The sequence below is a fragment of the Macaca fascicularis genome, chromosome 2 (genome assembly GCF_037993035.2).
Source record: "Macaca fascicularis isolate 582-1 chromosome 2, T2T-MFA8v1.1".
Lineage (NCBI taxonomy): Eukaryota > Metazoa > Chordata > Mammalia > Primates > Cercopithecidae > Macaca > Macaca fascicularis.
In genome coordinates, this window is record NC_088376.1 from 109,405,584 (window position 1) to 109,516,124 (window position 110,541).

General features: G+C 43.3%; 3 protein-coding genes, 2 long non-coding RNA genes and 1 pseudogene across 7 annotated transcripts in view; 4 read left to right on the forward strand and 2 right to left on the reverse strand.

The window, feature by feature from the left end:
* Positions 1–3,357, forward strand: part of RTP3 (receptor transporter protein 3) — a 3,616-nt gene extending 259 nt beyond the window's left edge. The window contains exon 2 of the mRNA XM_005546909.5: positions 2,457–3,357. Within this exon, the coding sequence (XP_005546966.3) occupies positions 2,457–3,000 (544 nt within the window). The 3' untranslated portion in view covers positions 3,001–3,357. The remainder of the gene's footprint in view (positions 1–2,456) is intronic.
* Positions 3,358–16,785: 13,428 nt separating this feature from the next.
* On the reverse strand, positions 16,786–71,313 carry LRRC2 (leucine rich repeat containing 2). Of its 3 annotated transcripts, none has more exons than XM_005546911.4 (9): positions 71,206–71,313; positions 57,326–57,469; positions 46,416–46,623; positions 40,162–40,318; positions 33,921–34,057; positions 30,556–30,701; positions 28,038–28,193; positions 22,882–23,018; positions 16,786–20,441 (listed from the first exon to the last, which is right to left on the reverse strand). In XM_005546911.4, exons 2-9 carry the CDS (start codon positions 57,448–57,450, stop codon positions 20,392–20,394), a joined length of 1,116 nt encoding a protein of 371 aa, XP_005546968.2. In that variant the 5' UTR covers positions 57,451–57,469; positions 71,206–71,313; the 3' UTR covers positions 16,786–20,391. The 3 variants fall into 3 exon arrangements, with proteins under 3 accessions (XP_005546968.2, XP_015301262.2, XP_065396575.1); XM_015445776.4 differs by having other exon boundaries at positions 71,006–71,313; XM_065540503.2 differs by lacking the exon at positions 71,206–71,313 and adding an exon at positions 57,561–57,579.
* Positions 57,581–63,516, forward strand: LOC135969455 (uncharacterized; annotated as a pseudogene).
* LOC141409675 (uncharacterized) lies at positions 63,636–67,496 on the forward strand. Its single transcript, XR_012431074.1, has 2 exons — positions 63,636–66,290; positions 67,214–67,496. It is a non-coding gene; the product is annotated as an uncharacterized lncRNA (long non-coding RNA).
* A 10,603-nt stretch (positions 71,314–81,916) lies between the features above and the next one.
* On the forward strand, positions 81,917–85,657 carry CRIPTO (cripto, EGF-CFC family member). Its single transcript, XM_005546912.5, has 6 exons — positions 81,917–82,333; positions 83,398–83,450; positions 83,535–83,669; positions 84,043–84,157; positions 84,255–84,364; positions 85,401–85,657. Exons 1-6 carry the CDS (start codon positions 82,314–82,316, stop codon positions 85,514–85,516), a joined length of 549 nt encoding a protein of 182 aa, XP_005546969.2. The 5' UTR covers positions 81,917–82,313; the 3' UTR covers positions 85,517–85,657.
* Positions 85,658–89,653: 3,996 nt separating this feature from the next.
* Positions 89,654–102,029, reverse strand: LOC102143853 (uncharacterized). The gene is made up of 5 exons (XR_274620.5): positions 101,790–102,029; positions 99,788–99,918; positions 99,302–99,413; positions 91,675–91,788; positions 89,654–90,905 (listed from the first exon to the last, which is right to left on the reverse strand). It is a non-coding gene; the product is annotated as an uncharacterized lncRNA (long non-coding RNA).
* Between the last annotated feature and the right edge of the window lie 8,512 nt (positions 102,030–110,541).

The following is a 110,541-nucleotide window of genomic DNA, read 5'->3' on the forward strand; positions in this document are numbered from 1 at the left end:
TACGAATTCCAGAAAATCCTTGAGCATTTCTTACTAGGTATACTTGTTACTTTTCTTGTTCTATTCCATGCTTGCAAATTGAAGACTATGGGAAATAAGATGCCCATCATCCAAGAAGTTTTAACTTCATTAAAGATTGTTTTTTCGGCCAGGCGTGGTGGCTCACGCCTGTAATCCCAGCACTTTGGGAGGCCGAGGTGGGCAGATCACGAGGTCAGGAGATAGAGACCATCCTGGCTAACATGGTGAAACCCCGTCTCTACTAAAAACACAAAAAATTAGTCGGGCGCGGTGGCGGGCGCCTGTAGTCCCAGCTACTCGGGAGGCTGAGGCAGGAGAATGGCGTGAACCCGGGAGGCGGAGCTTGCAGTGAGCCGAGATTGCGCCACTGCACTCCAGCCTGGGCGACACAGCGAGACTCCGTCTCAAAAAAAAAAAAGATTGTTTTTTCACAATTACAATGAGCCCCAAAACAAGAGCAGGCCTGAGCACTTTTGTGAGCTAATGCCTGAATACAGAGAAATCAGTCTGCGGGCGGGGGTGGGGACAGGGAGCAGCCAGGAAAGGGGAGGGGAGGAAGGACAGCTGTTGCACCCATGGGCGGTGCATGTACCCCCTGCCTAGGGAGACTGTTGGACCCACCATGGAACCCCTAGGAGGAGAGACTCACGGCACTGAGGAGACCCCCCCGGGGGAGGCCGGAGGAGCAGGGGGCCTGGGCACCAGGCAGCAATCCTGCCCCTCTCTACTCTGAGCTGATAGAATCTTTTTAAAATAGGAGTCTTAGAAATCGTCCTAAGTCTCATCCTCTCTTTTCCAGGTGGAAATGGGGAGCCCCAAGGCTTGGGAGGGTGACGGGGATGACTGCCCACAGTGCACAGAGGGTGGAGGCTGGGGACTCTGTCCCACCTGCTGCCCCCTCCAGGGGAGAGTCTACATAGAGGGAGCAGAGCCCTCCCACTGGCCTATGGCTTTCTCAGGCCAGGAGCTGCCATAGGGAGCATTGCACCAAAGTCTCAGTCTGTTTATCTGTGGGAAGTTTGAACTCTGAACCAGCACAGGAACACAGCACTGAGACCCAGGGGATGGCAGTGGACGTCTGCTCAGAGCAGGGCCCAGGTCCCTCTGCACTGCTGACTCTGGGTGACTCCCAGCAAGGTCCTCTCACAGTGATCACAGCTTCTTGACCTCTCCCTCTCATTTCAACCTTGCATTCACTCTGTGGGTTGCAGCTAGAGTCAAGATATAGGAGCATGCCCTGGACTAACTCAGTCTTCCCAGCCCTCTCCAATTCACCACCCGCGGCCTAATTTCCCTGTATCCAGGCATCAAGCCAAGGCTAGGCTCAGTGACAGTGACAAATAAACCTGGAAATATCACTGATTTAACCTTACATGTGGCTTCCAAGGTCACCGAAGCAGAGGAAGAGAAAGCTGGAATGTCTTACCAGGGCTTCTGTGACCATATCTGGAAGGAACATATATCACTGCTGGCCTCATCTCATCGCCCAATGATCCCATGGCCCCAACCTCACGGCAAAGGGGCTGGGAAGTGGGAGGGAGTGCATGGATAATTAGGTGAGCATTAAATGTCTCCGCCACACTGCAGCTCTCTGCCTCTCCCATAATTCCTTTCCTGGGTACAGCCATGTGCTTCCAGCCTTATTCTCTCTCTACCTCCTAACATGTATTTGTCCAGATACCTTAGCTCAGAAAATTGCCCTCCTCCCTGCTGAGACAAGGTGTCATTCTCTTGAACCCTGTCTGCAGCCAGTGGCATTCAGAATATGAAGCTTTCCAGGCTACTTTGAGCAAAGGAACTGGGTTGGAGGGGGAACAAATGAAGAGAGAGCTGGACGCTGTGATCTCCCTGCAATACTGCCGACCAGGGACCCTCGGCAGCCAAGAGAAAGGCAAAGGCTTTCCTCTAGGAGAATCCTGGACTCTTCAGGCTCCTGCCGCCAACTCATGAGTCTATAACTTAATCAACACTCACCTATATGGATTTGTGGATTTCAGGGTCCTGAACTGAACTGGCTGCTGCTGCAGTTGTAGCCTCTGACCCATTTGAATCTACATTTGAAGAAGCTTTGCTTTGGAATAGGGAGACCAGAGTCCCAGTCATGCCTTTTTACACCCACTGGGTCTCTGGACATGAGGAGTTTCCAGAGTGTGCCTCATCTCTAAAATGAATGTGTTGGACTTAGAAGATGCCCAAGGTCCCTCCCAGATCTAACAGCTTGCAATTCACTGTTTTCATAGCAGACAGTGTGTGGCATGCAGCGTGTCAGTGGCACAGTGGAGATGGGAATGAGGTCTTAGTAATTTCTTCCACCACTGAGCCACAGCCCCAGTCAAGTCATGTCTCTCTGCAGTTGGTAGCTCCTTTCTCTCTCTGGCAGTGCCCTGTGATTTGGCCACATGGAGCCAGGCTGAGGCTCTCTTCTGTCTCCACAGGTTCCAGTGCTCCTCCTGCTCTCGTAATTGGGCCTCTGCCCAGGTTCTGGTCCTTTTCCACATGCACTGGAGTGAGGAGAAGTTCAGGGGCCAGGTAAAGATGAGGGTGTTTACCCAGAGATGTAAGAAGTGCCCCCAACCTCTGTTTGAGGACCCTGAGTTCACGCAAGAGAACATCTCAAGAATCCTGAAAAACCTGGTGTTCCGAATTATGAAGAAATGCTATAGAGGAAGATTTCAGTTGACAGAGGAGGTTCCTATGATCAAGGACATCTCTCTTGAAGGACCACACAATAGTGACAACTGTGAGGCCTGTCTGGAGGGCTTCTGTGCTAGGTCCAAACAGGTTACAAGCCTCCCCCAATCTCAGACCCCAAGAGTATACTCCATTTACAAGGTGGAGGAGGGAGTTGAGCCCTGGGCCTCAAGAAAGAATGTCTGTTCCTACATATTGCAGAACCACATCTGTAGGAACGTAAGCATTTTCTGCTGTTGTGTCATCCTCATTGTTATTGTGGTGATTGTTGCAAGAACTGCTATATGAGCCTTGGAAACATGATGCTAAATCAGAAAAAAAATCAGATACAAAAAGTCATATGTTATATGATTTCATTTATGTGAAAGGTCCAGAATAGGTAAATCTATTAGATGAATTGCTAGCAGGGCCTGGAGTGGGAGATGTAGTGGGAGATGGGAAGCAGCTGCTTAATCCTGATGGGGTTTCTTTTGCAGGGGAGAGAGGTGTGATGCAAATGTTTTGGACTGAGATAGAGGTGTGCTTGCACAACACTGTCAATGCACTAAATGTCATTGAACTGTTCACTTTCAATGGTTACATTTGTTCTGTGACTTTCACTTCAGTATTTTAAAAAAAGACCTTCACAATTGTGTTCACTCTCTAGAGAACTGAGTCTGAAGTGTCTATGATTCACAAACCATTTGGAAATCTTGTGAAGCCTGTGGGCCCCCTCACCAGGGAATTTTGCACAGACCCTCTGAGGTCAGACTGTGAAGGCATTTGCAGTCAAAAGCATCGGGATGAAAACCTGCATTCTCAAACAGTTGTCTCCATGGAGGGAGGTGTGCATGCTGCTCAGGGGTGAGGGCGGGCAGGACGTGCCACAAGATCTTTCTTTTTAAAGGTAATGTAATTAGTGTAAATTGTTGATTAACAGGGAACTCCCAGCCCATAGCATCATAACCCAGGCCTCTCTAATACACATATACTCTCTCCATAAGGCACATCATAGCCTTCTCACTCTTAGGAACACCAGACAGTGCTCTGCACTATGCTTGAGAACCATTGAAAACAGGCAAAATCACCAACAGAAGCACAAAAATGTGGAACGCATGGCAAAATAGATCAGGAGAAGGACGTTTGTTTATAGTACAAAAGCTGGAACAAACAGGCAGGGAACACACAGGCCCTGCTCCGGCTCAGTTGGGAACACGGGTGCTGGTGACTCCAATTTCTCCTGCTCTGCACGTGTCTGTGAATGACCACAAATGCACCATGAGTACTGATACGGGGGTTACTAATAGATTTCTACAGGTAGGCAAAATCACAGATAGACTCCACGAATAATGGGGCTGACCTGTGCAGTCTCAAATGGCTTTGAACTGTGGATGACTCTGTTTTACTAACATGCGGTCCACATGTGGAGTTCTCGCCCACAAGCCTCACGTGAGGGCTGTCAGCTTGGAGCTCTGGGATTCCTACCAGCTAACCAGAATTTTTCATGTTCAGAGGACAGGATCTCAGAAACTATTTGCTCCTTAGACCATGTCCTCCCAGTGACTGAACTGAATGAAGCTGAGATTTTTCTTAGTAAAATTGAACAAAGGATTGACTTTATGAAACTTCTATTGAAAGATGGATGTAAGGAGGCACGGTACCTGGCTAGATAGAAAGTTCTGATTTTAAATATTCCAGATAGCCATAAAAATCTATCACTTCTAAGGGGATGCCTAATTTCTAAGGAAGTAATTGAAGTCTGGTGGCTCATGCCTGTAATTCCAGCACTTTGGGAGGCCAACGTGGGCAGATCACCTGAGCTCAGGAGCTCAAGACCAGCCAGGACAACACGGTGAAACCCCATCTCTACTAAAAATATAAACATGTGGTGACATGCACCTATAATTCCAGCTACTGGAAGGCTGAGGCACAAGAATCACTTGAACCCAGGAGGCAGAGGTTGCAGTGAAAGATTGCACCACTGCACTCCTGCCTGGGTGACAGAGCGAGACTCTATCTCAAAAAAAAAAAAAAGTAACCTCTGACATACATACACCTGCTCTGAAATATATTGTCTGACCAGTGACAGTTGCTGCCTAGTATCTGCCGGAAAGAGGAAACGGGTGTCCAAGTGGTGGGCTTAGGGCACGACCTGAACTGGATGAATACTGGTATTGCTCCTGTGCAAATTAAAATTTGACCTAAGGCCTCCAGCAGGTCAGCAGGAAAGTAAAAGGAGACTCATGCCCCTCCCCAAGCTCCCACTATCTCCCAGTATACAAAGGCCCGAGATGGTCTCCTCCCAGCAACACACAAGGGCCCAGTCCAGTATTCGGAAAGAGTTGACAGTGAGTGTCTAGGCTGGGAATTGACCCTGTTCCAAGGAGAGTGGCCTCTGGACTGGAAGACTGAGGTGAGTGTATGGAGGGTCATGACAAAGCCAACCCCCAGGGCAAGGGAAGAGAGTACGGAGCCTGCCCTGCCTTTGCCAGATAAGAGATAGTAATGCAAGCTGGTAATTATGTTGATAAATATCTGTTTCCAGAGTGGGTAGGCCTGGGTGACAGTAGAAGGTGTTCCAAATCGATCCTGGAATTGCGTTTGCCAGGCGCGAGCAGATGAGAGACCAGCATTGGCTTATGGGCCCTTCTCTGCACAGGCATACTGTCTAAGTCTGTTCATTTTGCTATAAAGGAATAGCTGAGTCTGGGTAATTTACAAAGAAAAGAGGCTTGTTTCATTCACAGTTCTGCAGAGTGTACAAGTAGCATGGCACTAGCATCTGCTTCTGGTGAGGACCTCAGGCTGTCTCTGCTCATGATAGAAGGTGAAGGAGTGCTGACACAAGCAGGGATCACATGGGGAGACAGGAAGCAAGAGAGATGGGGGGAGGTGCCGGGTTCTAACAACTGACTCTGGAAGGAACTAAGAGCGAGAACTCACCCATTACAGCAAGGATGGCACCAAGCCATTCATGAGGGATTCGTCCACATGATCCAAACATTTCCCATGAGGCCCCACCTCTAACACTGGGGATCTAATTTCATCATGAAGTTTAAAGGGTCAAATATTCAAACGATAGCACGTGCCTAGCACCCTTCCACATAAACGGCTGCACTTCATCCTCGGAATGCCCGCAGTGACTGCAGCATTGTCCACAGCTGCTCAGAGCCCAAGGCCGAAAGCTTCCAGGACTTCTAGTCCAGATTCTCTTCCCTGCACCTTCCCCCTTTCCCTGAAGTTGAGAGTCAGTGGGAGGAACACAGAGAGAGAGGCTGAAAGAAAAGAAATAGTCAAAAGGGAGAACTTAAGAAGGCCCTTACATCTAGGTAACTTTTGAGCCGAGCAAAGTAATACTGAGAAACAAAACTGGTGGAGAGGAGGGGAGACTGCCACAGTGTGAGTCTGCTGACGAAGGAGCCAGTCAGGCTGAAAACGTGGGTTCTCAGTGAGTGGTCTCCATGGGGCCACCTGTGACTGAGGGGTGAGGCAGGATGCACCGCTGAGGAGGGAGGGATATCCTGTCTAGTTTTTCCTTAAAGTTGACTATCTCTTATGGTATGTTTTTATAATGTATGCAAATATATTAGGATAATGGTATCATAAATATGCAGAGGATGCATGAATAACAAATATACACACATTTGCAGTGCATGCTCAGTTTTTTTTAACCTTGTTGTGCAATCAAAAATATTGGGACTGACATTTTGGGCTGGATGATCACAAAAATAATAAAAATAATAAAAAAAGAAACACTGAGGACTCCTATTCTAAAGGAGCAAATGTGGAAGTCTGTGGACAGATTCTTACCAGGTGTATTAGTCCATTCTCACCCTGCTGTGAACAAATACCCAAGACTGGGTAATTTATAAAGAAAAGAGATTTAATTGACTCACAGTTCCGCACGGCTAGAGAGGCCTCAGGAACACAATCAGGGCGGAAGGCACCTCTTCACAGAGTGGCAGAAGAGAGAATGAGTGCCAAGCAAGAAGGGAAAAGTGCTTTATAAAACCATCAGATATCATGAGAACTCACTAACTATCACAAGAACAGCATGAGGGAAACCGCCCCCATGATTCCATTACCTCCCACCGGGTCCCTCCCATGACACGTGGGGATTATGAGAACTATAATTCAAGATGAGATTTGGGTGGGGACACATTCAAACCATATCACCAGGACTCTGAAACCAAAGCAGTCTTTTGAACACGCTGTGTCCTGATTAATGACATTAATTTTAAGACTCCTTCTCACACCTTTTTTTAAATCTAGAAATGTGAATCCTTCCATTTATGCAATGGAAATTAGTGTAATAGTCACTTACAGCCAACAACTTCTTTTCATTCACCCTCATCCCCATCCTCTCCCCACCTGCCCCCCTCCATCCACTGGAATTGTGCCTTGCTTGCACCCTGGTGCTCCCTCTAGGGCACATTGCATCCTCACGTTGTCCTGGAGTGTCATTCTGGCAGTTCATGTCTCCCACCTGTTCCCTCAAACCACACCTGCAACCATGCCTTGGCTAATTTATCTTTCCCACTCCTAGGCTTTTGCTCACCAATTCCCTCTGCCTCTTCCTAGCTACTCATGAGACCATGTCCATCTTTTAATTCCCTACTGGAGTGCCAGTATCCCCGAGGTGCCTCCTTTCATCTCCCTGGTGAGAGTTTCACTCCACTAGTGCTGGTTGTCCATCTACACAGCCCCCGTTCTATTCCACCCAGTTCTAATGCTCTCTGGCTTCCTAGTGAAGCAGGAATTTCTGAGGCAGGGCCCGGTTCACCTCACCTTTCCCTGCTTCCTAACCCAGGGAGGAGTCTCTGCACAGCTGTGTGAGGTGAAAGAAGGGCTGCTTGGTGAATGAGCCTGCCACATCTGGACTGAGCACTGCTGGGCTCTCTGCATGCCATTTGGCCATGAACAGCTTGGAAATGAAAATGATGTTTTCCACTTTACCCATTTGCAGTCTGTCTCCTCATGTGTATTCATGGATGATCCTCGCTGACTCTTTGGCAAAGGACACACTGTTTCTGAAACAGAAAAAGATGTGTGTTTAATTCATGTGGAAGAATAAGTGGCTGAAACTTGATAAACAAGTCAGGAAAAAATGACCACAGATGGGCCTTGCCTTAGAAGACGTCACCACTGTGGTAATTAGCATACAGAGTGCTGACTCAGGGACAGGCAGCACTGCAGAGCAAGCTGGGCAAGGGCCAAGGCCAACTGGAGGAGGGTCCCTGTGCTTGGAGAGGGGTGAGAGCAGCAGTCTGGGCAATTTGGCTTGGTTTTAGACGCCGTTGGGACCTACCTGAAGCTGGGGCATACTTCACCTTTGCCCTTACTCATAGGCTGTGTAGCCCATGCTGGGGAGAAAGCCAATCTGAGGCTGAGGTTTTCTGTGCTCTCGCCTGGAAGGCACGGGTGTTTACCAACACCACCCCCACCCCCATACACACTCCCTACTAGGCATTCCCTCCCATTTCTGGCTTTCCAGTACTGCATGGCTGCCAGAATTTCCATGCAAACCTTTAGCCTCCCAGAGCCTGGCTTTGTTTTCCCTTGGAACAGCACATCTTGGTAATCAGCCAATGAAAGAAAAATGGAATGCAGCATTTTTAGCCTCTTCTCTTCAATTCCCTTCTTTCTGGGATTTTGCCTTTAAATTTCAGGTGCCTAGGCAGCCTCAGATTCTGACTCCTGTCTCCTCATTCAACTGAAATAATCACTTTTTGTTTTGCTTTATTTCCTGATCTTCAGAAACTGTCTTCAAGCCAACTCGGGCACATGAGGCTTGCCCTATGTGTGTCCCTCCTCCAGAGGACCAGCTCCTCGCAGCCTATCCATGCTTGTTGCTCTCCAGTGCATCTCATCCTTTGTTTCCTTGTTTTTGCCTAGCTTTTATAGCTATTTTTGGTGATAGGAAGGGTCCAAACGTAGCTGCTCTGCAGTGGCCAGAATCAGAAAGAATTTTGCAGTTGTTATTCCAAAATCTCAACAGAGTTGTCAAATTTCTCACATACAGTCAAGGCTACTGTCTTCTAATATGGGAGTAGAGGTGGACACAAAGCCAGCCAACTGAGAGAATTTCCTTCCTCTTCTATAAACATCGCCTTCATTTTGGCAGTGCTGTCTAGTAGAGTTAGAGCATGTCAGCCACATAGGTAACTTAAATGCTTTCAGTAGCCACATTAATTTTTTTTTTTTTTTTTTTTTTTTTTTTTTTTGGTAGAGACAAGGTTTCACTCTGTCACCCAGGCTGGTCTTGAACTCCTGGCTGTTTATGTAGGAACACATATTTATTGTAAGTTTCCTCCAAAACAACCCTCATTGTTGCAGAAATCATGGACTGAGATGCCCGTAGCACCCTGCACATTCCTTCTACAGCACGTACAATATTTAACCAAGATATAAGCCCTGTGTCTGGAGGGTTGCAATGCAGAGATCTGCCTGTCTTGCAACCGCAAAAGACCACACTGTCTATATGGTCTTTTCTGTACACTGTCTCTTACACTGTCTGTAAATCCCCCCTAAAAAATCACCCAATACCGACAAACTGGATTTGTCTGCCTCTTTCTTTGGTTTCTCGGATCCTGTGTCATTTGGGGATCATTTTCCATGTACAGCCTTTTCACAGAACACCCAATCATTCATTGTGATTTGCTTCTAAACACTTCAGTATAGATACTAGGGTGCGTGTGTGTCTGTATCTGTGCCATCTATACCCTGTGGCCTGTTACCCCCATCCCAGAGGTGGTCAATTAGCATTCATTAGCAACTAATTGGGATCCTCACTCAAGACAGCTGTGCTAAGTTTCAAATATTTCTGCAAAGGGGTCATTGTTAATTTGCATAAAACATATCAGAAATTACTTGTATTGGTGAAATAAGTGATGTTCACCACCTGTGGTTGTGCTGGTATCTTCCCCCTTTCCCATGAATGGAGTAGAAGAGTCAGAAGTGCCCAGTGGTCCCATACTTTGAGAACCGTGCCCTGGTTTAAAACCCTGGCTCTGTGTTCCCCACTAAACAGAGGACACCATAGTCTGACACAGTGTTCCCACCATCAGAGCACATTCCTGTCTACCTGGAAAGGGCATACACAGGAGCAAGTCTGGGCCACCTGAAAACCCAAGGGCTCACAGACCAGGTGGCATGACAAGGGACCTGCTTGCCAATGACAGTTTACTCCCTTGCAGAATTCAGTCTTTGCCTCTTGGTAGTGAAGTTCTGGGGAAGGCAACTAATATTTGCTGATAAACACAAAGAGAACATGGTGACTAGGGAAGACCACACCTGCTTGGGTGACTTCAAACACTGGTTAGTGGGTTTGGTTTTCTTATTTTCTTGAACTCATGGAAGTAACAAAGTACGCTAATAGTAACACAGGGCTAGAAACAGTTCAAGTTTAATGTAGGAAATGATCTTTTCTTAAAAATAATTTGGTCATTATTCCTCAAGGAATTCCCCCAAGGAGTTTTCCCCTAAAGATTAGTCTTTTGTCCCTAAGTCACCCCTACCTCCTTTAGTTATAAGATTTTCCCCGTTCCTACAGGCTCAGACATCACTTCCCAAATTCATGTCATATGTGGTTGAGAGTAGCCTTCTGTGTAATCAGGGTTCTCCACAGAAACAGAACCACTGGGATATACAGATGCTCCCCAACTTATGATGGGGTTATGTCCTGATAGACCCACCATAAGTAGAAATATCATAAGTCAAAAATGCATTTAATAACAACCCCACCCACCAAGCATCATAGCTTAGCTTAGCCTGGCCTAGCCCACCTTAACATGTTCAGAACAGCAATAGGGCAGAGTATCTTACTGCCTATGGCGAGGCTGGGAAAAGATCAAACTTCCCATTTTAAAGTATGGTTTCTACTAAATATATGTCACTTTTGCATCATTGTAAAGTAAAAAATAATAATAAATTGAACCATTCTAAGTCAGGGGCCATCTGTATATAGATTTATGAGGGGAATGTGGAGTCCTAATTACGGAAAAGGAGTCAGGCTGGTGGGACCAGGGGAAAACAAAGAGATAAAGTAAATGAGCTATAGGTCTGCCTTTTTTTATGGCCCAGGACATATGTCCTGGGCCAAAAAGATTAGTCTTTTATCCCTAAGTCATTCCTATCTCCTTTAGTTACAAGATTTATCTGTGCAGGACATATGGCCATATGTCCTGATGACGTACACAACTCAAAAATTTCCTGCATACCATCAAATGCCTCAATTTATCAAACACTCTGCTGACAGAAGAATGCAGGTTAAGCTCCCTGTTGCCTTGACATTATCAACTAGCCCAAGTTCCATTCTATAAAATCTCCAGCAATCCTTTGTTTCCTTGCAGTCAGCTCCTCTTCTGCTGATCCTGCCAGTTGCCTTCTTGCAATGTATTTTCATACTTTCTATAATAAATCTGCCTTTCTGTACCTACAACTGTCTTGGTAAATTCTTTTACCCCTTCACCACCAGCCCAGATAGTCACCACTCACCTGTGACAGGGATTTACTGTGAAATGGGTTCATGTTATTAAAGAGGCCAAAAAGTCCCACAGTCTGCAAGCTGGAGAACCAGAAACCCAGGGGTGTAATTCAGTCTGAGTCTGAAGGCCTGAGAACTGGAGGTGTGAGGGCACACATGTAAGTCCCAGAGTTCAAAGGCCTGAGAGCTCTGTCATTTGAGAGCAGGAGGGCAGGAGAAGATGGATGTCCCAGCTCCAGAAGGGTGGATTCACCCTTCCTCCACCGTTTTATTCTGTCTGCCCACCCACACTGGGGAGGGCAACCTTCTTTCCTCAGTCTACGGATTCAAATGTAAACCTCTTTGGGAAACACCCTCACAGACACACCCAGAAATGACATTTCACCAGCTATAATATCTGGGTATCTCTTAGTCCAGTCAAATAGACACCTAAAATTAACCATTCACACCTTCCTAGACTTCCCGTCCCAGCCTAAGTCTCACTAAGTCCTGAGCTTGTGTTTCATCTCCTCAAACTTACTAAGAGATAAAGAACTGGATAGTGCTTTCACAATTTTCAATCTTCTTTTTGGGGTTTCCCGGGCTATTTTGCTGGTTTATTTTCCCATATGTATTTTAGAATCAACCTGACAAAAAAAGAAAGAAATTTAAAGACAGACAAGAAAACCTGTGGATGTTTTACTGTGATCCCATTAAATGTATAGATTTAGAAAAAATTAGAATCTTTATCATGCTAAATCTTCCTATCCAAGAACATGGTACATCATTCCCTTTGTAAATGCCTGTTGTGTCCTTCATATGTGTTTTAAAGTCTTTCATAGATAGTTTTTATATATATGTTATTAGGAAGATTTTATATTACAAATAGGTTTCTCTCTCATTATATCTTCTAGCTGTTATTGCTATGTATAAAGGCCTTTGGCTTCCATGTATTATTTTATATGCCACTACCCTCCTGACTTCTATTATTTTTTGTAGTAATGTTTCAGTTGATTCTCTTGGGTTTCCCAGGTAGGCAATCACATCATCTGCAAACTGTGGGTTTTACCTCCTTTTTAACTTTGATATCTCTGTTTTCTTCCTCTTCTCTAATCGAGTAGTAGTAATAGGGATTTTAGAGGAGATGTCTCCAAATTTTCCTCATTAGGTACAATGTTGGCTTTGAGAATACTCATCAATTTCTATTTCATTGAGTATTTTAAAACCAAGAATGGGCATTCACGGCCATTAAAACAAAATGTAAAGTCCATAAACAGATAAACAGACTCATATGCAAATTTAACATACAACGAAGGCATCATCTCAAATCTTTGCAGAAAGGGTAGACAGACTTTTTAGCAAGTGTTTTTAGGATGACTAGACAGCCCTATGGTAAAAGATAAAATTAGAACCATTCCTCAAGCCATATGCCATGATAAATTTCAAATGAATTAGAGACTTAAATGGAAATAATAAAACCTTATAAGTACATGGAAAAAATGAGTGAATTCCTCTGTGATGTGGTTCAATGATGCCCATGTCCTAATCCCCAGAACCTGTGAACAGGTGACCTTATGCAGCACAGGGGACTTTACAAATGTGATTAAGGAGGAGGACCTAGAGATGGGGAGAGTGTCCTCGATCATCCAGCTAGGCTCAATATATCACACGAGTTCTTACAGTGGAGAATCTTTCCTGGCTTTTGTCAGACAGATGTGACTTCAGAAGAGTTGGAGAGACGCAATGTTGCTGGCTTTGAAGATGAAGGAAGGAGGTCAGGAGCCCAAAAGAATGGGGGTTGCCTCCAGAGACCAGGATGGGCAAGGAAACAGATTTTCTCGAAAAGCCTCTAAAAAGGAATGCAGCCCTGCCTTGATTTTAGCACAGTAAGAACTGTGTTGAACTTCTGACCTACAGAATTGTACGAGAATACATTTGTGTTATTTTAAACCATTGAACTTGTGGTTCTGTTACAGCAGCAATAGGGAATTCATACCTCTTAAGTTTCCCTGCCTGCGAAGCAAAGGGACTCCCGGCCCCATCCTAAGTCATAATCTAACCTTCTGACTGCCCTTTTCTAATTTCTTATTCAGTAGGAATGTTGGAAATAGTGGCACAGGTCGGGGAATCAAAGGGGGACCCTCCCAAACCCACCCCCAAAACCCAGATAGGAAGGACAGCAAGCTGGATTGAGGACCTTTGGTCCAGCAAGTTGCACTTGAACAAATAAGAAGTATCCGGTTACTAGACACTTCAGAGATAGAAGTGAGAACTTTAGAAGTTTAACATAATCCTCTGTGAAGGAGTGTTATTTTAATTTATCAGATTGAATTACCAAATATGCAGCTTGCCAGGTGTCTTCTTTCAGCCCCAAGAAATTTGGCTTCTGCAAGGTTCTAACTACCTCAGTTGTAATGCCACCTTAATTACAGTGTTATCTAATGATCATACCATCCTTTGTTCTAGAATGAGAGGATTTTTAAGGTAAAATTGACAAAGGTGAAGATGAGAAATTAGCCCTAAAGTATTCTCACTTGGCTCACTGGAGAGTTGAAACTTAACACAAGGTTTCAGAGAGCTTTGGTGCACACAGAATGTGCTTGTAACTCAGGCTTGACATCTGATTTCACAAAAGTAAGAAAACGTAATTTTTTAAAATTGTGCTAAAAAAAAAAAAAAAAACCTCAAAATCCTGAACCATATTTAAGTTCACAGTTCAGTCATGTAAGTAGATTCACATTGTTGTGAAACAGCTCCCCAGAACTTTTTAATCTTGCAGAACTAAAACTCCATACCCATTAACAAACAACTCCCTATTTCCTCTCCTCCAAGCCCCTGGCAATCACCATTCTACTTTTCTGTTTCTACAAATTTCACTGCATTAGATACTGCAAATAAGTGAAATCACACAGCATTTGTCTTTTTGTGACTGGCTTATTTCATTTAACTTAACATCCTCCAGGTTCATCCATGTTGTAGTATGTGTCAGAATTTCCCTCCTTCTTAAGGCTGAATAATACTCCACATGTTGTTTATCCATTCATCATTTGATCCATTGATAAACATTTGTGTTGCTTCCACTTCTTGGCTATTGTGAACTGTGCTGCTATGAATATGAGTGTGCAAATATCCCTCACTGGCGTCCTTCTTTTTTCTTATTTTAAGTGAGACCCTTCTTTCAATCCTTTTGGGTATATACCCAGAAGTGAGATTGCTGGATCATACGGTAGTTCTATTTTTAATTTTTTGAGGAACTATTATGGTTTTCCACAGTGATAACACCATTTTGCAATCCCACCAACAGTGTGCAAGGGTTTCAATTTCTCTACATCCTCACAAACACTTGTTATTTTCTGCTTTTGTTTTCTTTTATCATAGCCATACATATAGGTTTGAAGTGATATCTTGTAGTCATTTTGATTTGCATTTCTAGAAAATGCTATTTTATGATGCACATTCACACTTTCAAGGCAATATCACAAACAATATTTATATATCATAGCACCGATTAAATAAGGAAAACAAACTAGGCAATAATTTTTTAAACTTGGATAATTAGGACAATAAAAGAAATGGAAGTTAGATTATTTGTGAGCTCACTGAAGACTAGAACCAAGAACTTTAATCTCAAGAAAGAATTGGAAAGTCCTTCAAAATCCTAAGAAATGCTATTATGTGGTCTAAACTGACTTTGATGACAGATCTTGCCACTGACAAGTGGTGTGGGAGAAGCTGCAAGATGAGATACTAGAAAAAAATGTCCTCCTTATTATCAGGAAAAATTAGAATCAAGTAAATATTTTAAAGAAAAGAGAAATGAGTAAGATCCATGGATTTTTTTAAATAGGTAATTTTTGAAAAAGAAAATTATATAGAATTACACATTTGTAAGACCAATAAAATATTGTTCCTGTAACTTTGGAAAATGGAGGAAGAAAATAAACACACCTGTCATACACTTGTTTTAGATGTCAATGGGATTCCCAAGTGGAGTTGTCCCAAAGAGGAGAAACCAGAAACAGGTGCCGATATTAAAGGTCAAAGCTGGAGTAAGAAACAGAAGTCATCTATGTATCAAAACCAAATCCTAGTTTTAAAAAGGATTAGTACCCTCAGTACAATGATAAAGCACTAAACCTTGGCTCAAATACAGAACGGTCTTTGGGTGAAAACATAATCCATTCTGAGCCGATTAGAATATACACCTCAGTAAGTAGTAGGATTGGATATCCACTTCCTCAACCTTTTTCTTTTAAAGTTTAAAAAACTGACCATTTTGTGAATATCTGCTCTAATGACCCAGATAAACACCAGCCACGCCTTCGGAAGGAGGCATCTCTAAGCCAGAAGGAGAGTTGAGAAGCTTGCTGGGTCTTTCTACAGAAAAGTGAGAAAGTGAGAAGGAACCATCTCCTACCACATCCAGTTATTAAAATTAAAATGAACTTCTGTCTCTTTCTGTACAAAAAAGACTGTTGGATTCTTCCATAACTCAAATTGGGAGGAACATGGTAGTAAGGATTTAATTCACTACTTTATAGCTTACTAGCTCTGTGATCCATTACACCCCAAACAAGAAAACATGTGGGTGGGGAGGGTGGCTAGAACCATCAAGAAATTTAAAAGAGATTCTGGTGGAAATAAAATTAAAGCTACAGTCAAGAAACCAGATGTGAGTCCTGCTATTAATTACAATACACTACTCAAGGATTTCACCTAAGTGCCTTTGCCCCTTCATTTCTGATGGGCGTCATTACATTCTATCCCAAAATATGGCGCCTTGGCATTTGAGAAAACTGCAGAAGCAGGAAGGTACCTCTGACTTTCCTCTCAGCCTTCACCCCTGAAGTAGGTCATAACAGAATTATCTGACCTTCCTCCCTGCAGCTGGTCATAAGACCCCCCTTCTGGAGGTATCCTGCCTGTATCTGAAGTATAGGAACATCCTTATCCTCAAAGACACGGGGACGCCAAGAAGAATCTGAACTGACAGGCCTTGGTAATTTTCCCCCAGCGTATTTCTATTAGATCACACCTTGTTGTCCTCCAATCATGTTTTTCCACAACTATGCACTTCATCATCAAACTTAGTATCAAAAAATGCACTAGTTGTCCAGGCACAGTGGCTTACGCCTATAATCCCAGCAATTTGGGAGGCCAAAGAGGGAGGATCACTTGAGGTCAGGAGTTCAAGACCAGCCTGGCCAATATGGTGAAACCCCATCTCTACCAAAAATACAAAACTTAGCCAGGCATGGCGGCACACACCTGTAATCCCAGCTACTCGGGAGGCAGAGGTGGAAGAATCTCTTCAGCCGAGAGGTGGAGGTTACAGTGAGCTGAGATTATACCACTGCACTCCAGCCTGGGTAACAGAGCGAGACTCTGTCCCCCCCAAAAAAAAACACACAAATTTACCTGTTTCTTTGAGTCTTCATTTCTGAAGGCTCCCATATCACATAAAACTTATGTTAAATATATTCGTATGTTATTTTCACTTCTTAATCCATCTTTTGTTATAGGAGTCTCAGCCATGAACCTAGCAACAGATGAGGAAAAAAAATCTTTTCCCCCCTACACTTCCAACATATAAAAAATAGGTTTAATAAAAAGCTTTTAGAACCAGGATGTTTTTCTTTTAAGAATATTTTATTCTTTCACTCATATTACTTTAATATTCATACGTGTATTCTGCCATGTAAATAACCTTTCCAAATTATGTATCAGTCTACTTGCATCATGTCAAATTTTCAAATCTCTATATTTCCACTAAGATACATATTCTCCTTTGGAATCTTTCTGCACGTTTATATGAATAAATTAAATAGTATCTCTACAAACATAGTCAAGTAATATATTTGTTTTCGGTTATTACATAACATTAAATAATTATATCTCAATGCAGTATTTTTTTCATATGTGACAGTGAAACAAGGTTTTTACACAAAAACTGGTTTTATTAAAATAAAATTTACATAAATTATGAAGAGTCTATTTGTGTGAAAGCCCCTCTTCAGATATATTTTCCACTTGCCTATACGTAACATATACCTAGCATGAAATAAAAATCATTCAAGTAGTACAGCTAATAAATTTGAATTGTATTTTTAGTGTTAAAAAGAAAGAAAATGTAACCGTTTAAGATTCAATAAAGGTGATTTCTCATTTTCCTACTCTCTTTTTTTTTTTTTTTTTTTTTGAGATGGAGTCTCACTCTGTTGCCCAGGCTGGAGTGCAATGGTAGGATCTTGGCTCACTGCAACCTCTACCTCCTGGGTTCAAGCGATTCTCTTGCCTCAGCCTCCCAAGTAGCTGGGATTACAGGTACCTGTCACCACACCCGGCTAATTTTTTGTATTTTTAATAGAGACAGGGTTTCACCATGTTGTTTAGACTGGTCTCGAACTCCTGACCTCGTGATTCGCCCATCTCGGCCTCCCAAAGTGCTGGGATTACAGGCGTGAGTCACCGTGCCTGACCCTGTTTTCATCTCTTAACCTACTTCTCAGAGTTTGTTTCTAAGTGGAAGCAGTCCTCCATCGAAGCACTACCATGTGGTTTTAGAACACTCTGCCTGTTTCACACCTGTTGAGAATAAAATGTTTGGACTTATGAGTAAGCCCATCAAGACAAAATATTGGGATGTCAATAATAACCCTTTTAAAAATGGTTAGTTCTTCAGACAGAGAAAATAAAAATCACCCTACATTTCTACCCCAGATTAACTTCCAAAAAACAAAATACTGGCTATACCTGTTCTGGAGTATGGTAGCCACATGTGTGTGGGGTCCCCTAGTTTTCCCCATTTTTGTCTCTGTCCTGACCAAGAAACACACAGTGCCTTGACCCAGCCAGCTGATGTTTTCCTCTGCAGGTCTGAACCCCAGCCTGGGCCTTGAACATTCCTAGGCACTAATAAAGGTGTTTAGGTTGTTGCTGGAAACACTGAAAGATCAACCATGTTGCTAAACATGTGGAAGCCAGCCCAGCCTCCACCCAAATTCCTTACATCCTCATGTGAACTCCATCACCTGACCCGCTCACCGGGGACATGCCCAGGTAGAACATCCCTTGTCTCACTGCCCATCACAAGGACGCTGCAGCCCACACTGTGTGTAAGCTCCCCTCATAAATGCTTTGGACTGATCACCCTGCGATTTCGTGCTTCTTCCTTTAGAATCGCAACTGGCCCCGCCTTGGAACGGTTTGGAGCATTCTGTCATGGGAATTCCCCATCAGGTCAAACCCAAGGCTAGTGTGACTCCAGTCTTGGGTTTGACCTGATGGAACAATGTGGCTATTTAAATTGAATTGAATTGAAAGATGGGTTCTTCAATCACATCAGTCACTGTTCAAGTGCTCAAGAATCACATGTGTCTGGTTTACCACCTTGGACAACGCAAATACAGAACATTTCCGTCACTGTAGAAAGCTCCACTGGATGGTACTGGGCAGGACCACAGAGGAGATGATTCATATAAAAATATGCCACTATATACATATTTTCCTTCTTAGTCACAAAAGCTGCTTGGTTTTTTTAGTTATAACAATAATAACACTGTTATTGCTGTTTGATTTGCTTTTGAGACAGGGTCTCACTCTGTCACCCAGGCTGGAGGGCACTGACACAATCACAGCTCACTGCAGCCTCGACCTCCCAGGCTCAGGCGACTTTCCCACCTCAGCCTCCTGAGTAGCTGGGACCACAGGCATGTGCCACCAAACCTGGCTAATTTTTTTGTGGAGATGGTGTTTTGCCATGATGCCCAAGCTGTTCTCAAACTCCTGGGCTCAAACAACATGCTTGCCTTGGCCTCCCATAGTGCTGGGATTACAGGTGTGAGCCACCATGCCCAGTCAAAGTTATATGTTTAAGCTTATTTATCTTCAACACCGTCAGCCACAACCTGTTTATTTTAGCCCAGGACAGTGGTATAAAAATAAGAGATTGTGTATAATTTCTCCAAATCTTGTGATGTGACATAAGAGCCCAAAGTCCTGTAATGAATCCCACCTCTCCAAAATTCAAACAGCCCATGGGCTCCCTCTGGACTGAAGCATCTTTGCTATGGGCAGAGTTGTCCTGTGGTACCCACAAGGAAGCCTTGCTAGGAACTCCTTATCAGTGTGGACTGGTCATCGCCGTTACCCTACATGGCCATCTTGGAGGAAGGGATCCCGAGGGCATTGCCTTTGCTCTTTACTGAGGTGTGTCCCAGGACCCCCAAGGTGGCCACTCAGGGCAGGGTGGCCATCCATGAAGGCCACTGAAGACTTCCCATGAACAGCCAGGCCCACACTTCCTCAGCTAGAGCTACCCATGCACCATCTGAGCATCCCGTGCCCAATACATGGGCAGATATTCCAGCCTTTCTTTCCACCTTCAAGGCCTAGATTGTACCTACAAGTCTCTCCTGGGAGCCTACACTTGCCAAAATATAACTTAAAACATATGAAAATAGCAGTTTATATAAACTCAAGGAAGATTATTCTCAGTAAAAGAAATAATGAAACTTTCAAAATAACAAAGTACTCTCATTTGATTAGTCCAATATAAATGCTCTTTTCACAATCCCTTATCTTTTTTTTTTTTTTTTTGAGACAGTTCTGTCACCCAGGCTGGAGTGCAGTGGCATGATCTCGGCTCACTGCAACCACTGCCTCCCAGGTTCAAGTGATTCTCCTGCCTCAGCCTCCTGAGCAGCTGGGATTACAGGCACCTGCCACCAAACCCAGCTAATTTTTTGTATTTTTAGTAGAGATGGGGTTTTGTCATGTTGGCCAAACTAGTCTCGAACTCCTGACCTCAGGTGATTCACCCACTTCGGCCTCCCAAAGTGCTGGGATTACAGGTGTGAGCCACCGCGCTCGTTCCCTTTATCTTTTGATTCCTGAAAACAATGCACTTAATTTCCGTATTTGGTCTTTTAGTTATAATTCTTAAAAATAAGACATTTTAAAACATTTTAAAACATATTAAATGCGCATTATTTGGAAACAAGTGTATGCAAATGAACCTGGAAATATCAATATATAAACCAATTTTTCAATTCGCCAATCCATGGAGGGAGATACTCATGTATTTGACATTTGAAAACCATTTTTCTTAGCAACTATGACAGTGGTTTCTAGGCTTTGTCCTTAAGCACAAGCCATTCTTCCTATATGACATGATCATAACAAAGATTTATATATAGCTCCAGAGAATAGTGAGATTTGCAGTCTTCTGACAGATATCAAAGTTGAAGGCTAAAAGACACTTTGGTGGTATAGCTGGGAACAGATTCTGTAACAGAAAGAAAAAAATATGCTCAGTCATTCACCATTTTATTATGAAATCTAACTACATGCTATGGCCTATGTCAATACACCCATTATTGTCACTTCATGTTTTAAGTATAGAGATACTGTATAGGTGATAAATAATGCATCTGTCACCATTAAGTCAGCCATCACAAAAGTGCAGTCAAACTTTAGAAATGTTTAGATCTAAGAATCGTTAACTCTCATTCTTTTGCAATCTTTCCAGCCAACTTACAGCTACATCAAGATCTTGGAAGCTGTATGACCCTATAGTGTTAATAGATGACAAAATAGAAATAGATGGTCACGGACTTGGGACTGTGGCTAGTAGGTGGCAGAGGGTACCGTTTATAAGAGAAGTTTGGGCTGTTCCTAAACCATACATGATCTTTCATAGTGAACCTTCTCTCAGCCTTGCTCTTCCCACTAGTTGCTGACCCCTCTTCTGTCTCCCTTCATAGCCAAATTTTGTCAAAGGATGGTCTATATCAATGGCTCTCAGAGTGTACTTCTCAGACACAAGACATCAACATCACCAGAGAGCTGGTCAGAAGTGTACTTTGTCAGGCCCTGCCCCAGGCCTGATGAGTAAAAACTCTCATTCCTATGTTCACTAAAGCTTGAGGACCAGTGAGGGCTTCACATCCTCATCCTTCTGGAATCACACAAGGTTGTAGGCCCTTATGGGCAGATCAAATCTACTATTTTTTCACTCAGACATTGGTCTGATGGGGAAAGAAGGAAAACAAGGAAGACACCATGATAAAGAAAAGAAAATGAGCAAATTTTTTAAAATTCAGAGCACATGCCTGACCATATCTAGGTTGAACCATCAAAAAGTGGCATTTCTGTAGGACAAAACCAGCTTAATATTAGCAATATCATGTGTTCAATCTAATATACATGAATATATACAGGATAAAGTTATCATTATTATTTAGAAATAAGTAAACAAATTAAAAATCTATCATCCCTAAAGTTAATTTTTAAAAGCAAATTATTTTAAAATAAATTAACTTATTTAAATAAATAATAGCTAATAATATATTATCAATAAAATCAATAATATATTTATTAAATGGTATTTTTTATAATAGATAAATATATTTATTTTATTTAAATTGATTAATTTTAAAAGCAAATTATTATTACTGGCCACATAGATCTAAAACTTAACACCTATTTTCTTTCTTGTAGTTTTACATAATAGCACTACAATATAATTATGAATAAATAAATGAGTAAAATGGAACACTAAAGGTTCTCACAAGAGGAAAACCATACAACACAAAGGTAAATTTTGACAAATAAATGGTTCTGTTATTTCAGTTTCACATTTACAATAGATTTCTACTTTATTTCATATTAGTTCAGCATTCAAAATTAGGGATATCCAAACAGATTAAAAGTAACCATATAGAAATTTTAGTTTAGCTGAAACAATTTTTAATTTGCCCAATAAATGACACTTTTCATCATTTCTGGCTATCTGAATGTGACTAATCGTCTTCAGACATCTACTGATGAGGGAGGGGCATGCCCACGCGTGCCATTTTCTGAGGGTGGCTGAGGGAGCCTGCCCACAGATGCTCATCATCAGAGGCCCAGGGCCAGTGCTGCTTCCTCCCTAAATCCACATGGGGGACATCTCTCTTCCTGCCAGGTCTGCACCTAGCTCATCAAAGAACTGAAAAATTAAGGAATAACTCTCAGGCATGCACACCCAAAAAGGCGGCAGTGATTAGAAGACCAAAGACTGACGTATGCCTTTTTCCTGGGGAGGCTGTCTTGTGATGGAAGGAAGGGCTTAAGGCTTCCAGAACATCATTAGGATCTCTCCACTCCTTTGGAAACAGCCGCCGGAATCTGGCGCTGGGAAAAAACCTTCCCACCCTTTCCTCAGGTACTTGACCCGCCTCGCCCCTCTGTATTCTCACCACCCTATGGAAACCAAAACTAAATGCATCTATGCGCAAATTGGCCGTCCTGCACTTCCCTTTTGTGATTTTTATGTAAGTGTTCTTGATTTATATGAGGTAACTTTTTCAAAAGTTGAATTTAAATGGATTTTGAAACGTCATCTTATTTTTCATGTAACTTAGGATACTATTTTGTCAATATCGTTTAGTTAAAAACTCACGTATGGTTAGTAATGCAACCCTCACATTTTAAGCGCACACTTCCCAGCTTCTCTGTCAAACAGTGGATGATTCATCAAGCATTCAAATGGACTAGGACAATTTGATATTTTAAGGAAATGTATCATTTGGAATGTGTTGGAGGGTAAATGGAAAAATAATTTACAAAGTAACGTGCCCCTCAACCCATAAACTTTTTGTCAATTTGACTTCTATTAACAAATGTGTTACACAAGTGAAAGTCTGTACACTCATTTTAAATAATTTTAAATATGAGTAACCCACCTCTTTCTTTAAGGTCTTCAATATAGGCTTTCATAACTTCTTTATCAAAATGTTGGCGATCCCGTTCACTTTCCATTATTTCATCGCCATCTTCACATCGGGCATTATCAATAGGATTGTCCCTAAGGCTTACAAATCTATTCGAGAAAGCATGGAAAGTATCACATTGTCACCTGTGCATTTTAAACTGCAAAATTCCTCACACAAAATAACCTCTGTTATCCCAAGTTCCGGCTTATCTTTAAAAGTCACCATTGACCCCATGATATTAGCATCACCAGTGAAATTCCAGTGTGGAATAATCCAACAGTAATATAGAGCCAGTTTTAAAGTACAGACTGTTCAGAGGCCTGATGGGGAAATGAGAGCTCCCTAGTCACAGGCAGAGAGGACAGGAGGCCATGGAGTGGACACTAACACCTCCTCTCTCAGGCAGATCCTCACAGCTGCATGTCATCCTGCAATGTTTGATGTTACTCCCAGTAAGGGACATCCATCTTTAAAATGATGTGTCCAAATTACAAAGGACTCAAGGAAAATCCCCACAAAATGGGTATTTAAAAGATAGGACATGACTCGGCGCAGTGGCTCACTCCTATAATCCCAGCACTTTGGAAGGCTGAGGCGGGTGGATCACCTGAGGTCAAGAGTTCGAGACCAGCCTAAACAACATGGTGAAACCCCATCTCTACTAAAAATACAAACATTAGCTGGATGTGGTGGCATGTGCCTATAATCCCAGCTACTCAGGAGGCTGAGGCAGGAAAATCGCTTGAACCTGGGAGGCAGAGGTTGAAGTGAGCTGAAATCACACCATGGCACTCTAGCCTGGGCAACAGAGAGAGACTCAATCTCAAAAATAAATAAATAAATAAATAAATAAATAAATAAAAGACAGGACAGGAACAGAGACTCATGCCTATAATCCCAGCATTTTAGGAGGCCAAGGCAGGAGGATATGCTTGAGGCCAGGAGTTGGAGACCAGCCTGGGCAACATAGAGAGACTCCAACTCTACAAGAAATACAAAAGATTAGCTGAGTGTGGTGGCACATGCCTGTAATCCCAGCTACTCGGCAGGCTGAGGCAAGAGGATCGCTTGGTCCCAGGAAGTCAAGGCTCCAGTGAGCTATGACGACACTACTGCACTCTAGCCTGGGCAATGGAATAAGACCCCATCTCTGAAAAAATAAGAGTAAAAATAAATAAAACATGAAATGCTGCTAAAAAAATAAAAGGCACACACACACGCACAAGCTAAAGGGGTGAAACGCAAATGGCATTTGATCTTCTGTCTTCACAATTTTCAAAGATGTATTGATGTGAAAAATGTTATAATTATTTCAATTCAAAACAGTAAATCTCTTAAATAGTTTTTGGTTGCGATTGCAGGCCCTGCTGTCTTGAGGTGTTAGCGTGTTCTCATTGGATTATAGACGAGGGCTGTATATATGGAAGATATGAGCCACGAGTGTTGTATTTTAGTATATATACACACTATATATATATACACATATATATATATACATATTTCCCACTTCATTTTCCTGTTAATTTTGTTTAATGTCTGAACATAGAGAGAGTTTAAAAGTTGTAATGTTTAATGTAGATAGAACCATTCAACTTTTCCTTTACTTTTTTTTCATTGAGTTAATGTTTATCTTCCTTCCCTATTCAAAAATAAGAAATATACCTACATTTTATCATTCTTAAAATTTTTAATCAAAGTAATCACTGTACATATTTTTAAACCTGCAGAGTGTAATTGTGCTTCTTTGTGAAGCAACAGTCTCTCACCCTCCCCTTAATTACTCTTCAGATCCCAGAAGCAATATTTTTTCATTGGTCTATCACTGTTTTTCCTTAATCTATTTAAAATGCCTTTTACCTTAGGACAAATACTTTCATGTCATTCAATCAAATGGTGGTATTTCTCCCCTTCTTTCCAGTTTCCCAACCTTCACACTTCTAAATTTTTACCATTTTACTTTTTAAACATTTTATTATGAAAATTCTTAAATATTCACAAAAGTAGAAAAAAGTTTATAGTGAACACCCATGTACAATCCTCTAGATTCCATGTTTAACGTTTTACTATACTTGCTTTAACACATATCCGCCCATCTGTCCACACACTTATCCGCCAACTATCCACCCATCTATCCACCCATCCATCTACCCATCCATCCACCCATCCATCCACCCATCCATCCACCCATCCATCTACCCATCCATCTACCCTTCTATCCACCCATCCATCCACCCATCCATCTACCCATCCATCTACCCTTCTATCCACCCATCTATCCATCCATCCATCCAACCATTTATCCAACCATCCATCCAACCATCTGTCCACCCATCTATCCACCTATCCATCCACCCATCTATTCACAGATCTATCCACACATCAGACATCTCATTTTTTTTATGCATCTCAAAGCACCATCACAGACATTGTGTACTTTTACTTTGTTAAGGTCAATACTATACACATTCTGATGTGTAATCACATCTCACTTTTCTTTTGGCTGCAGTTTGACTCTAAAATTGAAAATCAATAAATAATATTTACATTTTTGTGACAACTATCTGGTAAGGCTTGGTAATGCCTTCCTATCTGAGAATGAGACAGCAGAATTTGGCTCGGCCCCTGAGTATGTAGGCAGTGCTGGCCAAGGTACCGGCCCCACTGTGGGTGATCACTCGCTCAGGCATGGAGCTAGCAGGTCCCCAGGGCAATCGCCAAACACAAAACTCTGGGGTCTTTTCTCCAGGGGTACCTTAGAGAACGTCTCAGGCTTTTGGTCTGGGGCCTGGACTGCTGGTACAGAGTGGTCTGCCCATTGTAATTAAGGAGGTGGTTGGGGGGTGCCTGTTGATATAAAACTTTTTCCATTTTTCCTCTTGTTTTAAGCACCATATTTCTGTCTACACCTCCCTGTACCGACATTTCTGGCCACCAAGCATCTTCAGGACAGATTGGCTTGCTCCTCGGCTTGTTCTCCGGGATTTGGTTTGTTTCACCTTACTTTCATCAATGACTGCTATTCTGTCTACTCGAGGTATCTCATAAAAATTTGAGATTTCTCATATTTTACATTTTTTCCTTTCATTTTAGTAGACTCTTTTAAGGGATAAGTGTATAAGTGTTCAAAGGGATCAAGCCATCATCATTAACATGGCATTTCTTATTCTTTTTATAACTTTCTTTTCTTATTTGACTTGTTTCTTGGTCTAGTTTTCTTTCCATATGCTATTTACGCCATATATTTGTGATATTAACTATATATGGCATATATAGCTATGTACTCCAAGATTTCTTATGCTATAAAGTGAAGAACAGGCTTTATCACTAGCCAGTTTCTTCATACCATATGAAATCCCCAGTTGCTTATGAAAATTCCTATATCATGTATTAGCATTGATTTCAGGACTACCTATTCTCTTCCAATAACTCACCTACAAATCATTGCCCAGCATTGCATCATTTTGAGATCACCCCTTCTAAATATGCTGTAATTCTTTTTTTTTTTTTTTTTTTTTTTTCAGATAGGGTCTTGCTCTGTCGTCCAGGCTGCAGTGCAGTGGTGCACAATCATGGCTCACTGCAGCCTCGATCTCCCAAGCTCAAGTGACCCTTGCACGTCAGCCTCTCAGGTAGCTGGGACTACAGGCACATGCCACCACGCCAGGCTGTTTTTTGTTTGTTTGTTTGTTTGTTTTTGGTGGAGTCTCTCTCTGTCGCCAGGCTGAGTGCAGCAGCACGATCTCAGCTCATTGCAACGTCCACCTCCCGGTTTCAAGCGATTCTCCTGCCTCAGCCTCCTGAGTAGCTGGGATTACAGGTGTCCATCACTGTTGCCAGCTAATTTTTTGTATTTTTAGTAGAGACGGGGTTTCACCATGTTAGTCAGGCTGGTCTTGAACTTCTACAGGTTATTTCTAAGAAATCAGTAAGCTATTAAATTTTTCTGCAAACTTGTATCTATTCTTTTTATTGAAATTTCAATAATTCAAAGAGCTTCCATCTGATTCTCTTAGATTTCTGAGTCCTACAATTATATCATTTGAAATTACTTTAGTTAGGTGACAGGTTTACCCTGACTGCTATGAGACATGAAGCTGCCAAGCCTACTTCCAGGGGCTGGATGTGGAAGGGGCTCTAGAGAGGAATCCTGCTACCCCTCTCACCGGTGGTCCTCTTCTTATTCAAACAATATTCCACACACAACCAAGCACAGTGGAAGACCTATTTTGGTGGAAGGGGCAGAGTAGGGCATGCATGAGATGTCTTACACCCTGTTTATCTTGTGCTTATACAGATATGAAGTTGGTCTCTTTCTTTGCAGCAGTCAAACCTCTTTGTTTGCCATGCATTTATTGCAAGGACAGGAAGATAAGATTGAACTCTGCTGATAGTAAGCACTTACCACTGAAGAACTAGGAGTCCTGGGGAAATATTCTGGCTAGTGGTTGTGTTAACAGCCTCCTGGTGTTCAAGGCTAATGGGTCTCTGGACAGAGAGAAGGTGGCTCTTACTAAAGCAGCCTCATGTGAAGAATGTGGGGAGGGCCCAAACCGCTGGGGATGGACAAAAATGGTCTCAGGTAGAATTAATGGGGCAACCCCAAAGCTCCAGATTCTGGGAGGATGTGCTGCCAGGGAGCCATCAGCTACCTTGGAGTCATTTCTGGGAAAGGTGGAGCTAGGACTTTTCAATTCCATTTCCATCTCACCCCAGTTGCATGGATGGTTTTTCTTAGTCATGGGTGGTTTATAGGTTCACTTAAGGAAACCTAAAGAAGGGTGAAGCAACCAGGGAGGGTCCTTTCAACATCTGCTGACCCCTCCAGGCCTCCAGCGATGTGAGCACTGAGCGAAAGACCATGGGCCCTGGACATATGTCCTGCAACACCACCAACCAGCATGCAGCATTTGTGCAGAAATCCTCTGAACCCTATGCCTCTTCCTCGTGTCATATGCCACAAACTCCAAAATCCTGTAAAATGTCACCAGAACTTCTGTGAGTTGGGAACAGGTTCTCAGAGTATGAGAGGCATCTAATCCGGGTCCTGAGACAGCTGCCCAGGCTCCAGTGCTGCTCACTCCTTACCTGTGTCTGAGTGTGTCTGCTGGGATTTCTGGGCTACTCACTTTAAAGGTGTGGACGAGTCACAAAGGGCAGTTGGGAGCTCCACCAAATGGTCCCCACTGACGACTAACAGAGTGAGCTTCTTCAGGTTCAGCATGGAGTAGGGAAGGTAGGTCAACTTGTTTTTATACAAGAGAAAGCTCTGCAGCTCTTCTAGCCTAAGAAGAGGTAAAAACAATCATAACACTGAACTTGGCATCATAGCTAAGAAAACCAATGTGAATTACAAATAAATTCTAATAGGAAGTCCCTACTTTATTTTATCCATGTGGCCTTTATGAGAACCAACTTATTCTAAGTTTTGTTCTTGTTGTGTTTTTTGTTTGTTTGTTTGTTTTTTTGAGACAGGGGCTTATTGTGTTGCCCAGGTTGGAGTGCAGTGGCATAATCTCGGCTCACTGCAGCCTCAACCTCCTGGGCTCAAAAGATCCTCCCACCTCAGCCTCCTGACTACAAGCACATGCCACCATGCCCAGCTAATTATTTTTTGTATTTTTTGTAGAGACAGAGGGTCTTGCCATAGTGCCCAGGCTGGTCTTGAACTCCTGGGCTCAAGCAGTCTGCCTGCCTCGGCCTCGCAAAGTGTTAAGATTACAGGCATGAGCCACTATGCACTGCCTAAGTTTTAAATAACTAAAGTCATGCCAGGTGACATGATTTTTTGTAAGTTTTTACTGACTTAATCACCAGTTGAAGACACAGCTATAGCAGTGGGTTAAGCATACCACACAATACACACTAGGCCATGATGGAGCCTCAAATATCTGTATGTCCCTTCTGAGAGTTGACTGCATTTACAAGGGTTAACAGGGCATGGGAAGGCAATCATACTGGAATGAAAATGAGAATAAACAGATTTTAGCAATGTACTTCCTTTTGTACATCTTTTTTTTTTTTTTAATGAGAGAGACAGGTTCTCACTATGTTGCCTAGGCTTGTCTTGAACTCCTGGCTTTAAGTAATCCTCCTTCCTTGGTCTCCCAAAGTGCAAGGATTCCAGGCAAGAGCCACTGTGCCCAGCCTCCTCTTGTATATCTTTAAAGCCCAGTTATTATCCTTCTGTCGTCACATTTTCCAACTTTAAAACAGGAAGGCAACTGCAGAGTGAAAAGTAAATGAGCAAAATACGTTTCAAACATGTCTTATTCTGTTTTCCATTTTATTCTAACTCAGTGGCCTCCCCCCGGGAATTTTTCTTTCATTTATTTCCAAAACTTTGGCTTATCACACAGATATTTCATAAAGTTCCCATGTTGCAAACTAAAAGATCCCCTCTTAGTCTCAAAAGCCTGGAAAGCATCAATACATATCACATGTATCAGGAATAAAGAAAAGTCATACAAGATGGCATTCAGGCTGAAGCCACTGCTGGCCTCTGTGTCACCATAGCTTGCTTGTGTTTCTTTATAAAAAAGATTGTAGGCCAGGCATGGTGGCTCATGCCTGTAATCCCAGCACTTTGGGAGGCTGAGGCAGGAGGATCACGCGAGTCCAGGAATTCAAGACCAGCGTGGGTAATATAGCAAGACCTTGTCTCCACAAAAAAATTATTTTAAAAAATTAGCCAGGCGTGATTTAAAAAATTAGCCAGGCCACACATCTGTGGCTCCAGCTACTTGGGAGGCTGAGGTGAGGGAATTGCATGAGCCCAAGCAGTCGAGCCTGCAGTGAGCCATGACTGCACTACTGCACTCCCGCCTGGGCAACTAGCAGGACTCTGTCTCAAAAAACAAAAAAAAATTGTAGATTCCAGGATGCCAGAGATTGTGTTTCATTTACCACTTTAAACCCATCCCATTCTCTAGGCTTGCCATACAGGAGTCTGATAATATTATAAGTGAATGACTGAATCTTACATGATAACTCTTATTTTTAAAAACATGAAATAGCTGCAAGAATCTAATTTGGGCCAGGCACGGTGGCTCATGCCTGCAATCCCAGAACTTTGAGAAGCCAAGGCAGAAGGATTGCTTGCACCCAGGAGTTTGAGACCAGCCTGAGAAACAAAGCAAGACCCTGTCTCAACAAAAAATAAAAATTTTAAAATATGTATATTTTTAATTTGAAAGAATATAATTTGAAAACCTGGCTAAGCATATCAATTTTGTTTGAAAGTTTATGTATAATGAATCAACAAATGAAACTAATAAAATTTGTCCTCATTGCTATTCTAAACATAGAGTGATATGTTTCCATTCTATAATTAATAAATTAACTTCTCCACTTCTGTAGAGTGAAGGAAAGTTAATGGTGCCATTCTATGGAAGACTAAAGCAAATTAAAGTTCATCAAGACAATGAAGAGGTGTTCAAATGCACGTAAACACATACATGTATGATGCAGACTAGAAATTGTCTGATTCTATAATTTCTTTGGAAACTGATTTCCTGGAAACAATAAACTCTGGAAAATTAGTTGATTCCAAAGAACATTCATGTACTATACATGTTTTAAATGTTAACAGTGTTTGAAGCGTTAGTAACTAATACATACACCTCACCTTAGAATGCAAGTAGCTACCTGTCTATATCTTGAGGCAGGTCGATCAGGTTATTGTTGCTGATATCCAACCACTGCAAATTCGACATCCGCAGGACACAGATCGGGACACTGGAAAACTTGTTTGCTGAGATATCTACAAATGTAACTTGCTTCAAATTACTTAACTAGAAATGAATAACAAAATGTTCTAATTACTTTTATAAGAGTGGGAATAAAGTTCAACCAACAATTTTAAGATTGATATTTCTTTCCCAAAGGCATTTCTATGAATATACGCAAAGCAGATCAATACAGGATGTATTTTGGAGCACCTCGGATGTGTCATTCACTGTGTATGGGTAGGGAAGTTAAGATAAATAATACATTGCAGCTGCCTTCCAGGATTTTATATTGCTAAAAATCATCAGTGCAAGCTGGGCTTGGTTGCTCATGCCTGTAATTCTAGCACTTTGGGAGGCTGAGGTGGACAGATTGCTTGAGCCCAGAAGTTCAAGACCAGCCTGGACACCATGGCAAAACCCCATCTCTACTGAAAATACAAAAATTAGCCAGATGTGGTGGTGCAACCTGTAATCCCAACAACTTGGGAGGCTGAGTCAGGAGAATCACTTGAACCCGGATAGTGGAGGTTCCAGTGAGCTGAGATTATGCCACTGCACACAAAAAAAGGAAAAAGAAAAGAAAAGAAATATATATATATATAAAATATTAAGCAATAGTTACAACACTGTATTTTTTATTTTTGATATATAGATGTAAATATGTGATAATAAAAATACAAAGGATGAATGTAATGGAGCTATATTGGGGCAAAAGTTTTTATATTTTACCAGAATTAAGTTATTACTAAGCTGAAGTAGATTGTGTTAAATTAAGAAGAATATTGTAATCTCTAGAATAAGCACACACAAAAATAAAAACAAAAAAATAGTTTTTAAAAATCAACAGAAGAAAAAAAATGGTATACTAATGAGTCAAAAGACACAGATTGTTAGTCGGGTTTTACCAAAAAATCCAACTATATGCTGGCTATAGGAAACACAACTTAGAATCAAAGATACAAATAAGTTAAAAGTAAAAAAGATGGAAATAGATATATATATATAATGTGTATTAGTTTATTCTCACACTGCTAATAAAGATATAAACAATACCAGGTAATTTATAAAGAAAAGAGGTTTAATGGATTCATAGTTCCACATGGCTGGGGAGGCCTCACAATCGTGGTGGAAGGCAAAGGAGAAGCGAAGGCACGTCTTACGTGGCAGCAGGCAAAAAGAGAGGTTATGCAGAGGAACTCCCATTTATAAAGCCACCAGATCTCATGAGACTTATTCTCATGAGAACAGCACAAGAAAGACCTGCTCCCATGATTCAATTACCTCCCACCAGGTCCTTCCCATGACGTGTGGGAATTATGGGAGCTGCAATTCAAGATGAGATTTGGGTGGGGACACAGCCAAACCATATCACCATATCATCATGTAAAACATAACTATAAGAGAGATAGAATGACTATATTAATATCAGACAAATTATATTTAAGAAACAATATTGTTAGGAATAAAGAAGGACATTTCATAATAATAAAAGGGTCAATAGCAGGAGTTCCCCTGACATAGGTCAGGAAGATGCAAGAATCATAAATGTATACGCAACTAACAACTAAAATATATGAAGTAAAAACTGATGGAATTAAAAGGACAAAGAGACAATTCAACAATTATAGTTAGAGTTGTTTTGTTTTTTTTTTTTTTTTTTGAGATGGAGTTTCACTCTGTCGTCCAGTCTGGAGTGCAGTGGAGAGACCTCAGCTCACTGCAGCCTCTATCTCCCATGTTGCCTAGTCTTGGGAGTGGGAATGGGGATTCATATCAAAGGTGCAAGAGATAATTGGGGGTAGTGGGGAGGAGTGATGGAAATGGCCTAAATTTGAATCTGTACACTTGTAATGGGTGAGTTGTATGGTATGTAGATTACACTTCAATGAAGGAGGAAAAGGTAGAAGAAGGGACAGAGAAGCAAACAGGGAGGCTGTTGCCCCAGTCCAGATGACAGACAACACTGTCTTGACCAGTGTGGCAGTGGGAAGGTGATGAAAATGGTTACACAGAATATATTCTGGAGGGCATGCTCAACAGGATTTATTTATGGATTGGATAGGGCACATGGGAGAAGAGAGGTTAAGGATGACTTAATTTACTTCCAGCCTTAACATCTGTGTGGAGATTGAGCCATTGCCTGAACTGGAAAAGACTGGGGTATGAGTGGATCTGTGCAGGAAGCCATGACCCCTGGCTGTGCACCCTCACCAGGACACCTGCTGGGCATCTCCCAGGGTAGAATGGGTGCTAACAGCTTAGAAGCAGCCACTTCCTCCTATACCCTGAAGCATTCAGGAAAGGCAAATAATGCCCCTTCTAGGATGGCAATCGGTGTCCAGTGCCTTGTCACCAGCAATCACCATTTATAGCCCATTCATTACCAGTAGCATTGCGAGATCCTTCTCTCACTCTAGCATGAGATGCTTATTGAGTTTAATTTGGCATTAAAAATTGTCCACTTTTATGTGCTCCACTTTATCAGAAATGATTTAAAATCATTTTTCTATGAATACAGACCAAAAGAAACTAATGAATATTTTTAAATTAGTGGATTTCTTAAATCCTATCTGTAGGACTACTTTAGTCATCTACAAGTTTTGCTATGAGTATATAAAAAAATTTTACCCCTTTTATTTTCAATTTTACCGTTTTGGATAAATAAATTAGGATCTGCATTAGAGACAACAGGCATCATATATTACAAGCATCAACAAGCATTAAATAAAAATTTATTGTGTGAAATTTTGCCTGGTTTTCCTTTGATAGCATTTCTGAACTTAAATTCGGGTTCTGACCTAGTATAAAATGTTTTTAAAGGACAGGTGCAGTGGCCCACGCCTATAATTCCAGCACTCTGGGAGGCCGAGGCAGGTGGATCACTTGAGGTCAGGAGTTAGAGACCAGCCTGGCCAACATAGCGAAACCCCATCTCTACTAAAAATACAAAAATTAGCCAGATGTGGTGGTGTGCACCTATAGTCCCAGCTACTCAGGAGGCTGAGGCAGAAGAATTGCTTGAACCCAGGAGGCGAAACCTGCAGTGAGCCAAGATCGCACCACAGCACTCCAGCCTGGGTGACAGAGCAAGACTCCATCTCAAAAAAAAAAAAAAAAAAAAAAAAAGTTTTTAAAGACCAGTATATGGTGATTGAAATGTCAGGAAAAGGTGATGTAATAAAGATAGATTTCATATGTTAAAACTTCTTGCCATATTATAGACCATTCTATGTCATAAACCAAATAAAAGTAAATCGTAGTGCAGAAATGTTTATCTCTTACTTCAAAGGGCAGCTCCATTAATTCTAGATTTCCAGAACAATCCAGTCTGTCTAGATTTTCACAATCTCCCAATTCTGGAGGAATGCTCTTCAGATGGTTGAAACTCACATTGAGTTCTTTCAGGTTCTTTAAACAACCTGTCAGCAGAAAAAGTTAACATCCGTTGAATAGGTCATTTAAGGTCTTTTAAGAACAAAAAACAAAACTAAGAAGTAAACAGCTCTATAAATAATGATGGGGAAGGAACTAAACATAATTTAGCATTTGGGTTTGGGGGAGTGTATCTGATGAACATTATCTTGTAGCATCATGAACCCGAGGTTCTGAAATCAGTTTTTCAGTGTGATAAGGGTCCAGTATTACAGAATCTAAAACAAAACTTTCAAGGCTCATGCCTTCAGTGTGTCATATTTTTAAATAACTGATTTGTCTATTCTTTCTTGAAATGCCCAGGGATCTTTCCAACTGAAATGAAAGCTGCCTACCTACTCTCTGCTCTCCCAAGCCCTCAGACCTAATTTCCAGTAAGGGGAAGATATTGCAACTGGAGCACAGTGAATTGTATAGAGGCTCCTTGTTTCTAGAGCCCAAAGAGCAGCTTAAGGAATTACCATATCCTACAATATTTGAGTAAAAATGTTTAAATACAGATGCTCCCTAACTTATGATGGAGTTACACCTCAATAAGCCCATCATACGTTGAAAATATCATAAGTCAAAAATGCATTTAATACACCTAACCTATCAAACATTGTAGCTTCACCTAGACTACCTTAAATGTGCTCAGAACACTTACATTAGCCTACAGTTGGGCAAAATCATCCAACATAAAGCCTGTTTTATAATAAAGTGTTGAATATCTCCTGTAATAAATTGAATGCTGCACCGAAAATGAAAAGCAGAATGTTTGTATGGGTACTCACAGTTCGTTCCTTCCTTCCTTCCTTCCTTCCTTCCTTCCTTCCTTCCTTCCTTCCTTCCTTCCTTCCTGCTTCCCTCCCTCCCTCCCTCTCTCTTTTCTTTCTTTTCTCTTTCTTTCTTTCTTTCTTTTTCTTTCTTTTCTTTTTTCTTTCTTTCCTTCCTTCTTTTTTTCTCTTTCTTGCCCTTCCTTTCTTCCTTCCTTCTTTTCTTTTTTTTAAATTTTTTTTCTTTGTTTGTTTTACTTTAAGTTCTGGGATACATGTGCAGAATGTTCAGGTTTCTTACATAAGTATACATGCGCCATGGTGGTTGGCTGCACCTATCAACCCATCATCTAGGTTTTAAGCCCCACATGCATTAGGTATTTGTTCTAATGTTCTCCCTCCCCTTTCCCCCCCAGCCCCCAACAGGCCTGGTGTGTGACGTTCCCTCCCTGTGTCCATGTGTTCTCATTGTTCAACTCCCACTATGAGTGAGAATATGCAGTGTTTGGTTTTCTGTTCCGGTGTCCGTTTGCTGAGAATGATGGCTTCCAGCTTCATCCATGTCCCTGCAAAGGACACAAACTCCTTTTTTGTGGCTGCAGAGTATTCCATGGTGTATGTGTGCCACATTTGCTTTATGCAGTCTGTCATTGATGGGCATTTGGTTTGGTTCCAAGTCTTTACTATTGTAAATAGTGCTGCTCTTTTGTTGTTTTCTTTCTTTTCTTTTCTTTTCTCTTTCTTTCTTTCTTTCTTTCTTTCTTTCTTTCTTTCTTTCTTTCTTTCTTTCTAGCAGCTGCACCCTTCTGGGAACAAAGTGCAGTTTCTACCGAATGCACATTGCTTTCACACCATCAAATAGCTGAAAAACCTTACATCTAACCATTGTAAATTGCGGATTATCTGTAATTCCAATAATTAGTTATTTTAAATCCATATAATGATAATTTCTTGGGAGTTTCACAAGGAAGTTAAGAGCACCACTCATTGTCATTCTTAATTCCTTGATGTCAAATGTCAAAAATAATTGCTCTAATAATGAGAAAAAGAATACCCTGTCTAGTAATCACACCTCCCTAACTCCTCCCCTCCATCAGCCCTCAATAGATCTATAAGACAACACGATAAGAGATCAAACCCCACCTCCTTTACAAAATTCAGCTGCTCAACATAAAAGAGCTAAAAATCCTTTGTTCATTCCCAAGTTCCTCACTATGCTTGAGCATCAGATCCTGCAGCTGAGTGTTTCTTCATTTATCCCTAGTTTGTTAGGAGCTATATCTGCTCCTCTAGGAGAGAAACATGCCCTGAATTAATGTATTTTCATTTCTTTTCGTTTTGCCCCACATGTGAAAACTGATTTATTCTAGATGCCCTCAATACTTACCTTTGGTAAAAAAAAGGATTTTCTCAAAATACTCCATGTTAATGACACAAAGAGTATCAAGAAGCAAGTACTAGAAGAAAATTAGGGTGACAACCTTACCCAAATCATTCTAAGAACACTTTCCTCTTTATTATTGTGTTCTTTTCTTAAGAATTTCCTCTATAATGATGGAAAATTGTGATACTCACATGTCATAAGAATTTCCAAACTGGAGATATGATATATGTCTCAGTCATGTGAGAAGGGAGTGGTCTGTTTTTGCCTAAGCTATGGATGTATTTAGATAAATTATATTCCATTGACTTGAAATAGACTGAAAATTATAAGTTGGATAAAATACATATATGACTTAAATCTGGTATAGAGTGTTAAAGCCTCTGAGATTTATTGTCCCCCTCCCTCCCATAGGTTAACTCACAAAAAAATTCAACTAGAGAATTTTAGAGGTGGCAGATGTTTTAAAGATCATTCTGACCCTTATCCTACAAATGAGGATAATTAAGATTTTAAAAATTAAAATATGTGCTCAAGTTACTCGAAGTTAGATAACAGCTGTGTCTTCAAAATCTTAGGTCAGTCTTCAATTCACTAAGTTTCATTTTAAAATATTTTGGGAACAAGTGAAATAAATCATGTCGTAATCATCACTCAGCTACCGGGGAGAATGGGAAAGGTTTAGATGTTCTGATACTGAAAGATAACATTAACATAAAGATGATGCTAATAATAGTAATAATAATAATAATGGCTAGTGAATGCCAGGGATTCACCTACTCTAAATGCTTTCTATGTATTACCTATTTAATCCTTACAACAAGCCTGTGAAGTAGGTACTATTGTTATCCCCATTTTACAGATGAGAAAACTGAAAACCAGTAAATGACTTGCTCAGGGTGACCTTCCAGTAGGTCGAAGACCCAGGCAGCCTGATCCTGGAGTCCACCTCCGCCTTCATGGTGTGGTCGGGGGAAACATGTGAGGCACAGACTGAAGAACACAGTGTAAGCCCATGTGTGTAAGTATATTTAACATGCATGGTTACGTGTCTGTTTATAAATAGACAGCTACAACGTAGGTCTGTAGAACGGCATGAGTGCATGTACAATGTGAATACCCAGGAAACTTAGTGCTTACTGAGAGGCTTGATTTTACATTTTACACATTTCTAAAATGTTTGAATAGTTTTCCCTGCACATGAATGAGGTCTATCGGGATGCCATCATGTCTCCAACAGGACTCGAGTGTTTGGAATAATCACTTGAATAATCACTTGGAATAACAAGTATGTACCCAATATGTTGGTGTTTATTGCCTTATCTAATCCTCACAACAACTAAATGACAGCAACAACTATTATCCCCACTTCATAGATGAAGAAACTGAAGAGCAAAGAGATTAAGTATAGTGCCCCAATCCCACATTGGTCTCCCACGGATACCCCTCACCCACCAATCTCTTCTCCTCCCCCGAGTGTGCAAGGATCACATCCTCACTCCCTCACCAGTGGTCTCAACCATGGCTGCACATGGGAATCATGTAGAGAGTTTGTTAAATGCTGATTCCTGGCCCTGTACCCAGAGATTCCTATGGAATTGTTCTGCAGTGGGTCTTGGGCATTTAGATTTTTAAGGCTCTTTGGGGGATTCTAAAGTGTAGCCAAGGTGAAAACCACTGCTCAAATCAAACTGGCTCACAAGGAAAGAATGAATATTACATTGGTGTAGTGTGGGAAGTTAAAAAAGAACAGGTATTAATCTGGCTGGCAATAAATTCAAGGAAGACATTTCAAGAGATGAACAAAGATACATATTAAGTGGAGGACCTCTGATGACATTTCAGACAACTGTAAGCATGACTCATCCCATGGTGATAATCTGACGTCCCCCCTCTTTTGATGGCTCCATGCTTAGTACCCCATCTATCTTGCTGCCAACCACTGGATTCCCAAGCCCAGCTGGCAGGATAACAAGGATCCTTGAGTCTAGGTCAACCACTGTGGCTTCTCAAATGTATAAGGACAGAATCTTTCTACTTGAAAAGGGTGGAGTTTTATTTGTTTGTTTGTTTGGTTGTTTGTTTGTTTGTTTTGAGACAGGGTCTCACCCTGTCACCCAGGCTGGAGTGCAGCGGTGCCATCACCAGTCACTGAAGCCTGAACCTCCTGGGCTCAAGCGATCCCACAGGCACGTGCCATCATGCCTGGCTAATTTTTTACTTTTTGTAGAGATGGGATTTCACCATGTTGCCCGGGCTGGTCTCAAACTCCTAGACTCAAGTGATCTGCCCGCCTTTGCCTCCCGAAGTGCTGGGATTCCAGGCATGAGCCAATGCCTCCAGCCTAAAAAGAGTTTTTGAAAGTAACTCAGTCCTCAGAAACTCTATCCAGTTATTTAAATATACTATGAGCTTGCCCAAAATCTGGCTTCTAGCCCAGGCTCTGAAGAAGTTCCTTAGTGTAATATGTAAATGATAATGATTCAGTCAGCTAACATCAGAGGGTCTCTCCAATTTGCAAAATAAAGGGGCAGGAGGTAAATGACCCCTACATGTCAAAAATGGTACTTTTCAGTCATAAAAATTCTAAGGTCCTTTCTACCTTTCCAGAAACTAGGCAAGGAAACAGAAGTACTTGTCCTTGTTGGATCTAGAACTTGATTTTACCCTGCTTAGACGCTAATAAGTTTTGCCTATTCCTGTTTCATGGATACTGGCAGAAGACACGAGGCTCCTGTTCCAAGACAGCATACTGATGTCAGTTGCCCTTACAGCTAAGTCTACCAAGTGTGACGCAGATGGCCCAGTTAGATGCACATATACATCACGGCTGAGAACCCCAAGCTTGGGGAACCCACTGCTTTTACAGCAAGTGGTTAGCAAGGCTGCTCTTTGCCCGGGAGCAGGTGTCACCTCATCCCTCAAGGTTATTATGTGCATAAACATCCCCAAGATTGGCCTGGGTAAGAGGGTGATCAGAGCCTTGTAGTCTTGACACAGCCAGCAAGATGTGTACGAACACCAGAGACCCCACAAGCCACCTGTCCCACAGGGTCTTGGCTTTTGGTAAATTTTCACATAACTATGATTAACCACTGGTCCCAGGGCACATGTGTAAGAATGGAGCTCTGTGCAGCCCCAGACCTTCACTCCTTCCACCCCAGGAGAAAGAGAAGCAATAATGATCACTGTCATTTTCATTTTAAGATAACACAACTGAATAATGACAGAATTGTAAAATTTTGATCCATCAAAAAGACATCAGGCTGGTTACGGTGGCTCACACCTGTAAGCCCAACACTTTAGGAGGCCGAGGCAGGCAGATCACCTGAGGTCAGGAGTTTGAGACCAGCCTGGCTAACATGGTGAAAGCCCTTCTCTACTAAAAAAAATACAAAATCAGCTGGGCATGGTGGCACATGACTCTAATCCTAGCTGCTTGGGAGGCTGAGGCAGAAGAATCGCTTGAACCAGGGAGGCAGAGGTTGCAGTGAGCCAAGATTGTGCCATTGCACTCCAGCCTGGGCAACAAGAGCGAAACTCTGTCTCAAGAAAAAAAAAAAAAAGACACATCATAAGCTAAACTAGATTTATCAATGGAGTAATATATAGGAATAATACATTTATAATAAGCATATTGCATGTTTATAGGTTTAAAACTAAAAGAAAATAAACACAGAGCTCCTAAACAAAGTATTGCTCACTCATGAAACTTCTGGTTTCTGAGCAATTGGCAAGTGTCCTATGTGCTGAGTTATACAGGCGAGATGCCGACCTCACCGCCCAAAGGGATGCTGCAAACAAGCGGCTCTGGGGAGCCTCGAAACAGCCCCGCCCAGCCACTTCCTGGGGCAGCAGGAGAGGAAAAACGGTGTCTGCACAGTGTCTGTTACCTGCCTGACAGCTGCCTACTTAACACACCAGAGGCCGGAAGACCCCTGCTAAGTTGACATACCGATTTCTGCTGGAAGATGTGAGATTTGGTTTTTCGGCAGATCCAGAATTCTCATCGCTTGAAATAACTCAATATATGTAGGAATGATTTGAATCAGGGTATTGCTTATGTGCCATTCTTTCAGGTGTGTCTGCTCCTTCAATGAATCTGGGAGCTCCTAAAACAGAAAGAATAACATCAATCAGAACTAGCTCCTCCATGTGCACAAAGCCGTGTAAAACCAAGCATTTATTTTAAAACAGGGAAAGAGAAAGCAGACATGAGAGCATGAAGCGTAACCACCAGCACTCCGGCCATTTCAAAAAGAAACCAAAGATACCGCAGTTGCCGTCAACTTCACAACCGTATATTAGCCCCATTTCAAAACTGCCGTGAATTCATGATGTTATTAAAATTAAATCCTAGTGAACACAACCAACCAGACTCACACTTGGAGCCACAATATGTATTATTTATTTGCAACATACCAATTTAACATCCCCTAAGTTCTGTCTATACATTCGATTTCAAAATTTTGCTTCGTTTCCCTTTCTCTGTAGTGGCTTTTAGAAGTACTTGATAAACCTCTAATATTTGCTGCACCACATTTCCAAATATTCTTAAGAGTCTATGAAAGGGAAAGAGCATGAGAAACAGTCAGCTGGGACACCTGAGTTCCGGCCGAGGCCCCGCCATTTTCCAGTCGCGCCACCTCCCTGGGTCTCCACTGCTGAAATGACATTGATGAACTCAGTGTCCAAGGCCTCCCCTAGCTCAAGTGTTCTGGGATAAAACTGTAAAGGTGTCAAGCAAGAAGCGTTTAAAGATGTTAGGGAGGCTATTTGTCCAGCTGAAGAAATCTAATTCACAGAGAGTTACCGAGCCCTCATTGCAGGCGAGGGGTGCTCAGCACTGAGGGGTGGGGCAAAGATGAGACACACAGGTCCCCTGACCTCAGAAGCTGGCCACAACGCACCATCAGCAAAGTGGCTGGAGCACAGGGTGGAGGTGGGATGAGGTGTGGAAAACTCCATGGCAGCTAAAGGGGAGGTGGAGGGAGTAATGGAGTCCATAGCCATCCTTCCTTTTTGTACTTGGTACTTGTAATGTGCTTTACAACCATTGCCATCCTGCGTGTGGGTTAAGCTGTTAACTTGCAAAAGTGCTTTCACTCTAGCACTGTCTCATGCAACAGTACCATAAGATAGGCAAAGTGGGCTGGGCATGGTGGCTCACGCCTGTAATCCCAGCACTTTGGGAGGCCGAGGCAGGTGAATCACCTGCAGTCAAGTGTTCCAGACCAGCCTGGCCAACATGGTGAAACCCCATCTCTACTAAAAATACAAAAATTAGCTGGGTGTGGTGGCGTGCACTTGTAATCCCAGCTACTTGGGAGGCTGAGGCAGAAGAATCGCTTGAAACCAGGAGGAGAAGATTGCAGTGAGCCAAAATAGCACCACTGCACTCCAGCCTGGGCAACACAGTGAGACTCCATCTTAAAAAAAAAAAAAATTGATAGGCAAAGTGAGCCCCTTTGGAAAAGGAAAGCTGAAACCCCAAAGACATTTAAGTGAATCACTTACAGTAAGGATCCCCTACTGAATTTGCAGAGCCTAGTGCAAAATGAAAATGTGGGCACCTTATTAAAAATTAAGAAGTTCAAGATGGTAAGCACACAGCATTAAACCAAGCATAGGGCCCTGTGCCACTGCTTCTGCAGCCAACTACCTAGGTACCACCTGCCCCCTTCACGTGGCCCTGGCAAACTGTCCCGACACCACTTGATCTGAATGGAACCCACACCATGCCAGAGGGTTGCCTCCTGGAACTGAGACAAAATGAGTTGGGTCATCAGGGAGCTGACCACAGGCTCATAATCACAATCTCTTCATTGAAACTTCAACGTGCTAACTGCCTCATAAATAACCTATCTCATTCCACTCTTTCAATTATGGCACACATGAAAGATTATTACATTTCTAAAATTATGTTCATGACTATTTTTAACAAGAAAGATATTAAGATAGGCCGGGCACGGTGGCTCACGGCTATAATCCCAGCACTTTGGGAGGCTGAGGTGGGCAGATCACGAGGTCAGGAGATCGAGACCATCCTGGCTAACACAGTGAAATCCCATCTCTACTAAAAATACAAAAAATTAGCCGGGCGAGGTGGCGGGCGCCTATAGTCCCAGCTACTCGGGAGGCTGAAGCAGGAGAATGGCGTGAACCCGGGACACGGAGCTTGAAGTGAGCCGAGAAGACGCCGCTGCACTCCAGCCTGGGCGACAGAGCGAGACTCCATCTCAAACGAAAAAGAAAAGAAAGAAAGAAAGAAAAATATTAAGATATCATGTTAAATAGAAATGAAAAGAATCGAGTAAAAATGACAGATTGAATGTATGCATATACTTTTGCTCTCCTCCAAAATTCCATTAAAGACAACAGTATAGGAACTTTTTAGGTGCCATAAACCTTGTAGAAGGGCAAAGAGAAAAGGAAAGGAGACATCAGCTGTGAAATGTGGATAACCAGACAGCTAGAAGATGGTAACCTGGCTTCCCAGAGCTGCTCAATCTTAGACCAGCAGCAGAAACAACTGAGATACAACCGGGGCTTCTCACCAGAAGCCACCAGAGAGTTGGTAGTAGAAGAGCCTGGTATCCCTGGAAGTGAGAGCTGAAGGCAGGGCCCAAAGAAAGAGATCAGGTTCAAAGTCTGAGGACCAGAACCTTGACCCCCATCCATGCCACCTGGCAATTACAGTGAGGCTTATTCACTGGAGGAGGTTCAACAAAGTCCCTGAACTGGGGTACCTCAGGCACCGCTGAGGCAGGGGAGGTGGCAATCAGATGATGAGTGATGAATGCTGAGATTCTGTCTGTCCCAGGAACTGACAAGATCCTTCCCTGTATACTCTCATAGCTCCAGACAAATCACAAATGTGCATTCATGAACATTCATGAATAATCATGAATAGGAGAGGGGAGGCACCAGTGAGATGGGGACTTTACAGCAACGTCTTCAAAAGCGAAGTGTGCCCGACACACACTCAGAGTTTCTGGTCAGCTTGTTAGTGCTCTGGACAACCCAGTGTCTCCAGACCTCCAAGAAAAGTCCCAACATGCAAGATAAAGACACACACCCTGGCCGGGCGCGGTGGCTCAGGCTTGTAATCCCAGCACTTTAGGAGGCTGAGGTGGGTGGATCACGAGGTCAGGAGATCGAGACCATCCTGGCTAACACGGTGAAATCCCATCTCTACTAAAAATACAGAAAATTAGTCGGGCAAGGTGGCGGGTGCCTATAGTCCCAGCTACTCAGGAGGCTGAGGCAGGAGAATGGCATGAACCCAGGAGGCGGAGCTTGCAGTGAGCCGAGAAGACGCCGCTACACTCCAGCCTGGCCGACACAGCAAGACTCCGCCTCAAAAAAAAAAAAAAAAAGACACACCCTAAAAGAAAAAGGAAGCTCTGAAACAAGAAAACATCCCCATCCCCACAAAAAAACTATCCAGCACTTTGGGAGGCTAAGGCAAGACAATCACTTGAGCCCCGGAGTTCAAGACCAGCCTGGACAACAAAGTGAGACTCCATCTTTAAAATAAAAAATTTAAATTAGCTGAGTGTGGTGGCATGCACCTGTTGGTTCCAGCTACAGAGAAGGCTAAGGTGGAAGGATCGCTTGAGTTCAGGAGATAGAGGCTACAGTGAGCCATGCTCATGCCACTGCACTCCAGATGGAGTGACTAAGCAAGGCTCTGTCTCAAAAAACAAACAAAAAATAAAAGAGGAAAAGAAAAAAAAAAAGATTGATCCCAAGATAGCTAAGAAAAGCAGAAAAGCCATTACCCTGCAAAATAAAAACAGAACAACATTTTAAAAGCTAAGATTAAGAGATATCTGTAAAAGTGGAAAAATAAAGCCACTTCACAGAATTCATCCCTTTGAAAAAACAAACAGCAAACAGCTCTGGGAAATTAAACATGGGGTGGTAGTAAAAATGACAAATCCTATTGAAGGGCTGGAAAATAAAATTCAGGACCTCCCCTAAAAGAGCAGGGTCTGGGGTCTGAGAGCTTCTGGCTCAAAACAGGAGCCCCAGCCCCCAGCCCAACCTGGCCACACAGCCTCAGCCAGCCCTAAGGACCCTAGCAGATCTCTCTCTACCTAGTCCCTAAGGCCCCAGAAGCTCCACAGCCCATTCCTTCCCTCCTGACCTCTTGCAGGGGCCAGGCAGGCTGCCAGGTGTGACTTTAGAGGCCACAACTCCCTCACTGCCACAGAGACTCTAAGAGGTTGCAAAATCCCTTAACACACACAGCTTTTCACTCCTTAGTCAGAGGTGAGGCCGAAGCACCAGCTCTCTGGGGGAGGAAAACGGTAACTGAAATTCACTCTAATGAATATGTGGGGCCCAGAGTCTTCCTGGACTCTCCCGTACTCAGTCACAACAGAGTACAGCTTAGGGGATGGAGTATGGGGAGGACGCCATCCACCTGGTTCACAATGGGGGTCTCTCCGAGCCTGCTAAATCCTAACCATCTTCCCATTCCCCTTACCATACCGGGCACATTAAACACACTTTACAGGCCAGACGCAGTGGCTCATGCCTGTAATCCCAGCACTTTGGGAGGCCGAGGCGGGCGGATCACGAGGTCAGGAGAGTGAGACCATCCTGGTTCACACAGTGAAACTCCGTCTCTACTAAAAAATACAAAAATTTAGCCAGATGTGGTGGCGGGTGCCTATGGTCCCAGCTACTTGGGAGGCTGAGGCAAGTGAATGGTGTGAACCCCGGGAGGTGGAGCTTGCAGTGAGCCGAGATCACACCACTGCACTCCAGCCTGGGCGACAGAGAGAGACTCCATCTCAAAATAATAATAATAAATAAATAAATAAATAAATAAATAAATACACTTTACAATGATTTTCAAAAGATAGATTGTGAAACATGAGGGCTCATGGCAGGTTCTCCATGAGGGTAAGTGGCTTACCCAGGATCATGTTTACCGGCCAACAATATTTAATTAACAACCCAGACATGCCTCCCTTCGTGCCTCGGAATAGGCAGCCCATTACCTACTGATCTCAATGATGGGGATGCAAGGGAAAGAACAGCAAAGAGGTTTACAACAATAAACTGTCGCATTTTTGGAGAACTGCATACTTCACAGAATATTCATGCACTTCATCCTCTCAATAGCCCTCAGATAGGGTCAGGTCAAGCATTAGCAGCATTTTGCTGAGAAGAATGATAAAAACCCATAAAAGTGATATGCATTTTTATCAAATGATAAAAACCACCTCGGATCACATGGCTAATAAAAGACAGCCCCAGGTCATGCCAAATATTTAGTCTCTCTACCGAGTCCTTTTAGTCCCAAAATGGCAGGGTAATAGGCTCAAGCTCAGGAATTCAAGACCAGCCTGGGCAACCTGGCAAAACCCCTCCTCTAGAAAAAAAATAACAAAGCCCAGGCAAAGTGACTCTTGCCTGTAATCCCAGCACTTTGGGAGGCCGAGGCAGGCAGATCACCTGAGGTCAGGAGTTCGAGACCAGCCTGGCCAACATGGTGAAATCCCGTCTCTACTAAAAATACAAAAATTAGCCAGGCGTGGTGGTGCGCACCTGTAGTCCCAGCGACTCGGGAAACTGAGATCTCGCCACTGTACTCCAGCCTGGGTGACAGAGCAAGACTCTTGAACAAAAAAAAAAAAAAAGACACAAAATGGCAGGATAGAAAGAGATGGAGGGAGGGTCCTAGGGAACTCTGTCCCAATGAAATGGGCAATAGCCCAAGTTATTATGGGGCCTGAGGAAAGAAAGATGGAATTGTCTTTGCCCTGGCCTCAGAATCTCAGGACAGGAAAACCAGAAAAAGGATCTGCAGAATTCCTTTGCTGCCCTACGGCACTTTGGCAAGTAAGTAATTGCCCACTGCCAGGGTGTTAGATGAATGAAAGGCGCTGTCACTTAAATTAATGTTTTCTAAAGGCAAAGAATTATGTTAAGAGACTGGGGCAGGGGACAGGAGAGGAATGCATCCTGAAAGATTGTGCTGTCCAGGAGCGGGCGCAGGCATCCCAGCTGCTCAGCCACAGAGGTATCCAAGTGGGTCCCATCACTGCTTCCAGGACTGCGCTGCGTTTCCCTGAGGAAGGGACAGAAGAACCGCCTCTAAAGGCAAAAGCATTCATTCATTCATCCTTGGGCTCAGGCAAGCAGCAGTCATCGACCACAGCACTGCATTGGGCGAGAACTGCCTCAACTCACCGTCCAGTGCTCCCCAGAAAGTTCGAACACAAACGCACTGCTCCGTTTGCCTCTGTCCTTGGGAAGTGAACTCTGCCTTGTGAGAGCGTTCCTTTCAATCTTGTCCAGAAGCCGCACGCTGGTGTCTATGAAGCCATTCTTGCAGTATGCAGCCTGAGGGATGCCCTTCCTCCTGCATTCGGCCACAAAGTTCCACTCCTCCTTTATCCTAAAACAGGCAGCAGGGGTCACAGTTACTCTCCTGGGGACTGGCCATCACTGCCTAGAGAAGTGAGTCAGCCACCTGGGCATGGGTGCTCTCCTTATCATTCACAGGCCTACGTAAGCACTCCCTTCCTCTTTCCTCCCTGCTGTGGGGGTGCAGGGGAAACCCTAAACCCTTTTGTGAAATATTAGTAACTTTAACTTAAAAAGTAGAGAAGATGGGTTAGATGGAATTTCTGGCTATGCGTTTAATTATCATTTCCTTTGAAATTATATCACGCCAACCTCAGTTTTAAAAAAGTGCAGGGCCACAGGGATTCACCTATCTTTCAAGGGTATTTGAATAGAAATGCAGAGGAACTCCAGTGTATAAAACACCTGACTTTGGAATGTCACTATCAGTCACCTTGGGGAATTTCATGCCAGTAGATGGACCTGAGGTCCACTCAGACACTGCAGCTGGCTGAGGACTCAGCATCCACACCAAACCTCACCACCCATGTGTCACTAATTTTCTGACCTATCTTTTAGAGCTTTCCACATCCATAACTTATCCCCCAGCTGGATGCTAAGCTCCATGATGACAGCTGGCATGTCTCACAGCCCTTCAGATGCCCACACAGCTGTCAGAACAGGGCTCTGCACCTGGTGGGCCTTTCTTCATTTAGGAATTTGTTTTCTGTTTGAGGCCTTTAACATATTCTATGTGATGCAAAACAGATGTTTTGTGGTTTTCCTTCAAAACCATCAAACACAGATGTTGTCTGACTCAAAATAAGGTAGCCCACATTTGATAGGGGCTTAGATGCATTCCACACTCAGAAAAGCGTTCCAGACCCTACTCAGCCCAACTGGGAACCTGGTGGCAGTCAGGATTCAGGTCTTCCGGGCACTACTTTAGAAACAAGCTGCAGATGCAGACTTGGTCTCCACATGGCCCAAGGCAGTATATACACTAAATAAGTATGAGATAAGCCCCATGGTCAGGGAACAATCGTAGTGTGGAAACTCTCTGCTGTTATCTGAAGGAAGGGTGGTTCAGAGTCTCAGTCAGGCTGTAGGGTGGCACTGTCGGGCACAGGCAAGCCTGCCATTGGAGTGGTTAGGAGGGGTCTGAAGGTTTACTGCCCCTGGGACAAGACCATCTTCCAGGACTGGGCATGCGGGAAGTCCCGGTCTGGACCACCAGGTACTGTCAAGTGTAAGGAGAAATTTCAGACTTTGAAAGAAGCAAAACACAGCTGGATAGCCTTTTCCTGGAATACCAGAGCCTCCAGGGGATTCTCCGATTCTATAGGAATGTACCTTTGACTTTGACTAAGCTATTTTATAACTCTGTAGAAAGTAAAGTTAACTTGTAGAAAATGAAAAGCCATACACATAATTCTTATCCATAAACACACATAAATTTTACCCAGTGGAGGGACAACCCTCTCCCACCCCCAACAACACCAATTTGCTCCCCTTTTTTTTGGTTTGTTTTTTTTGAGACAGAGTTTTGCTCTGTCACCCAGGCTGGAGTGCAATGGTGCAGTCTCAGCTCACTGCAACCTCCGCCTCCCGGGTTCAAGCAATTCTCCTGCCTCAGCCTCCCAAGTAGCTGGGATTACAGGCGCCTGCCACCACACCCAGCTAATTTTTGCATTTTTAGTAGAGACAGGGTTTCTCACTGTTGGCCAGGCTTGTCTCGAACTCCTGACCTAAGGTGATCCACCCACCTCGGCCTCCCAAAGTGCTGGGATTACAGGTGTCAGCCACTGTGCCCAGCTGCTTCATTTTCAAATGTATTCAATATTCCTAGTCTCTCAATGTCTGTCCTTTGGATTCTCCTTTGAGCTTGTTGTAACATTTTACAGTTTCCCTCTTATAAATAATGAGAAAAATAAAGTGTTTAATGGATGTTCCTTTTATATCTGCTACAGAATCATGGTTTCACCTTTTTTGCAAATTATCCTTTAATACCAGTTAGGGTCAGAAGGTCAGCAGGGACACTGAGACATGGGGAGAGACAGCCCAACCTCTTTCCCTGGGCCCTTCTTGTCTTGGGATTTTCAGGGCTCATTAAGTTGTGTCCACCTTTCATCTACGTAGTTCCATTTGCTTTCAATACTGTCTGATTTTAGTTTTACCCACTGGGCACTCAGCATTAGTTCTTTGCTTCATATGATCACAATTTCCCACTCTTGACTAAATGTGATGTGCAAATACCAAGAGTAGAATGCGTGAGGAGGGAAACGAGAGGATCAAAGCCACCAAGAAGGCAAGCAGAAGACACAGAGCTAGAAGCTCCCAAAGACAGCCCTGAATCAAAGCTGGGAGGACCCTTAGAAAGGAAGTCAGCTGCCTGTAAAGATTCTCGTCAGTGCTTCATCCACTGAGTCTTTCACCCAATCAAGTTAGGAGGGTCACAAAAGATTGCCGGGCGCAGTGGCTCATGCCTGTAATCCCAGCACTTTGGGAGGCCGAGGCGGGTGGATCACGAGGTCAGGAGATCGAGACCATCCTGGTTAACACGGTGAAACCCTGTCTCTACTAAAAATACAAAAAATTAGCCGGGCATGGTGGCGGCGCCTGTAGTCCCAGCTACTCGGAGGCTGAGCCAGGAGAATGGCGTGAACCCGGGAGGCAGAGCTTGCAGTGAGCCAAGATCGCGCCACTGCACTCCAGCCTGGGTGACAAAGCGAGACTCCATCTCAAAAAAAAAAAAAGATTAGCAGCAGGGCTAGGGCCTGGTGGTTAAACGTCAGTAATTAGGGGAGAGGAGCAGACTCATTCCTTGGGTGTGCTGTATGTGGCGGAAAGGGTAGCCATGAGGGGAGGGCAGTTTGGACACAGCTGGACCCTCCCAGTCATCAACCCTCTATGTTCCAATGGCTTTTATAAAGGTACTGTTACTGGATGATCCACACATTCCACTCCTAGGTACTCACACAAGAGAAAAGAAAGCACATGTCCATACAAAGACCAATGTATGTGTTCACATCAGTTTTATAGCTCCAAACTGAAAACAACCCAAATGCACATTCACAGGTGAATGAATGAAAAAATGTAGTTTCTTACTACTCAGCAATAGAGAAATGAACCACAGATACATGCTACATGAGTGAATCTAAACATGAAAGAAACCAGAAAAAGAAGAATATATGGCTGGGCATTGTGGCTTATGCCTATAATCCCAGCAACTTTGGGAGGCCAAGGAAGGAGGACAGTTTGAGCCCAGGAATTCAAGACCAGCCTGAGCAACATAGTGAGACTCCATCTCTAGAAAAAAAAAAAAATGTTTAATTAGCCAAGCATAGTGGCATGGATCTTCCATAACCAGCAGTCCCAGTTACTTGGGAGGCTGTGGTGGGAGGATAACTTGAGCCAGGGAGGTTGAGGCTACAGTAAGCCAAGATCACATCACTGCACTCCAGTCAGGGTGACAGAGTGAAATCCCTTCTCAAAAACAAATATACATATGAAACTCCAATAAATGCAGAATATAGTGATAGAAAGTAGTGATTGCCTGGAGATGGAGTTGGGGAATGGGGCTGGGGGATGACAGGAAAGAATTACAAAGAGTGAAGAAGAAACTTTGGAAACCAAGGGCTCACCTGATTTAAGCCCGCCAGACTTAACCTGCCTTGTTTGCATCTAATCACTTACTTCTGGTAGATCCTAAACTATATAGCTAAAAGTCACGTAGCCAAACAATATGCTAAACTCTCACTAGCTTCCTTACAGATAACATCTCTGAGGCATGGATCGCCATGGCAATGGTTACTCAAGCTGTTTTTCAGGGGCAGCCCCTGTCCAGTCCAAACCACTGACCCCTCAACTCAGCTTGCAAGGCTTGCAGGGGTGCCAAAAGATTGACCTTTGACATCAGAGGGCCAAAAACTCCAACCTCAGATCATGCTAACACTGCCATTCTCTGAACACATATCCGGTGAAGAGTCACGTGGCCTGATTATGCTTCTGTAAACCCTGATTACCTCACCTTTTCTACCCACCAATCACATTTCACCATACTTTAGACTACCCCACTTTCTATCCCATGAATATCCCCAAGCCCTACTTTTAGGGAGATGGATTTGAGATTTGTTCTCCTGTCTCCTTGCTTAGCAGACTTGTGAGGAAAATCTTTTCTCTTTTGCAAAACCTGTTGTCCCAGTTATTGGCTTACTGTGCACAGGCAGAACAAACCTGGGTTGGAATCACTTTTAAAGTGATGAATATGGGCCGGGCGCGGTGGCTCAAGCCTGTAATCCCAGCACTTTGGGAGGCTGAGATGGGTGGATCACGAGGTCAGGAGATCGAGACCATCCTGGCTAACACAGTGAAACCCCGTCTCTACTAAAAAAAAAATACAAAAAACTAGCCGGGCGAGGTGGCGGGCGCCTATAGTCCCAGCTACTTGGGAGGCTGAGGCAGGAGAAAGGCGTAAACCTGGGAGGCGGAGCTTACAGTGAGCTGAGATCCAGCCACAGCACTCCAGCCTGGGAGACAGAGCAAGACTCCATCTCAAAAAAAAAAAAAAAGTGATGAATATGATCATTGACAGTTTTATGGGGGAATACATATGTCAAAATTTTTCAGATTGTACACTTTAAATGTGAATCATTCATTGGACATCAATTACCCTTCAATAGGCCTTTTATAAAAATATATTTCTTGGCTCCCATTGTAATCATCTCCTGGCATCCATCCTTAACTCCCTTGCCCCTCTCTTGCCGTCACTTGAACAAATCACAGTTTAGTTTGTATCCATTATCTCCCTGCTCTACACCTGCCCCCACACAGTAAATGAGATGAAGGAAAACTCACAACCTTGCACACTGGTCTGGCTTTGAATGGATAACCACTAACTCAGGGGCCCCTCACTGTTGCCCAGGAGTCATACCATACCTCCCAAGACTATTCCTCTTCCCAAGCCCCAGATGACTGTTTCACATTTTCTCCCTTTCAGTCAAAACTCCATTACCACCCACCCCATCCTCATTCTCAACTCATGATGTGAACTTCCTGGTTCCCAGAGAAAAGAGATGAAAGACAACAGAATTTCCACAAACTCCCTGGGCATCTACACCACCTATTTGCATCTGTTCCCATAGCCTCTGCCTTCCTTTCTGTTCCCCTGGAAGAACATTCCAAGATCCTACCGACAGCCAAACCCTGCCCATGATCACAAGGGCCAGCCTCCCATTGATTCAAGGGCATTACCACAGAAGTTCTCCCTCATCAGTATTTCCGCTTGTGCATCCTTCTCTTCAGTGCACAAATATGCAGTTATTTCTCCCATCCTTAACCCCACCCCATGTCTCCCATGGGCCTGTGTCTCTGCTCCACTTTATAGCAAAACTCCATGAAAGAGTTGTCCTTGCTCATAGCTACAATTCTCTTCTCCCTCATTCTCTGTTGAATCCACTTCAGTCACCCTCACTTGTCTTTTGAAACAAGCCTCTCATCAAGGTCATCAATGACCACCACTTTGCTAACCCAGTGGGCAAATCCCAGTCCTCATCTTATCTGATCCATCTGTAGCATTTGACACAGCCAATCACTTCCTCCTCCTCGAAGGCTTTTTGGCACTTGGCTTCCAGGATGCCTCACTCTGCTGGTTACCCTCCTACCTCTCTAGACACTGTGCTGCTTCCTCCTCATCTTCTCAGCCTCTGGATTTCCAAGTGCCCAACACCCAACCCTTGGGCCTCTTCCCTGTCTGCACTCGTTCTTTAGATACCTTCCAGCTTGTGGCTTTAAATACATCTATATACTGACCATGCTCACATGTATATCTCCAGCCAAGACTTTCTCATTGAATCCAGCCTCCTGTATCAAACTGCCTCTCCAACATCTCCACCTGGATGCCTAAAAGGCATCTCAAAGTTAACATGTGATCCCAGTGACAAACTTTTGATCAGCACAAACTCCTGATCTTCGACCCCAAAACTCAGTAAAAGGCTTCCAGCAGCTCTGGCCAAAAATCTCAGGGTCATCTTTGACTCCATGCTTTCCTTCATACCACATATCAAATCCATCAACAAATATGGCCAGTTTTATCAGAATCCATCCACTCCTCATCATCTTCACTGCTTCCACGCTGGTCCAAGCCACCATCTTCTGCTTACTGTCACCACCCCTGCCTCCCTGTGGTCCAAACTCACCCAGCAGCTTGAGTGAGCCTCTTACAAAGTCAATCACATCATGCCTCTGCCCACACACACCTCTTACTGGCTTCTCTTCTCACACAGCATGATCTACAAGGCCCTACAGACCTGTGTCCCTCCCCTTGTGGCTCTGACCTCATCCCCTCTGCCCTCACTTGATCTTCTGGCGCAGTCGCACTGGTCTCCTTGCTCTTCATTGAATATCCGGGAAAACGCTTGCCTCAGGGCATTTGCATTTGCTGTTCTGCCTGCCTGGAACCCTTGTTCTTAGATTTCTGCAAGGCTGGCTCCCCAGGTCTACATGCAAATGTCACCTTCTTAATCAGATGTTTTGCTTTTAAGAAACCATTTCAGATATTGCTGGAGTTTCATGCTTGCCATTCAGCTGAGGGAAGCTGGAACATTTGAAAAAAAGTATTTTGCTGACAGCACTGGCTGGCACAGCTCTATAGGTCTCAGTCCCAGTGAGCTGCGTCAGGGAAAAGTACCCAGCAATCAATGAGTCGGGGCTTCAGGATCTACATATGAAGTCTATAAGTAATGTAACGAAAGTGATAGATTTAAAAATATTGCCGGGTAAGGTGGCTCAGGTGGGAGGAACACTTGAGGCCAAAGTTTGAGACCAGCCTGGGAAACAAAGTGAGACCCCTGTCTCTACAAAAAATCACAAGAAAAAAAAAAAAGCGGGACTGGTGGCACATGCCTCTAGTCCCAGCTACTCAGGAGGCTGAGCTAGGAGGACTGCTTAGGCCCTGGAGGTCAAGACTGCAGTGAGCTATGATCACACCATTGCACTCCAGCCTGGGCAACAGGAAGAGACTTGTCTCAAAAAAATTAAAATATATGTGTGTGTGTGTGTGTGTGTGTGTGTGTGTGTGAGCACATGAAGGGATACGAATTTAAAAGCAGAAGAAAGTGCTGAAAGAGAAGTGGGCTCCTCTGGGAGATGTTGTAGGGGCTTGGAATTGTTGCTTTTCCTTATTAGCTTTTCCGTGGGATTTAGTTTTATAACTATATGATAAAAATGAATTTTAAATATCTACCTGTAGATTTAGATCTTACTGTAGCAGTCAGGACAAGGGGCAGACTCTAGTTCAAAGACATGCTGCTGGAACTTCTGTTAGAAGCAATCGCTCCAAAATTTTTAAAACCAACAGCACAGTCACTGCAAGTTCTTGTATTCAGTGGGCACTTTTCAGATTAATGTCTCTAACTTTTCTTTCCTCATTTCTTAGACTGAACCTAAGGGCAGATCCTAGCAATATAATCAGATGATACCAGTTCATCCCTATGTAATATAGTATTCCTATAGCACATATTACAAATTGTTATAAATATTTCACATATTTTGGTACAGCCAATATAAAATGGAGAAAAAAGAAAATTAGATGTACCCCATTAAAAATAATTATATACCAAATCTATTTTTTATTTCTTTCTTAAGTATTTTTGTCTTATTTTATGTCTTATTTTCTTTCTTAAATATTTTATGTCTTATTCCCTTTGAAAACTAATGATAGGAAAGTGAAGGAAATATAAACTATTTTTTTAATTCCATTCTCTTCCTTGAGAGTAATTAAAATGAATAGAATTCATTGTCTTTTCACTCTATCACCCGTATAATTGAACGTGAAATCTTCCTCTCAACTCAGTTTTAGTAGAATGCCAAATATTCAATAAACATACCCAAAAAAAATGCCATTAGAGTTCTACTAATTAAATCAATAAATGTGAAAATAAAATACCTTTTCCTTAAGCCCAGACGGCAAACAGCCTCAATGGAGAAGAAAATCTTCACTTAGAGCCTAACAATAACTCTTTAATTTCTCTCTCTAAATCAGCAGTCCTCAACTTTTTGGCACCAGGGACCAGTTTCATGGAAGACAATTTTTCCACGGATGAGGGGTTGGGGGATGGTTTCGGGATAAAACTGCTCCACCTCAGATCATCAGGCATTAGATTCTCATAAGCAGTGGGCAACCTAGATCCCTCGTATGCACAATTCACAAAAGGGTTTGTGCTCCTATGAGAATCTAACGCTGCCACTGATCTGACAGGAGGCGGAGCTCGGGCGGTCCTGCTGTGCGGCCCAGTTCCTAACAGGCCAGCCCGGGGCTTGGGAACCTCTGCTCTAAATGATCCAGCTTCATTCGGAGAGAGTGATATTTCATATTTTATCTCTACTTATAATTTTTAAGTGTCAGTATATACTTCATGGAACAACTACAGCATTACAGGATGAGATACTCTAAAGTGAGGTAACAGAACAAGCTGGAAGGTTTTATTTGTTTCAGTAAATTTAAATTAACCAAATAGTTGCCTTTTATAATCAAGCAGGCATTAATTTTTCAACATATTATTTCCTCCTCTGCACAGTAAACAGATCCTGAGAAACAAAAAGTTAACCCTCAAATAGTACTAATGATCACAGTATGAATTATATTATGGAAGCTCAAAAACACCTGTAAAGACAGCAAATTTACTTACCCCCATTTCTGAGGAGCCTGAGAAACTAAGTTCCTCTCTTAAACATGCACATTCCTCCCCAACCCTACCTCACATTCCTCCTTATCTGCCCAGCCAACTTGGTGACTGTTTTTCTTATCTTGGGCTAGAAAAGCCAAACAAATACCCAAGAAGTTTTCCGTCTTAGATTAAGATGAGATACTGCACAAGCTCAGTGACACTGAGCCCAAGTCAAGCTCAAACCTATGTACATGAGATGCATGAAGCTGTTAACACCACAACAAAAGACAGGGATGAAGGGGCAGATCCCACTCCAAAGCGGATGAGAGAACACAGTTTGCAGACCCCAGGTGTCTGCAGGTGGCTCCTCTTCCAAGAACCTCAGTAAGTGGCATCAGCTACAGGTGTTCCCTAACTCCCCTCCCCACTGCCAAGGGCGTGGGCCTCCGTGCAGCGAGCTTGTTCTGTCTAGAGTAACCCCAGATGCTAGGTGTGTGGAAGAAATCAAAGCAGGGCTCGGGGCTATTTTGGGCTCTGGGACCTTGTATGATTTATGTGAGTGTAGGTCTCTTGGATGCATTGCCATGTGGGCTTTCTGGTTTAAGGGTTCTAATTCTTTTTTGTTGTTTGTTTGTAAAGACAGAGTCTCACTATGTTGCCCAGTCTAGTCTCAAACTCCTCAAGCAATCCTTTACTTCATATTGGACAATCTCAGATTAGTGGCAAGAGAAAAGATGTTCTAACTACCTGTGATTACAGCATTACATAGAGGCAAGGGCTTGGCCACATCTTCCGCTTACCATGTGTGTGAACTTGAGCAACTTACCTAAGTCCCAGTTTCCTCATCTGCAAATTAGGGATGGTGGTAACCACCTGAAACCACTGTGATGAATACAGTAGCAGCTTAATTATCAAGCATGATCAGAATAGGTATTTGTTTAATCCAAAAAGCTAATAAAAGTGGAGAACCAAGAATGTAGATACATTTGCACCTTACGAATATATTTTTTTTTTTTTTGAGACGGAGTCCTGCTTTGTCACCCAGGCTGGAGTGCAGTGGCTTGATCTCAGCTCACTGAAACCTCTGCCTCCCGGGTTCATGCTATTATCCTGCCTTCCTGCCTCAGCCTCCCAAGTAGCTGGGACTACAGGCGCCCGCCACCATGCCTGGCTAATTTTTTGTATTTTTAGTAGAGATGGGGTTTCACCATGTTAGCCAGGATGGTCTCGATCTCCTGACCTCGTGATCCACCCGCCTCGGCCTCCCAAAGTGCTGGGATTACAGGCATGAGCCACCGCGCCCGGCCCCTACACATCTTGTTTTTAACTTAAAGTGTGCAAATATACCATCATTGGCCAACTTGATGTAGGGTTGGGACTTTCTTTGAGAATGGGTCTGCCAATCAGAATCCCATTGTGTCTATTTTATATAAACAGCACCCCTAATGCATCATCCATGAGTTCCAGTTCTGGTTTCTCCACAGGGAATAAAAATTGCAGACACATGCAAAGCCACCTGCAACCTTTCTACTTTGTAAATTTTCCAAAGCACTCAACTTGGTGTTCATATACATAACTCTCTCTTACTCATATTTCATGACCGTATATGACAGGCAAATGACACCATTTCATCCCAGTAAAAATGACACCAACACAATGAATCTTACCTAGAATTCAGCTCAACAGGGAAGGGCTGAAGTGCACAACAGAGTAGCCCCAAGCTGCCCCAGACGGCAGTCAGATGGTCTCCAGAGCGCCAGACAGCCTGGTGAGTTAGCTCAGTGAACTCTAGCTAGGCAGCCTGCTACAGCATTTACTGTAGGGGGATTTATCATGTCATCTCTGTCTTCCTCATGCCTAGCACGGTGCCTGGGTGGTAGGTAGGTCCTTATAACCAGGGGTGTTGCTATCATAGGAACTGCATATTTGTACTGAGCAACAGTGTAAGGCTCTGAAGTTTAATGAGGAAAATGTTAGCAACAGTGAGAAATCCCAGAAGAAAAGCATCCTCCTTCACAACGCAACTGCTGCCTGTCCAAATCCTTATTCACCAAACAAGCTACAAGACTAGGTTGAGAAAACACATACTTCTCCAAGGCACTCTTCTCAAGCCTTTCCGCCTCCTTCTTCTGCCAAGCTTTGTGCTTCTTCACACGAGTTTCCCACAAGGCTCTGACGACAGAAATGTCGAAGACAACCACTTTATGTCCCATTTTGGGAGCATGAAATTACCTATTTAAAAAAAAAAATAGATATGTCAGCTTGATACACAAACAGAAAACAGTTTTAACATAAACTTTAAAATGAAATATGAATGAATCACCTGGCTTAAGAAATGATGATATGCCTTACTACTTCAAGGATGACAGTTTGCTTTGTTCTTTTGCTTGTTTGGTTGGTTGGTTGGTTGGTTTTGGCTTGTTTGGCTGGTTGGGTTTTGTTTTGTTTTGTTTTGTTTTTATTGAGACAGAGTCTCACTCTGTTGCCCATGCTGGAATGCAGTGGCACAATCATAGCTCCAACTGCAGCCTCAACCTCCTGGGCTCAAGCAATCTTCCTGCCTCAGCCTCCCAAGCAGCTGGGACTACAGGCTCACACCATCACACCCAACTAATTTTTAAATTTTTTGTAGAGACAGGGTCTTGCTCTATTCCCCAGGCTGGGAGGATGACAGTTTGCTAATGTTCTTAAGGTTTGACAGTACCTTGTGTAAGTAAGTCATAGTTCAACACTCACCCTAGGGTCACCTTCTCTAGATGGTCACACTTGTCTCCCTAACCCTCAGATAGACTCTGGGCTCCCAAAGACCCCTGGGGATTCCTGAAACTTCATGGTTCCACATCCTACTGAATTCACTAGTATATGTACCTAATATTCTCAGTAGGTTGTTACATAATCAAGGATAAGTTAGATGAATCAATCACAAGGCACAGGCGCGTGCACACACACATGCACGCAGGCATGCACACACATCCTCTCTCCTCTCTCAAGTAGAATGGAATATAACTTCTTACTTGTATTTAAATTAAAAACAAAAGACAAATCTCGCACAGGCAGTGTTACAATTGCTTTTCTAAAAGTCCCCTTTTGTTGGTAGAAATTTATTCTAAATATATTTGAGTGTTCTTTCCTTCCTGTAAGTGTAGGACATGAGGCATGTAACAGCGACTTCCTTCTGTAACCCATCACCTCAGTTCTTCCCTTCTGGGACTGCCTTTTCCATCTTCCTCCTGCCTTCTTTCCTCAGTCCAGCTGACCTAACTCATGTCTCTTCTCCAGGGTAGTCTCTGTGACCACCAGTCTCTGCCTCTCCTCCCCAATATCCCCAGCCCTCATCATCTGAGGCCACAGGCCAGCCACCATTAAGTTAAAAAAAAAAATGGCACTGAGCCCCACTGAGCACTCTGCTACCTAAGACTGACCACACAGCCTGGAGACATGTCTTCTGAGATTTCCCTGCAGATTGAACCTTCACAAACTGTTGATCTCTGTTTACCTGGTTTTCCAAGAGCAAGGGAAGTCAGACTTGGGTACATTTTGGCCATCACATCTCAGTGGGAATTTAGAGATGATTTAGTCTCTACTTTCAGTTTCACCAAATGAAACATGAAAGGCCCTGCAAAATTTTATATCTATTTCCCTGGCACCTAGTGTAGAGCCTTGCACATGGTAGGCCCTCCATAAATAATTGTGGAATGCATGAGTGAGTGAATGAATGAATGAGTAAATAAAAGATATTGCTTCGCTCCCAGGACACTAAATGAGCTCTCTTCTTTTTTATTTTCCTACTTTATATTTACTTTTTGTTTTAAGTAATTTGATCATTGCAAAAAAAATTATCAGCTCAGAAAAGTACCTTTCAGTGTCCATTCCACTAAGTTATACTTATGTCCCTTATCTAAGTAAAGTAACTTTCTAGATATTGTTTTGAAATTCCCTAACTGCAGCAGCAAAATCTTGCTAAATCCATGTCCTGGTTTGCACAAACACAGATTGTCAGTTGCTAAATAGTAGGGTTGGTGACTACATTCTCCTCTAATTTCAGACATTTCTAAATAGCAGTCACGGATATGAAGCCAAATATTTAATCTTCTTTTCCTTTTTCTTTTTCTTTTTTTTTTTTTCGGACAGGGTATTACCTGTTCCCTAGGCTGGAGGGCAGTGATCCAGGTGCAATCACTGCTCATTGCAGCCTCAACCTTGTGGGCTCAGGTGAGCCTCCCATCTTAGCCTCCCAAGTAGCTGGAACCACAGTCGTGTGTCACCACACTTGGCTAATTTTTTAATTTTTTATAGAAGCGGGGCCTCACTACGTTACCCAGGCTGGTCTTGAACTCCTGGGCTCAAGTGATCCTCCTGCCTCAGCCTCCCAAAGTGTTGGGATCACAGGCATGAGCCACCATGCCTGGCCAAAATATTTAATCTTCTGACTCAAGAGTGTGCTCTCTATAAATGGCTTGCCAATAGGAGTGGGAGAACTGGCTTATATGTGCAGCTGAACATATGAACGTGCATAATTTTACTCTAAAGAGCTGACAATGCAGACCTAATTTATTCCCTTCTTTCCTTTGATTTCTGATGTCTGAGACTGCCTTGTTTGTTGTTTGTTTGTTTGTTTGTTTCGTTTTTCCTGAGACAGGGTCTCACTCTGTTGCCCAGGCTAGAATGCAGTGACACCATCACGGTTCCCTGCAGCCTCAACCCCCCAGGCTCAAGCATTCCTCCTACCTCCACCTCCCGAGTAGCTGGGACTATAGACATGTGCCACTACGCCCAGATAATTTTTGCATTTTTATAGAGATGGTGGTCCCACTATGTTGCCCAGACTGGTCTCAAACTCCTGGGCTTAAGCAATCCACCCACCCAGGCCTCCCAAAGTGCTGGGATTACAGGCATGAGACACTCTGCCCAGCCTGAGACTGCCTTTGTCTCCTTTAGAATTGTTTTACCTAAAGGAGGTCAGGCACGGTGGTTCACACCTGTAATCCCAGTACTTTGGGAGGCAGAGGTGGATGGATCATGAGGTCAGGAGTTCAAGACCACCCTGGCCAATATGGTGAAAGCCCATCTCTACTAAAAATTACAAAAATTAGCTGGGTGTGGTGGTGCGCACCTATAGTCCCAGCTACTCGGAAGGCTGAGGCAGAAGAATCACTTGAACCTGGGAGGCAGAGGTTGCAGTGAGCAGACTTCGTGCCAGTGCACTCCAGCCTGGGAGACAGAGTGAGACTCCATCTAAAAAAAAAAAAAATTGTTTTACCTAAAGGAGATTTTTGACAAAAGTTAAAATGATGCACAAGTTTTTGTGTTATATTTGTTGTCTTATCTTGGGTAAATATAGAGGAGAATTGTTAGGTTACATGATAACTCTATAGTTAACCTTTCTGTGAACTGTCAGACTGTTTTCCAAAGCAGCTACATCATTTTACATTCCCACCAGCAGTGTATGAAGATTCCTCTCTCTCCACATCCTCACCAACACTTATTATTATCTGTCTTTTTTTATTATAGCCATCCTAGTAGTTGTGAAGAGGTATCTTGTTGCTTTGATTTGCATTTTCCTGATGACTAATGATGTTGAGCATATTTTCATATGCTTATTAGGCATTTATATATCTTCTTTGGAGAAATGTCTATTCAGATCCTTTCCCCTTTTTTAATTGGGTTAATTGGTCTTTTTATTTATTGTTAAGTTGCAGTAGTACTTTATATATTCCAGATACAGGTCCCTTACCAGGTATATAATTTGCAAAAAATTTCTTCCGTTTTGTGAGTTGCTTTTCACTTTCTTAATTCCATCATTTTGTATTAACCTAACTATATGCTTATAGTTGATGTGAGATTTTTGTAGACAGACTATTGCTGGATCATTTATTTAACCAATTCTTACTATCTCTGTCTTTTAATTGATGTATGTATGCCATTTATATTTAATATAATTACTTGTATGTCTGGATTTAAATCTGTCATTTTATTACTTTTTTTCTATTTGATCCCTCTTTTGTTTTCCTCTTTTACACTTTCCTGCCTTCTTTTCTCTGAACATTTTTTAGTATTCCATTTTATTTTCTCTATTATATATTTTACTATGTCTCTTTGGGTAGTTTTTTCTCTTGTTTTATGGTTGCCCTAAGAATTATTATACATACTTACTTTTTCATAGTCCACTTAGAAACAGTATTTTACCACTTCAAGTGAGATGTAAAAATCTTACCACCATATAGGTCCTCCAACATTCTCACCTTTATGTTGCAGTTGTCTTACGTATTATGTCAATCAGTGTTATATTTTTGGCTGCCAATCATCAAATTTAAAGAACTCATGAGGAAAAAACTAGTCCATTATATTTATCTTGGTATTTATATGTTGATGTTCCTTCCTTCCTGCTGTTCAGGTTTACCTCTGTTATCATTTCCCTTCTATCTAAAAACTTGCCTTAACAATTATTTTAGAGAAAATATGCTGACATATTTTGTTTTCCTTCAACTGAGGATGTCTTTTTCTTACCTCCATTCATAAATATTATTTTTGCTGGATATAGAATTTGAAAGCAATCTTTTCTTTTTCTATTAATCAGCACCTTTAGAATGTTGTGCCACTTTCTTCTGGCATCCATAGTTTCTGATTAGAAATCTGAAATAATTTGAATCATACTTTCCTACAGGGGATGCATCATTTTTCTCTTGCTACTTTCTTTTTTTTTTTTTTTTTCTCTTTCCCCCTCCAGAGACAAGATCTCACTCTGTCACCCAGGCTGGAGTGCAGTGACACCATCACAACTCACTGCAGCCTTAAACTCCTAGGCTCAAACAATCCTCCCTTCTCAGCCTCTCAGGTAGCTGGAAACACAAGGATGCACCACCATGTGCGGCTAACTTAGAAAAAATTTTTTTTTGCAGCAATGAGGTCTCACTATGTCGCCCAGGCTGGTCTCAAACTCCTGGGCACAAGTTATTCTCCCATCTCAACCTCCCAAAATGCTGGGATGACAGGCATGAGCCACTGCACCTGGCAAAATTTTTTCATCTTTGAGTTTCTTCAGGTTAATTATTATATCTGGGCCTGGATTTTTGGGGGGATTATCCTGATTTGGATTTGTTTGGCTTTTTAAATCACTTGATTTATATCTTTTGCCAAATTTGGGGATTTTCAGCCATTATTTCTTGGAATTTTTTTTTCTGCATTACACTATTTCTCCTCTCCTTCTGGAATTCTGATGACACAAATATTAGACTTTTCAGTATTGTTCCATAGATTCTTGAGGGCTTGTTCATTTTAGATAAATATTTTCTTCTCTTTTATTTTCAGATTGGTAATACTCAGTAATCTACCTTCAAGTTTCCTGGCTCTTCCCTATGCCATCTCCATTATGTTTGTGAGCCTATCCAGTATTTTATTTCAATTGTTGTCTATTTTATTTCTAAAATTTCCAATGAGTTATTTATATCTTCTGTTTCTGTGTTGATATTTTTCTGTCTTTCCATTCATACCCCAGGGCTGAGAGAGTGTATCCAAGGAAGGGCCAACTTGGAAGGGGTTCAGTCCATCAGATAGCAGGTAAGTCCTCCGGTTTGGGCAGGCTAGTCTGGAGTTGCTGGGCAACTAATAGACGACCCCCTCAAGTGCAGGTAGAAACAGCTAATCAGCAACTGGTGGCATGGGCATGCGATGGAAGTCCAGGTGTTAGAAGGGACAGATGGCCTTCAGAGTGTGTGGACCACACAGCCACTTGCAGAAGGCGTGGCAGGTTGGCATGTGACCCTCAGGGCCGCAGGCAGCTGCGTGCAGGTAATATGGAGGCTTACGAAGAAAGTCGAAATACAAGCGCAGGCAGGGGGTCTTCGGAGCAGGTGGGCTGCACAAGGGCTCTGTTTTCTGGCTCAAGAGAGCTGTAGAAAGGTGACTGCAAGGCCAAGGATACAAAGTCGCAAAGGGACTGTTCTGAGCCCATGCTTGGGGCAGGTTCCGATGGATATTCTCACATGCACACTGCTGATCCCCAGCCCACGCTAAAAAAGGGCAGGAAGTCTTGTCCCTCCAGTGCCTTCTACTGAGAAAGCATAGCACTGCGCTCACTTTAAAGGACCAATATTTAAAGGAAGGCCATTGTAAAACACAGGGTATATTTATTGAGTGGCGCATTCAAAGCTGAGAGGCAGTAAGTTGATAACTGACACCGTAGGTAACCAATTTGGTTGAGTTCAGACCTCAAACTCCAACCTGCCTTCTGTGGGTTGCGATCCCCATGTCAGGTCCGTTTTCAGTCTTCGTGGTGCTATTCAGCTATGTTCCGTGTGCGCCACCCAGTGGCCAGTCTCGGCGTGGCTGAAGGTCTATCCCCGTGTTCAGGTCTAACATCTCTGGCGTGCTTAGGGTCGGATCCACGCATGCGCAACTCGGGGAGGCGCCCAGGAACAAACTTACGGAGCTGTTTTCTCCAAATTCCTCCCTGTCTGTGAGCTCCCTAGTCCTTTCCAGATCGCTGGGTTCCCTTTTTCGGTCCTCTGGCCAAAAACTTGGTGTTGTAGTTACCCTGCTCTGCCGTGCACTTCCTACAACTGCACCCACAGTAGCGGCCAAGCAGCGAAGATTTAAGAGAGTAAGAAAGCGTGACGGTTTGTTCCACGCTTGGGCTACAGCTCCTCTAGTCAGAAAAGGAAGGTTCCCTGTATGCCTCACTTTATATGAAACCTAAAAAAGTTGAACTCGTAGAAGTAGCGTGTAGAAAGAGGTTGGGGCCGAGGAGGAAGGGAATGGGGAGTTACTAGTCGAAAGGTACAGTTTCAGATAGGTAGGAGGAATGTTTTGAAATCTATTGCATAGCTGAGCGACTATAGTCAATAATAATGTATTGCATATTTCAAAATCACTAAAAGGCTAAATTTCAAATGTCTACCATAAAAACGATAGGTAAAAGAAGTGCATTTAATTTTTCTTTTACCACTTTTCTTACTCTGTTATCTTCAGCTCAGGAGTATCTAACCTGCAAAGATCTTACTTCATTCAGGCTTCAACTTTCGACTTAAAAGTTTCCATAAAGGAACACTACGCATCAGCCTGAAAATAAAAAGATCAAAGTCCACAGCCAGTAGTGAAGAAACACTAAAAAGAATCAATCAGCCTAGCTTTTTGGAGGAAATCTCTGTACAGAACCCAAGTCTCCACGTAAACCAAAAAAGCCAAAGTAAAGTTAACTGCATTTGAGCAGTATGGGCAGCCCTGCCAGCCAGAGTAACTGAAGCTGGAAGAATTACTCCCTATACACAGGGCTCGTGTTCTCCAGATCAACCAGACACATCACAGACTCTGTTGTTGAGGTTCTTTCATTTCCTTAGGGCAGTTAGCTCTTGGCAAGTAGCCAGAGCTGTACATTAACTGCTCCTACATCTTAAAAATCATTGCTTATTAATTTCTATGCATTAACTTAGATAAATGTAATTCTAGTTCCCATCTTAGAGGAATGGTCTCTTCTTGATGCCTTTGTGTTCTAAATATTTTATCATGTCAACAAAAAATGGCTTAATCATCTTTGATAAATTCCTGGAATTCTGAAATTTAATTACCAAAGGCCCTGACATATTTTTAAGTAGTTAGAAGTCATTACTACACTGAGTATTTTGGTGAGAAAGAGTATATCCTGTCTGTCATCTAACCATGTTCACCGTTTTCCCTGTGTTTTAAAAAGCAGGAAAAGAGGTTCTCTTATACAATTAAGGGGGCTTTTAATGTGCCAGGATTTAAATCTGCATCTTACCTATAAGATGAAGTTTTGTTTGCAAACATGTATAATGCAAACTGGAGACTCTAAGAGCAGTAGGTGATGACCACATTTGCTAGAGATTTACATGTGATGTCCAGAGGTGCTGGGAAGCTATGAAATACAAGGTTCTAAGTGCCAGGTCCAGCCCAGCCCCTGGCATCCCATGTAGGACAGGGCTGAGTCCAGACCTCTCTAGACAACTGGACAAATTTTACCTTAACCTAGAAGGTAGTAGCTCATGGGTGGGTGCTGAGACTGGTAAAGTAGTTTCAAGTGAGAGTCTGTGTGTCAGTCCAGGGTAAGTAGGAGATGCTCCATCCAGGGGAGAAGCCACATTGGGGAACCCACAGGATGCAGTTTTCAGGGACAAACACAGGTGCCAGTCCCTCAGCAGCTCAGGGGCGAGATCTCCTAGCAAATTTACAAAGTTAATGTCTTCTTTGTAGAATAAACCCTAGTCAGCACAGTCTTTCAGGCAGAGACATAGAATATAATGTCCTAAGCATTAACTTTCTCTAGGACTATAGAAATGTCATCATCATATACTACACCAACACAGAAAAGGGAAAAATTAACCTCTATGGGATCCAGTCAGCAGACCCTCAATACAAACAAAGCAAATAGGAAACTTTACAACCAAGTGGATTCTACAAAGCCGCCTAAGTGCCAAGCTTCAGCCTGGACCCTCATTGAATTTGGCAACAAAGTGTCATGGTTCCAAGACAGCATCTGATTCCGGTTCCCTGCTGTGGGTCTGGTTTTGTGTGGTTATAGCAGAATTATGAAAACAAGCCTCCCTCCATTTGGGCTACACTGTCCACAGTCACGGAGCGTCTTCCAAAGAAGAAAACGCCGGCAATGATGAGACAGAAGGAGAACAGTGGCATCTCTCACCCAAAGGAAAGAACATTGGGGCCACAGAGTGTCATCAGCCATGTTCCTCTCTAGTCCAAGGACTCCCAGATACTTAGTGTTCCAGCTCCTGAGTGAAAATGCTAACCATCAGCACACTCTCAAAGATTGGATTAAGGAAAATAATGCCTGGAAAATCTTTTGCTTTAGTGCGGGGCTCAGAAAACTTGATGGTAAATAATTGAGGTTTTGCAGGCCAACAAGCAAAATTGAAGATATATGCAGGTGTTTACATAACAAAAGAGAACCCTCTGGCGAGCCTCTCCCTGCTTGCCTCCAGAGCACCATCCAGAGTAGTGAGCATGTTTCATGTCCAGCTGCTGCTTGCCAAAAACATCCTCAGAACAAGAGGGACTAGCCCAAGAGGGAAAGGCCTAGCAGGTATGGTGAAAGGGGCAGGGGGGCTGGGCGTGGCGGCTCACACCTGTAATCACAGCACTTTGGGAGGCTGAGGCAGGTGGATTGCTTAAGCTCAGGAGTTTGAGCAGCCTGGGCAACATGGCAAAACCCTGTCTCTACTAAAAATAGAAAATAAAATAAATAAATAAAATAGCTGGGTGGTGGCATGCATCTGTGGTCCTAGCTACTAAGGAGGCTGACGTGAGAGGATCACTTGAGCCTGTGAGGCGGAGGTTGCAGTGAGCTGAGATTGCACCAGTGCACTCCAGCCTGGGTCTCAAAAAAACAAAAAGAGAGGGGAGAGGTTGGCAGGGGAAGGGGCCGGAGAGTGAGCCTGCTACAGTCCATTTCTCTCTCTGCCCCAGTATCACCCAGACAGGTGCCTGTGTGTCCTGCTCTCCTCCAGTCATCACAAGTTGGACAGCTGGCTGGAGGCAAGGTGACCTACTAAGTCACCAGCTCCTGAACTGAGATTCCATTGATTGGAGCCTGGCAGTTGCTAACAATAGAGTCTCCAATGTGTAGATGGCAACCAGGGTTGGCCCTGGCCTGCAGCAAGGTACAGCTGGCCAGGTGGACAGACGCTGAGAGCAGCGGGGGAATAGAGACAGAAGAAAATACTCCAGCTTGGTCCCCAGATGCTCCAGCAGGGCCACATTCCATATGCAAACAGGTGCCAGGCCTGCAGGTTATAGTTTGCTGATCCTAGCTTTAGTGGACAATAAAATGTAAAATATTTTGTTTTGGTGGATGTGAAGTCTTTCACATTCTTCCCTTTAAAAAGGTAGAACTTAATTCCTCCCCTCTTGAGCATAGGCTAGACTTAGTGACTCACTTCTAATGACTAGAATGTGGTAAAAGTAATGGTGTGTGGCTTCTGAGTCTAGGTCTTCACTCTCTTTCAGTTCACTCACTCTAGGAAGTCAGCTGCCATGTCATGACGATGCTCAAGCAGCCTTGTGGAAAAGCTTCACGAGGAAAGGAACTGAGGCCTCCTGTCAACAGCCATGAGAGGGGGCCGTCTTTAAAGCAGATCTTCTAGCCCCGGTCAATCCTTCAGATGATGGCAGCCCCTATGGACATCTTGACCACAACTTCGTGAGACCCTAAGCCAGAAACACTCAGCTAAAATGCCCCGGATTTCTGACTCTCAGAAACTGTGAGATAATAAATGTTTGTTATTCTAAACTGTTACGCCTGGGGGTAACTTGTTATGCAGCAATAAATAACCAAGACAGTGGATTTTTATAAGGCACTTATAAAAATCAGTCTTAACTTCTGGTGCCATCTGGTGTCCATGTTCAGCTGCCTCCTTGAATATGCCCTTGGATATCTCACACATATCTGAAAGAAACATGATGTTCTCCAAACTTGCTCCTTTAGAATCTGTCCATCTTGGGCCTCCCTTAATTCCACACCTCAGGAATGACTCTATCATAATCTAGAAGATCTAGAAGTTGATTCTTTTTTTTTTTTTTTTTTGAGATAAAGTCTCACTCTGTCACCCAGGCTGGAGTTCAGTGGCACAATCTCGGCTCACTGCAAACTTCACTTCCTGGGTTCAAGCAAACTTCACTTCCTGGGTTCAAGCAATTCTCCTTCCTCAGCCTCCTGAGTAGCTGGGATTACAGGCACAAGCCACCATATCTGGCTACTTTTTGTATTTTTAGTAGAGATGGGGTTTCACCATGTTGACCAGGCTGGTGTTGAACTCCTGACCTCAGGTGATCTCCCTGCCTCTGCATCCGAAAGTGCTGGGATTACAGGTATGAGCCACCACACTCAGCCAGAAGTCACTTCTTTTGCTTCGTTTCCTCACTCTGCCCCACCCACTATGCAGACGGCATGCACACACATGCACGTGTGCACACACACACGTTCATCCACACATCCAGTTATCACCTACATCTTAGAGGGCATGCACTTCTCACCACCAACTAGTGTCACGCCTTGCCTCAGTTGTGGAAAGGCCTCCTAACTGGTCTCCTGGCTTCCCAATCAACTCCATCCAAACCATCTTCTAGTCAATAGTGAGAGTCACTTACCAGTGAGAACTAGATCATGCCACCACCTGGCACAAATCCCCCCGAGGCCTGCCTTTGAAATGACAATGAGATCCCAGCTTTCCCCAAAGGCAGTGAGCCCCTGGCATGGTCTGCCCTCGGCCAGCCCATCCCGCCTCACACTCCTGCTCCCCTCCTCAGTGCTTGTCCACCCCTTGCCTCTTCCCCCTCAGAGCTCAGCACACACTGCTCCCTTAGCCTAGAACATTCCTCCCCCAGTCACATGGCTTCCTCCCCACACCCCTGGAACCCACCTTAAATGTTTCTCCTGTCCGGCCTTCCCGGCCTCCTCATCTAAAGTAAACCCACCTGTTATTTTATTTCTCAGTCTACTGTTTATTTACATCACAACACTTAATGAAGTTAAAGTATTTGATCCATTATATTTTATATGTCCATGGACCAAGCCATAGACGAGCCACAGTTTACTGACAGGAGCAGCCACCTGGGAGTCCCCAGACTTGGGTTCACAGCCTGGTCCCCATGAGTTCAGCTGAGCAGGTCATTTGTAGCATATGATGGGAACTGGAGGGGCCTCTCCATCATCTTGTCCAAGCCCCTGCAGAGAGAGGTGTGCTATGGCCATCAAATGAGGGGTTTTGAGTAGTCCAAGGGCTACAGATGCCAGTCTCCTGCTTCTGAACCTCAACACAGAAACTGTGTGTACTGAGCCAGCATACTTAGTGTGTATTTCTGTTTTTCAATGCCTAGGAACCCTAAGTGACATTTATGGGTGCTCATAAAATGCAGACAGACAGAAGCTTTGTCCATGCCTCCAAGTTCCCAATCTAGAGGGGAGAGCATCAAAGGATATCTTTCAGCGCAGCACGTTCATTAGACAACAGAGGCTGAACCAACCCCTGTAGGAGCCAAAAGAGAAAGGGTAGGGGAAGGGGTTGGGAGAGTCCCGCCCGGACCTTGAGGAACGGGAAAGGGCTAACAGTGCAGGTTTGACGGAACAACTTTCCACGCCCCACTCCCCAACCCAGTTATATCAGAACCACTTGACAGAGCCATCCACTTTACAGTCATCCACTCTACAGAGCCATCCGCTTCCAGAGCCAGAGGGCATGACTGGAAAAACATGTCCCCTGGCACCAGGGCAGTAGTCTCCACTCAGAAGTCATATGCTAGGGGGAGGGGGGGCTTTCCAGTCATCTAGTCCTCTCCCTTCTTGTCAAATGACACTGGGTTGCTGGGTAGGAGGTGTAGAGTGGGTGCAGGGTTAACCCCTCAGAGCATCCTAAGAAGGATCTGGGGGAGTCTAGGAGGAGAGTCACCTCATCATGCAGGTGCCAAGCCATTCTTGGTGCTCCCTCTGTGAGGCTGGGAGGGGGACAGGAGCAAGAGATGGAGCAGGAGAGGAGGACAAAGCTAATGCCAGAGGTCACCTGAACCAGCCATGCAGAGAGAGGCTCTCTTCTCCATACCTGCCTCTCAGAACTCCCCTCCACGGCGCCCTTCCAGGTGTGTCATCAATGTGAGGAAAACCTCTATCATCAGCCTCGCTGCATCCAAGAGAACAACTGTAACCCATGGGAATTTCTGGGGGCACCAAGATACAATGGGCAATAATATGACAACCAAGGATCTTTGGTGACTCACAAATTCCATTCTATCCTCACATAAGGCCACTGCCTGGACACCAGGGTTGGGATGAACGAATGAGTTTTCTGATAGAAATGGAGGTAAATAGGGAGCTAAATAGTCAAGTAAGGTCAGAATAGTCAGCCAAATCCTGAATTAAATGACATTTATGCCACATGATCACAGTTTCCCTGGGGACATCTGATTAATTTTATTGTAATTTGTTAAGCTAGAAAATTCAGCCAGGGGAGGCAGAGGGTCCAAACGGGATTAAGAGGGCAGTTCCAGGGCCAAGTTGCCTGGGCTGGAGCCCTGCCTACCTACTCTCTGGCCACACGTCCCTGAGAACATGGCCTAACCTCTCTGAGCTTATGTTCTCCTGTGGACGTGATGGAGCAAACAGCACTGAGCTCACAAGTTGGCGAGAACATCGCATAGGATCATTGTGTCAAGGGCTTAAGACAGTACCTGGCACCTAGTAAGGTCAAAAAGCTCAATCACTTAAAGTAAAAAGAAAGGAAACTAAGAATCGCTGTCACCAATTAAGTGACAAAAGACAAAAACAAGAGGTATGTGAGCATCCGAGGATTTTTCTCCACCTGGCATGATTAGCAGAGGTTCTTTGGGTGAATAATGGGGGAACTCCCCAGTCCCTGAGTTCTGGGAGAGGGTTTGGTCCAGCAGAAGAGCTAGCAACAGGGCAGAGCGGCTAACAAGCCAGACAATTTCTCCTCCTTTGGGTCTCCAGTCACTTTCCGCCCTTGCCTCACGCCTGTCCCAACCCCAAACCAGGGGGCGTGAGACGCTGGGAGAAAAGACTTCCCCGCCAGGGCCATGTGTCAATCATACCATTCAGGGCACAAACAAAGTTGATTTATCTCCCCTGGACAGCTCTTTGGACCAGAAAGCTTTGGGCTCAGCCTTGGGCACCGGGGCAGTACCCGCAGGGGAACCGCTAACCCGGAGCAAGATTCACTCGCGGGGACACCCGCCTCCCCACGCTCTCTCCTTTCTCGCCATCCCACCATAGTCCTGGACCTCAGATACCTTCGATGCCTAAGCCCCAGCCGCTGTCCGGTTAGGGACGTTTACCCCTGTCGCTCCCGCCGACTGCAGGTCACCAAGGCACGGAGGAAGGCGTAAACAACTGAGCGCCTAGGGCACCGGCCGTCCGCCCGCGTCCTCCCACGGGGAGCGCAAGCCCCCTGCTCCCGCCCCGCAGGCCACCTCGGACGCCCAGCGCTTACCTGCCCCGAGGGGCGGGCACTGACAGTCGCGGCCTGCCCGCCGCGGCTGTTTACACCACAGACGCTGTTTACACCCGCTGAGCAGCACGACCGAGCCGGAAGAAGCCTACCGTGCCTGTGCGCTAACAGGCTATATTTGTAGGCGGATAATATGATCTGGAGGACATGTGCTAATCAACTATCTATCTATTCTATGTGACTCAGCCCAGCCTGAGACAAAACAGACTTCGTAGGGGAGGGCTTGGCACCCTGCGCGCTGCAGCCGGCCAGCGAGAGCCCGGGCCCGGGGACTATCTGCAGCCTCCTACCCGGGGCCAGACCTTTTCACATTGGAGATCCCGGAGGGTGTGGAATGGAAGGGAGCGGGTTCCGAGGGCTCAGCACACTAAACTGGGAACCAAGCCAGACGCAGGCTTTGAAAGCCATATGACCAAGGGAATGTAAAAGCGTTTTCGATGTTGGAAGCAGCAGATATCCAAGGTCTCAATTTCACCGTTATATTTTATATTTTTAATTTCCTAAAATGTATGTGAGCTTAGATTCTCTTTAGATAGTTTACTAATTGGGCAAATATGTTTTGCTGATAGCCCACATCGTGAAAATATGACAAATTAATAATCAGTAATCAAGTCCCTTGCTGCTCCCAAGAGTCCATGTGACCCCTTCCTGACCCTTAATGGCAGTGGCTCCTCATATCCCTTAGCCTAAAACTGAAAAATACCTTTTGTGTGATATATATGTCATACTTCTAAAATTCATTTCCTTAAAAAAGCGTAATTTTCTTTTTCTTTGTTTTTATTTTATTTATTTATTTATTTATTTATTTATTTATTTATTTGAGAGGAGTCTTCCTCTGTCGCCTAGGCTGGAGTGCAGTGGTGCAATCTCAGCTCACTGCAACCTCTGCCTCCCGGATTCAAGCGGTTCTCCTGCCTCAGCCTCCCCAGTAGCTGGGATTACAGGCGCCTGACACCACGCCCGGCTAATTTTTGTAGATACGGGGTTTCACCATGTTGGCCAGGCTGATCTAAAATTCCTGATCTCAGGTGATCCCGCCCGCGGGCCTCCCGAAGTGCTGGGATTATAGGCGTGAGCCACGGTGCCCAGCCTTTTGAAAATAATGCTTTTTGGCCGGGCACGGTGGCTCACCCCTGTAATCACAACACTTTGGGAGGCCAAGACAGGCGGATTACCTGAGGTCTGGAGTTTGAGACCAGCCCGGCCAACATGGAGAAACCCCGTCTCTACTAAAAATACAAAATTAGCCGGGCGTAGTGGCAGGCTCCTGTAATCCCAGCTACTAGGGAGGCTAAGGCAGGAGAATCACTTGAACCCGGGAGGCGGAGGTTGCAGTGAGCCGAGATCACGCCATTGCACTCCAGCCTGAGCAACAAGAGCGAAATTCTGTCTCAAAAAAGAAAAAAAAAAGGACTTTTATCTGAGAAATGCAAGGTTTTTTTTCCATTATCAGGCCCAAGGAGACATTATAATGAAACTGCACTCATGCCTACTCCCCTCTTTGAGCTATGTCTTCATCTCTTGAAATTGCTTGCTATCGTCACAAGTAGCTGTAAATTAACCTAAGAGCAACACACCAGACACTATAACCCACACCCTATAGCTAAAGGATGTATAGCCAATCACTAATCAATGTCATTTCTGTAAACCAATGAAAATTCCTAACAAATAACTTTATATCAATCCTTCTCTGTCTCCTTCTTTTACTTTTAAAAATCCACTCATTGAGCAACTGTATGCCAATAAATTGGAAAGTCTAGAAGAAATGAACAAAATTCTAGGTACATACAACCTACAAAGATTGAATCAGGAAGAAATTCAAAACCTGAACAGACCAATAACAAGTAACAAGATCAAGGTAATAAAAAGTCTCCCAGTAAAGAAATGCCCAGAACCTGATGGCTCCACTGCTGAATTCTACCAAACATTTAAAGAAGAACTAATACCAATCCTACCCAAACTATTCCAGAAAATAGAGGAGGAAGGAATATTTGCAAACTCATTCTATAGGCCAGTATTACCCTGATACCAAAACCAGAGAAAGACACATCAAAAAAAAAAAAAAAAAGAAAGAAAACTACAGGTCAAAATTCATCTCTGATGAATATTGATGCAAAAATCTTCAACAACAATAATAGCAAGCCGAATTCAGCAATACATTAGAAAGATCATTCATCACAACCAAGTGGAATTTATCCCTGGGATACAAGGGTAGTTCCAACATACACAAATCAATTGACACCATACATCAGATCAACAGAATGCAAGATAAAAATCATATGATCATTTTAATTGATGCTGAAAAAGCATTGGATAAAATTCAACATCCCTTATGATAAAAAGCCTCAAAAAAACCTGGGTATTGAAGGAACATACCTCAACATAATAAAAGCCATATATGACAGATCCACAACTGGTATCTTACTGAATGTGGAAAAAATTAAGCCTTTTTTCTAACAGCTGGAACACAGCAAGGATGCCCACTGTCACCACTGTTATTCAATATAGAACTGGAAGTCCTAGCTAGAAGAATCAGACAAGAGAAAGATATAAAGGGCATCCAAATTGGAAAGGAAGAAGTTAAATTATCTGTTTGCTAACGATATGGTCTTATATTTGGAAAAACCTAAAGACTCCACAAGAAAACTATTAGAACTGATAAACAAATTCAGTAAAGTTGCGAGAGACAAAATCAACATACAAAACCCAGCAGCAGGCTGGGCACAGTGGCTCACACCTGTAATCCCAGCACTTTGGGAGCCCAGGGCAAATGGATTGCTTGAGCCCAGGAGTTTGAGACCAGCCTGGGCAACAAGGCAAAACCCCATCTCTACAAAAAAATATAAAAATTAACCAGGCATGGTGGTGTACACCTGTAGTCCCAGCTGCTTGGGAGGCTGAGGTAGGAGGATAATCTAAGCCCAGGAGTCAGAAGTTGCAGTGAACTGAGATTGTGCCATTGCACTCCAGCCTAGGAAACAGAAACCCTGTCTCAAACAAAAAAAGAGTCAGTAGCATTTCTATATGCCAACAGTGAACAATATGAAAATGAAATTTAAAAAGTAATCCCATGTACAATAACCACACTTAAATTAAATACCTAGGAATTAACTTAACCAAAGAAGTGAAATATCTCTATAATGAAAACTGTAAGACACTGATGAAGGAAATTGAAGAAAATACCAAAAAAATGGAAAAACATTCCGTGTTCATGTGTTGGAAGAATCAATATTGCTAAAAATGTCCACACCACCCTAAGCCATCTACAGATTCAATGCAATCCCTATCAAAATACTGGACATTTTTCACAGAAATAGAAAAAAGAAATTCTAAAATTTATATGAAACCACGGAAGACCCAGAATAGCCAAAGCTACCCTAAGCAAAAAGAACAAAACTGGAGGATTCACATTATCTGACTTCAAATTATACCACAGAGCCATAGTAACCAAAACAGCATGGTACTGGCATAAAAACAGACACATAGACCAATGGAACAGAATAGAGAACCCAGAAACAAATCTACATACCTACAGAGAACTCTTTTTTGACAAAAGTACCAAGAACATACATTAGGGAAAAGAACAGTCTCTTCAATAAAAGCTGCTGGGAAAACAGAATATCCATACGCAAAAGAATTAAACTAGACCCCTATCTCTCACCACATACAAAAATCAAATCAAAATGGATTAAAGACTTAAATCTAAGACTTCAAACTATGAAACTACTACAAGAAAACATGGGGAAAAATCCCCAAGACCTTGGTCTGGGCAACACCACAACCACAGGCCACAACCACACAAATACCCCACAAACGCAGGCAACCAAAGCAAAAATGGACAAATGGGATTACATCAAGTTAAAAAGCTTCTGCACAGCAGAGGATAAAATCAACAAAGTGAAGAGACAACCCACAGAATGGGAGAAAATATTTGCAAACTACCCATCTGACAAGAGATTAATAATAAGAATATATAAGGAGCTCAAACAACTCTATAGGAAAAAAATCTAACAATCTGATCAAAAAAGCTGGGCAAAAGATTTAAATAGACATTTCTCAAAACAAGACATACAAATGTCACACAGGCATATGAAAGGATGCTAAACATCACTGATCATCAGAGAAATGCAAATCAAAACTACAGTAAGATATCATCTCAACTCAGTTAAAATGGCTTATATCTAAAAGACAGGCCATAACAAATGCTGGCAAGGATGTGGAGAAAGGGAACCCTTGCACACTGTTAGTGAGAATGCAAATTAGTACAACCACTATGGAGAACAATTTGGAAACTCCTCAAAAAACTAAAAATTGAGCTACCATATGAACCAGCAATTCCACTGCTGGGTATATATGCAAAAGAAAGGAAATCAGTATATCAGAGAGATATCTGCATTCCTGTTTGTTGCAGCGCTGTTTACAATAACTAAGATTTGAAAGCAACTTAAGTGTCCATCAGCAGATGAATGGATAAAGAAAATGTGGTACATATACACAATGGTATACTATTCAGCCATAAAAAAGAATGAGATCCAGTCATTTGCAATGACATGGATGAAACTGGAGATGATTATGTTAAGTGAAATAAGCCAGGCACTGAAAGACAAACCTCCCATGTTCTCACTTATTTGTGGGATCTAAAAATCAAAGTAGGACTGCGCATGGTGGCTCACGCCTATAATCCCAGCACTTTGGGAGGCCGAGTCAGGTGGATCACCTGAGGTCAGGAGTTCAAGACCAGCCTGGCCAACGTAGTGAAACCCTGTCTCCACTGAAAATACAAAAAATTAGCTGGGCATGGTGGCAGGCACCTGTAATCCCAGCTACTCAGGAGGCTGAGGCAGGAGAATCCTTTGAACCCGGGAGGTGAAGGTTGCAGTGAGCTGAGATTGTGTCATAGCACTCCAGCCTGGGAGACAAGAGCGAGACTCCATCTCAAAAAAAAAAAAAAAGAAAGAAAAGGAAAAAATTAGCCAGGCGTGGTGGCGCATGCCTGTAGTCCCAGCTACTCAGGAGGCTGAGGCTTGAAAATCACTTGAACCCAGCAGCAGATAGAGGCTGCAGTGAGCCAAGATGGAACCACTGCACTCCAGCCTGGGCAACATAGCAAGACTCCATCTCAAAAAAATAAAATAGTCATTAAGAGCTGTACGTGATCAAATACAAGATCCACCATGTAAGAAGCACTTTTTTTTTTCTTTGAGATGGAGTTTCACTCTTGTTGCCCAGGCTGGAGTGCAATGGCGTGACCTCAGCTCACCACAACCTCTGCCTCCCGGATTCAAGCAATTCTCCTGCCTCAGACTCCTGAGTAGCTAGGATTACAGGTGCCCGCCACCACGCCTGGCTAATTTTGTGTTTTTAGCAGAGACAGGGTTTCTGAATGTTGGTCAGGCTGGTCTCAAACTCCTGACCTCAGATGATCTGTCTGCCTCAGCCTCCCAAAGTGCTGGGATTACAGGCATGAACTACTGCACCGGCTTAAGAAGCACTTTTAAATGAGATTGTCCAGGTCATGAAAACCAAGTGAGACCCCAGCTTGCCTCCCAAGTCTAACTCCTGGGAGTCTGTCTGTCCATCTATCTGTCTGCTGGGGCCAAATGGCCTCGACTTGGTTGGTAGGAAACTAGGAAGTGACTGCCTCCTCCCCATCAGCAGCTTATTGATCACACTAAAATGGCATTTCATTTAGATTACTGGGCTTGTCTTATCTCAGGGCAGGGGAGATGGGAGCAGGAGCCCTACCTGGAAAATCTCTGTCTACCTCATCGTGCTAAGCACAGATAGCTGATCAGTAAATATTTGTTGAATTTAATCAAAAAAATTAAGATTTTGGTGTAAAAGAATTCTAAATTATAGCTATGTCTAAAAGTCTAAATCAGGGCTGGGTGCGGTGGCTTATGCCTATAATCCCAGCACTTTGGGAGGCCAAGGCAGGCAGACTGCCTGAGGTCAGGAGTTTGAGATCAGCCTGGCCAACATGGTGAAACGCCGTCTCTACTAAAAATACAAAATTAGCTGGGCATGGTGGCGCACACCTGTAATCCCAGCTACCTGGGAGGCTGAGGCAGGAGAACTGCTTAACCTGGGAAGCAGAGGTTGCAGTGAGCTGAGATTGCGCCATTGCACTCCAGCCTGAGCATCAAGAGCGAAACTCCATCTCAAAAAAAAAAAAAAAGGTTAAATCAGATTTTCCATAGTCTAACATGGTTCCCAGTAAGCACATCAAAATTATCTTGTCTTACATGTGGTAAATACTCTTAATAAGTTGCCCAGAATTCAGCCCAGAATATCAGTGGTGGTTTGGGTTACATATTTCAGATTTGTCTTTTTTTCCTTCTTCGCTGGGGGAAGAGGGTATTCTTTGTTTTATTTCTAGGATCAGGATTGGGGAAACAAGTTGTTTTCCTGTGGCGTTTCTCAAGGTTTCTCAAGGACCTTGCCCTCGCCCCACCCCCATTTTAGAAAATAGGGCTGAGATTTAATATCTCTCTGTCACAGACGTGGCTATTGGAGAAAGACTAAGCCAAAAGAAAACCAGCACAGGTAAACACTTCACTAGAGGTTGGAGAAGCTGAGGTTTCTGGAAGACCGGATTTCTGGACCTCTTACTCCAAGGGAATAAAGGATAGGGGGAAGAGTTGGTGAAAGACCAAAAAAAAAAAAAAAAAAAAAAAAAAAAAAAAACAAAAACCCAAGCAATTTGCAATACACCTTACACGGGCAAGGTGGCTCACACCTGTAATCCCAGCACTTTGGGAGGCCGAGGTGGGCAGATTGCCTGAGGTTGGGAGTTTGAAACCAGCCTGGCCAACGTGGTAAAATCCCGTCTCTACTAAAAGTACAAAATTAGCCGGGCATGGTGGTGCATGCCTGTAATCCCAGCTACTTGGCAGGAGAATCGCTTGAACCAGGGAGGCGGAGGTTGGGGTGAGCCGAGATCATGCCATTGCACTCCAGTCTGGGCAACAAGAGCAAAACTCCGTCTAAAAAAAAAAAAATACAGTGATGACAAGATAAACTCCGGGGTCAGTGGGTGCCAGGACAGGGCTCTCAGAACAGCTGGAAGCTGTAGTAGGGAAGATGGTCTCAGCAAGGACTTCCCAGAGCAAATGACATTTGGGCTGAGTCTCAAAGAAGCCAATTCAAGTGCTCTGTAAGAAGGACCAGCCAGGTCATAGAAAATGAAATACAAACACCCAATAACCACAGGACACAATGTAAATCCAAGCAACAATGAAATACTACTTTTCACATACTGTATTAGCAAAACTTAAGATGCTTGCTGCAGCCAGAGTTGGTAAGTACTTGGGAGATGAGCTCTCAATACCAACTCAAGGGAGAGGGAGGAGGGGCAGGCTTCTTGGAAAATAATTTGGAAGCATCCACCCTTTAACCAAGCAATTCCAGTGCTAGAAATTTGCAAGAGGAATATGCTTTCAAGCGTTTGGCAAGATATACATACAAGGAAGTTCACCACAAAACGTGGAAACATGTCATGTCTATTCATTGATAAAATCATGTATAGTATGTCTACATAGGAAGAAATATGATACAGCCCCATGGCTCACAGAAAAAAATGAAGTCCTCTCTTAAGCCCTTCTCCCTTCCTCTTACGCCATTTGTGTAACAATATGGCTCTAAAATGACTTGCTTGAGCACATCTTCCCCACTGAAATTGCAGATTTTTGAATGCAGGAATCTGTCCTTTTATGTCCCACACAGAGACCTGTGGCAAATACAGAATAGGTTTCCAGTTGGAATTTGTAAGTTTGCCAGTGAAAACAGAAAGTCATTAACTTGTTAATGAAGTGTGGCCAGGACACACTGGGTGGATAATGCTTCCGCAGGAGTGTAGCTCAGGTGTTAACAGAAGCTGTTGGGCGCTAAGCTTGACGAAATTAGAGGCCCTGACGTTCCTCAGCTGGAGGGTACATAAATATACAGAACTCCCCCACCTCCTCTGCTCTCTCCCATCTTCTGGCCTGCCTGGATGTTCAAGGAAACAATGACAGAGGTAAGACCTAAGAGCCCTATGATAAAAGGAGGCTTTTAACCTTGAAATACTGTCATTGTACTGCAGAGATGGCGTTCTTCTGTTAACTCTTTGGTTGGAATTTAGTTCTATGTGTTCTCAACCATTTAAACAAGGTCGAATTGGCTTTTGATAGCTAAAATTGATCCCATTCTCCAAGTTTATTTTCTTCCTTGAATTTTAGGCAGACACAGGAAGTCTGTCCTTTGATTATGATGTATTTCATTCCACCATTCTTGTTTGGATGGTTTTAAGTCAAAGGCTTATTTGTGTGATTTTTAAACACAATTCTGCCCCAGTTTTTAATACACAGTGTCTCAAGGGCAGTACCAACAAATGGTCAATACCAAGAGCATTGTTTTTTACTTTCTGTTCTCAGTGCCTTTAGTAAGGGATGAGATGGGCTGACTGTGATTGGGGAACCCCCATTGCACAGCACTTCCCAATCCTAGGCCTGACCTTTTGACACAAAGCACTCATTGGCCTGGAGGCTGGCCAGCAGCCCAGTTCCAACAGTGACCAAGCAGAGGTGACCAGTGGCCATCCTAGGGTAGTCATTCAATTTCCCCACCTGGAGGCAGCAACAACTTTTTGCAGTTAGTACAATTAGAATCAACAATTACTGTTCTTCCTCTCCAGCCTCACAGTGGGGTCACTTCTCACAGCTGTTTCTCCAGAGCCAAGCTCCAGTCTACAGGCAGCCCAGCAGTAGACATCAAATACCTGTTAAATAGCCCTTACATCTCCAGCCCAACAGCAAATATCTAACCTCTCTTAAACACCACAGCCCTTCCCTTCCCCTTCTCCCCACCCCCCATCCCAAAACCTGGCCCAGGCTCTGACTACCCTGGATCCACTTGGCTTCCTCTGCAGTCAGTACCTATGGGGAATGGGGATCTCTTCAGGGGGTTCTGGTCCTTAGAGAAGGGATTTTGTGTGGCTGAAAAGCTGGCGTCCTGGGATTCTGGTCCCATCAATGCCAACATCGCCAGACTGGAGACCTCAGTTACTTCCTCCGAAAATGCAGTGATTTCCAGGGGTCCTATTTAAGCTCTAAAAATTCCACAAGAGCTTTAGATAAGGAAATAGCAACGCAGGGGTGTGTTCTGTTGCCAGTTCTGCCACAGGCCTGCCCAGTCTCTGAAGACAAGACCAAATAGAACTAGTTGTCTTGTCCACAAAGTGAGACTAATATTGTGGGCGCTACTTATCTACTTAGCACCTTGGACTGGTGAGGACTGTGGTGCACAAGCTACCTTACAAATGTACCGCACTGAGTAACACCTTTACACCTCCTTGCAGCTCCAGGGCTAGCCTTCTCCTTTGCAAAGCCCTCCCCCACCTCCGGCCTCCTAGAGCTTCAGGCCATGTTCCCATGTCCCCTGTGAATCTCAGCATGGTACTTGAAGCGTTTCACCTGAAAAGACCACACAGGGAGGAGGTGAAGCGCAGCAGGAATGAAATAGTCAACTACCGTGGAGTTGGAAATGTTACTGCATCCCACCCTTGACTGGATGGGGCCTCACTCCCCCAGTACAAATTATTTTACGTTTGCTTCTCCCAAGATCATGTGTAGAAGTAAATAGCACCTCTTCCCAGCACCTGTGGATCCATGGCATCCACACAGGTAGGCACTGACGCTGAAATGGGTTCGGATGCCACCAATTCTTTCTGCCGAGGCCTAAATCCAATAAACAGAGATGGATGGAAACAACTATCTAATAAAAGCTTCACATTTGTGTGCCTGGCAATATTAAGTAACCGTCAGGTTTTCCTTTAGAAATTGGAATTAAATGCGATTTAGAAACTACTAACGACTTTGGGCGTATTTAGTAACATATTACCCGGAGGATTGAAATGTTAGGGGAGGCGACTCCGGCTCATAGACGCGCCTCTCCATCTGGGGCGTCTGGAGCTTCGTGGAGCCACTCAATAAACACGTTTACCCCTGCAAGCGGCACATTAGAGCCCGGCGGTAACTCCCGGTGTTGTGGGGCCAGCACGGCGAGGGGCTGCAAGAGGTCGCACTGTGGGCGCTGAAGGCTGAGATACATTCCCGTGATTGGGGACTGAAACGGCCTCCCATGCCGGACTGCCGTGGTTCTAGAACTTTTTCCTGGAACAGGCCGGCACTCCCACTGCAAAGCCCCAGCGGCTGCGCCCCTGGCCGCCCCTCCCCTCTCCCGGGCACCTGGCGCCGGCTCCCGCGTCTTTCCAGGAATTCAGGTCCGCCTGGAATTTGCACTTCAAGTCTGGAGTCCCCAAGGAACCCCTCCTGAACCTGAACTTCTGTCTCAGTTTCAAGCTTCCTAGTCTTCCCCCGACACACACCTAGCTCCTCGGGCGGAGAGCACCCCTTTCTTGGCCACCCGGGTATCCCCCAGCGGGAGTACGGGGCTCAAAACTCCCGGAAAAACAAAGGTGGAAGCAAATTTCAGGAAATAAAACTTCCTGAAATAAAATATCAGACGCCTTGAGACCCATACATTTTCAGGTTTTCCTAATTAAAGCAATTACTTTCCACCACCCCTCCAACCTGGAATCACCAACTTGATTCGAGAAACTGATTTTTCTTTCTTTCTTTCTTTCTCCCCGCCCCGCTCCCCCCCCCGCCCCGCCCCAAAAGAGTACATCTGATCATTTTAGCCTGCAACTAATGAGAGAGATATTAGGACTAGTTAACCACAGTTTTACAAGACTCCTCTCCCTGCATGTGGGCCATTGTCATGCTGGTGGGCGTCCCGCCCACCTGAAGGGTCTCCCCGCCCCGACTGGGGTTTGTTGTTGAAGAAGGAGAATCCCCGGAAAGGCTGAGTCTCCAGCTCAAGGTCTAAACTTTCAAGGCCGAAAGCCCTCCAGTTTCCCCTGGACATCTTGTTCCTGCTTCTGCTACGACCTTCTGGGGAACGCATATTTCTCATTTTCTTCTTAAATTGCCATTTTCGCTTTAGGAGATGAATGTTTTCCTTTGGCTATTTTGGCAATGACTCTGAATTAAAGCGATGCTAACGCCTTCTTTCCCCGCTAATTGCTAAAAGCTACGGACTGCAGGAAGATGGCCCGCTTCTCTTACAGGTATGAGCTAATCTTGAATGTGAGCTTTTTTTCATTGCTAGAGATTGCCAGTTTAGGAAATGAATGTTCTACACCCGTCATTTGATTTTTCTCTTGCTTAAGCCTTAAAGTGCTGCCAACAGCACTGCTCTTTTTCCTGAAAGACCTGGAATTTCACACTGTTACTTCTAACTTTGCCGTTGGCTTTTAACATTTTCCTGTTAATGTTAATTTTCATTTTACGTTAATGACTCTGTCTATGAAATATTGTTTCTTTATTCTTGTGTAAACAAAGGTCAATACTACAACCAAATTTAAAATCTTCTGAAAAGATTAAAGGTATAAGCAGATACGATACTTGCAAAACCATTAAGATAATAGGAAAAAAAAAAACCCACATTTTTTACCTAAAAACCTTTTAAATGATTGGTTAAAATAGTTTGGCCCGGCACAGTGGCTCACGCCTGTAATCCCAACACTTTGGGAAGCCAAGGTGGGTGGATCACCTGAGGTCAGGAGTTTGAGACCAGCCTGGCCAACATGGTGAAACCCTGTCTCTACTAAAAATACAAAAATTAGGATTACAGGTGTCAGACACCTGTAATCCCAGCTACTCCAGAGGCTGAGGCAGGAGAATCGCTTGAGGCAGAGGTTGCAGTGAGCTGAGATTGCACCATTGCACTCCAGCATGGGTGAAAAAGTGAAACTCCATCTCAAAAAATAAAGTAGTTTGTAAAATGTGATTCATCAGTAACATGGGACGCAGCCATTTTTAAATCCTTGTATGAAAACTGTATGCAGGAGAAAAATATGTGAAATAAAAGACAAAAGACCTAAAATTAGGTACTTATGTGAGGACAGGGCCTAAGAAATAATAAAATATATTAAAAAGACTTGGATATTGGTGACTTTTTCAACATTTTTCTTTGTTACATGAATTGGCCATTAAAGAAAGAAAGGTGGCGCTCTACAATTTCTCTTGAGTGATCTGTGGTCTTGTCCTTGCGATGGGAGGACCCAGGTGTTAACCTGTAAGGCTTTATTTCCTTTGTTTTGCTAACTCATGTCTGACTTCCTCTTCCTAGTGTGATTTGGATCATGGCCATTTCTAAAGCCTTTGAACTGGGATTAGTTGCCGGTGAGAGACCTTTTGTTATTTTGATCACTCACAATTTTTATGTGGCCTGAAATACAGACTCCTTGAACTGATTTTGTCCTTAAGGGCTCAGCCATCGGGAATTTGCACGTCCATCTCGGGGAGACCTGGCCTTCAGAGATGACAGCATTCGGCCCCAGGAGGAGCCTGCGATTCGGCCTCGGTCTTCCCAGCATGTGTCGCCCATGGGGATACAGAACAGTAAGAAGTGCCTGGCTTCGATGCTTCTGCCCTGGTCCTTCATGTGTCTCCTGAGTATCTTTCCAACGCTCTTTCACCTAAAAGGGCACCTGGTTCTGGAACTGGGCAGGTGCTGGACTGCTTTTGGTTTTGGAAGTGAGACAGGGATTGTGTATTTTACTTCCCTAGAGCGCAGTTTTCATCACCTGAGTCCACTTCACGCTGGGGAACCCCAGAACCACCACTGGCCTATGCATGAAAATGACTTCTGCTCAAAGACGCAGAGTCTTATTCTGTGGGACAACACATTAGTGTTGCATTAACCTTCGCTTACAGGAATTGCCCTTGCACTTTTCCATCCCTACACCCTCAGTCATCTGTTCTTACCTTTCAGGTAAGGAGCTAAACAGAACCTGCTGCCTGAATGGGGGAACCTGCATGCTGGGGTCCTTTTGTGCCTGCCCCCCCTCCTTCTACGGACGAAACTGTGAGCATGATGTGCGCAAAGAGTAAGCCATTCAGAGGGGAGGGGAGCCATGGAGAGGAGAGGGAAAGGGAAGTAGAAATTTCAGACCCATGGCTATTGCCTTCCCTGTTCATTCTCAGGAACTGTGGGTCTGTGCCCCATGACACCTGGCTGCCCAAGAAGTGTTCCCTGTGTAAATGCTGGCACGGCCAGCTCCGCTGCTTTCCTCAGGCATTTCTACCTGGCTGTGGTAAGCTGAGGTTCTCCTCTTTCTTTTGCCCTTTGAAGTTGCCTTGGGGGGTGCTTAGTTAGTAGGCTCTCCTTGTACCTCTTGGCTTGCTAGAGCCTAGCAACCAAAGTTCTGCTTATAAAAGCATCACAGACTCTTGATGAGATAGTTGCCTTGGCTTCTTTGATATTTATTTCCTCGGAAACCTGGCTAGTCCTGCTGCCTTTCAGATGGAGATGTATTTCAAGTCTATTTGACATTTTATGGTCTGAACTTCTATTGAGGAAAACAAACAAGTCTTGGTCTCTTGTTTAACCAAGAGATGTTCTCTGGTGTTCCTTTCCTTTGGGCAGGAGGACCCAAACCAGGATGGGCAGCTCATTTGGAGTCCACCCCAACAGCAAATTCTATCAGAGGCTTGGCCCCTTGCTAGTCCTTTAGGAACTTCCAGGGTCCTAAAAGTCCCTGGTAACCCTCTCCCCATACCTTACCATGACTGGTCGTAGAACCCTTTCACCTTATTGATTTTTACTAATTTGAGGAAAACAATGAAAAGAAGGGCAGCACCTGGAGAGAAAAAGAGGCGACGGTCCTCTCTCCACCCCAGCCTGAGCCAGGTTTCTAGGGCCCCCCAAGTTCAGAGACCTATAATAGTTTTGGGCTTGGAGATGTTAGAAATGGAAAATATTCAAGTCCAGGAAGTAAATGAAAGCAAACATTTCACTGAGAACAGGAAGGAATTCCCCAATCCAGACAGGGATTATGTCTTTGCCATTTGTATCCTGGGTGTCAGACTTAGGATAGGTGTTTGATAAGTGTGGGTTGAATGATTGGATATGTAGGGACCATGTTCTCCTCCTGGAACATGGAACCCATCAGAACCTAATCAGGTTCTGCTTATCCCTGCAAGTGAAGGCATCACCACTGGGCTAGGTTCCAATGTGAGTGTCCTGAGAAGAGCAGGTTCACAGTAGGCATGTAGATATGCCACGTTTGTGGGCAGCAGGATGAACTGCCAGAGAGGTTTCCTTTAATGATCAAGCATCCCTACTTCCAGATGGCCTTGTGATGGATGAGCACCTCGTGGCTTCCAGGACTCCAGAACTACCACCGTCTGCACGTACTGCTTTTATGCTAGCTGGCATCTGCCTTTCTATACAAAGTTACTATTAATCGACATTGACCTATTTCCAGAAATATAATTTTAGATATCATGCAAATTTCATGACCAGTAAAGGCGGCTGCTACAATGTCCTAACTGAAAGATGATCATTTGTTAGTTGCCTTAAAATAATGAATACATTTCCAAAATGGTTTCTAACGTTTCCTTACAGAACTGACTACTTCTTACCTCTTTGCCCTGCCCTCTCCCAAAAAACTACTTCTTTTTTCAAAAGAAAGTCAGCCATATCTGCCGGGCGCGGTGGCTCACGCCTGTAATCCCAGCACTTTGGGAGGCTGAGGTGGGCAGATCACAAGGTCAGGAGATCAAGACCATCCTGACTGACACTGTGAAACCCTGTCTCTACTAAAAATACAAAAAATTAGCCGGGCATGGTGGCGGGCACCTGTAGTCCCAGGTACTCAGGAGACTGAGGCAGGAGAATGGTGTGAACCTGGGAGGTGGAGCTTGCAGTGCGCTGAGATCACGCCACTGCACTCCAGCCTGGGCGACAGAGCGAGACTCTGTCTCAAAAAAAAAAAGGAAAAAAGTCAGCAATATCTCCATTGTGCCCAAGTCCAGTGGTTCTTTTTTTTGAGATGGAGTCTCACTCTGTCACCCAGGCTGGAGTGCAATGGCGCAATCTCAGTTCACTGCAATCTCTGCATCCCAGGTTCAAGCAATTCTCCTGCCTCAGCCTCCCAAGTAGCTGGGATTACAGGCATGGGCCACCATGCCCGGCTAATTTTTTTGTATTTTTAATAGAGACGGGGTTTCAGCGTATTGGCCAAGCTGGTCTCAAACTTCTGACGTTGTGATCCACCTGCCTAAGCCTCTCAAAGTGCTGAGATTACACACGTGAGCAACCACGCAAGGCCTGGTGTTTCTTGATACATGTAATTCTACCAAGGTCTTCTTAATATGTTCTTTTAAATGATTGAATTATATCTTCAGACTATTAAAGACTAATTCTAATGTGGACCTTAGGATACAGTTTTGAGTAGAGTTGATCAAAATCAATTAAAATAGTCTCTCTAGAAGGAAAGAAAGCCTCTTTAAGGGGAGGAACCAGAGTGCTGAAGGAATGGAAGTCTGTCTGTGTGTGTGCAGGGAGACTGGGTAGGAAAGAGGAAGCAAAGAGAAGAGAGAGGTTGGAAAACATAAAATGGGTTACTTGATTGGTGATTAGGTGGGTGTAGAGAAGCAAGTAAAAAGGCTAAATGAAAGGGCAAGTTTCCATCATCTACAGAAAGCTATATAAGACAAGGACTCCCGTTTTTTTCCCCAAAGGCATTGTAAAAAGAATGAAGTCTCCTTAGAAAAAAAATTATACCTCAATGTCCCCAAAAACATTGCTTAATAAATTATGTTTCCTCCAAGCTGTGCAATTCTTTTAACTATTGTAGAAGAGAAAATGTTCACAGTATATTTAGTTGTAAACCAAGTGATCAAACTACATATTGTAAAACCCATTTTTAAAATACATTGTATATATGTGTATGCGCAGTAAAAATGGAAACTATATTGACCTAAATGTGAACTGGTTCTTTCTAGGTGATGAGGTGCTTTATGGTGGTAGGTTTTTGCTCTCTGTGCCCTTCTGCATTTTCCAAAGTACCATGGTGAGGATGTGTTGTATCTGTTTTCCAGGGTCCTCAAAGTCCCTGGCAACCCCCTCCCCGTCCCCCACCATGACTGGTCACAGAACCCTTTCACCTTATTGATTTGTACTGATTTTTTTACTGATTTCATACGGAATATGGCAACTATATCTGGCTCAAAACTGAGGAAACCAGAAGAGCCGAGTCCCAGGTGAGTGCTCAGTTCTGTTTCTGGCTTTGACGTGTGTGTTCTTCTGTGAAGGACAAGATTTGCTTCTATTATTTAGGTACCACTTGGTCCATAATTTGTGTTTTTCCTAATTAATTTCCTGCAGATGCAAACTTCCAAATAGGTGAAATTTTTTACAGTGTCCAGTGGAAAGAAAGTGAAATGGGATAAGCAGGAAGCAGTGAGGTGTACCAGAAAGCACAAAATCAGGAGGTGGACAGGCTGGGTTTGGAAGGTGGTCTGGCCACTTACTGACAGTTGGACCCAGCTTCCTGATCTGAATCTGGATTAGTGCCTACATCACAGTATTAGAACTAAGTGACATAAAATAGTTAAATAGTTAAAACATTTATACAAAATAGGTTCTCAATAAATGTCATATTTTCTTCTCTTTTTACCTGCATATTTACCACAGAGGATTTTAAAACATTTTTGGGGCCAGAAATATAATTTACTTTTTTTCTGAGACAGGGTTTCATGCTGTCCCCCAGGCTGGACTGCAGTGGTGCATTCACAGCAGCTCACTGCAGCCTTGACCGCCTGAGCTCAAGCGCTCCTGCCACCTCAGTCTCCCAAGTAGCTGGGACCACAGGAGCACACCACCACGACCAGCTAATTTTGCTTATTTTTTATAGAGATGGGTTCTTGATTTAAGCCACATCATCTGCTAATTTTTTTCTTTTTATCAACTTATTTTTATTGTGGTAAAATATACATAACATTTACCATTTTAACCATTTGTAAGTTCAGTAGCATTTAAGTCCATTTGTATTGTTGTACAACTGTCACCACCATCTATTTCCAAAACTTTTTCATCATCCTAAGCTGAAATTCTACCTATTAAACATTAACTTCCCTTTGCCCTTCCCCAGGACCCTGGTAACCACTCTTAACTTTGTCTCTGAATTTGACTGTTCTGGATACCTCCAGTAGGGGGAGTTGTACGCTATTTGTCCTTTTGTGGCTGGCTTATTTCACTCAGCATCCTGTCTTCAAGGTTCATCCACGTTGCAGCGTGTGTCAAACTTTCTTTTCTTTTGATGCTGAATATATTTCATTGTATGTGTGTACCACATTCATCCATTGATGGACATTTGAGTTGTTTCCACCTTTGATTACTGTGAATCATGCTACTGTGAACACTGGTGTACAAATACCTGTTTTGAGTCCCTGCTTTCTTTTGTGTACATACTCAGAAGTGGAATTGCTGAATAATATGGTAATACCAAGTCTCAATTTTGTGACATTTTGCATTCCCACCAGCAATGCACAAGGGTCCTAGTTTCTCTACATCCTTGCCTGGCACCTGCTTTGTTTTGTTTTGTTTTGTTTTCATATTAGTTATCCTGATGAGTGTGAAGTGGTATCTCATTATGGTTTGGATTTGCATCTCCCTAATTATTAGAGATGAGGATTTTTTTTTCATGTACTTAGTGGCTATCAACTCATTTTTAAAAATGCTTTCTACTTGGCCAAAGGAATAGCATTTGTGAAGTCCCAGATAATTTACACAAGTCTTGAAATTAAAAAATAGTAATGTTCACCTGCAAGCCATCTAAAATTATGAAGCAGAGGTACATGTTGGGAAATGGTTCTCTGCGGGGATACGCGAGACTCTAGATTCTACCTTCAGCTGGCCTACAGAGTCCTGAAAGTACTGGTCCCCTTGTGGGACCCATAGACATGTGTGGGTCCACGTTCTGGGGGTGGAGGGCATTCCCTGTGGGTGGACTCCCCCTGGTTCATTCAAAACACTGGTGCTGGTTTTTTAGTTTTTGGTTTTTGTTTTTTTTTTTTTTTTTTTTTGACAGAGTCTCACTCTGTTGCACAGGCTGGAGTGCAGTGGTGCGATCTTGGCTCACTGCAAGCTCCGCCTCCTGGGTTCACGCCATTCTCCCGCCTCAGTCTCCCAAGTAGCTGGGACTACAGGCACCTGCCACCACACCTGGCTAATATTTGTATTTTTAGTAGAGATGGAGTTTCACCATATTAGCCAGGCTGGTCTCAAACTCCTGACCTCAAGTGATCCGCCTACCTCAGCCTCCCAAAGTGCTGTGATTACAGCCATGAGCCACCATGCCCAGCCAATGGTGCTGTTTTAAAGGCCTGACATCAGAGAATGGTTTACTTATAAGAGCTCAGCCTCCACCATGGAATATTACATCACCTTTAAAAAATCATCTTTAGAAAGGATTTTTAATGCTCTGGAGAAATACTGAAGATACTATGTCAGGTGTTAAAGGGAGAATATAGTATGGTCTCAACTAGAATTCTTAAAAGGTAGGAAACATAAAAATATTAAAGCAGTCAGTTCTGAATAGGATAATTATGGGTAATTTTACATTTTATTTTTTTAAACTAAATAGCATGTAATTAATTTCATAATTGGGGAGTTAAGTTTTTGTAAATAAAGGCAAAACTTAGTATGAATTTGTGAGGTTACAAATAATCCAAGTAAAGTTCATGGGTGCTTTCATGGGCAAAGGAGGAGTCATCCTGGGACAACTATGAAATGATAAGGGGAAAAAACCTTTGAGATGAGTGGCTAGATGCAGAATACATGTTTCTATTTCAATGAAAATTATGACAGGGTTGTACTATGGTGACATCAGTAAATAAAAGAAAATTAGAGGCCAAGCATGGTGGCTCACGCCTGTAATCCCAGCACTTTGGGAAAAGGCTGAGATGGATGGATCACCTGAGGTCAGGAGTGTTGAGACCAGCCTGGCCAACATAGTGAAACCCCATCTCCACTAAAAAAGGATACAAAAATTAGCTGAGTATGGTAATGTGCACCTGTAATCCCAGCCACTCGGGAGGCTGAGGCAGGAGAATCACTTGAACCTGGGAGGCAGAGGTTGCAGTGAGCCGAGATCCCACCCCTGCACTCCAGCCTGGGCCACAGAGCAAGACTTCATCTCAAAAAATAAAATAAAAAAAGAGAAAATTAGAGGAAACGCAACGCTGGTAGAAGCAGTTGCTTTGGAATGTGTCTGAGATGACACATATTTTGTATGCCATATGTATTATATGTTATATTCTTGAAATAAAGTAAACTACAGAAAAGAGTATTAAGAGAATCATAAGGAAGAGAAAATATATTTACTCTCCATACAGTGGAAGTGGGTCATCATAAAGGTCTTCATCCTCATCGTCTTTCCGAAGAGACTCGTGTCCCAGAGGGGTTTCTTGAGCGCCCTGGGCACAGCCCTTGCCAGCCAGGGAGAGGTGACACCGATGCTGCAGTCAGTAGACACCTCACCTGCATTGCTGGGTGCGATGGGGAGCTCTGGAGCCATGGGGAGTTCTGGAGCTGGGGTGGCCCTTCAGAGTTGTCCCCAGCTGAAGCAAGAAGCCAGGTCTTTCTACCCCCGACATCAATCGGTCATGGAGCACAAGCTGCCCCCGGGAGGGCGTGTGGCCTTGGGTAAGTGGACTCCTTTGAGATGAGGACAGTTCACACCCAACACCTCCAGCCTCTGGGGAAAGGTGGATCTCATCACAGTCCACTGCTCATGCTGCTGGTTCCATTTCCTTCGGGATTCTGAATGGTCGGCTTTCCTGGGTGAACTTTAACAGAAGATTGGTGGGTAGACTACAGTCCCCTCTCCTGCAGCTGATCTCACAGCACAACAGAGAACTGAGGTTCATCTCCCTCCTGCACCCATTCTGCCTCCCCTTGCCCTGAGCTAGCGCCTCTGCTGTTGTATGCGGATTGCCTGGTGGGGGTGACCAAACCTTCATCCCTAGAGGGTCTAAACCCCTGATCCTCATGCCCTTCTCAAGCTCAAATTGGGCAGGGGTACCAAAATATGCCCCTGTGGATCACCTGAGCTGAACCTTTGTACCCCTACAGCATTAGAATCTTCCCTGGGAGGAAGCACCTCCTTGGCCTCAGCAGTTCCTATCAGTCAAGGGTGAGTCCCAGTGAGAGACACTAAGCCAGGAGCAGCCAATATGCTCTAATCCACCCCCAGGGAGTGCCCCCACGGCGTTCTCACATGTACACTGCCTGTGCCATGCTGCTTCCATAACAGTGAATATTCAGCTTCTCTGATCACAACTTCTGTGCTCCACAATTATTCTTCCACCCCACAGCTGACTCCTGAGCAACACAGGGATTAGCTGAACTGACCCCTCACTTAGTTGAAAGTCCATGTATAACTTTGGATTCCCCCAAAACTTAACTGCTAATAGCCTACTGTTAACTAGAAGCCTTACCAATAACATAGTCAATTAACACATATTTTGTATGCCATGTGTATTATATATTATGTTCTTGAAATAAACTACAGAAAAGAGTATTAAAAAAATCATAAGGAAGAGAAAATATATTTACTATTGATACAGTGGAAGTGGGTCATCATAAAGGTCTTCATCCTCATCGTCTTCATGTTGAGTAGGCCAAGGAGGAGAAGGAAGAGGAGGGGTTGGCCTTGCTGTCTCAGGGGTGCTGGAGATGAAAGAAAATTCGTATGTAAGTGGATTCGTGCCGTTCAAACATACGTTGTTCAAGGGTCAACTGTGAATTATTTTATGAAACTATATGTGCCATTTCACAGGTCACCTCAGGACTTAGCTGTTGCAATAATCATGCAACAGTTAATGTTTAACCACTTCTTTCTTAGCTTAGACCTTAATCAAGGGCCATGCATTACTCCCATTTGTCAACATTCTCTGGTAGGGCTCCTCTCTGGCCTCAGCAAAGTCTTAAAACAACAAAAAAACAAAACAAGAAAAACAGGTTGCGTGGGGAGAACCCAGGGAGTCTGACTATTCATACTTTTCTGCAAGAACATCTCCCATCTGTAGTGCCCCCAGAGCATGGGTGACAGTCCATGTCTGTCCCCTCTATAAATGGGGGAGCAGGGACATGATCACTCCAAACTCTACCAGCCAGTGGGGAGTTTCCAGGTGCCTTATATGAGCAAACAGGAAGAATGCAGTTACCTGTGAGCTCACTGTTTTGTCTTGGAGCTATTGTTTTGTAAAACCTTCACTTTTAAACATTTCTACAGCTGACAAAACCAGTTGGCTCTACATTGATTCTACCAACATTGGAGAGTAGTCAATTGTGCAGATTTTGTCAACTATGCATGTGCACTCCTTGATTAAAAAGAGACTACCAAATTTCATTAAAGGGGCCAGCAGGAGGAATGGAGGGGAGGCCCTGGGGAAGGCAGCACTAGAGCCAAGGGCAGGGCTCAGCAGCTCAGGGATGAACCCTCTATGACTCTTTGCTAAGGAAAGGAAAGAGCTAAGGGTCAGCCCTGATGAGCACCTAAGGACCAGACAGAGGAAGGAGAAACAACCCGTGAGAAGACTTGAAGATAGAAGAAGCTTTACCAACCTGGCGAGTGTGGTTGAGAAGTCAGGAGCTAATGGATTTGAACCCCCATTTAATCACAGGCAACCCACAACACACAATGGGAAAGCATCCTGGGCTGCTACTGGCACCCCAGGGCTGACAACCTCACAGGCTGTTCAAGGAGCAGAGCAAAGGCAGCCCACATTTTAAAAACTGGCATGGATGTCAATAGGCCTTACAAAGTAGTTATGAGCCTTAAAATGTAGTGCTGAGATTGCAGCTCCAACTCAGATGGACAGAGCAGCATGCAGAGGCTCACATTGTGAATTTTAGCTCCAGAACGAGTGCAAAAACAAACCGGCAATCCCAAGAGGACCCACAGACCCTCTCAAGGAAGTGGACTGCTCCTGCAGGACCTGGGAGACACCTCAAATACTGTGCTGGTATCCATGGCTGAGAGACCCATAGACGGTTCACATCACAGGACTCTGTGCAGACAACCCCCAGTATCAGCCGGAGCCTGGTAGACTTGCTGGGTTGCTAGACCCAGAAGAGAGATAACAATCACTGCATCTTGGCTCTCAGAAAGCCACATCCATAGGAAAAGGAGGAGAGTACTACATCAAGGAAACACCCCATGGGACAAAAGGATCTGAACAACAGGCTTCAGCCCTAGACCTTCCCTCTGACAGAGCCTATCCAAATGAGAAGGAACCAGAAAACCAACTCTGGTAATATGACAAAACAGGCTCTTTAGCAACCCTAAAAAATCATACTAGCTCACCAGCAATGGATCCAAATCAAAAAGAAATCCCTGATTTACCTGAAAAAGAATTCATGATGTTTGTTATCAAGCAAATCAGGGAGGCACCAGAAAAAGGTGAAGCCCAATGCAAGAAAATCCAAAAAGGATACAAGAAGTAAAGGGAGAAATATTCAAGGAAATAGATAACATAAAGAAAAAACAATCAAAATTTCAGGAAACATTAGATGTAGAAATGCAAAATGCTCTGAAATTCTCAGCAACAGAATTGAACAAGTGGAAGAAGGAAATTCAGAGCTCAAAGACAAGGTCTTCAAATTAACCCAATCCAACACAGACAAAAACAAACAAACAAACAAACAAACAAAAAACAGGAAAATATGAACAAAGCCTCCAAGAAGTCTGAGATTATGTTAAATGACCAAACCTAAGAATAATCGGTGTCCCTGAGGAAGAAGAAAAATCTAAAAGTTTGAAAAACATATTTGGGGGGAATAATTGAGGAAAACTTCCCGGCCTTACTAGAGATTGCACATCCAAATACAAGAAACACAAAGAACACCTGGGAAATTCATCACAAAAAGCTCCTCGCCTAGGCACATTGTCATTAGGTTATCCAAAGTTAAGACGAAGGAAAGAATCTTAAGAGCGTCAGACAGAAGCACTAGGTAACCTATAAAGGAAAACCTATCAGATTAACAGCAGATTTCTCAGGAGAAATCCTGCAAGCTAGAAAAGATTGGGGCCCTTTCTTCAGCCTCTTCAAACAAAACAATTATCAGCCAAGCATTTTGTATCCAGCAAAACTAAGTACATATATGAAGGAAAGATACAGTCTTTTTCAGACAAACAAATGCTGAGAGAATTTGCCACTACCAAGTCACCACTACAAGAACTGTTAAAAATGAGCTCTAAATCTTGAAACAAATCCTGGAAACACATCAAAACAAAACCTCTATAAAGCATAAATCACACAGGACCTATAAAACAAACATACAATTTATAAAGCAAAAACAAAAAACAAAAAAACCAAGGCACACGGGCAACAAATAGCACAATGAACAGAATAGTACCTCACATCTCAATACTAACATTGAATGTAAATGGCCTAAATGCTCCTCTTAAAAGATACAGAACTGGAGAATGGATAAAAAAAATCACCCACCAACTATCTGCTGCTTTCAGGAGACTCACCTAGCACATAAGGACTCACATAAACTTAAAGGGATGGAAAAAGGCATTTCGTGCAAACGGACGCCAAAAGCAAGCAGGGGTAGCTATTCTTCTATCAGACAAAACAAACTTTAAAGCAACAGCAGTTAAAACAAAGAGAGTCATTATATAATGGTAAAAGGCCTTGTCCAACAGGAAAATATCACAATCCTAAATATATATGCACCTAACACTGGAGAACCCCAATTTATAAAACAATTACTAAAAGACCTAGGAAATGAGATAGACAGCAACACAATAATAGCAGGGGACTTCAGTACTCCACTGAGAGCACTAGACAGGTCATCAAGACAGAAACTCAACAAAGAAACAATGGATTTCAACTATACTTTGGAACAAATGGACTTAGCAGATATATACAGAACATTTCATCCAACAACTGCAGAATACACATTCTATTCAACAGCATATGGAACTTTCTCTAAGATACACCATATGATAGGCCACAAAATGAGTCTCAATAAATTTAAGAAAATTGAAATTATATCAAGCACTCTCTCAGACCACAGTAGAATAAAACTGGAAATAACTCCAAAAGGAAACTTCAAAACCATGGAAATACATGGAAATTAAGTAACCTGCTCCTGAATGATCATTGGGTCAAAAAGGAAAGCAAGATGGAAATTTAAAATTTCTTTGAACTGAACAATTATGACACAACCTACCAAAACCTCTGGGATACAGCAAAGGCCGTGCTAAGAGGAAAGTTCATAGCCCTAAATGCCTGTATCAAAAAGACTGAAAGACCACAAACCGACATCTAAGGTCACACCTCAAGGAACTAGAGAAATAAGAACAAACCAAACCCAAACCCAGCAGAATAAATGAAATAACCAAGATCAGAGCAGAACTAAATGAAATTGAAACAACAACAACAACAACAAAAAACCACAAAAGATAAATGAAACAAAAAGCTGGGGGGGTTTTTTGTTTGTTTGTTTGTTTTTTGAGATGGAGTCTCACTCTGTCACCCAGGCTGGAGTGCAGTGGCCAGATCTCAGCTCACTGCAAGCCCCGCCTCCCGGGTTCACGCAATTCTCCTGCCTCAGCCTCCCCAGTAGCTGGGACTACAGGCGCCCACCAACTCGCCCGGCTAGTTTTTTTTTTGTATTTTTTAGTAGAGACGGGGTTTCATCGTGTTAGCCAGGATGGTCTCGATCTCCTGACCTCGTGATCTACCTGTCTCGGCTTCCCAAAGTGCTGGGATTACAGGCTTGAGCCACTGCGTCCGGCCAAAAAAAAAGCTGGTTTTTTTAAAAGATAAAATTGATAGACCGTTAGCAAGATTAACCAAAAAAAGAAGAGAGAAATTTCAAATAACCTCATTAAGAAATGAAAAGGGAGATATTACAACTGGCACCACTGAAATACAAAAGATCATTCAAGGCTACTATGAACACCTTTACATACATAAATTAGAAAACCTAGAAGAGATGGATAAATTCCTGGAAAAATGCAACCCTCCTGGCTTAAATCATGAAGAATTAGATACCCTGAACAGACCAATAACAAGCAGCAAGATTGAAATGGTAATTTAAAAATTACCAACAATAAAAAGTCCAGGACCAGATGGATTCACAGCAGAATTCTACCACACATTTAAAGAAGAATTGGTACTAATCTTATTAATCTTTTTGATACTATTCCACAAGATAAAGAAAGAAGGAGCCCTCCCTAATTTATTCTATGAAGCCATCATGACCCTAATACCAAAACCAGGAAAGGACATAACCAAAAAAGAAAACTACAGACCGATATCCCTGATGAACATAGATGCTAACATCCTTAACACAATATTAGCTAACCGAATCCAACAACATGTCAAAAAGGTAATCCACCATGATCAAGTGGGTTTCATACCAGGGATGCAGGGGTGGTTTAACATATGCATGTCAATAAATGTGATACATGACATAAACAGAATTTTTTAAAAATCAGTGATCACCTCCATATATGAAGAAAAAGCATTAGAAAAAACCCAGCCTCTCTTTATGATTAAAACTCTCAGCCGGGCACAATGGCTCACGCCTGTAATCCCAGCACTTTGGGAGGCCGAGGAAGGTGGATCACCTGAGGTCAGGAGTTCGAGACCAGCCTCAACATGGAGAAACCTTGTCTCTACTAAAAATACAAAATTAGCCGGGCATGGTGGTGCATGCCTGTAATCCCAGCTACTCGGAAGGCTGAGGCAGGAGAATTGCTTGAATCTGGGAGGCAGAGGTTGTGGTGAGCCGAGATCGCACCATTGCACTCTAGCCTGGGCAACAAGAGTGAAACTCCGTCTCAAAAATAAAAAAAACTCTCAGCAAAATTGGCCTACAAGGGACATAACTGAATGTAATAAAAGTCATCTATGACAAACCCACAGCAAACATAATACTGAAAGGGGAAAAGTTGAAAGCATTCCTTCTGAGAACTGGAACATGACAAGGATGCCCACTCTTACTACTCCTCTTCAACATAGTACTGGAAACCTAGCCAGAGCAATATGACAAGCTAAAGAAATAAAGGGCAGCCAAATTGGCAAAGAAGAAGTCAGACTGTCACTGTTTGCTGACAATATGATCATTTACCTCAAAAACCCTGAAGCCTCCTCCGAAAAGCTCCTAGAACTGATAAAAGAATTCAGCAAAGTTTCTGGATACAAGATTAATGTCTACAAATCAGTAGCTCTTCTATACAACAACAGCGAACAAGCAGAGAAAAAAATCAAGAACTCAACTCCTTTTACAATAGCTGCAAAAAAATATAAAACACCTAGGAATATACCTAACAAAGGAATCGAAAGATCTCTACAAGGAAAACTACAAAACACTGCTGAAAGAAATTGTAGATGACACAAACAAATGGAAACACATCCCATGCTCATGGATGGGTAGAATCAATATTGTAAAAATGACCACACTGCCAAAAGCAATCTACAAATTCAACGCAATCCCCTTCAAAATACCACCATCATTCTTCACAGAATTAGAAAAAGCAATTCTAAAATTCATATGGAACCATAAAAGAGCCTCCATAGCCAAAGCAAGACTAAGCAAAAAGAACAAATATGGAGGCATCACACTACCTGATTTCAAACTATACTCATGGCCGTACTCACCAAAACAGCATGGTACTGGTATAAAAATAGGCACATAGACCAATGGACTAGAATAGAGAACCCAGAAATAAACCCAAATACTTACAGCCAACTGATCTTTGACAAAGCAAACAAAAACATGAAGTGGGGAAAGGACACCCTATTCAACAAATGGCACTGGGATAATTGGCAAGTCACGTGTAGGAGAATGAAACTGGATCCTCGTCTCTCACCTTATACAAAAATGAACTAAAGATGGATCAAAGATTTAAATCTAAGACCTGAAACTGTAAAAATTCTAAAAGATAACATTGGAAAAACCCTTCTAGACATTGGCTTAGGCAAGGATTTCATGACCAAGAACCCAAAAGCAAATGCAATAAAAACAAAGATAAATAGCAGGGACTTAATTAAACTAAAGAGCTTTTGCACAACAAAAGGAACAGTCAGCAGAGTAAACAGACAACTCACAGAGTGGGAGAAAATCTTCACAATCTATACATCTGACAAAGGACTAATATCCAGAATCTACAATGAATTCAAACAAATCAGTAAGAAAAAAACAAACAATCCCATCAAAAAGTGGGCTAAGGACATGAATAGACAATTCTCAAAAGAAGACATACAAATGGCCAACAAACGTGAAAAAAAATGCTCAACATCACTAATGATCAGGAAAATGCAAATCAAAACCACAATGTGATACCACCTTACTCCTGCAAGAATGGCCATAATCAGAAAATCAAAAAACAGTAGATGTTGGCGTGGATGCAGTGATCAGGGAACACTTCCACACTGCTGATGCCAATGTAAACTAGCACAGCCACTATGGAAAACAGTGTGGAGATTCCTTAAAGAACTAAAAGTAGAACTACCGTTTGATTCAGCAATCCCACTGCTGGGTATCTACCCAGAGGAAAAGAAATCATTATACAAGAAAGATACTTGCATATGCATGTTTATACCAGCACAATTTGCAATTGCAAAATTGTGGAACCAATCCACATGCCCATCAATCGATGACTGGATAAAGAAACTGTGGTATATATATACAACGGAATACTACTCAGACATAAAAAGGAATGAATTAACAGCATTTGCAGCGACCTGGATGAGATTGGAGACTATTTTAAGTGAAGTAACTCAGGAATGGAAAAACAAATATCATATGTTCTCACTGATAAGTGGGAGCTGAGCTATGAGAACACAAAGGCGTAAGAATGATACAATGGACTTTGGGGACTTGGGGAGAAGGGTGGGAGGAGGGTGAGGGATAAAAGACTATGAGTAGGGTGCAACATATACTGCTCAGGTGTTGGGTGCACCATAATCTCACAAATCACCACTAAATAACTTACTCATGTAACCAAATACCACCTGAACCCCAATAACCTGTGGAAATTTTTTTTTAATGTAATGCCCACCTTGGCACAGGTATAGTACAATCATCCTCATCTGGGAGGGAGAAACATAGTCTGGGGCTCCCACATGTCCCTCCTACTTTTCCTACCTTCCAGACCCCTGCCCCTGCCATAGGGGAATGTCCACTCTGTGAGCCCCCACTGAATCCCCTCATGTACCTTTAGTCTCTTGTAGGTTCCGTTATGCTCCATCACACTGATATGTTTTCATGTCTGTCAGCCCGACTGGTCTGTACGCATCCTCGGAACCTGTGTGCCGGCTGCGGGAATCCTAGGGCCATTTCATAGAAGCTTGATAAGTGGAGGAAGGAAAGATTAAAGGAAGAGAGGGAGAGAGGGAAGGAAGAAGAGGGGAGATGGGCAAGCAGAGGGTCTTTCTCATTAACAGTGACAAGACCCTCTTACATAATAATTAGCACTTCTTAGATTGCCTCCTACATCCCCCAGCACGGGGAAGATAGTAAAGAAAGAACAAGGCAGTGCAGAGACAGAGCTCCTTCAGAGGAGAAGCAGGCCCTGTCAGGTCTGGTCACCCGCTAGGAGTCTGCGCTTCCCTGCAGACCTGGCCAGCCGCATCCCCCTAGTCAACACTGGTCTAAAAGGAAAAAGGGAGAGAGCGAAATGAAAACAGAAGAGGGAGCTCACATTCTTCTCCTTGGTGATACAGCACTGCTGATCTGCACAGGTATTTCTGATGCTGATTGTGTGGTGTAAACCCGTAATTCTCAGATTTGCCCCAGTTTCATATAGTGAGCCCTCCATGGCAGACGCCAATGCTAGGAATCAAAGGCAAATGGGAAATTATAAAGTCCCCGTTCAGATTTATTTTCAATTGGAAAAAAAAAAGTGAGGACTAAGGGTTCGATAAATCATTACATCATATTAATCAGAACAACTGACATTGCTATTGTAACATTTCATCTTCAAAAAAGTCAAAACTGGCTTTTGGTTGAAAGCATTCCTTCCCCCTGAGAGCTGGAACAAGACAAGGATGTCCACTCTCACCACTTCTATTCAGCATAGCACTCGAGGTCCTAGCCAGAGCAATTAGACAAAAGAAAGAAATAAAGGGCATCCAAACTAGTAACGAGGAAGTCAAACTGCCTCCAGAATAAACACATCAAAACATAAAGCTAAGAGAGGCTGTCAGGCTTGACTGTAATGAAGTAATTGTCCCATGTTGGGTGTTTACAGAAAAACATTTTATGAGTAATGAGTAATCTTTTATGTCTCCTTTTTTTTATTTACTTATTTTTGTTATAGATGCATGCTTGGGTAACAGCAGACCACAGGCTAATATATTTTCACTACAGAAAAATGAATCTGCCAATGCAAGACCTGGGAATATCTTTAACCATCTTTGTGAAGAATACAATAGACTGGTTTTCACAGGACATTAATTGAAAATTACAGGAATCTGTAAAAATAGTGGTTGTCTGAGATCAGTCACCTACTGTGAAAAAAGAATTGTGTGAAAGTCATGCATATATACTGCTTTTCATGTACCAATTTTCCCATAGCTCTTAATAAAGTTTCATTATTAATGATTTAAATCATTATTGATTTGTTGCAATTGATGTATTACAATTAACTTATTACCAATGACTTTAATCAGTATTGATGGTTTAATTATTAGTGATGAAGTCAGCACTGGTGATTTAAATCAGAAGAGGAATTTAACCTTAAAACACCTTGTTAGTCTTTATAGCATCTCCTCAGGTGAAAAGAGAAGGTTTTTATCAGACACAAGAAAAAAAAAAATGGAAAGACCATTGCTCACCCACAAGTAGTAAAGTGGACAAAAGCTTGGGGAACAGAGCCCCAGTGCCCACTGTGTGACCTCGGGCAAATCACTTTCCCTCTCTGTGCCCCTGAGGGCTGAGGTGAGGACTGGATGTGAGTTCATTCATTTGAAGAATGAGAATGGTACCTCCCTAGAATGCTCTGCCAGCATCATTGTCACCGAGCCCTGTGCAGATATGAGCATACAGAGATGAGCACATGTAGGCTCAGGGGGTTCATGGGTGCCTTGAAACCATCCACGGTCCATGGACCTCGGCTTAGGAACCCTCCCAGAAATCACTGTGTGTTAAATATGTGGGAATGACCTGAAATCCCCTCATTTCACAGATGAATCTACAATGATAGGAGGGTTGAGAATGATAAGCGTTTCCAAGGCCACAACTCCACCAAAGCCTGTCTTTACTCAGCCCCTGGACTCTCCCCATCCCCTAGGCTGTCCCCTGATGACACTTTGTTCATCAGGAGATAACGTAAAATGCCTTAACTGACAGGAAAGTCATTAGACCCTGGTAGAGCAGCTGGGAGGAGCCTGGAAAGAACCGATCCTGCATGAATGGTGGAGGTCCTCAAAGCCCTCAAGTCCAACTGCTGGCACCCCCCATTGTCCAGCAGCTGCCCTGGCTGGTGCCGTGGTCACTCACAGATCACAGGCTGCACTCCAGACCCAGGATGTCAGCCCGCGCCATGAGCTGAACACATGTTTGTTCACCCACCCCTGGGCTGCAGAATGGAGGGGGTTCCATTCCGTGGTCACTGCAGCCTGATCCCTTCTCCCTGAAGCCCACCTCGGGGCTGACCAGAGAGCTGCTCTGTGATCCACCTCTGCCCTCTCCAAGCCTTTTACCTTGAAACCTAAGGACGTGCCCAGGCAGACGTGACTGGACTCAGCAACCTCATTCTGAGTGTCTGGAAAGACCCCAAAGAGTCTCTTGCTCAAAATAATCTACCCAACAGTACTGCTGGAGAATCTTCCCCTGATCTCATGTTTTCTTCAGAGAATGACGTGGAACACTCCAGTGAAAATGCTAGTGTAATCCAGGGCGGCTTACTAACTAGTATCCACCTCGACAGCCAAGCAGGAACTGCTTATCTGAAAGTAATGGAATACGGATCCGATCTATAAAGGGGTTGGAAAATGTCAGGCCAAGTGAGACACAAGCCCAGGCCATGTCAATTTCGCAATCGTGTCCATTGCCATGCACAATTTTAAATGAGGTCTTTGAAGATAAATCACCAGTGGCACAGACTTCCAATTACTCACAGATTTCTGCATCACAAAGTGGTACAGTCTTCCCAGAACACTTAAAGGCACTAAAAGCTTCGGAGGGAGGCTTCTGTCAGAGTTGCGGAGGATGCTTCTCAGAGGAGCTCCAGTTCCTGGCACTGTATTAGTTGGGGTCTGTGGCGGGCAGGGGGAGAGGGGTATATGGGTCAGCGAGTCTGCCCAATCCCTCTGTCAAGTCCAGTGCCCTGCCCAGATGGCCCAGCATGCATGAGCCTACTCCCCTGCAGGCCTCCGCCTCTTCTCTGATCACGCCCTCTGCAACAGGAGCAGCATCATTTGGGGGCCTTCCCGTGCCTGTCTGTGTCTTTTGTTATATTTGTTGCGTTTCTTAACATTTTTTTAAAATCCTCATTGATAACTGATTAAATTCGATAATGTAATTGAAAGCACTTTGTAAATTAAAAAGTGTTCTATGAAGTCTGTATTAAATTTTTATTGTTGCAGACTCACAATCATGACTCAGGACTCTTGACCTGTCCATTAGGAGCCCAGCCTGGTAAGGGGCTTGCTGAGGGATGGAGGGAGACAACAGATGTTCAGCTGCTTCCTATTTAACAGTCCCCCATGGTCTTGGTGAAGGGGGCCCAGGTTGGTCCAAGGTGAAAGCCACCCAGATGTGGCAGAGTAAGGGACACGGCCCCTTGGTCAGTCACTGATGTTATTTCCTGACTTGCCTTGGATCTAGCCTAGCCATCCAGAGACTTTTTTTTTTTTAAATGGAGTCTCACTGTGTTGCCCAGGCTGGAGTATAATGGCATGATCTCAGCTCACTGCAGCCTCCGCCTCCTGGGTTCAAACGATTATCTCAGTCTCCCAGGTAGCTGGGATTACAGACACCTGCCACCACACCCAGATAATTTTTTTTTTTTTTTTGAGACGGAGTCTCACTTTGTCACCCAGATTGGAGTACAGTGGCACGATCTCAGCTCACTGCAACTTCTGCCTCCTGGGTTCAAGCGATTCTTCTGCCTCAGCCTTCCAAGTAGCTAAGACTATAGGTGTGTACCACCACATCTGGCTAATTTTTGTATTTTTAGTAGAGACAGGGTTTCACCATTTTAGCCAGGCTGGTCTCGAACTCCTGACCTCATGATCCGCCCGCTCAACTTCCCAAAGTGCTGGTATTACCGGCATGAGCCACTGCACCAGGCTAATTTATATATTTTTAGTAGAGACTGGGTTTCACCATGTTGGCCAGACTGATCTTGAATACCCAACCTCAGGTGATCCACCCACCTCGGCCTCCCAAAGTGCTGGGATTACAGGCATGAACCACCTCACCCAGCCTAGCTTGGAAGCTAGGACCCCTCCACAGCACAGACACACTCAGTACCGTGTGTTGTTTATAAATTCCTCTCTCCTCTAAAAGATGCCAGAGCTCCTTGGAGAAATGACTGATTCCAGGGCTGAGACAGGGAAAATACAAGATGACACTGAAGCATTTTGTGCCAAAAAGTAAAGATATGCACAAAGAATGATGGGAATACCTCAAAGGGACACAGAAAGCAGCTTGAGGTGACTCCCACTGGCCAAATGTGAGACAACTTGAGCATCAAAATTAAAAGTGATGTGGCTGAGAGCGGAGGCTCACTCCTGTAATCCCAGCACTTTGGAAGGCCGACATGGGAGGATCACTTGAGTCCAGGAGTTCAAGACCAGCCTAGACAACATGGCAAAAACCTATCTCTACAAAAAATACAAAAATTAGCCGTATGTGGTGGCGTGCACCTATAGTCCCAGCTACTCAGGAGGCTGAGATGAGAGGATAGCTTGAGCCCAGAAGACGGAGGTTTCAGTGAGCCGAGATCACACCACTGCAGTCCAACCTGGGTGACAGAGTAAGCTGTCTCAAAAAAAAAATAAAATAATAATTTATAAGTTCATACTGGTAGTAAATTGATATCTAGGTCAATAGATCAATAGGCTGATGGTTGAGAAGAGGAAACTTCTCTGCTGTAGGATGTCAACTAATAAATGCAGAGGGAAAGATGGAGTTAGAAAATTACATGTGTGGACAGGCACAGTGGCTCATGCCTGGAATCCCAGCACTTTGGCAGGTTGAGGCAGGAGGACCACTTGAGGCAAGGAGTTTGAGACCATTCTGGGCAGCATAACAAGATCTCATCTCTACAAGAAAAAAAAAAATACAAAAATTAGCGGGGTGTGGTGGTGCACACATGTAGTCCCAACTACTCCGAAGACTGAGGCGGGAGGATCCCTTGAGCCCAGGAGTTCAAGGCTGCAGTGAGCTATGATAGCGCCACTGCACTCCAGCCTAGGTGACAGAGTGAGATCTCATCTCTAAAAAATAGTAAGTTAAAAATAAAGGAAAGTTACATTTGTAACCATCATAATAAAAATTGTTGGTGGCAAAAATCATCAGTGGATGCTAAAACTAGAGTCTGAAAGTTTGACGGGCAACAAGGTGTTTGCTCAGTCTCACAACATCTCCCCACAAGATGCTTATTCATTGTGAAGGGAGAAATAGTCACTTTACAGGGAGAAAACTGGTAGATTTCACCTTGATCAAGTGATCAGTGTTGACACCAATACAGGAACAAATGGCTATCTTACGCCTCCGGTGAGGACGCCCCAATGGGAAACATCGTCTCTTCAGTGGCACTCACACCCAAAATCCACAGGCTGAGTCTAGTAATGATGAAACATCAACCAAAACTAAATTGAGAGGCATCCTACAAAGTGTTGGCCTGTGATCTTTAAAAACATCAGTGTCACAAAAGAAAAAAAGGGTGCTGAGGAAGTGTGCTAAGCTAAAAGTGGCTGAAGAGACATGATAAGTGAATGCCATGTGTGATCTGGGATTGAATCCCAGGAAAAAGAATTGCTATAAGTTGCATCAAATCTGAAAAGTGTTTGTATATTAGATAATATTTGTTAAAATTCCTAATTTTGATCACCGTATGGTAGTTGTATAAGGTAATGTTCTTAAGAAATACACAATGAAGAATTTTGTGGTAAAAAGGCCTGTTGTTTGCAACTTACCTTCAAACGACTCAAAAACAGAACTAGATGGATAGACAGGTGGTGGGTATAGCAAGGGACAGAGAAAGAGTCAGGAAATGCTACAGCAAAGGTGGCAAAATGATATTTGGTTAATCTTGGTGAAGGATATTCTATGTACTACTCTTGAAACTTTGCTATTAAATGTGAAATTATTTTAAAGTAGCAAGTTTATTAAAAAGCAAAACATGACAAGTGAAAAGAAAGATATTAAGCAGGATATATGCAGGATGGGAATATAAAATGGTACAGACACTCTGGAAAATAGTTTGGCAGTTTCCTAAAACACTAAACATGTGCTTACCATATGACCCAGTAATTGAGCTCTTGGGTGTTTATCCCAGAAAAGGAAAATTTATGTCCACTAAAAACCTGTACATGAATGTTCCCAGCAGCTTTATTGGTAATACTCGAAGACTTGAAACCACCAAAACATCCTTCAACAGGTGACTGGTTAAACAAACTGGTGTAGTCGCACCATGGAATACTACTTAGCAATAAAAAGGAACAAGCTATTCATATATGCAACAGTTTGGATGAATCTCAAGGAAATTATGCTGAGTGCAAAAAGCCAAACTCAAAAAAAAGTCACACACAGTAGGATTCTATTTATATAGCATTCTTAAAATGTTACAGAGCACAGATTTGTAGTTTTGTGCCCTGAAACTACTACTAGAGGATGTAGAGAAAGGGAGGGAGGGAAGAAGCTATGACTCTAAGAGGGCAATCAGAAGGACCTTTGTGATGGAATGGGCCTGTAGCTTGACTGCAATAGATACACAAATCTATGCATACTGCAACTGCCTTTGCAAAACTCGTAACAGTGAGAAAATTACCACAGTGAAAGAGATCTGACCTAACCAATTCTATCTTGCCTTTAACCTTCAAACTGCCCTTGTTCATTCCTGGACATGGGCCAAGCTAACTCTGGGAGAAATTTAGTTTACAGTTTAAATGATAATACCCCTTCCCAAAACTAAACCTCTTTTGTAAAACTCATGAAAGGCCACCAGATTACAAGAGAGGCCTGAATTCTTCTAAGATAGCTAAATAATTACAAGCCATTATTCTGGAGGTCACAAGATTTACAACTTCTCCAAATACTCCCATAATTAACATCACTATTGTCTAACCTAACACTGGCCTTTTGAGATATCTTTTCAGGCTTTTGCATTCCAGTGACTCGATGGCTCCTCCTGGACTGGCAACTCCTCTGTGGCCCCACCCAAAAGCCAACTCAGCACATGAGGACCATTTTCCACACCCCTTTGATTGCATCCCCTACCAATTAGTATTCCTTCTTTCTTACCCCTCTGCCCACAAAACCATCCTTGAAAATCCTTGAAAATCCCTAGCCTCCAAATTTTTGGGGAGGCTCATTTGAGTAATAATAAAATTCCAGTCTCCCGTTTAGCTAGCTCTATGTGTATAAAACTCTTGCAATTAAACTCTATTGCAATTTCCCCGTCTTGACAAATCAGCTCTATCTAAGCAGCAGGCAAAATGAACCCACTGGTTGGTTACAATATGACAGAACTGAATAGAACTATACATGCACACACACACACACACACACACACACACACACAAGTGCATGTGAGAAATCTGAAGAAGCCCTGTAGATAGTACAAATGTCCATTTCCTGCTCTTGATACTGTGCTATGGTTATGCAAGAAGCTAACACTAGAGGAAGGGTGCACAGGACCTCCCTGTACATTTCTTTTCAACTTCCTGTAAATCTATAACTATTCCAAAATACAAAGCTGAAAACGAACAAAAAAGCAAGTCTAAACAAAGCCTGTGTGCACTCCCCTGCTATACCACTGGTGACTCTGCTCCCAAGAGATGTCCTGTGGGAAGTCTATCCTTCAGACTGTCATCTTGTCTTATCTTGTCTGATAACCCCTGTCTTAGTCTATTGTGTGTTGCTATAAAGGAATATCTGAGGTTGGTTCACTTATAAAGAAGAGAGGTTTATTTGGCTCATGGTTTTGTAGGTTGTACAAGAAGCATGGTGCCAGCATCCACATTGGGTGAGGGCCTCTGGCTGTTTCTTATAGTGGAAGGGAGCTGGTGTGTGCAGAGATCACATAGCAAGAGAGAAAGCAAGAGGCAGGGCAAGAGGTAATCTTTTTAACAACCAGCTGTTGTGGGAACTTATAGAGTGAGAACTCACTCACCTTGGAGACAGGGTGTTAATCTATTCATGAGGGATCTGAAACAAACACCTCTCAATTAGGCCCCACCTCCAAAACTGAGGATCAAATTTCAACATGAGGTTTTGAGGGGCAATCATCCAAACTATAGCAACTCTCAGAACTTTGTATGTGATCTCAACCCCCTTCTTCATGTATCTTAGCAGTTGGAAAAGATGGTGGAAGTACAAGGGCAGAGACACACAAGAGTCTGGGTGTAGCCTGTAAGCACAGGATTAACTCTAAATGCTGAAGCTCACGTTGGATTAGGACTTCGAAGTCAGGCTGCTGGATTCAAAGGCCAATCTGTCACTATTCACAAAATCTTAGCTACAATGCTTACCCATTTGTGTTTCAGTTTTCTTATCTATGAAATGAGGATGATAATAGTACCCATATCATAGGACTATTCTGTGTGTGAGGTGTGCATGTATATGTATATAGCTTAGAACAGTACCAGACACCTAGAAAGAGTTAGTAAATATTAGTTGTTATTTATAATACTCATAAAAACAACTGCTTAATATTATCATAACTCTCTACAAGTTTTAACATTCCTATTTTACAATGAATAAGCTAGGTCTTGGCAAAACCAATTAACTAGCATGGGCCCATTAGTCACAGGACAAAGTTTATGCCCTTTTCAATATGCCTATTTGATTAAGTCTCTATGGATACCTTACTAGCAAAAGAAGAAAAAGAAAATCCAGAAAGCAGAGAAAAGGACAAAGAATAAATTCTAGGCCGGGCGTGGTAGCTCACGCCTGTAATCCCAGCACTTTGGGAGGCCAAGGAGGGTGGATCACGAGGTCAGGAGTTCAAGACCAGCCTGGCCAAGATGGTGAAGCCACGTCTCTACTAAAAATACAAAAATTAGCTGGGTGTGGTGGTGGGCGCTTGTAATCCCAGCTACTCGGAGGCTGAGGCAGAGAATCACTTGAACCCGGGAGGCAGAGGTTGCAGTGAGCCAAGATCGTGCCACTGCACTCCAGCCTGGAGACAGAGCGAGACTCCCTCTCCAAAAAAAAAAAGAATAAAAGAATAAATTCTATCCCAGGAAGAAAGATTGTACAGTTGACATTCAATAATGCAGGAGTTAGGGGTACTGATGGCCCATGCAGTCGAAATCTGCCTATAACCTTTGACTCCCCCAAAACTCAACTACTAAAAGTGTACTGTTGGCCCAAAGCCTTACTGGTAACATAAACAGTATATTAGCACATATTTTGTATGTTATGTGTATTATATATATTCTTATGTGTATTATATATATGTATATGTATTATATATATGTATATTCTTATGTGTATTATATATATGTGTATTATATATATTCTTACAATAAAATAGAGAAAAAAGTTATTAAGAAAATCATAAAGAAGATAAAATTTATTGGCAAGGCACAATGGCTCATGCCTGTAATCCCAACACTTTAAAAGGCCAAGATGGGAAGATCACATGAGGCCAGGAGTTCAAAACCAGCCTGGCCAACATAGCAAGACCACATCTCTACAAAGAATGCAAAAATTAGCTGGGCATAGTGGCACACGCCTGTTGTCCCAGCTACTCAAGAAGCTGAGACAGGAGGATTGTTTGAGCCCAGGAGTTCAAGGCTGTAGTCAGTCATGTTCATGCCACTGCATTCCAGCCTGGGCAATAGAATGAGAATTGTTTTTGTAAATCTTTATAAAATAAAATGTCTTCATTAAAAAACAATAATATTTTAAAAATTAAATTAATTAAATACAATAAAATATATATATTTGCTATTTATTAAGTGGAAGTGGATCATCATGAATGTCTTCATCCTCATTGCCTTCACATTGAGTAGGCTGAGGAGGAGGAGGAGGAAGAGGAAGAAATGGTTGACTTTGCTGTCTAAGGGGTGGCAGAGGTGGAAGAAAATCTATGTATAAGTGGACCTGCACAGTTCAAACCCATGTTGTTCAAGGGCCACTGTAAAAGAACATCTCAACTGACTTAAACTATAAAGGAAGTTAATTCTCACACTTACCATGAATGTCCAAGTTTGGGAGCCTTGGGGGCTGGTGAATTCAGTGGCTCAGCAATGTCATCACTAACATGGGTTTTTCTGTCTCTCCGCTGTGCCAGTTTCAGCGATGGTTTAGCTCCCACTGTGGTCCCAACATGACTGCACTATTTCCACACAACAAAATCCAAGGGAGAAGGAAGACTACTCCCAACATGTGTTTTTTAGGAAAGGGAAATCTTTTTTTTTTTTTTTTTTTTTTTTTTGAGACGGAGTCTCGCTCTGTCACCCAGGCTGGAGTGCAGTGGCTGATCTCAGCTCACTGCAAGCTCCGCCTCCCGGGTTCCCGCCATTCTCCTGCCTCAGCCTCCCGAGTAGCTGGGACTACAGGCGCCCGCCACCTCGCCCGGCTAATTTTTTTTGCATTTTTTAGTAGAGACGGGGTTTCACCGTGTTATCTAGGATGGTCTCGATCTCCTGAGCTCGTGATCCACCCGTCTCGGCCTCCCAAAGTGCTGGGATTACAGGCTTGAGCCACCGCGCCCGGCCCGGAAAGGGAAATCTTAACCAGCACCTTAGTTCGAGTTGTGTCACCAGCCCATGGACTGTCGTGACTGGCTCAGTGAAGCACGTGGCTGTGTGAAGAAGGGTGGGTTACCCAAGCAAAACTGAGATTGAGTCACAGGAAAGAAGTAGACAGTGGCTCTTGGGTAGTAACCAGCATCCTCCTCCCACCATTAAAAGCACCCTTCTCCTTTGACACTCCCTTATCAACAGGCAAAATAGTAGTTAATTTTAAAACTAAGCAACAATACAAATCTATTTATTTATTTATTTATTTATTTATTTATTTATTTATTTATTTTTTGAGACAGAGTCTCACTCTGTCGCCCAGGCTGGAGTGCAATGGTGCGATCTTGGCTCACTGCAACCTCTGCCTCCCGGGTTCAAGCGATTCTCCTGCCTCAGCCTCCTGAGTAGCTGAGATTATAGGCACCCACCACCACACCCAGCTAATTTTTGTATTTTAGTAGAGACAGAGTTTTGCCATGGCAGCAACACAAATCTTACAAAGTTTCAGCCACAGCATACTTAGTTTTTGACA

Bases quoted from the DNA above. Each gene is read 5' to 3' on its own strand.
- LRRC2 (XM_005546911.4), bottom strand. From the start codon at position 57,450: ATGGGACATAAAGTGGTTGTCTTCGACATTTCTGTCGTCAGAGCCTTG. The intron at 46,624-57,325 runs GTATGTGTTTTC...TGCCTGTTTTAG, and splicing joins GAGAAGAGTGCCTTGGAGAA to GATAAAGGAGGAGTGGAACT. The intron at 40,319-46,415 runs GTGAGTTGAGGC...TTTCTGTTTTAG, and splicing joins TTTCTGGGGAGCACTGGACG to GAGCTCCCAGATTCATTGAA.
- CRIPTO (XM_005546912.5), top strand. From the start codon at position 82,314: ATGGCCCGCTTCTCTTACAG. The intron at 82,334-83,397 runs GTATGAGCTAAT...TCCTCTTCCTAG, and splicing joins ATGGCCCGCTTCTCTTACAG to TGTGATTTGGATCATGGCCA. The intron at 83,451-83,534 runs GTGAGAGACCTT...TTTGTCCTTAAG, and splicing joins TGAACTGGGATTAGTTGCCG to GGCTCAGCCATCGGGAATTT.